This window comes from Loxodonta africana, chromosome 11 (genome assembly GCF_030014295.1).
Source record: "Loxodonta africana isolate mLoxAfr1 chromosome 11, mLoxAfr1.hap2, whole genome shotgun sequence".
NCBI classification, from domain to species: Eukaryota; Metazoa; Chordata; class Mammalia; order Proboscidea; family Elephantidae; genus Loxodonta; species Loxodonta africana.
This window is the reverse complement of record NC_087352.1, coordinates 39,360,007-39,504,185: the sequence shown is the minus strand read 5'-3', so window position 1 is coordinate 39,504,185 and position 144,179 is coordinate 39,360,007. Positions and strand designations below refer to the sequence as shown.

The 144,179-nt window shown below is 38.5% G+C and overlaps 1 protein-coding gene and 1 long non-coding RNA gene across 5 annotated transcripts; one reads left to right on the top strand and one right to left on the bottom strand.

Moving 5' to 3' along the window:
• Positions 1-70,377: 70,377 nt before the first annotated feature.
• TMX3 (thioredoxin related transmembrane protein 3) lies at positions 70,378-115,575 on the bottom strand. 4 transcript variants are annotated; one of them, XM_010586690.3, is made up of 16 exons: positions 115,376-115,575; positions 114,318-114,372; positions 105,570-105,609; positions 104,234-104,357; positions 98,780-98,825; positions 97,409-97,489; positions 93,158-93,257; positions 92,136-92,213; positions 90,077-90,143; positions 85,937-86,035; positions 83,833-83,890; positions 83,589-83,642; positions 83,214-83,270; positions 76,196-76,325; positions 74,929-74,997; positions 70,378-74,285 (listed from the first exon to the last, which is right to left on the bottom strand). In XM_010586690.3, the coding sequence occupies exons 1-16, from the start codon at positions 115,419-115,421 to the stop codon at positions 74,025-74,027; spliced, it is 1,365 nt and encodes a 454-aa protein (XP_010584992.1). In that variant the 5' UTR covers positions 115,422-115,575; the 3' UTR covers positions 70,378-74,024. The 4 variants fall into 4 exon arrangements, 3 of the variants coding, with proteins under 3 accessions (XP_010584992.1, XP_023399508.1, XP_023399509.1); XM_023543740.2 differs by lacking the exon at positions 70,378-74,285 and adding an exon at positions 74,301-74,328; XM_023543741.2 differs by lacking the exon at positions 70,378-74,285 and adding an exon at positions 74,310-74,423.
• Positions 113,333-139,493, top strand: LOC135232841 (uncharacterized). The gene is made up of 4 exons (XR_010323437.1): positions 113,333-113,597; positions 114,485-114,587; positions 136,363-136,430; positions 138,589-139,493. It is a non-coding gene; the product is annotated as an uncharacterized LOC135232841 (long non-coding RNA).
• Positions 139,494-144,179: the final 4,686 nt, after the last annotated feature.

The window sequence follows — 144,179 nt, the reverse complement described above, 5'->3', positions numbered from 1 at the left end:
GATTATTTGAACATTTTGGATCATGGATTTAAAAATTAAACAGCTATAAAAGACCTTTGGTGGGTAATTGGGGACATTTGAATATGAACTGTATATTAGTTGATATTATTGAATTAATATGAATTATCTTGAATGAGAATATGCTATTGTATACATAGCTGAATATTCTAATTCTTTGAAGTATCACACTAAAGTATTTTGGGTGAAGTGCTAAGATGTCTGCAACTCATTTTCAGCCAGAAAAAAAAAAAAAAATGCATATAGACTTAGAGAGAGAAACAAAGAGAGACTAACAAGATGACAGACAAAGGCAACATGTTAATAATTGTAAATCTAGGTTCTTCATTATACTCATCTTTCAACATTTCTGTGGCTTTGGAAATTTTACAAATAAACAAAACAAATTTTAAAAATATACGTACACAGCATGCCACCACATTTTTCAAGGACACGTGCAAATATAAGGAAACACAGCAAACGCTTTAGAATAATCAGTTATGATAGCCCAGGGAAAACAGGAATAGGGTGAGAAGATAAAAGAGAGTAGACACATGAAACAGCAAAAAAAAAATAGAAAATTATATTTCACGTAATTTGAAATGACAATAATTCGTGATGATTCTGTTTAACTTGTGGAGACCAGAAACAAAAATAATGGAAAGGAAAAGATGGAATCATATTCAAGATCAACCAAGCCTCTAAAAAATTTCAGTTCATTTTAACTCTTTCTTCTTTAGTCTTGTCTCTAATCCGAACCCTGTTTATAATTTTGGTATACAAAATATTTCAGGATAGTATTTTCTTTTGTGTTGACCAACAATGTAATACATTACGTGTTCTGATTCATAATCACGTAATGAATGGTTCTTGAATTTTCATTAATTATAACAGAACTTTGACAAAGGAATATGCACGGGAATGATCTGAAGACAGAGGAATCCTTATCAACTGATATCATTACATTAAAAAATTAATTTATACAAAGAAAGAAATTTTGAAGTCTTGCTATTATCTCCACCTTTTAAATATACATCTCTTCGCAGAATAACTATAATAGCTTGATGTAGTAATCACAAGGATATTTGCATATGAAAAGCATCTACTTAATTATATTTTGACTGCGAAACCAGCCCCACATAGAAGAACAAAAACATCAAAAGTAAATGATATCAGACCATCAAAGCAAAGAGCAAATCAGCAGGAAGTCTAGACAACAATAACAAGAAAAGTTCCAGTAAGACATAATTTGTTAGCACTTCTTATTTCACATCTCAATACAAAATTTTTTCTCTCTTTTATGCAAAACAAAAGAATAAAAATTTTTAAATTAAAAACGTGTGCATATGAAACTGATTATAAGAGATTTCTGTGAAAATGTATGGCTGCCTTTACCACAACAGGGATCCCTTGAGTTAGAGAATAATAAAACTTAGGAGAGACCTTCTGAGACAAGGGAAAAGGAAAGTGAAGTGGAAATCCAATAAACTGACAGTGCCAGCACTCAATAATCTGTTCTCCTTGCTTCATAAGTCTCCTTACTTGAAGTTTCAAGCCCCCAAATAAGAAAGTCAGCTTTTGCACAAAAGCAAGACCCTACCTGACGTGGTCTGAGGCTCTTAGCTGTGGGATACCAACTTCAATTAGCTGGGCAATTGCCCAAGATTGTTTTAAATTGGGTGAGCCATATTTTGCGTCAGAAAACCAAGGACCTTGAAGATCAAGAAGCTTAAGCTTCAGAGCTTCTCAATTATATATGCCCTTTCCAAGTCTGTGATTTTGAATTCAAATATCTGGATTATTTTTCTTAAGAAGAATCCCTAAATTGTATCAGCTTTAGGCCCCACAAAAGGTGGATCCACTCGTGTAAGCTCATCCTGAAAGCCAAGATAAAAACCCATTGTGGTCTAGTCAATTCTAACTCATAGCAGTGACCCTATAGGACAGGGCAGAACTGCCTCATAGGGTTTCCAAGGAGCAGCTGGTGGATTCAAACTTCCTAGCAACCCAACTGTTAACCACTGTGCCACTAAGTCTACAAAGCCAAGATCAGACTAAAAAAAACCCATTGCCATCCAGTCGATACAGACTCATAGCGAACCCTATAGGACAGAGTAGAGCTGTCCCACAGCGTTTCCACGAAATGGCTGGTGGATTGCAACTGCCAGCCTTTCGGTTAGCAGCCAAGCTCTTAACCACTTCACCACAAGATAAAAAAAAACCCAGTGCCGTTGAGTGGATTCCGACTCATAGTCACCACAAGATAGTCACCCAATAATACTTGCCAACTTCCTCAGTATATTTCTAACATCAAATCAGACCCTATGAATGGAATTATCATATGTGTGGTAGTGGTGGTGGTGGTGTGCGTGTGTGTGTGTGTGTGTATATGTGTGTGTGAGTGATTTGAGGAGATAGTCTCCTTTCTGGGAAGTTAAGAGTAAATGTTAAGGCATAATTTTCTAAAAGCGTTGTATTTTAAAAATATTTTCATTGTATACCATACATACATATTCTGCTCCTTTCCTTTTTTGATCTGTAAAATGTGGTCCAAGACAAAACGACTTCTCCAAGGTCACACGGTTACATATACATTGATTTATAAATATCCAATTAACTACAGTAAGCCATGGAGCCCTGGTGGCGCTGTGTTTAAGAGCTTGGCTGCTAACCAAAAATGTCGGCGGTTTGCATCCATCAGCTGCTCCTTGGTAACCCTATGGGTCAGTTCTACTCTGTCCTACAGGGTCACTATGAGTCGGAATCGACCTGACAACAGTGGTTTGGTTTTTTGTTTTGGACAGTAAGCTATACAAAGAAAAATATACTGTCTCTTGCTATATTACATATTAAAGTCCCTTATTTTAGGCTTCTTCTTTTTTTTTTTTGGTAAGTGGTAGAGTCGTGGTACATTTCCACACAGATAATAAACTGAATCCCACATATCTTTCATTTAATCTTGAAATATTGAATTTCATTTGCTTCTTAATGCTTAGTAGGAGCTAGGTTCATCAAATTATGAAATTCCTTTTTTTTTTTTTCCAGATAATGGAAGGTTTTTAGTAAATGACATTTCAATCTATTACATTACATTTGGTGGTGTCATAGATAAGTGTGGAAGAAAGAAAGACCTAAAGCATTTACACTTTTTTTTTTTTAGTATGAAAATTTTGGGTTTTTTATTTAAAGTAACATTCATTGAGGATCATTACACTTTTTAAAGTAACTTGCTGTTAATCACTGTAAATCCCAAGGCAATTGCTTTATTTATTTATTTTTGGCTTAAAAAATTGCTTAAGCTGGTGCTACATACACATTAGGTTAGCCATTTTAAGACAATTAGCATTTCACATATTAGACATTTAGCATAACTAAAAGCCAACACTCTACAAAATGGACTGAGGGGTTTGCCCACCAATTAAAATTTATTACAGTCAATTAAATGGCAAAAGCTGAGATATAATTACCTCATAGCATAAACTGTGAGAGAAACCTGTCAATTCCCACCCCTCCTTCCTCCCACCTGCATACCAGCTAATTTGTGATCCCCCAATCTTCTTTGCAACTTCTCACACTTTCCCGCTTACTTTGTAAGGCCTTCATCTACTAAATCCCTCCATGCATCTTTGCAACCTATCTGTCCTTCTTTTAATCAGTTCTGACCAATATCTCTTCATGGCCTACCAGCTGCTCATGATGTTGGAAACCCTCCACAGAATGAGAGATTTTTTGGTCTTATGAAGTAATTCCAATGCTGATATTTCATAAATATTACCTTGGATTTGTCAACCTAAATTTAGTTCATTTCACTTTTTAAAACCTTGGAAGTATTCTTGTTGAGTGCCATTAAGTCCATTTCAACTCCTTATTGGAAGTAGCCCACCTCAAAACCCATTGCAGTCAAGTCAATTCTGACTCATGGTGACCCCATAAAACAGAGTAGAACTTCTCCATACGGCTTTCTAGGCTGTAATCTTTACAGGAGCACATCATCAGGTCTTTCTCCCGAAGAGCCACTGGGTAGGTTTGAACCACCAACCTTCTGGTTAGCAGCTCACTGCTTAATAGTTGTGCCACCAGGGCTTCTTCTTGGAAGTATCCCATTACCAAACCCATTGCTGTTGAGTTGATTCTGACACATAGTGACTCCATGTGACAGAACAGAACTGTCCCATAAGGTTTCCAAGGCTGTAAATCTTTACCGAAGCAGACAGCCATATCTTTCTCCCGCAGAGTAGCTGGTGGATTCAAACTGCCAACCTTTCAGTTAGCAGCCAAGCACTTAACCACTGTACCACCAGGGAGTACAGAGTATGCCAAAAGGTACTATTCTGAGGGCAAACAGACACCAGTTACAGTTTGTCACCATCCAGCAAGTCTCCTTCCCCAGGAAGGGAAGTTCTATTCCCACCAGCCTAGTCCAGGCCTTCCTTATCTCCTGCCCACATTTCTGTAGAGTTTCCTTATCTCCCTATCACCAAGTTCATTGTCCTTCAGTGCATCCGACATACTACTGCCACAGCAGAGTCCCTGGTTGGTGCAAATGGTTAGGCACTCAACTATTTGCAAAAGGTTGGCAATTTGAGCCCATCTAGAGGTACCTCCCAAGTTAGGCCTCGTGATCTACTTCTGAAAGTTCACAGCCTTGAAAACCCTATGGAGCAGTTCTATTCTGCACACATGGGGTCACCATGAGTCAGAATAGACTGGGGGCAACTAAAAATAACAACTGCCACAGCAGTCTTTCTAAAATATCTCTTTGCATATGCTGATCTCCAGCTCTAGGATGGCATGCTTTATCATTGCCTATAGAATACAGTCCAAACTTATAACCTAAATGTACAAGATTCTCCCATGGTCAAGTTACAAGTTATTTGCTAAATGACTTCTACTACTCTTGTACAAGAAATCTCCGTACTTCTGAATTGGCCTTTTAACAAACATTAAACAATGTTATATATTTCTTCCAGGCACTCAAAATTTTACTACTACAGCACAGCAAATCTGAAAATTTAGACAAAAAAAAAAAAGATTTCTTAGCAAAATACAAATTACCAAAATCAAGCATCAAAAATAGGAGAAGGTAAATAAGCCACTTGCCTTTGACAAAGCTGGAAACATTATTAAAGAATTATCATTGAAAAAGTCACTAGGAACAAAGGCTTCACGAATGAATTTTTCTAACTTTTAAAAAAGAACAGATAATTCTAATATTGTTTAAAATGTTCTAGACAATGGGGGAAAAATGGAAAACTCCAAATTTATTTTATGAATACAACACACCCAAAACCTGATAAAGATAATATCAAAACCTAATCACGTTCATAAATAAATTTTCAGATATAGCAAATAAATATTATTAAAAAAAAAATCCAAGAAGAATACGAAAATATACTGTGCAGTGTTTATATCAGGAATAAGGAGCCCTGAGGGTACAGTGGTTAAGTACTTGGCTGCTAACCAAAAGGTTTGGTGTTTCAAACCCACCAGCAACTCCACAGGGAAAGATGTGGCAGTCTGCTTTTGTAAAGATTACAGCTTTGGAAACCCTATGGTGGCAGTTCTACTTGGTCCTATAGGGTCACTATGAGTCAAAATCTACTCAATGGCAATGCTTTGTTTTGTTTTTTGGTTTATATCAGGAAGGCATGATTTATTAAGCATTAGAAAATTGTTAGCACATTTTACCACAGCAGCAAAGTAACAGAGAAAAACCGATGATACCAATAGTACTGAAAAGTACTTGGTAAAATTCCACAGCTATTAATAGAAACTGCACATAAGAAAGAAACAATTTTCTTGGGAAATTAATAGAATTCTGGCAATATTTTGTTGCTACAGAGACTAGCATTTCATTAGATGAAATAAACATTGCCCCTGGAATATAGGCATCTGATTACAAAAGACCCCTGGAGCTTTTGACTTTGCTTCAACATCACTTTAAAATTTTAAAGATGGAACATTAATTAAACATACAGAGGTAAGATTTAATATTAACTTGCAGACAACCGGGAGGTGTGCTTAAACAAAAATGAGAAATCAACATCTTGGGACTTCTTGCAGGGAGTTGAAGACAGAAGTTTTCCTAAATAGGTACAATGAGTTATTGCACTTACTGCTGAAAAACAGGTGCAAGAGGCAAAGGATTTTCAATGCAAATGTGTAATTCTGAGTTTTGTTTGTGTTTTTTTCACTTCCCCTTTTAGTATGTTCGTATTCAACAAGATGTAAGGTGAAGCAAATTCAGTGGTGGCCATTTACTAGCAGAGAATATTCCCCTGAGTTGGGCTGGAAGCATTATAGTTTGAATATAAACCATGAAGTAAAAATTTTTTAAATGTTTCTAGAAGCTTTGTTCCAGTTTGTTTTTTGGACACGTTGCTAATTAAGGAGGCTCACGTATTACTCTATTCATGTCTGGTACATTCATGTCTCAAAAATATAAGGGAAAAAGTTAGTTGGTAATGCTACTTAAAGATAAAGAAAATAAGCCCAAAGTGAACATTGTTATTTGAATTTAATGGTGCATTGATATCACTGATTATACTCAGTTTTAATGAGCACACTTGCACATTCATTTGTTGCAATATAGAGCCCTATTTGTAATCACAGCAAATGGGTGAATTAAAAAATGAACACATCTGCTCTTTCAAGAGATAAAACTAAAATGTTCAGAAGATGCTGTATCTAAGACAGATTATTCTAAAGAATTGAGGGGGAAGTACCACCCTTTCCCGTTCAAGTAACAGTCTAATACTTCTACCAATTTACCTTGTAAAATGTAAACTTCCAAATTACATATAAACTATTAAAATTATCCACCTCAGTATGAAATCACTGGCTCACCCTGAGAATAATTACTCAGCAGTGTCAATAATATATTCATGTTTATTTTCTATGTTTTATTTATATTTATTTTATAAATATATTTTGTTATTTATGTTTTATTATTTTTTATTATTGATATATTCATAGTGGTAATGAATTAGATGTGGAGGTATAAAATCAGTCAAATTCTCAACATAATTTATAAGAATAGAAATAGAGAGTCTTTAGGTTATGAAATCTTTTTTTAGCAATGATTGTTGTTTCAGGACTAGTGCTCAACACTGGACATACAGTTGAAATGCCGTCCTTTCCCTGTGGAAATGTTCTGTTTGAGGGAGGACACAGACATACGCTTCAAAACCATCCTGAAATAATAGTGTCCTATATGTTGGGTGCTGTGAAGGTATAGAGTAGAGACACTTCCTTCATCTGTGAGAAAAATTTGTAGTGAGAACTGAAACACAGAAAACACAAACCAAAAACCAAACCCATTGCCGTGGAATTGATTCCAACTCATAGTGACCCTCTAGACAGAGTATAATTGCCCCCATAGGGTTTCCAAGGCTGTAATCAGAAAACAGGCATTTCAGGCAGGGAGAAGAGCATTAATTGGTTTAAAAACGAGTTAATGAGAGGGTATGACTACTCAGAAAATGGTTTTGAGACTACTGTAGTCGTAGAAGAAAGGGAGATGGAACCCAAGTTAAAGCAGTGGCACCTGACTCCAGAGTTACTTCAAAGGTATAATATAAATCAGATGAAAGGCTTTTTTTTGTTTTTAAAGGAACTTTTCATGAAGAGTCAATTCTTCCATTCTGTTGTGATAAATGTCAATAAATTTCAAGTGTTCTGTTAAAGATTTGGAAGGTTAAAGATGGGTATACCCATTACCCACGAATCAATACCGACTCACTGTGACCCAGAGGATAGAAAAGAACTGCCCCATAGAGTTTCCAGGGAGCGCCTGGTGGATTCAAACTGCTGAGCTTTTTGGTCAGCAGCCATAGCACTTAACCACTACGCCACCACGGTTTCCAAAGAAGGGTATAATGAAGTAGAATGAAAGCTTCCTTGTAGAGTTTATAATCTGGGTGGGAGACACAAGAGACAACTAGAAAATAATTTTAAGCAATACATGAACAAGTGTTGACATTATTTTAGAATTTTTATACAATGCCAAAAAAAAAAAAAAAAAAAAGCAACAGCTATCTTTACAAATGAAAAAAGCGATTGCTTACAACAGACATTGTTTTCAGGAGGCATATCCCATGGTGTATCATTAGAGTTTGACCTAGTTAAAGAATGTATACTGCTCTGTTCTGCTCTGCACAGGGTGATTTTTAATGGATTTGTGATGACATTTGCCTAAGGCAACATGTAAAATCCCAGTCCTCCATGTATGTGCTTTAGTTGTATTACAGTATTCTCCTGAGACTTATGACCATCCCAAGAGCAGAGCAAAATGTGCTATTGGATTCTCCTATTTCATTTATATAAATAGAAGCAGGGATTTCTGTAATATACAATTATTCCTTCTCATCCTTAAGAATATTTGAGTTATGATTAAAAAAAAAAAAATCCATGACTGAATTTCAAAATATTTCTACCTCAAGCAAATAAAACTGAATAATGCTTATACTCTATACATCATCTCTTAATTCTATTTCTCAGATACTTAGATACACGGGACATGGGAAATTGTTTTATAAAAAAAAACTGTATTAGTTAGTATGGGGAGAAGAATAAGACCTTTATACTATTTATAACTCCAAGAGCTCATTTAACTTTGAATTTACCCTCCAATATATGTGTGTGTGTGTGTGTGTGTGTGTGTATGATTAGCTGACATTAACTATGACTTTGTAATGAAACAAAAACTACAGAGAAAAATCTGTACATCAAAAAAATGCCTTTTAGGATAATCCAATTATATAAAATTTTCATATGGAGATTATGGTCTGAAATCTAAGTTAATTTGACTTGTGATAGTTGGGCTTTCTTCAAGGCAGTTACCAGCACTTGAAACAGTTGTCGTTGTTGTTGGTAGGTGCCGTCGAGTTAGTCTTCTATATCTCAGAGAAAGATCTATTTCTAGAGCAGAAACTTTTAAGGACAAAGACTCTAGTTCATAAAATTTTATTTCATTTATTAAGAAAACTAAATATTTGTTTTGTTGTTGTTGTTGTTAGGTGCCGCTGAGTCGGTTCCGACTCATAGCAACCCTATGTACAACAGAACGAAACACTACCCAGTCCTGAGCCATGCTTACAATCGTTGTTATGCTTGAGCTCATTGTTGGAGCCACTGCGTCAATCCACCATGTTCAGGGTCTTCCTTTTTCCGCTGACCCTATACTTTGCCAAGCATGCTGTCATTCTCCAGGGACTGATCCCTCCTGACAACATATCCAAAGTATGTAAGATGCAGTCCTGCCATACTTGCTTCTAAGGAGCATTCTGGCTGTACTTCTTCTAAGACAGATTTGTTTGTTCTTTCAGCAGTCCATTCAATGTTCTTCGCCAACACCACAATTCAAAGGTGTCAGTTCTTTTTCGGTCTTCCTTATTCATTGTCCAGCTTTCACATGCATATGATGCAATTGAAAATACCATGACTTGAGTTAGGTACATCTTAGTCTTCAAGGTGACATCTTTGCTCTTCAACACTTTAAAGAGGTCCTTTGAAGCAGATTTACCCAATGTAATGTGTCTTTTGATTTCTTGACTGCTGCTTCCATGGGTGTTGATCCTGGATCCAAGTGAAATGAAATCCTGGACAACTTCAATCTTTTCTCCATTTATCATGATGTTGCTCATTGGTCCAGTTGTGAGGATTTTTGTTTTCTTTATGTTGAGGTGCAATCCATACTGAAGGTTGTGGTCTTTGATCTTCATTAGTAAGTGCTTCAAGTCCTCTTCACTTTCAGCAAGTGAGGTTGTATCATCTGCATAACGCAGGTTGTTAATGAGTCTTCCTCCAATCCTGATGCCCCGTTCTTCTTCATATAGTCCAGCTTCTTGGATTATTTGCTCAGCATACAGATTGAATAGGTATGGTGAAAGAATACAACCCTGACGCACACCTTTCCTGACTTTAAACCATTCAGTATTCCCTTGTTCTGTCCAAACAACTGCCTCTTGATCTATGCAAACGTTCCTCATGAGCACAATTGTTTTGGAATTCCCATTCTTCGCAATGTTATCCATAATTTGTTATGATCCACACAGTCGAATAATATTTGTTTTAGGAAGTTTAAATGGTCAAATACTTTGAAAAATACTTTTGCCATGTAGTTACCTGGTAGATTTCCAGTGAGAGAACGCTCTTCACTGGGCAGTCACAGGAAGGTAACCCATTGTCATTGAGTGGACTCTGCCTCATAGTGACGCTATAAGATCAATTAGAACTGCCCTATAGGGTTTCACAGGCTGTACTTTTTATGGAAGCAGGCTGCCACATCTTTTTCTCACGGAGCGGCTGGTGGGTTCAAGCTGCTGACCTATTGGTTAGCAGCTGAGTGCCACCAGGGCTCCTCACAGGAAACTTAGTGAAGAAATTCTCATGTGCTATGAATAAATATTTGAAAACAGATGAAAATTCACTAGCAGTTAAATTTGGACGTAAAAAACTTCTTTGTAAACATGTGTGACTTTCTAACATTCTTTCTTTTCCAGAAAACAGAAATTAAGAATAACTTCCTAAAGAGGGTCCTTCCATTGTCATCTCTTTTTTCACCTATTCAAAGTCAGTTTTTCATTGTGCTATTTCACAGACATTAATGGCCTGGTTTAAAACATGTGTATTACATTTATGAAAGGAAGCAAGCAAAATATAATAATAAAAAAGTATCTTGCACAAAAGGAATGCTTAATATTCCAAACCCTAATGAACTTTCTAAAATGTAAGAATAATAACCTTATAATTCTTCTCCTTTACATTATTTCTCTATTTACATGAATCAAATGTTATCATGATTTATATCCTTTTAAACACCTAATTTTCATATGACCCTTTGTTGTATTAAACAAAAAAGTCTAAGTGTACAGTGATTTACATAAAGAAGATTCTTCAAATTTCTTTGTTTCTAAACTTTTCTATACTTAACCCCTGACATAGAAGCATTTAATTTTGTATGTTGCCTACAGCAATAGCTAATAACCCAGTAATAGTCTTAGGAAATAAAAAGCTCCCAGCAGCACTGTAACCTTGTGCAATAACATCTATCTAGAGATGGGTGCAAGAATTGCTTCCTGCTTCCGGTAGTGATTAACCTACATAACAAGAAGTTCCCCTCATCATATAACCTTAGTCTATAAACCTTCCAAATATTGCAACATTTGCAAAATTGTAAGATGTAATTAAAGAGTTTGTGGTATACATTCCTATTAATGTTATACAGCTTTATTATTTTTTTTTCTTGAATGCAGATTTATCCCCTAATTTTCTGTAAATGAGCTTCCCTAGTATTTCGGAGGGCACATTTTAAAGGCAAAAATGATCATTCAAGCATTTTAACCACCCATAATGCATGATATATCTAATAACTCTTAAAGCTTCATTCCAACATTCCTTAGAAGCCTAGTTTTACAACCCATCAACTATATTTTAGTGTTTTCTATGCATTTGTGTCACCGTACATTGGAAACCTCAAGTTTAAAATATGTTAGCTTTAAACTCAGTACAGGTAAATATTAGTGTTAAAAATATGTTCAACATCCTCTCATTAATAGTGATAATACATTGCTAAGTTAAAAATAATATGGATAGGAATACACACACACACAAACGCTTTAAATGTATGTATACAATAGAATATTACACAGTATCCAGCACAATTTGTCCAAGGCAAGGTCACGGAACCTCCATGGACACATCCAAACTCCCTGAGGGACCAAATTACTGGGCTGAGGGCTGTGGGAACCATGGTCTCAGGAAACATCTAGCTCAATTAGCATAACATAGTTTATAAAGAAAATGTTCTACGTTCTACTTTCGTGAGCAGCGTCTGGGGTCTTAAAAGCCTGAGTGGCCATCTAAGATGCTCCACTAGTCTCACCCCGTCAGGAACAAGACATAATGAAGAAAACTAAAGATACAAGGAAAAGATTAGTCCGAAAGACTAATGGACCACAACTAGCACAGCTTCCACCAGACTGAGTCCAGCACAATTAGATGGTGCCCTGCTACCACCACTGACTGCTCTGACAAGGATCACAATAGAGGATCCTGGACAGAGCTGGAGAAAAATGTAGGACAAACTTCTAACTCACAAAAAAAAGACCAGACTTACTGGTCTGACAGAGACTGGAGAAACCCTGAAGAGTATGGTCCCTGGAGACCCTCTTAGCTCAGTACTAAAGTCACTCCTGAGGTCCACCCTTCAGCCAAAGATTAGACAGGCCTATAAAACAAAACAAGACTAAAGGGGCACACCAGCCCGGGGCAAAGACTAGAAGGCAGGAGGGGACAGGAAAGCTGGTAATGTCGTGGGGTTGGTAACCAATGTCACAAAATAATATGTGTACTAACTGTTTAATGAGAAGCAAGTTAGTTCTGTAAACCTTCATTTAAATTACGATAATAAAAATAAATAATAATTTAAAAAAAGAGCATTACACAGCATTAAAAAATTCAGAAATTTTAACACCATAAAATATGTTGACAATACAACATATAGTGAAAAAATGCACCACTCACGGCAAATGTAATATGTGTTTATAAAGGAGGAAATAGCAATTTTACAGGGAGGTCTGGCAGTCATCATCTAAACACGTGTTCCACTGTAATGGGACGATGGAAATGCGTACCACTTCGCAGGCTGCACCGAGGTGAACACAGCATTCCTTCCCTGAATGCCTGTCAAACATGCATAACCTGGACCTCACCACGATGAAACATCGGTCAAGCCCAAATTGAGGGACTCTCAACACACCAACTGGGAGGACATTGGTGGTTCAGTGGTAGAATTATCTTATCACCTTACATGTGAGAGACCCAGGTTCAATTCCCAAACGAAGCACCTCATGCACAGCCATCAACCATCTGTCAGTGAAGGCTTGCATGTTGCGATGATGCTGAACCAGTTTCAGTGGAGCTTTCAGACTAAGATGAACTAAGAAGAAAGGCCTGGTGATCTACTTTCGAGAATCAACCAGTGAAAACTTTATGAGTTGCAACAGTCCCATCTGCCACTGTTTCATTCCACTGTGCATGGGGTGGCCCTGAGCCTGGGTTGACTCTATGGCAGCTAAAAACAACAACAATTCACTAACTAGCCTAAAATCTTCGCAAAGTGTTAAAGTCATGAAAGTCAAGGAAAAACTGAGAAACTGTTACAAATTGAAGGCAACTAAAGAGAAACTGAAAATTATATACAACACAAGATTCTGAACTTGGATCCTTTTGCTATAAAGGACATTATGGGGAAAATTGGCCAAACGTGAATAGTATCTGAGGACTACATAGTAGTAATTTTCTGTGGTGATTTTTTTATTTTGATGGCTGAATTGTAGTTACGTAGGAGAATGTCCTTGTTTATAGGAAATAACATTAGTTTGGAAGGAAGACAGAGGTATACTATTGCAATGTACTTACAAATGATTCTGGGGGAAATAAGTTCTTTTTTACTGTTTTTGCAACTTTTCTGTAAGTTTGAGATTGTTAAAATAAGTAATAAGTAAACAAAATTAATAATCATATGCAACCCAGTAACCTGGATGAATGAGAACCAAAATCTGGCTCAGTTGCTGTAAGGATATATATGAAATCCCAACTCTTCATTTCTCTGTTCAGACACCAGCAGCACAAGCAGCTCTTCTTTCTCTGACCCTAACCACCCAAACTTAGGTCAGGCCTCACAAATTAAAGGAAACCATCCAGACGACCAAGTCGACCCAAGACTTCAGGTGCCAGCCACGTGCTTGGGAGTCAATATGACACCCTCACTTCTGATCTCCTAGCTACAAGTCTGGGGATTCTCTTCCCCTTAGGACACCAGTCATAAGATCAGGGGTTTCCAGCTCCCTCACTTCTGACCTAAGGCTCCCACTACTCCCTCAGGTTTGATAATTTGCTAGAACTGAGTCAGGGAAGAAACAGGGACTGAGCCCTTAGGTGAGGAGCCCTGCAACACCTGCAACTTGCAACTTACTTACAATACTATGTGGTGGGCTAATGCAAAACCCCCATCCTGGAATGTGCAATAAGGAAAGAACAATGTGCTCCCTTGAAAGATGTTTTTCAGAAGGACCTAGCGGATCTGGTCCCTGGAGCATGCACAGACATCCGCAAGGTGACCGACGGATCCTGATGCAAGTACCCGCCACAGGAATCAAACCGGAGTCGCAGGGGAACTGTGCAGGCGTGACACCCCATAATAAGTCCTGCCACCCAGTCCCAGGATCCTTTACTACAGGTTCCATCTTAGATTCCAGATGCCATCTTAGATTCCAGATGCATGCGCAACCTAATTTAGTATGCACCACCATTCTGAAAAATACCCATACCTTGAAAGAAACCTACTAAATATTCATTATTATCCTCGCCAAACGCGTATAAGCCTCAGAAAAACCTTTGTTCAGGGGGTTCTGTCTCAAAACTAAAACCAAAACCAAACCACTTGCTATGAAGTTAGTTCTCACTCTCTGTAGGACAGAGTAGAACTGCCGCATAGAGTTTCCAAGGAGTGGCTAGTGAATTCAAACTGCTAAACTTTTGTTTAGCGGCCAAGCTCTTAACCACTTTGCTACCAGGGCTCGAGATGGTAAAACTAGTCGGGGGAGATCTGATAAAAGTAGAGTATTTCCCCCACAAGAATCTTGTTAATTACGAATAGAAAATTAGTAACTTTGCACTGGAGAAACCTGGCATTGACCATCTAAATCAGGAGATGAAAATTAGCATCAGCAGTAACGGGGCACATTGTTACCAGGTGCCTCCCCATCCGATGCTTGGAGAAGGACACAATATCACTTCTGTGGGACTCCTTCCAAAAAGGCACAATCTGAATCTGATCATAGGAAACAACAGTGAGACCCAAATTAAAGGGCGTTCTACAAAGTAAAAGGATTGCCCTTTTGAAAAATTTCAAGGTCAGGAAAGGCAAAGAAAGACTGAAGAACTGTTTCAGGTTAAAGAACACTGAAAAGACATGGGACTGATAAGGAGTGTGCTTCTTAGCTCAGGTAGACCCTTGAGACTATGTGGGCAGCTTCTGTTGGGAGGTGAGATGAGAAGGCAGAGGGGGACAGGACCTGGTTGAATGGACATGGGAAATACAGGATGGAGAGGAGGAGCGTGCTGTCACATTGTAGGGAGGGCAACTAGGGTCACATAACAGTGTGTGTATAAGTTTTTGTTCAAGAAACTGACTTGAATTGTAAACTTTCACTTAAAGCACAATAAAAAAAAGACATGGTAACTCATTGAAATCCATGAGCCTGGATTGGATTTTATAAAGGACATTATTGGCAACATTTGGAAAAACTCTGTAGATTAAATAAGAATATCGAATCAGTTCCTTATTTTGATCATTATGCTGTGACAGTGATCCTTGTTCTTGTGTTTTTGAAATAAATTCTCAAGTATTAGGGGAAAGGAACAAAGAACAAGAGGATTCTAACAAAGATAGAACAACTAGCATAGTAGCTACTTTGCGGGCCTGAAAAGGTCAAATACTGGAAGTTCTGTATGCATTAAGGCAGTCTCCCAGGACAGAGGGCAGGTTCAATCCCCAATAGGAATCCACTAGCATCTGTCTGCAATAGTCTTCACCCAATAATAAATTTTAGTCCTTCCCCCAAGTATAAGGCCCGTTACCTTTCTAGCATGACTGAAAATAAAGCACTCTTGTCCTTTGGGGAAAATCCCTATTTTCATTCAAAACTGTCATTTAGCCCATATTTCCCAGCGAGGGTATTTATCTTTTCTTCTCTAAAAGTTTCTACATTTCTCAAGTTTTCAACAATAAATATACCTTTATGATCATAAAAAGTTACTTAAATTAACTAGCCATTAAATTTGAACACATTATTCAATAAATAGTAGCTGATAGCTTTGTCTTTCCCTATGAAAAACAGAGTTTTAATTCTTCTGGAATCCAAAATTCTGGTTTCCATGGAGGTGGTGTGATCCACCCAAGCCATTTGAACTTTGAGCCTTGAGGAAACTGGTTTCTTAAAGTCAACTTTAAGTCAAAAAATGGTCTAGATAAATTAGTTTTACCTTAGGCATTGTGCTCTTTTTGAAGAACTGTCTATGTGCAGTCAGAAACAGTATTTTGGAGGATTTTATCTTAGAAAATTAATAGCGAGATATTCAGTTGATTGCAAGGTAGTCATGGCAAGGCACGCAAGTAAGACCTCACAACATTCACTTAGAACCAGAAAATCAGAATTAACAATTCTGGGTTGGTTTTCATGTCACCGTTAGTTCAATTGTTAGAGTCCAAATCTTTAGGCCTCAGGCTTTTACCTTTAATGACAGGTCATGGGAGGGAGGCTTAACCACAGCTTGAACTCAGCAGAGGCCCCTCATATCTAGAATGCGAGGCCAGTGGAAGAGAACTGAATCTCAGTTCCATCTCTGCCTTTGCTCAGTGAGTGAGCAGAAATTTAAGACTTATATGTGAATTTGTCACTTTGGCTCCACAGGACAAGGACCAGTGTGAAGTCAAAAATTAGCATATGTTTTCTCCAGGTTTAGAGAGTAGCTAAATGATGCATCTTTTCTTCAAGGTAAGAGATTAGAGAGGTTGTTTAGATTTATGTTTCCATGCTAGTTTACAAAGGTTAACTATGTTATGTCTTTTTTATCACAGCATATCAGGTCAAAGTCAAAGGTTGTTTACATTCTTTTACGTATTACACATGCTTCTGTGTTTCCAAGTCTAAGTTCAGAAATTTCCTAAATAACTTTCTATAACTTACAAGTTACTAATGACTTACAGTTAGTGTTAGACAGCCTCACAAAGGTAGACATATTTCTAAGCACATGGTAGCTTAGTGGTTAAGAGTTCGGCTGCTTACCAAAAGGTCAGCAGTTCAAATCCACCAGGCACTTCTTGGAAACCCTATGGGGCAGTTCTACTCTGTCCTATAGGGTTACTATGAGTCAGAATCAACTCGAAGACAATGGGTTTGGTTTTATTTTGCATGCTTATATATATGCATTTTGAAACCATAATAGTAAGTATACCTTATAGGATTTGAGATCAATATAGAAACATATAGAACAAACCAATTCCAAGGTCATATTAGAAGCTGTGTTTTAGATTAAATTATTATTATCTATACACTGTTCCAGCCCCTTTCCATGGCAATGTTGATAAGATGGGGTATAAGAATCTTTGGACGTTCTGTTCTCTCAGGAACATTATGAGTTGGAATCAACTCATGGCAACAGGTTCGGCTTCTTTTTGGATCTGAATTGCAGATCATATACTAAGTAAGCTTCAATCAATTTCTATTATTTTATTATGATGATTTTTGTTTTAACACCTACAACACTAATCACATTATAGAATGTGTCACTGCTATGATGGACTTTAGTGACTGGCACATTTTGTGCAGATATCTTTGTTGAACCACTTGTGTTTTATTTACATCTCATATATCTTGTAATTGAGAGTATCCTTTCAGTGGAAATCCTGTAGAATTTGAAAAATTTCCACTGATTTCTAAAAATATTCCTTATCTGACATTTTATTGCCTTATGCTACTATGCGAATTAAACTGTGTGAAGTCCTTGCTGCACTTTTATTTTATTTTTCTAAATGGAGGAACCTCCATTCTCTGTGGTGGCTCAAGTAGCTACAGGATGTGGGGTGGTGATGCTGTGATTCAGAGACAGGCCCCAATTTGTCAAGCTCTGCTGCCCAGGCATGCTTAGCATGTGCTAAGAATAGAGCTGCAAGGAGCATCTGTGGAGAAGCTTTGCAAAGCTCAGCCTGTACTCTAGGCAAATGAAGCATTGAGTGACATGCAGGGATGGCATCATGGATTGAATTGTGTCCCCCAAAAATATACGTCAACTTGATTAGGCCATGATTCCCAGTATTGTATGGTCGGCCTCCATTTCGTGATTGTAATTTTATGTTAAAGAGGATTAGGGTGGGATTGTAACACCCTTACTAAGGTCACAACCCTGATCCAATGTAAAGGGAGTTTCCCTGGAGTGTAGCCTGCACTACCTTTTATCTTACAAGAGGTAAAAGGAAAGGGAAACAAGCAGGGGGTTGGGAACCTCACACCACCAAGAAAGGAGCACAGGAAGCAGAGCGTGTCCCTTGGACCCGGGGGTCCTGCGTGGAGGAGCTCCTAATCCAGGGGAAGATTGATGTGAAGGACCTTCCTTCAGAGAAGAAAGAGAGAGAAAGCCTTCCCCTGGAGCTGACACCCTGAATTTGGACTTTTAGCCTACAAAACTATGAGAAAATAAAGTTCTGTTTGTTAAAGCCATCCACTTGTGGTATTTCTGTTATAGCAGCTCTAGATGACTAAAGCAGATGGATTACCCAATAAGCAAGGAAGTCACAGGCTTACTTGTGCTTATTTACTAATCTAATCTGTAGTGGGCAATTTCACCACATCAAACATGTGGTGAAACCCACCTGAAATGGTACACTACAGATTAGTAAGTAAACACCAGTAAGCTCATGCATACCTTGCTTACTGGTTAATCCACCTCTGGTGACACGTCCTGCTCTGGAGGATATTGCCCATACTTGAGCCAGTCATTCTGGAAAGGACCACAGTGTCAGAATCTACAACTATCAATCCAGAAACTCCAGACATCCTTCCAATCCCATTAAAGCAAGTACCATACTGGGGGCAGTGCAATATTTCTGGGGCAATATGTTTGCAGCAGAGCCTTAAAACATAGATTTGGGTGCAGCTGCATCTTCAGAATCATGTCTCTAATAATGTAGCAGCACCTCTGTGTACTCATGTGGTGCAATAGATTCCTCATGTGTGACCTTGCTCGCCATGGTCTTGTAACTTGGACAAATAAGGTAATTTTGGCCCGCCAAAGGAATTGGTCAGTTTTGTCATCCTGCTGAGCTTGGAATGAGCCATCCCAGAGACAGGAACGAGAGAATGCCACCACCACCAAGGAAAGACAGCCAGGAGCAGAGCCGTTCTTTAGACCTGGGATCACTGTGCTGAGAAGCTCCTAGAACTAGGAGACAGAGAAAGAGAGACAGCTGTAACACTGAAGACAGCAGGAAGTGGTGGCAGAGAAATGGCAGGAGCAGAGATCAACAGGAGAGACCAGTAGGAGAAACTAGCAAGAGGTGGTGCACTATGCTTCCCAGCCCACAGAGCAAGAAAGCTGAGTGGCTTTGGGCCAAGGCTTACTGGAGGGGTGGAGTGCCTCTGGGCACTTATTGGCAGAGCTAAAAAGGGCTTTGTAAACTTGCCTGAGCAGGGCAGAGGCCAAGGGACCAGAGAGAGGTGTGACTGTGGCATAGCATGGAAAAAGATGTCCTGGTGGAAGAACTATATCCTGAGCATTGTGCAATCTGAACTGTAACTTGGTACTTCTCTAATAAACCCCATAATCGTGAGTATCATCTGTGAGTTCTCTGTGGTCACTGCAATGAATTTTCAAACCCAGCAGAGAAGTAGAAAATGCTGTGGGAGAGACAGCTGGTGTAAGAATTGGTAAAGATGATAGAGAGAGGAGGCATGTCTGACCTCTGCCTCATAGGAATCAAACTTGGACTTTTATTTTTTTTATGCTTTAAAGTTTACAGCTAATTTCTCATACAAAAATTTATATGCATATTGTTGTGTGACAATGGTTTCAATCCCTATAATGTGACAGCAAACTCCCTCTTTCCACCCTGGGTTTCCCATGTCCATTTAACCAGCTCCTATCCCTTCCTGCCTTTTCATCCTGCCTCCCGACAGGAGCCACCCATTTGGTCTCATGTATCTGCTTGAACTAAGAAGCACACGCTTCACATGTATTATTTTATGTTTTATAGTCCATTCTAATCTTTGTCTAAAGAGTTGAATTCAGGCATGGTTTTAGTTCTGGGTTAACAGAGTGTCTGGGGGCCATGGGTGCAGGGCTTCCTCCATTCTCAGACCATTAAGTCTGGTCTTTTTACACGAATTTGAGTTCTGCTCCACACTTTTCTCCCACTCTATCAGGGAATCTCTGTTGTGTTCCCTGTCCGGGTGGTTATTGGTGGTAGCTGGGCACTGTCTAGTTCTTCTGGTCTCAGGCTAATGGTGTCTCTTGTTTATGTGGCCCTTACGTCTCTTAAGCTAATATTTTCCTTATGTCTTTGATGTTCTTCATTCTCCTTTGTTCCAAGTGGATTAGGATCAACTGATGCATCTTAGATGGCCACTTACAAGCTTTCAAGACCACAAACACTACTCACCAAAGTGGGATCCAGAACATTTTCTTAATAAACTTTGTTATGCCAGTTGACCTAGATGTCCCCCAAAACTATCGTTCCCAAACTCCAGCCCCAGCTACTCTATCCCTCGAAGTATTTGGTTGTGTTTAGGAAACTTCTTAGCTTTTGGTTTAGTTCAGTTGTGCTGACATCCCCCATATTGTGTGTTGTCCTTCCCTTCACCTAAGACGATTCTTGTCTACTATTTAGTTAGTGAATTCCCCTCTCCCTCTCTCTCCACCCTTGATACCATCAAAGAATGTAAACCTGTGTTTAAACCTTTTCTTAAGTTCTTATACTAGTGGTCTCATACAATATTTGTCCTTTTGTGACTAATTTCACTCAGCATAATACCCTCCAGATTCATCCACACTGTGAGATGTTTTGAGAATTCATCATCATTCCTTATCGTTGTGTTCCATTGTGTGTATGTACCATAATATGTTTATCCATTTGTCTGTCGACAGGCACCTAGGTTGCTTCCATCTTTTTGCTATTGTGAACAGTACTGCAATGAACATAGGTGTGCATATATCTATTTGTATGATGGCTCTTATCTCTCCAGGATATATTCCAAGGAGTGGAATTGCTGGATCTTATGGTACTTCTATATCTAGCCTTTTAAGGAAGCACCAAATCAATTTCCAAAGTGGTTATACCATTTTACATTCCCACCAGCAGTGTGTAAGCCTTCCAGTCTCTCCACAACATCTCCAACATTTATTATTTTGTGTTTCTTGGATTAATACTAGCCTTATTAGGGTGAGACGGTATCTTATTGTAGTTTTGATTTGCATTTCTCTAATGGCTAATGAAAGTAAGCATTTCTTCATGTATCTGAATGTCTTCTTTGGTGAAATATCTGTTCATATCCTTTGTCCATTTTTTAATTGGGTTATTGGTCTTTTTGTTGTCGAGGTGTTGCAGTATCTTGCAAATTTTAGAGATTAGACCCTGATCAGATTTGTCGTAGACAAATTTTTTTTTCTAGTCTGTAGGTTGTCTTTTTACTCTTTTGGTGAAGTCTTTCAGTGAGCATAAGTTTTTGATTTTTAGGAGCTCCCAGTTATCTAGTTTCTCTTCTGGTGTTTGTGCATTGTTAGTTATGATCTGTATTCTGTTTATGCCATGTAATAGGGCTCCTAGCATTGTCCCTATTTTTTCTTCCATGATCTTTATCATTTTAGATTTTATATTTAGGTCTTCGATACATTTTGAGTTAGTTTTTGTACATGGTGTGAGGTATGGGTCTTGTTTTATTTTTTTGCAGATGGATATCCAGTTATGCCAGCACCATTTGTTAAAGACACTGTCTTTTCCCCATTTAATAGGATTTGGGCCTCTGTCAAATATCAGCTGCTCACAGGTGGATGAATTTACATCTGGAGTCTCAATTCTGTTCCATTGATCTGTGTATCTGTTGTTGTACCAGTACCAGGCTGTTTTGACTACCATGGTAGTATAATTGGTTTTAAAATCAGGAAGTGTGAAGCCTCCCACTTTTTTCTTCTTCTTCAGTAATGCTTCACTTATCTGGGGCCTCTTCTTTTTCCAGATGAAGTTGGTGATTTGATTCTCCATCTCATTAAAAAATGTTATTGGATTTCAGATTGGGATTGCATTGTATCTGTAGATTGGGTAGAACTGACATTTTCACAATGCTGATTGAGCCTTCCAATCCATGAGCCTAGTGTTTTTCCACTTATGTAGGTCTCTTTCAACCTTTGACTTTTGATCCTGATTCTCCTTCCTCCTTGTGAAGTTAGAGGAGGTCAGACGCCACCACATCATTTTTTACAGTTGGTGTCAGAAGTGGGATTTGTTGTAATGAATCCAGACTTATCACGGAAGCATGGGATTTTGTACAAGAAAAAACAAAGGGGCTTGGGAAATGAAACTTTCGATTCTTAGATGTTACTTGGTTGTTGTTACCTGCAATGGCTGAAAGGAAATGTATGCTGCAGCTGCAGTGGCCTGGGGCAAAAACTAGGCCAGATAAACAGGATGATTGATAGGGGGCCAGAGTTTACTGGTTCCACCCCGCCAGAGGCCTAAGGTCATATGCATATAAATAGGAAAATAGTTTAGGTGTGTGGAAAAGAAGATAAAATTGGACTATTTTAAAAAGGGTTATATACATTTATGATTATGTCTTTATATGAATGTACTATGGATTTTGAATGTTTCTCCTATCTAGTGTTGTAAAACAGACCTAAATGTATGATAGAAATGAATATTGGGTACTATAGATTAAAGAGAGTGTGTAACTCCTCCTTCAGCCAAAACTTGATTCGATATACTAAAAAGGGAACTAGGATTTGTCTAGGACAAACATGGGCTTTTTGTTTCAAGCCAGTAGGCCTGTGTAGAGAGTGGAGACTTAGGTCAAAAAACTGAGCCCCACCAGAATTTGCATTTGAAAGGCCATGCAGAACCACGTAGAACTGCTGAGAGAACAGGAGATTTAAATTCAAAAGAAGGACCTGCAGAAAAAAAAAGTGACTTTTGCTTTTTTAATTTCGGGCAAGCCATTGGCTGTTGGCTGCATCAAGGCAGGAAAAGTCTGTGTCCATCACAACCTCCATCCAGGACTGGAAGTTAAAGGGAGGTGGCAAGTAGACAGCTTAAGATGCTGACTTTTAGTGACCCCCTAGGTCCACTTATCAGCAGAAATGGAGGAAGTGCAGCAGTGAAGAGACAGGGGGACATGTTCCATTGGCACCCATTGACGTAGCCCATGGAGGCTAGAGATGAGAAAGTGAGAGGAAGGGCTGGCTGGTCAGAAGTAAAGGGAGTTTTGTGGACTCCTGAGTTTACGGGTGAGACCCGTTGACTTAGCCCAAGGGGGCTAGGGATGAGACTGTGAAGGGGCTGTCTGAAGTGTTGGGAGGTACGTATGAACTCTTGAGCCTACGGCTGCTAACTATCGTGGCCTAGCTCGGGTGGCTAGGGATGAGCTGACCAGAACTCCACCAAATGAATAGAAAGATGTTTGGCACCATGAGCTGGTGTACATTGCTGCAATTTGATGGCTTGCTCTGTACTGGACTTTGCTTATGGATACAGATGTTCAAAGTTCCAGCCAGAACAGAAGATGTCTCCTCAGTACTGGTTTGATAGAGGCAGGCATTTTAAACATTGGCTATCTAAAAGAGGAGGAGATAAATGCATGAAGCAGCTGGCTTACGTGCTTTTGTGGAGGCACTTACCTTAAACAAGAGGGATAAGGGAGAATCCCCACTGAATAGATTCCTCTTTTTCTAATGGGTCTGGGGAAGAAGGGTTGGATGAAGATGCTGATAGGATTATATGATTCAATTGTGAGGGTTAATTGTGTTTATAAAAACTGTAACTGTAGAAGCTGTCAGTACGAGAGTGGACTAAGGAGGAGGAATTGCTAGACTGGAGTACAGTGGCTGGGCCTAAAGTCCCTTAAAGGCTTTGCTGTGCTGATACCTTGTGAGGCCCAGAGCAAGGGAATAATCTTCTCTCAGTTACATTTTATCAGACACCAGGAAGGGTGAAACCAAAATGACTTTTGGAGAACCTGACCAGATTAGATGGACACCTGCAGCAGACCTGAATAGCTGGTACATAAGTAACTTCACCCTTAGGACTCTTTACCTTATAGAAGGATTAGTTGTTAATGACCACTTTAGACTGGTAAAATGACTGGGAAGGTGAAGTTATCCTCCAAGTATGAAAGAACCATGGCTAGAAAAGCCAGAGGTTGGCCTGTGTTGTGAAGGATCACTTTTGTGTGCCTTTCTTGCCATAGTCTTGTAACTCCCACCCAAGCGATTGGGTGGGACTGTGCAAATAGGGAAATTGTGGATCACCGAGGGAATTGGTCAGTTTTGCCATTCTGCTGGGCTTAAAATGAGCCATCCTAAAGGCAGAAAATAGAGGATTCCACCACCACCAGGGAAGGAGAGCCAGGAGTGGAGCACATCCTTTGGACCTGGGATCCCTGTGCTGAGAAGCTCCTGAGCCAGCAGACAGAGTCAGAGAGAGAGAGAGAAAGGGAGCTGTAACATTGAAGACAGTGAGAAGCAATGGCAGAGAAACAGCGGCAGGAGATACCAGCAGGAGACAGTGCAGTGGGCTGCCCCGCCCACAGAGCAAGAAAGCTGAGTGTCTTTGGGCCAAGGCTTACAGGTGGAGCGGCAGGATGCATCTTGGCACTTATTGTTGTTAGGTGCTTTCGAGTTGGTTCTGACTCCTAGCGACCCTATGCACAAGAGAACAAAACACTACCTGGTCCTGCGCCATCCTTACAATCATTGTTATGCTTGAGCTCATTGTTGCAGCCATTGTGTCAATCCACCTAGTTGAGGGTCCTCATCTTTTCTGCTGACCCTTTGCTCTGCCAAGCATGATGTCCTTTCTCCAGGGACTGATCCCTGCTCACAACTTGTCCAAAGTATGTAAGACACAGTCTCACCATCATTGCTTCTACAGAGCATTCTGGTTGTACTTCTAAGACGGGTTTGTTCATTCTTTGAGCAGGCCATGGTATAGTCAATATTCGTCACCAACACCACAATTCAAAGGCATAATTCTTCTTTGGTCTTCCTTATTCATTGTCCAGCTTTCACATGCATATGATGCAATTGAAAATACCATGGCCAGGGTCAGCCGCACCTTAGTCTTCAAGGTGATATCTTTGCTTTTCAACACTTTAAAGAGGACCTTTTTTTTTTTTTTTTTTGCAGCAGATTTACCCAATGCAATGTGTCATTTGATTTCCTGACTGCTGCTTCCATGGCTGTTGATCCTGGATCCAAGTAAAATGGAATACTTGACAACTTCAATCTTTTCTGTGTTTATCCTGATGTTGCTCATTGGTCCAGTTGTGAGGATTTTTGTTTTCTTTATGCTGAGGTGCAATCCATACTGAAGGTTGTGGTCTTTGATCTTCATTAGTAAGTGCTTCCGGTCCTTTTCACTTTCAGCAAGCAAGGTTGTGTCATCTGCATAATGCAGGTTGTTAATGAGTCTTCCTCCAGTCCTGATGCCTCGTTCTTCTTCATATAGTCCAGCTTCTAGGACTACTTGCTCAGCATACAGACTGAATAGGTATGGTGAAAGGATACAACCCTGACACACACCTTTCCTGACTTTAAACCAATCAATATCTCCTTGTTCTGTCCGAACAACTGCCTCTTGATCTATGTAAAGGTTCCTCATGAGCACAATTAAGTGTTCTGGAATTCCCATTCTTCGCAATGCTATCCATAATTTGTTATGATACACACAGTCGAATGCCTTTGCATAGTCAATAAAACACAAGTAAACATCCTTCTCGTATTCTCTGCTTTCAGTCAGAATCCATCTGACACTAGCAATGATATCCCTGGTTCCACATCCTCTTCTGAAACCAGCCTGAATTTCTGGCAGTTCCCTGTTGATATACTGCTGTAGCCATTTTTGAATGATCTTCAGCAAAATTTTGCTTGCATGTGATATTAATGACATTGTTCGATAATTTCCACTTTCAGTTGGATCACCTTTCTTGGGAATAGTCATAAATATGGATCTCTTCCAGTCAGTTGGCCAGGAAGCTGTCTTCCATATTTCTTGGCATAGGCAAGTGAGCACCTCCAGCACTGCATCCATTTATTGAAACATCTCAATTGATATTCCCTCAATTCCTGGAGCCTCATTTTTTACCAATGCCTTCGGAGGAGCTTGGACTTCTTCCTTCAGTACCATCGGTTTCTGATCATATGCTACCTCTTGAAATGGCTGAACATCGACTAATTCTTTTTGGTTTAATGGCTCTGTGTGTTCCTTCCGCCTTCTTGTGATGCTTCCTGCATCATTTAATATTTTCCCTATAGAATCCTTCACTATTGCAACGCGAGACTTGAAGTTTTTCTTCAGTTCTTTCAGCTTGAAAAACACCAAGCATGTTCGTCCCTTTTGGTTTTCTATCTCTAGCTCTTTGCACTTATTGGCAGAGCTAAAAGGGCTTTGTAACACTTGTCTGAGCAGCCGAGAGGTCAAGGAGCCAGAGAGAGGTGTGCCTGCAGCATGGCTCGAAAGAGACTGTCCTGATGGAAGAACTGTATCCTGAGCATTCCTCAACTTGTTCCTCATCCTTAATTGTAACCTGTTACTTCCCTAATCAACCTCATGATCATATATTGTCTGTGAGTTCTGTGTGGCCAATGCAATGAATTCTTGAACTCAGCAGTGTAGAGTGTGCCGTGGGAGGGACAGTTCGTGTCAGAATTGGTAAAGATGGCGGAGACAGGAGGCATGTCTGCCCTCTGCCTCATAGGAATCAGCCTTGGACTGTTGATCTTGGTTTTCCTACCCCCTTGTGAAGCTACAGGAGGTTAGACGTTGCCACGGCATTTTTACAACTCAATTCTTGGTCCCCAAACTTAATTGATCTTAGGTACCTTATAAAGTATGTTTATTTTTCTCTTTTTTCCCACATTGCATCATCTTTTAATGTGACCAATATTAACTGAATGCCTTCTACATGCCAATCACTGTGATGTAACTACTGGACATCACAGACAAACAAAACAGCAGTAAACATACAGTATAACAAATACCTTAAAGAACTAGCACAGGGTGATAACAGAATATGTAGAATAAGCCCTTTATCAATAGAATCTTCTGTCTGCAAATTGCAGAAAATCTAAATCATTGCGACTTAAACAATGAAGACATGCACTGCATACATAATTGGAAGTGAAGGGGTGTGACTGGTGCCATGGTTGTCTTGATCCCATGATTCTGCCTCCCTTTCTCAATGATTCTCCCTCTTTTGTGTGTTGGTTTCATCTTCTGACTTGTAGCAAGGAAGCAACAGCAGTTTTGAGATTCAGGTTCAAATAAAACAATATTTAAAGAAACAGGAAAAATACTGTTGGCAAGAGGAATGAGACTAACATTTCTGATTTGTGACTTTCAACAAAGGTTTCCAGAAAAACCACTTACAATTATGTGTAGTGCACTCTGTCGTTTTTTATTCTATTCTATCTCATTCTTAATCCGGCACCATAAACTAAATTTATTTCATGACTAACCAATGAGTCATTCTCTGAAGTGTGAATTACAATAACTTAAGCTTATCAGGGTCCACCTCTGAGCTAAGTACAGTCCCCCAAACTGCATGGCATTGGTGGGGGACAGGTAGATTCCAGGAAGGAAAACATCACGATGTTCACCACAGGCTCCTGACCAAAACCTGAAGGGTTGTGGTGGGTGGTGGAGGTATCTGAAATAGAGTAACATGCAGTAGGAGTCCCAGGATGTTACAAACGGTTAATGCCCTGGGCTGCTAACTGAAAGGGTGGAGGTTCAAATCCACACAGAGGTACCTAAGAAGAAAGATCAGACTATCTACTTCTGAAAAATCTTATGAAGCACAGTTTTACTGTGACACAGATGGGTTTGCCATAAGTATGCCCTCTCAGTAGCCCAGCATACATTAGCCAAGACATGCCATTATGAAACTTGCATTCAAAGCAATCAAAATGAATTAATGTTTTTTGTTATTCTTCCTTGTGTTCTGCAAGCATCACTGGTGGTGCAGTAATTAAGTTGTGGTTGCTAACAAAAGGTCAGCAGTTCTAATCCACGAGCTGCTCCATGGGAGAAAGATGTGGCAGTCCACTTCCGTGAAGATTTACAGCCTTGAAAACCCTATGGGGTAGTTCTACCCTGTCCTATAGGGTCACTATGAGTCATAATCAACTCAATGACAACTGATAACTGGTACACTGGCTCAGTAGCCCAGCATACATTAGCCAAGACATGCCATAATGAAGCTTACATTCAAACCCATCAGAACGAATTAGCATTTTGGGTTTTTTTTTGTTTGTTTACTCTTTCTTGTGTTCTGCACAATCAGTGTAACCTACTGCCTTGTCCAGAAGAAAACATTTCTCCTTCTCCATCCTGATTTTCCACTCAGAACAGGCACTAGACAAGGAGCATTGTTATTCTTCTGCAGAAGCAGTGCCGTGACACTCCTGCAAGCAAAGGACAGCAGTGTCTTCTGTGAATGTGAAAGTAACCCTGAGGCCCAGCAAAGCCCCTGTCGGCAAGGCATTGCCCAACAAAACGCAGGCGGTTTGATCTCCCAGCCAGTCCTTCCTCAGGAAACTGCAATATAAATGACTACAAGGAATCCTTCCCTTGGACAGAAATATAACTCTGTAATGAGCAAGGAAACCACTGCCTTGCTTGGTTCCTTTGAAGATACTTTCATCTCTTTCATGCCTCTGCACTTGTCTTCTAGGTGGTACTGGGCATCTGCAACAACAGAGAACGCAGCCAATCTGCCCAGATCACGTAGACACACAACACCTAAGCACAATAAGTCAAAGAAGCTTGCTCCAAACTCTGTAAATAGCCATTCAACTCCCCTACCCTTGGTAATGTTAGAAAAGTCATTTGTACACCTCAAGAATTCCAACAATGTTGATTTTTCAAACTCTCAATTGACATTTTTTTAACAGTCTGTGTTAATTGTATTTTTGCATCTATGAAATTGGAAAATTCTCATCTTCTAAAAGTGGATGTGATTTCTCAAGATAGTCAAAATTCATCCAAGGCCAACTCTGGAAAAGAAGGAGCATGAATATATGGAGCAATGCTCTGGTGGCATTATTATAAAGCCATAAAATAGATACTCTTATTTCTTAAAACCCACTCTAAATGGAATTTAGATAAAAGTTTACAGCAAATACTCCCTCGCTGTCTTGCACGTGGCCTAACACTGTACTCAGTCATTTGAGAGATTTGATTCATGCAAAAAACGTACCATAGAAAGAGTGCAATCTGTACCCTTATCTTTATTTTCTATCCCTTTGGAGGAAATGCACAATCAGCACCACGGATAATCACTAACAGAATTTCTTTCTCAAGGTACCACCTTCGCTTGACATTGTGAGTTATCACACTTTGCATTTGTACAGTGATTTATGGTTTTAACATGCTTTGCAGTTAGTTAACTTCACAATGCCCCTAGGTACAGTTGTTGGTATTGTTACTTCTTTTTTTTCTCCTAAGAATTTCAAGGACATTTCCCTCACCCACTGTTTCTGCCACATGACTCTCATCTTCAAAATTAGATAATTCTCTGTAATTTTCACATTGTTTGCAGACTGCACTCACTTTCAGTGCACATATATGTTGCCTTCAGATTGAATTCAAGTTTTAAATATTACAACATCTTGCATATTCTGAAAAGCCCCATTCTCCACTGAAAATCAACACACATCACAGTGCAGTTATACCAGAAGCATTAAGAGAAAAGGTAGACTAATGTGATTACATAATTCAAAAGCAAAGAATCTTTGCATAGCAATAAACATCATAGGCAAGGTCAAAAGACAGGTGACAAACTGGGAGACACATGTGGTAACTTCATATGACATTGTGGGTTATAATATGAACATTTGTATAGCAGCTCATTGTTTTAATACAAGATTATATACAACGAAATCTGCAAAAGCTGGAACCTGTGTAAGGCTGGAACTTGTCAGAGAAGAAGAGTAAATATTTTCCACTAATACAGAGCAACAGAAAGTGGTAAAAGACTGCACCCTGTCAAAGGCAGAAAACTAATGAGACCCGGAAAAATAAGGCAGTCCCCTTGGGTTCCAGCTCTCGTTGTTTTCACTGTAGTTAAAAGTAATCTCTAATGTAACCGTCACAGTTGTTTCATAACCTCAGGAATGCTCAGTATGTATACCCCTCATGTCACAGGTCACATCAATATTCTTCCAGGATGTTGGTAACATATCACTGCTGATGGTTGGAATGGCAGCCATGGTGTGTTACTTCATCTCAAAACTGCAAGACAGAAATCACATGCTGGGGTATCACGATCTAAGAAATACACTTTTGAAAGCATTCGCTTTACTTTGAATCACCAAAAAATCTGAGAAGAAAAAGGCCAGGAATTCAGCAGACAACTGGGTTAAAGATATGAACAGTTCACAGAAAAAGAAGACTTAAAACATACGAGAGGATAAGCAACCTCACAAAATAAGGGAAACACAAATTAAAGCCACACTGAGGCACCATTTCTCAACTATCAGAATGGCAAAACTGAGTTTGATAACATAATTCATTGGTGAGGCAGTGGAGAGGCAGCTGTGCCCATCTAACACAGGAGCGAAACCAGAACATACAAAACTCTATGGGAAGGAATTTGGCAATGGCTATCAAAATTGCATATGAATTTACCCTCTGATCTAGGAATTCCACTTCTAGAAAAAGATGTCAAATACATACTTGCCATTATTCAAAATAATATGTATGTAAAGATACGTAGTACAAAATTGTTAGTAAAAGATAAAAAAAATCACAATATGTCCATAAATAAGTATTAAATCAACCATGACATACCCACAAGGAGCCCTGGTGGTGCAGAGTGGTTAAGAGCTACAGCTGCCAACCAAAAGGCCGGCAGTTCAAATTTACCAGCTGCTCCTTGGAAACCCTATGAGGCAGATCTACTCTGTACTGTAAGGTTAATATGAGTCGGAATCTACCTGACAACAAGGAGTTATAGACAAGGAAACAAAAAGAGAAACATTGAGTGACAGGACCACATGCTATGGATTCTCCCAGAGCAAGCAGATGTATTTTTCCTGAAAACTTCAGGGGACTTTTGCCATTTTCACTTTAGAAAACAAAAGTTTAGTTAGTGTATGCATCCAAAGAAGGGCTCCATTTTATGTCATTTTTAAACAGAGGATTCAAACATATTATTTGTAACTAAAATTAGATGGTACAAATCTGTATTTACTTCAGAAGTTGCCCTTAAATGTGTTATTAATTTCAGAGGCTTTAAATTGAGATTGGAGTGAGTCATCCAAAATATATAATAGGATGGGCTAGAGTCATGTGCCTTTCCCCAGTAACAGCGGATGTTTTAGGAAACCTGAAAAAGCAATTTTTCAATGATGTGTGAGCACAGATTTATTTGCATTCTGCCCTTTGAAAATAGTCCTTGTATAGATATATTTTTATGCTATGTAGCTCAAGGGCTGATGATTATCTCATTTAAAGGAGTTGCTAACCATTTCATGAGATTGTTGAATATAATATCTGAAAATGATTTTAGACTGTGAAAACATTGTATACACTTTGCAAATCAAATGCATTCGGCTGGAAAGAACCAGCTTCTGTTGCTGGTTCTATTTTTCATTTTTTTTTTTTTTTAATATTTAAGAGTTAGATGTTTTAATCTGTGGTTTCTTTGATAAGATGCAGGTGCAATTACATTGATACACCTCAGTAAGCGTCCTCCTTAACTTAATGTGAATTTTCAAGTTTCCCTCATAACACAATTCTTCCTGCTCATGGTAGAATTGTGAGGAAACTAATGGGTCTTTTTCCCGTAAGTTTTTTTTTTTTTCCTGCTTCCAGTTACACCTAACGTTGACTCGGACTTGATCCAAAAATGAAAAGGGAAGGAAACAGTAAAATCACAAGCAAAAATCTCTAGCAAACTTGGGCTTCAAGCCAGTTTTATAATGAAACCCTAATTAGTTAGTTCATTTTGCTGACAAGGGAAAACTAAGAAAGGGAAAAATGGACCGGCATGCAAAGCCACTAGGCTGGGTTGCTGTTTCCCTGGTGACCCTGTGATCCTCATCGCATCTTGGTGAGATGTGACCTTGGGTCTATACCCTATTCTCTTACAAATTACAGTGCTGAAAAACACACAGCATCGTAGCACATTGGAAAGCATGAAACACTTTTTAAAATTAGGTCTGGAAGCAAAGGTCATGTTCTTTGTGGGAAATCAATTAATGCCAGTGGTTTTTCTGCCAAGGTTCCTGCCCATTTTATTTAGTAGGATTCGGCCATAATAGCATTCAGAAATGAAGGAAATATATCATATTTTCCAACCTTTTTGGCATGTTCCAGCTTCCTCCTTTACATACTGGTAGAAAAGAAAGGAAAAAAAAAATCTTCTAGTAAAATAGATACATAAGGATACAACATCTTTAGTTACAGTCAATGTTCCATGGTAATGATGGGAGAAGAACATAATTTAACTCCCGCATGATATTTACTTATACACTTACTAAGTTTAAGGCACTGGAGGTGCAAACATACAGCCCATGCCCTTGGGAGACATATCATTATGAACTTTTTTCCCCTCTCTTTATTTTCTGTGAAGTGCTTTTGCAAATTTTCCTTTGCAAACTTCATTTCTTTCCTTTGCAAACAAACTTGCTTTCCTGTGATATATTTTTGCAATCTTTCAATTGCATTAAACTCACCAAGTATTCATTAAGCACCTACTATGCACAAGGCTCTATGCTGGGCATTTTTAGTACATAAAAGTAAATAAACGTATATCTTTATCCTCAAGTAGAATACAACTTTATAGGAAGACAAATATACCCATACTATCTAAACTATAATAAATAATAAACTCGGCATCAGGATTGGAGGAAGACTTATTAACAACCTTTGTTATGCAGATGACACAACCTTGCTTGCTGAAAGAGGACTTAAAGCACATACTGAAGATCAAAGACCACAGCCTTCAGTATGGATTACACCTCAACATAAAGAAAACAGCAATCCTCACAATTGGACAAATAGGCAACCTCATGATAAACAGAAAGACTGAAGTTGTCAAGGATTTCATTTTACTCAGATCCACAATCAACACCCACGGAAGCAGCAGTCAAGAAAACAAAAGACGTGGACTTCTGGCCAACAGGGCGCCTTGGGCAGAAGCACCGCGCTCTTCCTCCACAGCAAAGACCAGAAAAACTAAGTAAAACACATACAAACGTCATTCCTGGAACCTGAAGTGCCAAATGAAGAGACAGAGAACTCAGCCAAGCACCGAATGGAATAAGAAGCTGACAGACGATGGAGAGTGAGAAGAGAGAGGGGCACAGGGCCCCATCAGCTAACACAGCACGAATCTGCCATCTTGGACTCCAGTCGGGGATTGGCAGAGAGGGAGCACCAGAAAGCAGCTTTGCGGAATTCCCAGCAGGAGACAGAGCACCCAGTAACCAGCGATACACATACACGCTTCCCACCCCTCATTCTCTGGCTGCTGCTCTACCTCCGAGCTTCCTGCCTGACTGCAGTAGCTGGGCCAGCCGGGAGGTGCAGCATCAGTGCTGCTTGGATTTGCCCCACCCACATCGGAGATCAGCAGACAGGGAGTAAGGAAAGCAGCTTAACAAAATTCCCAGCAGGAGACAGACCACCTGGTAATGAGCGATATGTGGTTTCCTAGCCCTCCTTTCTCCCCCACCCCCTACCTCAGCCTCCTCTGCTTTCCGCCAGCCACAGTCTCTTAGCCGGGAGGCAGCTGCTTTGGCCTCAAGCTGCTCGGATTCGCCCTGCACACACCGGCCGTGCCCCTGAGCTGGTATTGCTTCTTTCCATCTCTTTTGGTTTCTTGTGTGCCTCCTACCACCTCCCGCTCCTTTCTCTGGAACACCTGGCTCCGTGTGCCATCTTTGCTTCTTCTTGAAAGGCTGTGAAGCCATGTTCAACTGGGGAGCCAGTCCCCCAGCCCACAATACAACACTGGTGGGATCCCTGGGGATTTCATTTTTTTTCTCCTTCTTTTGCTTTGTTCTATTTGTTTGTTTTCTTTTTCTTTTCACAGTTTGGGAGCCCCTTCTAGCTGGGCTGCACTGCACAGCTTAGGAACCACTCCCTCAATCTGTGCAGCCACGTAGGTGGGCTCCCTGGGGGCATTTTTTTTTTCTTTTCTCTATTTTTCCCTGTCTGTCTTCATTTTTCTGTTCTTATCTCTCTACACTTACCTTCTTTTCCTGCCTCCTGAATAGCTGATGCTATGTGACATCTATACCCCCTCTAGCCAGGCTATACTGCGCAGCTCGGGAGCCACTTCCACGGTCTTAGCAACCCCACCAGTGGGACTCCGGGACTCCTGGGGGCTTTTCTTTTCCAAATTTTTGTCTAGTTATTTTTTTCTTTCTTTTTCCCTTTTTCCCCCTTTTGCTTTTCTCCATCTTTCAGTTTCTCATCTCTCCACTCCAAAGGCAAGCTCCCTTAGCACTCTTTTTTTTTTCTTGTTTGTTTTTGGCTCCTGTTTTTCTCTTCTCTCTCCCATACCCCTATTAGATCTATACATCACAACCTCCCCCGCTTTCCAGCCTACCTACACCATGCACCGAACATCATACCTCTGAGCATCACAGGCATGCATGGCCTACTGGAACCTCCCCAGCACTGATTCCTGGCCCACCCTGTTGGCCCTAGTACATGCCACAAACAACCCACCCCAACCCCTCCCCTTCAGCTGGACTTGCTCTGCTGAAGCATAGCTGAATGTCTGGCCCTGCCCATTGGACAAGAATGTGAAAGTATCATGACTACAGATGAGCAAACAACAAAGAACACACTGCCTGCCTGCTCAGACATAACCAAATAAAAAAGCAGGATGAAACAAACAAATCTATAATCAAGAAATGAAGAAAATAACTACTGAATGTCCCAAAGACAACAGACAATATCAAAACAAATTAAAAAACAGGACAGGATGGGTCCAGTAGGTGTCCAAAATAAAACAACAGATGACTTTCCAGTACAAGAAAAGGCACTAGAACTACCTGATAGGGAATTCAAATCTCTAATATCCAGAGCAATCCAAGAGTTGAAGCAAAAAGCAGACAAAAATGAGGAAAAAATAGACAAATTTTTGGAAAAGGCAGACAAATTCATGGAAAATACAGACAAAAAATGGAACAATTCAGGAAAGTAATGCCAAAATTAATTCACAACTAGAAATCATACAAAAACAACAATTAGAAATCCAAAAGATAAACAAGATTTCAGAAATGGACAGTGTCATAGAAGGGCCGAGGAGCAGGTTTGAAACGATAGAAGACAGAGTCAGTGAAATTGAAAACAAACACTTGGATACAATTCTGTTTGAGGAAAAATCAAAAAAAAAGAATGAAGAAACCCTGAGTATTATGTGGAATACAATAAAAAGCAAAAATTTGTGAGTGATCAGAGTTCCAGAATAGGGAGAGAAAGTGGAAAACACAGAGAGGATCATTGAAGAATTGCTGACAAAAAACTTCCCTAATATCATGAATGATGAAAAGACGACCATTCAAGAAGCTCAGTGAACCCTATATAGGATAGGCCTCAAAAGAAAAACACCAAGGCATATCATAATCACACTCGCTAAAACCAAAGACAAAGAAAAAATCCTGCAAGCAGCTCGAGAAAAACAAAAAGTCACACACAGAGGAGAAACAATAAGACTAAGCTCTGATTATTCAGCAGAAACCATGCAGGCAAGAAGGCAATGGGATGACATATATAAAACCTTGAAAGAAAAAAATTGCCAACCAAGAATAATATACCCTGAAAAACTTTGATTCAAATATGATGGTGAAATTTGGACATTTCCAGATAAACGGAAATTAAAGACATATGTAAAAAACCAAACCAAATTTACAAAAATTATTAAAGGGAGTCCTCCGGTCTGAGAACAAACAACATCAGACCACAGCCTGAATCTAGGACACAAGGCCATACCAGGCAGATACCAACCTAGGAAATTGGAATATGGTCTCAAGGACTATCCAAAAATAAAACAATTGCAACAGGGAACCAGAGAGGTTAATCTGTAAATGACAACAATGTTAGAACAATAAAAGAGGGAATAAATGGTATAGGTATAAAAAAAAAACCTTCTAATGAAGAGGAAGGCAAGAAGATACCAAGTAATAATATACTGCTTCAAACCTAGGAAGATAAGGGTTAATTTCAAGGTAACCACAAAGGAAGTTAACAAACCCACTCATTAAAATAAAGAAGAAAAACATAAAGTCTCAATAAAAACAAAATATACAAAAACAAATGAAAAAGAAATCCACAAACAAAAGGAACTCAGCACTGGCAAGTAAGAGGAACAAAGAAAACATTAGCACCACAAAAAAAAGCACTACAAACTGACAGGAATAAACTCAACGATAAAGAACAACAATGGATCTGTGAAGTATCTCATAACATGGATGCATCTGGAGGATATTATGCTGAGTGAAATAAGTTAATCACCAAAGGACAAATATTGCATGAGACCACTACTAGAAAAACTAATGAAAAGGTTTACATACAAAAAGAAACAATATTTGATGGTTATGAGGGAGGAGAGGAGTGGGGACGGAAAAACACTTAAAAGACAACCGATAAGCAGTAACTTTGGTGAAGGGTAAGACAGTACAGAATACTGGAGAAGCCAGCACAACCTGTACAAGGGGTGCATCAGCCCTGGGGCAGGCACTGGAAGGCAGGAGGGAACAGAAAAGCTGGTAATAGGGAACCCAGGGTTGAGAAGTGAGAGTGTTGACATGTCATGGGGTTGTTAACCTGTGTCATACAACAACGTGTGTACTGTTTGATGAGAAACTAGTTTGTTCAATAAAAAAGAAAAAGTTAAAAAAAACAAAGATATCAAAAGACGTATTGCATTAGGCAAATCGGCTGCAAAAGACCTGTTTAAAGTGTTGAAAACCCAAGATGTCACCTTGATATTAAGGTGCACCTGACCCAAGTAATGGTGTTTTCAATCATCTCATATGCATGTGAAAGCTGGACAATGAATAATGAAGACCGAAGAATTGATGCTTTTGAATTTTGCTTTTGGCGAAGAATATTGAATATACCGTGGACTGCCAAAAAAATGAACAAATCTGTCTTGGAAGAAGTACTACCAGAGTGCTCCTTGGAAGCAAGAATGGTGACACTACGTCTCACATACTTTGGACATATTATCAGGAGGGACCAGTCCCTGGAGAAGGACATCATGCTTGGTAAAGTAAGAGGGTGAGCGAAAAAGAGGAAGACCCTCAATGAGATGGATTGATATCATGCCTGCAACAATTGGCTCAACCAAGGCTTGTGGGGATGGTGCAGAACCAGGCAACGTTTTATTCTCTTGTACATAGTGTCGCTATGAGTAGGAACTGACTTGACAGCACCTAACAACAACATCTAAACTATAATAAATAATGGTAAGCCCCCTCCCCCCACTTAGAGGTAAAACAGAATGATATGTAAATAAAGCATACATGGTTTATATGACTAAAAGAGTGAGAAGGCATTCCTGAGCAAGTAGCATAGGGTTTTAATAAAGTGGTTATAAAGGGCCAGGCCATTTCAGGAAATGAGAAGTAAATGATTAATGGGATCAGCTTTATTTGGCCACTGTGCAATTCTTTAAATGTTGTTAGAAAACCAAACCCATTGCCATCAAGTCTATAGGACAGAGTAGAACTGCCCTGTAGAGTTTCCATGGAGTAGCTGGTGGATTCAAACTCCTGAACTTTAGGTTAACAGCCAAACACTTAAGCACTGTGCCACCAGGTCCCATGATGCTGTTAGGTGCCATCAAGTCGGTTCCAGCTCATAGTGACTCCATGTACAATAGAACGAAACGCTGTCCTGTTCAGCATTATATCCTGTTCTGCTGCTATCCATAAGTTTTTCACTGGCCATTTTTTCTCAGAAGTAGATCATCAGATCCTTCTTCCTAGCCTGTCTTAGTTTGGAAGCTCTGCTGAAAACTGTTTACCATGGGGGACCCTGCTTGTATTTGAAATATTGGTGGCATAGCTTCCAGCATCACAGCAACACTCAAGCCACCATAGTATGACACACTGACAGGCAATTCTTGAAATATGTGACTGAATTTACATCCTTGTTTAGAAATAGGTGTGACCTGTGTTTTTTTTATTTTATTTTTTTGTGTGATAAGTATATATGTAACAAAACATTTGACATTTGAATAACTTTTAAACATCTTTATGATTTTTGATTACTTAAGCTTGATATATTATACTGCACATAAACATACAAACATTTCATAGCAGAGGGACCATTCAATATTTGTTCTTTTGTGATTGACTTATTTCACTCAACATAATGCTTTCAAGGTTCACCCATGTTGAAGCATGTATCAGGACTTCATTTATGGTTGAGTAATAGTGTAGTAAAAGCAGTAATGTAGAGAGACCAAGGTTTATTAGCATTTACCAGGGTCAGTGGGAGGGAGGGGGAAAAGAGGGGTCAATGCTTACAGGACACTGAGCTTCTAAGAATGACGGTGTAATCTGGGAACAAGTAAGGGTAATGGTTGAAGAATATGATGAACCTAGTGTCACTGATCTGTACATATGAAGATTGCTGAAATGTCAAATGTTTTACACTTTGGTGTGGAACTTTATACTCTATTAATATGAAATACCTTTCTGAATTCCCTTTTAGTACTTTTAATATCAAATCATATGTTGTAAAAAACATTGCCAAAGCTATTTTTTAGTATTTACCTGGGATCATTTTTCTTTCTTCTCTCTCTCTCTCTCTCACATGCGCTCTTTTTTTTTCTTTTTTGAAAAATAATAAAACCTGTGGCAATAATCAAATTGTGTTAAAAGGAAAGTGAAAGATGAATTAGTTTGCATTTTTTAATTAATCAAAACGTATTTTCTATGTTAAGTTTATTTAAAATATTCTAGAAATCAAGATCATGAATCCACATCATAATATTTTATTCAAGCATTATGATTTTAGAGAAGTTATATCAATGATTCAAAACCAGCTTTTAAAATAAAAGTAATTTTACTGGAAATTCTCTAAATTATACTCACACTTTTCCTGTAACAATCAAAGTTCAAAATCCAAATTGGTCAATTCTCTCATCTCTCCTTTGCAGAAAACAGGGATATAATTTTTCACATTACACATTTGAAACTAAGTGCCTATGGCAAGGGATAGAGGTTATCATTTTTAAAATCCAAGCGCTATTTTTAAAAATAAGGAGAGAAAAAGAACGCGTCAGATAAGGAACGGTCCATAAAGGACTAACACAAAACGTTGCAGTTATTTGGGTAAATTTCGTTTCTCTCAAGAGGGTTTGCTGCCCCCTGTCGGTTATTTGTTTTGTTTTTAGTTTTTTTTGTCGGTCTTTGCAGAGGTAGGCTGCAAAAGAACAGGTACTAAGGGAAAACTAAAAGTGCTCAGCTCTAAAATATTTCAAAGGACAATTTATGGGCTGTATAAAATAAGTTTTCTTGGGGGAATCCATAAGACTTAAGGCTTGTTCCACCCTACGGTCCCCTGCAGAAAACGATGACCCTGAGGCTCCTACTGTGTGAGTTATCAGATTTTTGTTATCCAATTGCGCCAGCTGCCAGCTCACTAGACATGGCCGCCATTTATAGCCTCGGCAAATGAGAGGTGAGACACCGACCATAAAACCCTATAGAATGCCCCATAATAAAGGCGCTTCATGTTGACAGATGATTAAATAACTTTGAAAGACACAAAGGGCAGGGACAAGAAATAAGAGAAAAAGCACATGGGGCCTGTGTGTGGGCTCAGGACGGCTGAGATCATGCCCTATACTTCGTTATTTCCCAATTTATCCCTTACAATCGACTCATATTACCTGAGTTCCCATGAATATGTTTTGTTCTTCCAGATGAACTAAAAGAGCCCATCGAGATTTCTTCTATTATTTTACATAATCTAATTTAAATATACAAAGATATTACTGACCAGTATTATGTAGCAAGGCCCTAAAAATGATGAGAAATAAACCCTCCTTCATTTCCAATTCTTAAGGTAGAATTCTAAAACTTAGGCAATTATTACACACATCTTATGAATGTGATAATGTGGTTCAATGGAAAGAGAATTGGGCTGGTATTAAATGTTAAGAAAATAATTTAAGTTCCCTAAATCTCACATAAATTAACTATCGCTACTGCTCTGACTACTGTAGAGGGTTAAGGAATTGAACATAAAGTACTCGATACACTGCAAAATAACATACGAAGATAGCTTGTAGTAATATTGACAACGGGCAGCCTGTCTTATCTGACACTAGAAAATATAATTGTTGTTTTTGTTAGGTGCCGTCCAGTCAATTCTGACTCATGACGACCCCACTGACAGAGAGAACTGACCCCATAGGGCTTTCTTGGCTGCAATTTTTACAGGAGCAGATCACCTGGCCTTTCTCCCACATAGCTACAGGTAGATTCAAACTACCAACCTTTTGGTTAGCAGCCATTTCGCCTAACCATTGCACCATGAGGGCTCCTCAGAGGGTATAATAGATGTCCATTTGTTCATAAGACAAATATTTACTGAGTACTTGGTACATCAACTACTTTGTGATGTTCTATTTTTCTTCTCACCTAAGCCCAAAGTAACTTGGCTTTATTCCTGTGGCAGAGATTGTCTGGCTGATAATCAAACCTGTTTCCTTCGTTTCCCTGTGCATACAGCTAGATTCATTTCCCAACCTCTGTTGCAGGTAGGTGTGGCCATGCAAACGAGTTCTAACAAACAGAATGTGAACACAAATAAAGCACCAGGAAATTTTACAGAAGAAGGAATGTATATGATTAATATACATTTATGACTAACAATCAAGATTATTAGTAGTCAAGGAAATGCAAGTCAATTCCATCCTACACAATGAAATATAATACAGAGGTTAAATGCATTGCCTACGACAGTTAACTATAGATGAGCCTATATAGTCTATAATGGTTAAATGCACCATGATTTTTTCTTTTATAGAGTTTAAAATAACTATTGTAAAATACACTTTTAAAAATTTATTAAGATGCAAAAAATTATAAAATGGAAAGCAAGAAAAACATTAATACAGGATTCAGGATGACAGGATTCATGAGTGGGTGAGACTGGGGTAGAATGGTGGGACCCTATGGTTTGATACAGTTTACTAAGTCCTAACTTTTGTTTTAGGTGGCTGTTGCATGGAGGCGCTTATTACATGATTAAAAATAACTTGCTAAGTAATTAACTAAATAAGTGGCCATTCTTGGAACAATAATGAGAATGTTCATGAACTAAGAATTATGATTAATGCAACTCGATGTATCTGAGGTCCAAAGGAAGAAAATGGGGTGGGGTGGGCTACCATTTACTGAGCGTTTACTCCGTGGCAGTCCCTGGGCTGGCAACATGCACATATGTCCCAGTCAGCCCACACACATGATCCTCCTTGTGAAGTTGTTGTTGTTAGCTGCCATCCAGTCAGTTCTAAATTATAATGACCCTATGTATTTTTTTTTTTTTTTTTTTTTTTTATGTATAGCAGGGAAACCCTGTTGGCGTAGTGGTTAAGAGTTCGGCTGTTAACCAAAAGGTTGGCAAGTTTGAATCCATCAGGCACTCCTTGAAAACTCCATGGAGCAGTCCTACTCTGTCTTATAGGGTCACTATGAGTTGGAATTGACTCGATGGCAACAGGTTTGGTTTTTTTGGATGTACAACAGAATGAGACGCTGGCTGGTCCTGCACCATCCTCACAATTGTTGCTATGTTTGAGCCCATTGTAGCAGCCACTGTATCAATCCATCTCATTGAGTATCTTCCTCTTTTTTGATGATCTACTTTACCAAGCATGAGGTCCTTCTTCAGAGACTGATCCCTCCTGATAACATGTCCTAAATAGGTGAGATGAAGGCTTGCCGTCTTTGCTTCTAAGGAGCATTCTAGCTGTACTTCTTCCAAGACGGATTTGTTCATTTTTTTGGCAGCCCATGGTACATTTGATATTCTTATCCAATATCATAATCCAAAGGTATCAATTCTTCTTCAGTCTTCCTTATTTATTGTCCAGCTTTTGCACGCATATGAGGTGATTAAAAATACCATGGCTTGGGGTCAGGCGCACCTTATTCCTCAAAGTGACATCTTAGGTTTTTAACACTTTAGAGAAATATTTTGAAGCAGATTTCCTCAATGCAATATGTCATTTGATTTCTTGACTGCTGCTTCCACGGGTGTTGATTGTGGATCCAAGTAAAATGAAATCCTTGACAACTTCAATCTTTTCTCTGTTTATCATAACGTTGCTTATGGGTCCAGTTGTGAGGATTTTTGTTTTCTTTATGTTGAGGCGTAATCCAGACTGAAGGATCTGGTCTTTGATCATCAGTAAGTGCTTCAAGTCCTCTTCACTTTCAGCAAGTAAGGTTGTGTCATCTGCATATCGCAGGTTGTTAATGAGTCTTCCTCCAATCCTGATGCCCTGTTCTTCTTCCTATAGTCCAGCAGTACCCCCTTGCTGTATTTGAACGACTGCCTCTTGATCTATGTACAGCTTCCTCATGAGCACAATTAAGTGTTCTGGAATTTCTATTCTTTGTAATGTTATTCGTAATTTGTTATGATCCACACTGTCAAATGCCTTTGCATAGTCAATAAAGCACAGGTAAACATCTTTCTGGTATTCTCTGCTTTCAGCCAGGATCCGTCTGACATCAGCAATGATATCCCTGGTTCCACGTCCTCTTCTGAATCCAGCTTGAATTTCTGGCAGTTTCCTGTTGACGTACTGCTGCAACTGCTTTTGACTGATCTTCAGCAAAATTTTACTTCCGTGTGATATTAATGATATTGTTCAATAATTTCCACATTTGGTTGGATCAACTTTCTTGAGAATAGGCATAAATGTGGTGTTGACTGTAAATGCTAGTTATTTTATGAAAAAAATCAACTTAATATTAAATAATAAAAGTGGTTGTGTAGGGATCAAGATGAGGGTCTGTGGAGGCTCATACTTATTCTAATTCTGTGCTGAGATTCAAAAAAAAACAGAGAAAATAGTATGTTTATGGAACAGAAGGGTCTCTATACACATATAATTGGAGTTCTAGAGAATAAATTTTAAAATGAAAGAGAAAAAAATAAACTTTTCTGAAGTAAGAGGAGCTTTGAATTTTCAGATTAAAGGAGTAAAGAACTAATAGAGAATTTCTAATTGCAGAAGAAAAATACAGTTCTTACAAGGAGGAAAAATCAGGCTTGTTGAGATTTTTCACCAGACTTCCGACACTGGCAAAGTTTTGAGGAAATGAAAGTGTGAAAAGAAAATTTTATTATTATTTTTCTCCTAAAAGCATTAAAGAAACAGGCATTTGTATTTAAGAACATGGGTCTCAGGAAACATAGGACCCAAGCCCATGAGCTCTTCTTGGGGAAAAAAAAAATCTGAAAGTGAAATCCAGGCAATCAAGAGCAAAAAGAACACAAAGAACTTAAGAAACGAATCTGTGATGAAGGGATTGGTGATGAGCACTGAATCGATTTATACATAAAATCACAAATAAACAACTATGAGAACCTTGGCTACTAAAAAGAATGTAAAAATTATAAACCTTATTAAAAGTAAAAATGCAACAAAATCAATAGTCCAGGAGAATGGATGTGGAAGGAAGTTTAAGTATATTGATTTCTTCATTTTTCATAATAAAGGAGATGGTAGAAATGACTAATTTTAATAGTCATTAACTGACTTTAATCTCCTCCAGTGCTGTTCATAATCTTTGTTCTTAAAATCTTTCAGGAAATAATATCTCTTATCAGGAAAACATTTGTCTGAATTCCAGCCGTTTCTCCAAATCCACACCAAGACTCAAGAAAATCTAATGTTATACTTCCTATTTAAATTCATCTATACAGAAATTAATATCTACCTTGAAGAGAAAAATAACATTATTCATTCCAAAGAAAAAGATGAAACAGCAAAGTAAGAACCTCAGGGCTTCCAGGAACCTATTCAACTTTTATAATGTTTGTTTTCATCAAAAGGCAATCATTGTTGAAGCATGTGATCACCAGTTAGGAAAGAAATGCAATCTCTGTCTTTAAGCTCTGCAGCCTGCTATGTTGAACTGTTATTGACATCTGAGTCTGAGATGATATGTTGTGATTAACATAAATCACTATCTCTTCTTAGTGATGCCTTGCTTCATAATCCTAAGTGACACTGTAACTTCAACAGCTTACAGCTCAACAATAAAATCATCTACTAAAACATGAAACTAATTGACACTTTTTCTAAATCTATGGCTGCAGAAGACTAGGACTTTAATAAATACCTCTATGATAATACCAGTATAGTTTTATTGCACACAAACATCATTAGGCATTTTCTTCACTGGGGAAGGACTCTAGGCACTATTGTGCTATCATGTTGGCTCTGGAGGACCACATCCTACCCAGGGAAATGGTAGAGAAACATGAAACGCTAATGCCTTTATCAAACCATACAGCCCACAGGCAGCTACCTGAGAAATGCAAACCCTCCCTCCACATCTCAACCCCCAAATTTCACAGCCTTCTTTCCATCTTTTATTTCTATCTTTAGCTTTTATCATTGACATTCTATATTTGACTTATTTTTTATTATCTCATTATTGTTTATCATACCATTATTATTTCCATCATCGACATATACATCCCATGATGGAAAGACTTTTGTTTTTGTTCTTGACTAATTCCCCTGAGCCTATGGGGACAAGGTATGTGAGTACTTGGAGCTCATTAAATTTTTGAGAAATAAATGAATTATTGCATGTTTAATTGAGTAGACATTAGTCATCTGAAATAAAATCATATATTGCAGAAGGGAGCTATTATTTCTTGATGTAGTCACCAACTGTCTTAGAAGAAGTACAGCCAGAATGCTCCTTAGAAGCAAGGATGACTAGACTTTGTCTCACATAATTTGGACATGTTATCAGGAGGGACTGGTCCCTGGAGAAGGATATCAAGCTTGGTAAAATAGAGGGTCAGCAAAAAAGACGAAGACCCTCAATGAGATGGATTGGTACAATGGGTGCAAAAATGGGCTCAAACATAGCAATGATTGTGAGAATGATGCAGGACTGGGCAGTGTTTCGTTCTGTTGTACATAGGGTCGCCGTGAGTTGGAACCAACTCGATGGCACCTAACACCACCACCAACAGTCACCAACTTAGGTTAGCCACACTACATATATATCCTGAAATTTTTTGCATGAACCTACTTACTAAAAACTAGAACTCTGACCCTTTATTAAGAACAGTGGTTTGTACCAAGATATGTGCTATAGCTAACCAAAAGAATATATTTTTCATTGGAAATAGCTTAAAAACCTTGGAGAAATATCATATTGTTTTGACAGGAGAAGAACTTTTTGATTTTCATTACCCAGTCTTAAAATATATAAAAGTATTATTAGATGCATTTTAAATCCTACAGTAGAAATAACTTTGAAAACATTTTCCTACCATATTTGTCCCTGATCCCTATTAAGTATTCACCTTGATTTGTGTTCAAATTCCAGTACTATGATTTACTGGCTATATAGACTTGAGAAATTGTCTAATCTCACTAAAACTCATTTCTAAACTTAAAAATAGTGTTAGAGACTTCCAGTGCTCACCCATACCAATTCTCCTCTCATTGGTACGTAGTCAGATTATTCTTCACCACCCCTTGAAAAAAGGCAGTTCCATATAACTGGTTCCTACCAACTGACTATGAACATACATTGCTTTGACAACCAAGGTGGTCCCCTGTTTCAGACAGTGTAGCACAAGATAGTGGAGGCTCCAACAGTCTGAACTGCTGATACAATGAAACCTGTGAGAGCTGAAACTCAACAAGACTGCTTTGTTTTCCTGGGTCTTGCAAGTTTTCCACCTTTGGCAAGGTGCAGTCTTACCACTTTTCCTTTGCTCTCTATTGGTGAAAATATTTGAGTTTCCCTTTTTTTTTCTCTGACAGGTTTCAGCCTTACACAGGTTCCAGCTTTCACAGGTTTTGCTGTACTTATGTAATTAATCCTTTTTATAGCTCAAAAGGGAATGATTCAAGATAGACCCTACACTAATCCTGCCTCATTAACATAACAAATCCCAGACATAACCCGTTGCCATTGACTTGATTCTGACTCACAGCGACCCTGTAGGACAGAGTAGAACTGCCCCATAGGGTTTCCAAGGAGCTGCTGGTGGATTCGAATTGCTGACCTTTTGGTTAGCAACTGATCTGTTAACCACTGCACCACCTGGGCTCCAAGCACAGGCACAGAGGTTAGAATTTACAACACATATTTTTGGGGGACACAATTCAATCCGTAACAGCAATGTACATAAGTTCAACAACTGAAGTAAAGTATTAGTTTAAATTTCACAAGAAAGAGATAACTTTCATATAAAGATTCATAGCTCCTAATGCAGAAGGGAAGGAGCCCTGGTGGCTCAATAGTTAAGCACTTGGCTGCTAACAAAAAGTCAGAGATTTGAACCCACCAGCCACTCTGCAGGAGAAAGATGTGACAGTCTGCTTCCCTAAAGATTTACAGCCTTGAAAACCCTCTCTGGCAGTTCTACTCTGTCCTATAGGGTCTCTATGAGTCAGGATCCACTGGATGGCAACTGGGTTTTTGTAATGCAGATAAGGAGCATGTCTTTCAGCTCAGCACTTATTTTTATCAACAATATACAAATTAAGAAATGCCATGACATAGGCTAAATAGATTAGAATTTATTTGTATTCAGTTTCCCTTAAAACCACTGTTGCACATTTTTCAAATATGTAAATGATTTGCCCAGTTGCATTTTAGGAAAAACCTTGATATTTGCTATTTATATAGGAAATTCATGGAAATATTTTTACTTTGTACTTCAGTTAAAGTCCCTACAAATACCATTCTGCTAATTGTCACCCTTTGTAATACAAGAGAAGAATGGCTTCTATCTAGTTGTGTTATCAATAAGATTACATTGAAATATAAAAATATTATAACTTTGAACTAAGAATTTGTGTATAATAGTAGAGATTGGTTTTTAGGTGAAACAAATTTAGAGTTCTTTACTAGTTGGATCATGGAATAGGTTTCCTGTTACAAGGTATGCCTGGTAATATATAAATTTTGCTGTTCCAGAGAGGTGAGCTCACCTAAATGCAGAAGACATTGATCCTACACCTTGTTTCTATCCCTAAGCCTAAATCAATGTTATCTGATGGCCAGACAGAGCTGATCGTGGTCAATGGACCTGGGTTGAACCTTGGCCTCTTCTTTGAATGCTTTGGTGGCAATTCATTGAGGGATGTGGTAGGGAGGAAGACCAGATTGTGATATTATATCATGACCAACAGACCTGCCACCCTACACACCAACACTACACCACACCACCCCAACATAAAATAGATTGCCATCCTCCCTTCCATGGGCATCCTCCAAGGGGTTTTTGGTGATCTTTTCCTGATCTTTTTTGGGTTTTTCCTGACCTTAGCCCCTTGATTTTCATTTTACCAATTATCACTTAATTTCCTTATGAAGCAGTCAATGATATATTGCTTCGGGCAAATTAGCTGCAAAAGATCTCTTTAAAGTATTAAAAAGCAAAGATGTCACTTTGAGGACTAAGGCATGTCTGACCCGAGCCGTGATATTTTTAACCACCTCAAACACATGAGAAGAAAGCTGGACAATGAATAAGGAAGACCAAAGAAGAATTGATGCCTCTGAATTATGGTGTTGGTGAAGAATAGTGAATATACCATGGACTGCCAGAAGGATGAACAAATCTGTCTCGGAAGAAGTACAGCCAGAATGCTCCTTAGAAACGAGGATGGTGAGACTTCATCTCATGTATTTTGGACCTGTTATCAGGAGGGACCAACCCCTGGAGAAGAGCATCATTCTTCTAAACTGTAAAGTAGATGGCCAGCATAAAAGAGGGAGACCATCAACAAGAAGAATTGACACAGTGGCTGCAACAATGGGCTGAAACATAGCAATGATTGTGAGAATGGCACAGGACCGGGTAGAATTTGTTTTTTTCTCTTGTACATAGGGTTGCTATGAGTTGGAACCAACTCAATGACACCTAACAACAAAAGCTTTTTAGGGTCAGGAGACGGGCACACATAGTGGGCTTTGTGTCAGATCCCACAGAGTGGCTGCCTGATCCCACAGTTCTAAAACAAAATCCAGCTGGTTCACTATTATTCTCCGCCCTAGAACTATACAGAATCCTTTGAATTTTGAGTGTGGTATCCAGTATGGAGCAGTAGTGGCTCCAGAATTTTTATTGTAGGTGGGATCAGGGGTCATAATTTTGTTGGAAAGATAGGCTGATGGAACACTGAAGGGATTCAGCTGGACTCTTTTTTTTTGCACAATGGGCACACTGACTTGGGCGTGGAGGTGGGGATGGAGATCCTGGTAAGACCCTTAACTTCTCTTTGGTACCAAATTAACATTAAAAAAGGAAACTGCCTTTTTTCTGCAATTTATGGTGCCCTGCATTGCTTGCTTTTTCACCTTAAGGTTCAGTTTTTGTTTTTTTTTTAAGGCAATTCCAACTTATAGCGACCCTGTATGAGAGTAGAACTGCCCCCATAGATTTTCCTAGGCTGAAATCTTTATGGCAGAAGATCACCAGGTCTTTCTCCTGCGGAGCGGCTGGAAGGTTTGAACCAAAGGCCTTTCAGTTAGCAGGCCAGAGTGCCGCGAGGGCTCCTTTTGTAGTTGTTAAAAAAAAAACTCATTGCTGTCAAGTCAATTCTGACTCATAGTGATCCTATAGGACAGAGTAGAACTGCCCCATAGGGTATACAAGGAGTGCCTGGTGGATTTGAACTGCTGACCTTTTGATTTGCAGCCAAACTCTCAGCCACTATACCACCAGGGTTTCCTTGTAGTTGTTAGACACCTATATTTCTATTTCTAGAATGTGGTCATTGTGTAGTTCTTTGAACAAAGTTCAGAGCTGAATCCAGCTAATTCTGCTGGCTTCTTGGACTCCCAACACCCTCTCCCATTGTGTTTTCTTCTGGATCATTTAGAAAGACGCAGAGAAAAATATAAAAAAACTTTAATCTGTCAAACTCTGAAGATGCTACCGCCCTCCCCTCTTCATGATCCTCCCCTGTGCTGCTGGCCCAATGTTTGATTGGTTGGTTTGGGCAGAGCAGGTGAGAGTGGAGCCTTGTCTAAAGAGGAGTTTTCTTTGTCATTTGTTTTTCCTTTTTTCTTTTGATCTCTTTAGAATGTTATGAGCTGGTTGGAGGACAGAGGGATGGCTGAAGGATAACCATTTCTGGTTTGCTCGTCCATGACGGAGGAACTCACAGTCTTAAATGGAGCTTGTTATTCACAGGTTGGCACACTTTGATTTATTATCATTCCTCTGATTCTGCTTACTTTTTTAAAGGGGATCTGTGCAGAGCTACCATTTCATGTGAGAAATGCTGCTCAGCATGGCTGAGAGATAATAAACTTTACTGGGAAGCTGAGGGGGGTTGATTTGTCCCTGGAAACCTGCTCTTTAAAAGTTTTGCTGTTTTATATTGTACAGTCCCAGAGTTTGTACTTGTTCCTCCAGATATAAGCTTTCTCTAAATAACCACCCAGTAATGTGTGGTTAAAGATGAGTGACGGGATATAATAAGAACATTTGTTTGCTCAACCACTGGGTTTTTTTCCTAAGGAAGAAATATAAAGCTAAATAATTCATGTAACATTACTGACTCCCACACTATTGATTATGGTGAGTACTCATCATCAATTTGCTGCCCCTCAAGCCATCCCAACAGGTTATTACTTACAGATTGTGGTATTGTTTGCTGCCAGGATTCCATTTTGGGGGGAAAAACTTTTTTTTTTTAATTTTTATTGTGCTTTAAGTGAAAGTTTACAAATCAAGTCACAGTCTCATACAAAAATTTTTAAACACCTTGCTATATATTCCTAGTTGCTCTCCCCCAAATGAGACAGCACACTCCTTCTTTCCACTCTCTATTTTCATGTCCATTCAGCCAGCTTCTGATCCCCTCTGCCCTCTCATCTGCCCTCCAGACAGGAGCTGCCCACATAGTCTCATATGTCTACTTGAGCCAAGAAGCTCACTCTACACCAGTACATTTTCTATCCCATAGTCCAGTCCAATCCCTGCCTGAAGAGTTGGCTTTGGGAATGGGTTCTATCTTGGGCTAACAGAAGGTCTGGGGACCATGACCTCCAGGGTCATTGTAGTCTCAGTCAGACCATTAAGTCTGGTCTTTTTACAAGGATTCCTTTTTTTTTTTTTTTTTTTTTAAGTATAAACAGTGGGAGAACATTTTTACCACACCAGAGGGGTCCTTCTCTTTTGAACGTCACATAAGCTACATCTCTGATTTTTAATTAATCAGATGTGAAGAGCTGATCCTGAAATTTCAAGTAGGATCAAAATGAGTGGCAAATGGTAAGACTGAAATAATTGCCTACAGTAAGAGCAGAAATTTAGGAGAATAATTTTTTTATGATTTAAGACCAATGCCAGAGTAATCAAATACTCATCATATTTATTGACCAAAGACTAAAATAAATGATATACTTATTAATTGGAATATAATACAACAATAATGCATTTTATTATAAGTTCAAGCTCCCAGGTACAGAGAGCGAAACATGGCAAACTAAAAAAATTACTTATCACTTACCAGCAACTAGGAGAATTTTGGTTCAATATTAAGGAATTGCCTTTGAGACATTTCTTTTCCTCTTCAGAGAGCTGAGAAAATTCTATTTATCCTATTTCAGTAGGGAAGGTAATAACAAGCTATGCAACATATCAGTGTCACAATCGAAGAAGGTACAACTAGGAAAAAACAATATTACACGGTACAGTGAAAGGTGTTCTCTAAGTTGCATACAAAAGGAGTACAAGTGGGTCCATTCTGCTTTCTAGAAAGCTGTCTACTCTAAGTCACATGGTAATGGGGAGGTGAACATTTTGTACCTCCTGGTTTTCTTGGTGCCAGGTACATGGATTGTAAATATAAGCTTCTCACAATTTATTCTAATACTTGCAAATAAGTATTAGAATTTTAAATTCAAAATGATCGTGAAGGTAGAATTTCAACAATCTCAACTAAAAATAATTTAAGAATTTGAAGAGACCATTAAACCCATATGCTGTCACATAGATAATTCTCTAAAAGAGCACAATGCTCAAAGCAGATATTCTTTACTAATTAAGACAAGATTTTCTTGGTACAAAGAAGACTTTAGGAGATTAATTTGGCTTAAGGCTTAAAATTTAAAGATTATCTCAGGGCGGTAGTTTTGGGGGTTCTTCTAGCCTCAATGGCTCCAGAAAAAGTCTGGATTTCATTGAGAATTTGAAATTCTGTTTCACAGTTTTCTTCCCACAAAATTTTATTCTTCTGTAGAATCTCTGATCAAACTGTTAAGTAATGGTAACATGGCACCTCAAATTCTTCTGGTCTCATGGCAAAGGAGGCTGTTGCTCATGGAGGAAACCAGACATACATTCAGTTTTTATCTATGTGAAATCAAATTGACAACAGCAACCCAAAAGTTTGGATGGGAAACTTTGGGTGGCAGTGAGTTTCAGATAATTGTGTTGGAATAATTTGGAAAAGGATAGCAAGAATAGCAGTACAACTTGAAGAATGTAAGTAATGTCACTGAATTGTAAAAAAAAAATTGTACACACAAAAATTCTTGAAATGGTTTATCTTCAGCTGTGTATACTTTCACCAAAAAAAAAAAAAAAAAAAGTTGCTAACAACAACAACAAACCCAAAGGCATTATCCACCCCCAGTTCTTGCTGTCTGAGGATGAGCGTAAGTGTAGGGCAGTTGTGCCGGTTTCCATGCTTTCACAGCTAAAGAATCGTCTTGCAGTCTGTTGTGGGTTGAATTGTGTCCCCAGAAATATATGTTGAAGTATTAACCGCCACTACCTGTGAATGCTCAACATAGAGAACACAAATATCCTCACAACTGGACCAATAAGCAACATCATGATAAACGGAGAAAAGATTGAGGTTGTCAAGGATTTCATTTTACTTAGATCCATAATCAACACCCATGGGAGCAGCAGTCAGTCAAGAAATCAAAAGATGCATTGCATTGGGCAAATCTGCTGCAAAAGACCTCTTTAAAGTGTTAAAAAGCAAAGGTGTTACCTTGAAGACTAAGGTGGGCCTGACCCGAGCCATGGTGTTTTCAGTCACCTCATATGCATGCAAAAGCTGGACAATGAATAAGGAAGACCAAAAAAGAATTGACATCTTTGAATTGTGGTGTTGGTGAAGAATAGAGAAAATACCAGACTGCCAGAAGAACGAACAAATCTGTTTTGGAAGAAGTACAGCCAAAATGCTCCTTAGGAGCAAGGATGGTGAGACTACATGTCACATAATTTGGACATGTTATCAGGAGGGATCAGACCTTGGAGAAAGACATCATACTTAGTAGAGGGTCAGTGAAAAAGAGGAAGTCCCTTAATGAAATGGACTGATACAGTGGCTGCAACAATGGGTTCAAGCGTAACAATGATTGTGAGGATGGCGCAGGACCGGGCAGTGTTTCATTCTGCTGTACACAGGTTCTTTATGAGTCGAAACCAACTTAACAGCACCTAACAACAACAATAAGAACAGCCTGTGAAGGTGATCTTGTTATTAAATAGGGTCTTTGAAGACGTTATCAGTTAACGTGAAGTTGTACCAGAGCGAGATGGATCCTAATACAATCTGAATGGTATCCTTATAAAAGAGAAGAGACACAGGGAAAACAGCCATGTGATGAAGGAGTTACACTGCAGCTGCAAACCGAGGAATCCCTGAGGCTACCAGAAGCCAGGAGAGATAAGAAAGCCTTCAGAGAGAACACTGACCCTGCTGACATCCTGAATTCAGACTCTCAGCCTCCAGAACTCTGAGACAATAAATGTCTCTTCTTATAAGCCACCTCTTTCCTACTGTTTGTTACTGAAGTGCTAGGAAATGATTGCATGCATAGTCTTTTCCACATTCGGAAACCCTGGTAGCGTAGTGGTTAAGTGCTACGGCTGCCAACCAAAGGGTCGGCAGTTCAAATCCGCCAGGCACTCCTTGGAAACTCTGTGGGGCAGTTCTACTCTGTCCTACGTGGTCGCTGTGAGTCGGAATCGACTCGACGGCACTGGGTTTGGTTTTGGGTTTTTTTTCCACATTCTATTGTAATTTGCCAATTTATATGTCTCTCTCCTTCCTCAAGACTGAAGGGGAACCACAATGTGTAAATCTTTTTTCTTTTTCTTGTTTTAATTTTAGTTACCAAACACTGTATCTGGTGCATAATAGATGTTGAAGAAAGGCTACTTGAATTGAGTTCAATTGGAATTACCTAGCTTATATTATTCAGGAAGGAGTCCTGGCGGCACAATGGTTAAGGGCTGGACTGCTAACCTAAAAGATCAGTGATTCGAACCTACCAGCAGCTCCACAAGAGAAAAAACTGGTGTTCTGCCCCCATAAATGTTATAGCCTAGGAAACCCTATGGGGCAGTTCTACTCTCTCATATAGGGTCGCTAAGAGTAGGAATTGACTTGACGGCACACAACATAAGATTCAGAACTTTTCAAATAGGTAACTAAAATTGACTTTTTTATTATCTTTTTGTGCATTATCACAGGTATAGCAAAAAATAAAAATAAATGAAGACACAAACACATACCCCACTTCCACTCTTCAGGTCACCTTGGTATCACTTTTATTACTTAAACCCATTTGGTTCTTTTTAAAGAATAAACCCATTTGGTTCTCTCTTAAAGAATAAACCCGTTTGTTTCTTTATTCTTAAAGAAAAAATACATTCAGAATTGCTTAGTAGATTATAGGCTACCCACCTGACAACCTTTGCCCCGTTATTTAGCTTTCATACAACACTTTGGATTTGCATAGTACTTTATAATGATTTGTATTCTTTTGGCTATCATACTTTTGATAAGCAACCATATTTCAAATGTGCTCTGTGACCATCCAGTTCCTTCCGTACATCACTAAGGAGGAGAAATAAGGGCTGTACTGGGATGTCCTTGCACAATATTAGCTTGAGAGTACTATTCAGGGTTTTAATATTTAAACCAGTGAAAAACTTTGGAAAAATAGCATAATGTGAATTAAACAACAGTCACTTTCCTATAATTTGAGCTCATTATTCCTCATGTGAAACTTGTAAGACTTCTCCACTCAACTCCCTAAAGCTTAACTTTCTGCTGAATCAGACTTATCACTAAATCACTGATCTACTGATGATTTTGCAGGTTCTGTGCCATTTTTTTCCTCTTTTATATCACATCATGAACTCTGGGTCCCTTGAGATAATCATGTTTTATATTCGACTAAAAAAAAAAAAACAGGAAAGACCTGGGCTCTATGGAATGTACATTTAGACTGTGCTAGGCTTTCTAGTGACCTATGGCTAAATTACCTATAAGTATACTCTTTCAGAAATATATCAGTTATGGATCAGGATGCCTTTAGCATTTTTCAGCATTATTTGCTTATATATACCCAGATTTCATAACACTATAGCTCAGGAAATCAGAAGCAGTGAACAACACAATATTACAAATTTAAGCTACAAATCACCAGTACTGATAGCTGTTTGTACAATAGGGTATTATTCAACATTACTATCAGTCATAAACCCATGTAGACTGTGCAGACTAAATCACTTAATAACTACACATTGATTTACCACCAGCCTTAATCCTATTCTCCTAACTTGGATTTCTTTCCCTGCTTCCAATGCTCGTTTAAATCCTAACAGTAACTTAAGATTCAACATAATAACCACTCACTTCATGAACCTGCACCAACTGTTACAACCCCACAGATATCTTCAGGAGGCTGCAATGAAAAACAATAGTGGGAAGACTTGGGTTCAAGGTTGCTTGGCTTGACTATTTACTACTTCTATAACACTAGGCTGGAAACCCTGGTGGCGTAGTGGTTAAGTGCTACGGCTGCTAACCAAAGGGCTGGCAGTTCAAATCCGCCAGGCGCTCCTTGGAAACTCTAATGGGCAGTTCTACTCTGTTCTATAGGGTCTCTATGAGTTGGAATCAACTCGACGGCACTGGGTTTTTTTTGGGGGGGGGAGGTTATAATGCTAGGCAAGTCATTTATTTCGCTTAGGCTCAGTTTTCACATTTGTAAAAGTAAGTGGTAATTATACATATTTCTCAGGTATAAAATCATTCTACAGTAAAATAATTCAAAGAGAAGCAATCAGTAAAAGTTGTGAAAGAGCACTCTAAAACTGAGGCACTTGACATAACTAAAATGGCTAACACAGGCCTAAATCAAGCTCCATATTGTCCTAGGTCCTTGCTTCTGCTTTTTTCAGTACATGACCCATGACCACACTCTTCACCAAAGTAACTTGTCGTGCAACATTCTGAGGTGGCCCACCAAGAATATTGTGGGAAATAAAAGGAACCAGCTCTGGAACACCGGAAACTATGGCTAAGGTTGAGTACCGCAGCCAATAGAAATATTTGGTCAATCAGTCTTAAAAAAGCATATTGAATGCCAACAAATCACATGTACCCCTGTACTCTTCCCAGCTCTGTATAAAGTTCTGAAAAAATTGTGTATAAAATACATGTGCTTATGCTCCCTCTTCAAAATGCCATTTTGGGCTTTTATTTTGGCGCTTCCTGATTTACAAAACTTTGAGTATGAATAAAACTCTTATTTTATAGAAACTCTGCTTAGTTTTTAACAAATGTAAATTTTCAACAATGTAAATTGCTTTTATTTTTCAACATGCTACTACTAAACTTGGAGCCTATGCGTATTACCTAGCAGTTAAATAACACATATACGCTATTTGTTTTAACTCTCAGAATAAACTGCAAGCTTTGTGAGGCTAAAAACTTGTACAGTAATTTTGTCACGTTCTGAATAGCATACAATACAGTGCTGGCCATGCACCTGACTCAGTAAAATTTCATTATAGATGAATTGATTATTTCCCTTATTCACTCAATTAAACTACTAAATAGATTAATAAATGAATTCACCGGGTAGATTTCATTTGACATTTCCTTATCACTTTAATTTTAAAGTGATTAAGACATTTGTGTTATTTGCCAAGAGAGTTTTTATCTGGAACAAAACATGGGAGGAAGTTATAAATAAACAAAACAATCATACTTCTTAGTGACAGGAATAAAACAATGCTTTAGGATAGAGCAATAATAAAAATTACTGAAAAGATCACGCAAAATAATAGTAAGATACCACTACGTACTTATTGGAATGGCTAAAATTCAAAATACTGACACCACCAAGTGTTGGCAATGATGTGGACAACAGAAATGCTCATTCTTTGCTGGTGGGAATACAAAATGGTAAAAAATGGAAAAGTAGCCATATTTCAAAAATGCTTTACTACCATCTGGGTGCTCCCAGACATCACTTAAAAAAGAAAAAAAAAAAAAAACCACTTTGGAATATAGTTTGGCAGTTTCTTACTAAACTATCCATAATCTTACCATATGATAGATACAACAATCATACACCTAGGTATTTACTTGGAGGAGTTGAAAAGTATGTCCACACAAAAACCTGCATACTAATGTTTATAAAAGCTCTATTAATAATTGCCAAAACTTGGAAGAAACCAAGATATCCTTCAATAGGTGAATGGGTAAACAAAAATAATACGATGAAATATTATTCAGCAATGAAAAGAAATGAGGTATTAAGCCATGAAAAGACACAGAGGATCTTTAAATGCACATTGCTAAGTGAAATAAGCCAGTATGAAAAGGCTACATAGTGCATGAGTCCACCTCTATGACATTCTGGAAAAGGCAAAATTATAGAGACAGTAAAAAAAATCAGTGATGACCAGGGGCCTAAGGGGAGGCAGGTACAGGTGGAGTACAGGCATTTTTAGGCCAATGAAACTATTCTGCATGATACTTCAGGGAAGTAGACTACCACATCTTTCTCCCACATGGCGGCTGGTAGATTCGAACTGCCAACCTTTTGGTTAGCCAAGTACTTAACCATTGCACTACCAGGGCTCCCACTGTAATGATAGACATATGCCATTATGTACTTGCCAAAATTCATAGGACCATATAACACAAAGAGTGAGCACTAATGTGAACTCTGGAGTTTAGTTAATAATAGCGTATCAATATTGGCTCAACAGTTGTAACAAATGTACCACAGAAATGTAAGATGTTAATAAGAGAAGCAGTATGCAGCCGGGAGAGAGGTATATGGAAATCCTCTGTATTTTCTCCACAATTTTTATGCAAAAATGTTTTAAAAATAAAGTTTATGAATTAGAATTAAAATCATCAAATACAAGAAGGAAAACTGAAACTGAGTAGAAGTTAGCCCAGAAAGGAAAGAGGAGTTTGAAAATGGTCTGCCTAAGACAACTCCAAGTTGCTGCGACCCTGAGAGGGGTTGGGGAACTGGGAAAACAATGGGCTTTGGGGCCACCACATTCCAGCTTTGAGATGTCTGGCAGGTAGATTAAAATCCTCTGATTGCAGGTTTCCTCATCTATAAAATGGGCACGATAACCCCTGGTTCATAAAAGTAGAGTATAATTTGTAGCAATTCTTAATTTTAACACAAACAATCTCTCGCTTGGTTTCCTAACTTTGGAGAATATCTTTAAAAACATTTAATAGTTTTAGGAAGCATGAACTAGAATGATCAAAGCCGAGCAGGTAATTAACTGACACAATTAAGCAGATACTTTCGGTCTTGACTTTTTCTTCATGATCAGCCAAAAACTACACCTGTGTTTCCTACATACGTAGCATATGGCTTCTAGAAAAAAGTTTCCTAATACCAAATAAACTATACATCTACCTATAATAATTCCAGATTAAAGCACCAAACCCTCTGTTAAAACTTTATTAGAACATCCGTTGAAGCACAAGTAAGAGTCAATTGTTAAATGACTTTAAGACAATTGGCAAACTGATTTAAAAGAGCAACATTTGAGCTCGAGTCAGATGAAGAAGACTAGCCCAGGGGCAGCCAAGTTTTTAAGGCTCCATGTGCTTTTTTAAATTGTGCTTTAAGTGAAAGTTCACCAATCAAGTCTGTCTCTCATACAAAAATGTATATACACCTTGCCATGTACTCCTAGTTGCTCTCCCCCCAATGGAACAGCCCACTCCTTCTCTCCACCCTGTATTCCCTGTGTCCATTCAGCCAGCTTCTGTCTCCCTCTGCCTTCTTATCTCCCCTCTAGACAGGAACTGCCCACATAGTCTCATGTGTCCACTTGAGCCAACAAGCTCACTCCTCACCAGCATTATTTTTCTATCTTATAGTCTTTTTTTTTTTTTTTTATAGTCCAGTCCAATCCATGTCTGCAGAGTTGGCTTTGGGAATGGTTCCAGTCTTGTGCAAACAGAAGTCCTGGGGACCATGACCTCTGGGGTCCTTCTAGTCTCAGTCAGACCATTAAGTCTGGTCTTTTTACGAGAATTTGAGGTCTGCGTCCCACTGCCCTCCTGCTCCATCAGGGATTCTCTGTTGTGTTCCCTGTCAGGGCACTCTCCACTTGCTCTTAAAGTTTCAACCTGTGAACCTGAAATTTTTCTCAGCCCTTCTTTACCCAGTCTTCTTTATACCTGACCTTATACCTGTTTGCAAGGATTTTTAAAAGCCAGTGTTCGAATTCCTTATTTCCATCCCCATCATATCATGATTTCAATTCATGATAACTCCTCTTCTAATTGGTCTGCTTTTGTTCCTGGTGGTACTTTGTCTGTGCTTAACTCAAAGGAACTCAAAATAATAATCCTGGTCCATTCCCTTGGCATAAACCAGACTATGGCAAGGATGTATCTATATGATGCTGATCTATTTTCTCGGAAGTGTTAAACTACTTCTATTTATGTCCAGGTTTAAACCACCTCCCTATACTTCCAGGTTTAAACTTCATTTTCAAAGAAGACTCCTGTTATAATGTGCTAATGTATAAGTGCTTAAGAGCTACGGCTGCTAAGCAAAGGGTCAGTAGTCCAAATCCACCAACCGCTCCTTGCAAACCATGTGGGGCAGCTCTACCCTGTCCTATAGGGCTGCTATGAGTCGGAATCGACTCGACAGCATTGGGTTTGAATGCATAAAATAACTGTTTTTGTAATCCGTTTAAACAGACTACAGCATTGTTAGGAAATTGATATGTTGTACAATATACATTTTACATCTATACATATTCAAAATAATTATAACCAGTTGATAGAAACAACAAAAGCAGCGATGAGAATTTTAGATTCTGCCTTCCATTGAGACCTGAGCAAGAGCTGGTTTGTTTAAAAGGGAACTTTGGAAAGATCTATTTAAAAAAAATAATAATAATGTTAGACATTTAATAAATGTGCTAGGTGCATGCCCTCCCAGCAAAAAAAGTGATTTGTTTTATTCATATGCAAATGAAGCAGGTTGCTTGGTTTTGACTCAGTTGTCAAGAATTCTAAGCTTGTCAGTTCCTCCTGGAGAATCTTAAAGCAGAGGCGTGTCCATGAATGCATGGCTTAGTGTCTCCTTTGATCAATATGACAGTGATTGCTTACACCTTTATCCTGTACAGCAGTTTCTTTACTACCCATCCTTATCACAGTAAATTATGAGTAAGAGTATGAACATTTCTTTTCTGAAACATGCCATGCTTCAAGGATTTTTATTTCCCCTTCTCTATCTAAAAATAACTATTAGCAAATAGAGATTAAGTGAGAAGCAGTTTGGAAAATTTCAAGAAACAGTGTTTAGATTTTATTTGCCTCTGAATGTTCTTCATTAAACCTTTTGAAGGTTGTGTAACATTTAAGATGCATGCAGCTGCAGGTAACAGAAAACCACAGTCCAATCCAGTTTAGGCAATGAGGAAAATGTTTTATCTCGTATAACAAGAAATTCTGAGATCAGTTTTAAGTCAAGGCCATGTAACAGCTTGAGCTTAACCTGTCGGCAAGACCCCAGGTTCTTTTCATTCACTGCCTGCTTGGTCCTCAGGTTACTGTCTCTCATGGCCACAAGATGTATGCCATAGCTCCAGTCATCACATGCTGACCTGACAGTAGTAGCTGGCATATCTTCCAATATGTTCTTTTATTCTGAAGGGAAGCATTCTGAGAGGTGAGTTGATGGAAGATGTGTCTCATGACTGAGACTGGAGGAACCCGAGAAGACATGGCCCCCCGGGCTCTCTGTTAATCCAGAACTGAAACCATTCCTAAAGCCAACTCTTCAGACACAGATTAGACTGGACTGTAAGACATAAAATGATACTTATGAAGAGTGTTTTTCTTAGTTCAAGTAGATACGCGTAACTAAATGGGCAGCTCCTGTCCAGAGGCGAGATGAGAAGGCAGAAAGGGACAGAAGCTGGTTGAATGGACATGGGAAATCTGGGGTGGAAGGGAGGAGTGCGCTGTCACATTATAGGGAGAGCAACTAGGGTCACATAACAATGTGTGTATACTTTTTTTATGAGAAACTAACTTGAGATGTAAACTTTCACTTAAAGCACAATAAAAAAAATAGAGAAAAGGAAATGTGTCCCCTGCTCATTTCTTAATACATCACTGGCCAGAGAAATGAGATTTCAATGACTAACTTAGGGATGCTGTCTTAGTTACCTAGTGCTCCCTCAACAAAAAAATACTACACATGGGTGGCCTTAAAGAACAGAAATTTATTTCTCACAGCTCTGGGGGCTAAAAGTCCAAATTAGGGTTTCAGCCCTGTCAATTCCATCTGTAGACCTCTCTCCTACTTTTTGGTGTCTGTCAGCCAGCAATCCGTGGGGTTCCTTTGCTTATAGACTGGTCCTCACTTGGCGTCTGTCTCCCTCCTGTGTGTCTCTGTCTTTATTCTGCTTTTTTTTATAAGACACCACTCAGATGTGATAAGGTTTGGACTCTGGTATGGCCTCATTAACATAACAAAAGAAAATCCTTACTTCCAAATAGGGTCATGGTACAGTAGTTAGGACTTGCACATGTTTGGAGGGGGATACAACTCAATGTATATGGCTGCGTGGAGAAGATGGATTACCAGAATAAAATGACATCCTTTGCTAGAAGTATATACTGGGGCCAATTGAGATAAATCACTTATTTGTTCTTTGGTAAGGGCCTTTGTTCCTTTGCAGGTAGAGAATATACTTGTATTTGTTTATTATTATACTTCATAGCTTAAAAGGAGGTTACCATATATTCATTTATATGAAAGAAGTAATACATTTTTGTAAATGAATACATCAAGTAAAGGACATTAAAAAAAAAAAAAAATCCCAGAGGGCTAAAACAGATAAGTGAAATAGAAATTAGCTCTAAAAGGATGGAAACAGGACTTCTGGGCTACACCTGTGACTTCTTGTTGTTGTATGCCATCACGTCAATTCTGACTCATAGCAACCCTGTAGGATAGAATAGAACTGCCCCATAGGGTCTCCTAGGCTGGTAATCTTTGTGCAAGCATATTACCAGGTCTTTTCTCCCACAGAGGAACTGGTGGGTTTGAACCGTCTACCTTTCAGTTAGCAGGCAAGTGCTTAACCATTGAGTCACCAGGGCTCCTTCATCTGTGACCTAGACCTTTTACATGGACACTGTTAAAGCAGAGAAACAAGGAGCCCAGAACACCTATAACCTCTCAATTAACTAGGGTTGACAGAAAAAATACCAGACGCCCAGTAAGATTTGAATTTCAGACAGTTGAGGAATATTTTAGTGTAAGTATGTCCCTAGGATAAGTACATCCCTCTTACCCTAGTCAGGTGAGGGACTGTGGCTGCCACCAGTAACTTGACTCTCTGCGTTGACAGTGTCCAAGGAGCAATTAACATTAAAAAAAAAAAAAAATTTTTTTTTTTTTTTTTTTTTAGTAGGGGGGAGTCAGGGAGCTCTGGTGGTACAGTGGTTAAGCAATCAGTTACTAACTGAAAGGTCAGTCGTTTGAACCCACCAGCCACTTTGCAGGAGAAAAGACCTAGAGATCTGCTTCCATAAAGATTACAGCCTAGGAAACCCTATGGGACAGTTCTCCTCTGTCCTACAGGATTGCTATGAGTCAGAATCGACTCAATGGTAATGGGTTTGCTTTTGTTTTTTTTTTTTAAGAAGAGTCAGTGAAGCTTCAAAAAGAGATGATTTATCAATTTATGGTGATTTGTGAATAGTTTATAAATTATCTTTGTTAAATTAGTGAAACGCTGCTATATAGTAAGTGACAGTAGTCAGACGTTATTTAAATGCTTGTTTGAAAAGAATTATAAGCAAGTGTCTGCTTATATTTTTCTAAGTTGAATGAAAGGGATGGGCCTTTCAATCTATGCTCATGGTTTTGAGTATCATTCATTCATTTAAAACTTTATCTAATTTCCACTAAATAATTTTGTTCAAACCTTTCATGTGCATTTATAACAACAAGGTTATCATCTCACTAAAGCCACTCAGTCAGTCATAAATCCATTTTGCATCTAAGTTATTTGAAATACAGTACTTTTTAAAATCCATGTACAATGCTATCTGTAAAAAACGGCATGGGGGAGGTATCTGACCTCCTCCAACCCCAAAAGAGGGAAGGAGAACCAAGATCAGTAGCCCAAGGCTGATTCCTATGAGGTGGAGTCCAGACACACTTCCTCTCTCCATCATCTTTACTAGCTCTGACAGGAATCGCCCCTCCCACAGCATTCTCTACTAGGTTCGATAATTTATTGCAATGGCCACACAGAACTCACAGACCATACTCACAATTATAGGATTTGTTAGGGAAGTAACAGTTACAATTCAGGCTCAAGAACATTCAGGATACAGTTCTTCCATCAGGATAGCCTCTTCCCAGCTGTGCTTGTAGGCATGCCTGTCCCTGTCCCTAGGCCTCTCCCCAAAGCACTCAGCTTTCTCTCTCCATGGCCCACCTCGCTATCTCCTGCTGCAAGGTCTCTGCTGCCAGGTGTCTCCTGCCACCGCCTCTCATCATCTTCAGGGTTTCAGCCCTCTGTCTCCTGCTTCCCGGGGCTTCTCAGAGCAGGGATTCCAGGACCAAAGGACATGCTCTCTGCTCCTGGCTGTTCTTCCTTGGTGCTGGTAGGATCCTCCTCTCTACTCTGGAATTGGTTCTCTCTTAAGGCAACACTAACCAATCCCCTTGGTGGGCCACAATTACCCTATCACATGGTCCCACCCAATTACTGGGGTGGGAGTTACAAGGCCATGGCTAGAAAAGCCACACTAATGTAATCAATCACACCACACTATCATAGTACATTGTATCTGAAGTCAAATATGTATAATTCCATCACATTTAATGTTTAAAAAAAAAAAAAATCTCTGGGTGTATATTCAAGATCACCATAATTAAATAGCCTTGTACTATATTGCTTTTTAAAAATTTTTTCCAACATTTATTTTGAAACTCTTCCAACCTACAGAAAAGTTGCAAGAATAGTGCAATTGGCAATTCTAGGTGAAAAAGTGCCTTATATCCACGTACCCTTACTTAGAATCACCAATTTTAAACATTTAGCCACATTTGCTTTGTTTGCCTCTAAATATACACAATTAGACTTTTGTCATTTGTTTTGTTTTTAACACATTTGCCAATTCAACATTTTTTTTTATGTATAATTCAGTGAAACCTATTACATTAATGCTTGCTTGATTTGTCAAGTTTAATTGAAGACACACCTTGACTGTTTCATCTCAGTGTTTAGAACCCTGTCGGTTTGTGATTATGTTGGGATTCCAGACAAGGAGTAATCCTGAAACCTCAACTACTCAACTACTCTTGCTAAATAGTCATTGTCAGATTTTATTAAAGCCCTCTCAATACAAAGAGATAAGACATTTCTTCTTTCCCTTGTCCTGCTGGGAATGGTAAATGTATAATTAAGCTTGGATATCATTAATCACTTTTGAGTTGTTTGCTCCAAGGTTTCAAATACAAACTATTCCAAGCTGCAATTTCATTGAAAATCATGGGCAGCTCAAGTTCACTTGCATATTAGGAGTGGCTGAGGCTATAATTTGTAAAATTTTTACAAAATATGCTAATTCTAACATCTGGTTTATCTGTGGGTGCGCTTCTATTAACTGCTTTTTCTCTTGACTACAGGTATAATTTCTTTTTTCTTCATGTATATGGTAGTTTTCAATTGTTTACTGAATATTGTGGATAATACAAATTAAAGTGTATCTGCCACTGAAGAATGTTGAGTTTTATTCTAGCAGACAGTTACATTGCTGGAAGATCACTTTGATGCCATGGAGGCTTGGAGTTAGCCTTGGTTAGGGGTATTTTGGTTTTGGCCTTAGTTTAATGGTATAAATCTTAGTCCTGAGATAGGTCCTTACTTTAAGATTTGACTCTACAATTAGAAGTTAATTGTTTTTTAAAACTAAGAACATCTAAAATGGACTAAAATCAGAATTATTAGGGTCAGAACCATGGTGCCCCCATACCAAAAGTCATGCATTGCCCCACTAGGATCTGGAAATTTAAGTTCTTCTCTTATTGTCTTCTTCTTCTACAATCTGAGTTATCCAATACAATTTCCTAGAGAAGAAACTGTGTTTGATCACAAAAGTCCAGTTATCTAGAAATGAACTGCACCTAAGAACTAAAAGCAGAGAACTCCCCTATTGCTTTGGCTGTTTCTGGGCTTTTTGCCTTCTGTTCCTAAATAGATTTCTTGGTACACATTTTATATTTGGGACTAGCTGTTGGTCCTACAAACATTTGTTTCAGATAGTATAGAAGAAAGAAGTGGAGCTGTGAATGCATTTTTGTATTTTACATTTCACTTTCTATACCAATGAGTTATGAGATCTGGCCAGAAGCTGAAGCTGAGATGTATAATACCTCACTAGTGTGCCCCACACCATGTTTGCACAGCAAAAGCAAAACTAGTTGCTGTTGAGTTGACTCTGAGTTATGACGACCCCATGTGTGTCTGAGTAGAACTGCACTCCCTACAGTTTTCCATGGTTGGTTGTCCAGAAGTAAATTGCTAGGCCTTTTTTCCAAAGCACCTCCGGGTGTACTTGAACCTCCAACCTTTCAGTTAGCAGCTGAGTGTTAACCCTTTGCACAACCCATGGACTCTGTCCACAGCAAATGCTGGTTTAAGTTGGTTGAACCATTGCACATCTCTCAAGCAAGGATGGCAGAATAAGAAGAGCAGTAAATAATCCCTGGCTGTACATAACCTACTTTCTTGCTTGTAAGAATAAGAATCCCATTCCTGAGCTGCTACTGTTGTGCTAGCGAGTTTACTCGCTGTTGGTCAAGGTTGAGGTGTCGATTTGGAGCCACTGAAGCATAGCGAGCTCTTGTACTGTCTTTGAACTCTGAGGCTTAGAAGGAAGTATCAAAAAACACAACCTCTCCCAAAGGCACTGACACTTTCACCCCCGCCACCCCCATAATCATTTAAAACATTGGTTCACGACTTGGAGTACACATCAAAACCAACTGGGGAAGGGTTTACTTTGTTTTTTTTTTTTTTTTTCTCCTTTGTTCTAGTTTCAAGCAGAAGTTCACCCAAAGTGTACCAAATAGATTTTCTAGGGTTTATGTCTATTTTAATAAATCGCCCGAGGTGACGTTGGGGTAATTCTGCTAAGCACCACTCATTCAGAGTCCCGGACTTAAAATACAGTAATTAATACCACACAGGCTGAAATTTTATACTTCTAACATTTGCAGAAGAGCTACTTACTTATTTTTCCATCATATATGAAGGATGGAAAATTGTTTCGTTACTCTTATAACTTTTATGTTAATTACTTTTCCTTCTTCAGTAAGCATTTATATACTTTATTCTTCTCGGATCTAAGACATTAATATTTATGGTCACTGAAAATAGAGATTTGCACTTTCCTTCCAATAGGTTCTATTACTTAACAAGAGGAATGAAGACTCTGCCTGCCAGCTTACCCACCACATCAACGATTTCTTTGCATGTGGCTATGAAATAATAGGATAGTTAGACAGGTATCTTCCCCCTGTTGGCAGACTGCCTGTGAGAGGAGGTATCTACAAGGAAAACAGTGTGTTAAGAGAGGTGGTAGGGGTGTGGGTTAGAGACTTGGGGATGAGGCTACCTTCAGTCTTCTAGCTCCTAAAAAAAAACTAATCTTATTCCTGTTTTCCTCCCTCTCTTCCTTAAATTAAGCTTGGGACAAGGAATTTTGGTTTTTGCAAGAAAGAAAAATTCTACTCGGTCATGTGGTATTGCTGCTTTCTTGTAAGGACCTCCCTGGAGATCACAGGAAGCAGGCAACACATGCAGACATGTTCCTACTAAGCCCCATAAAACTGCAGGCTTTGTAGGCACATATGCAGCAACACCATCAACCATTTGACAGTTCATGACCCCCAACTTCTCTGAGAAGGAAATGGGGTCTAGTCCCTGCTTATCGTCTGATTTTGACTCAGCCAATGAGATAATGAGCAAGAGTAATTTGTTCAGATTTAAAGTTACTGAGTGGGTCTATTCAGATCTGAACCTTGGTTTATCTTCAAAGGTCTTTTGAACTATATACCCACTCCTCACTTAGCCGACGTGGTTAGGTTCCAAAGACCAGGTTGTTAGGGGAAAGTCAGGGGCCATGGCGGTCTTCAGTGCTGTTGTTCTCCTCCTCCCAATCATGTGCCACCGGCCTGTCCCGGGATGTGTGTGGCTAGTGGGCTCCCCTTCCCCACCACGTCTTCCCACCACCGCAGAGCCCACGAAGGTTGGGGGTGGTGGTGGTTGTGTGTTGCCGGCCACCTCCCACTGCCCACCCTAGCAGGGGACCCAGCTCGTCCTCTGTCTGCCCTGGCCCCACAGGCCCGCATGGCCCCCTTCCCTTTCTCCCCCTTCCTGCGTCCACCCACCGGCATCCCCAGCACCTTCGGCCCGGGACCAGTCTGCCGCCTGCCAGCCTGCAACCTCACATCATCCCGCCGTCATCCTGGGCCCTCTGTGACCAGATGGAGACGACACAGACGAACTGGGGACGGTGTCCCACGGCCGGTGGGCTGCCTTCCCTTGCGTGGCCCAGTTAGTCGCCGGGGCCTCCGGCACATTGTTGGGGTGTCCCAAAGAGGGCACCCCGGGCCCAGCTGTGGTCCTGTGTGGGGCCCAGACCATCAGAAGCACTGCCTAAGAATTGTCAGATAAGGAGATAGTCGGTAAGTGAGGAGCAGGTGTACTTCATATTTAAGAGCTAAGCCTAAACAGTCTTTCCCCCCACAATATACCTGAGAAACGCCTCATACTTTGATAAGCAACTACGGATTTTTACAATGATAGAGAGCCAATGTAAGGGGAAGGGGACATAGCTGAATTTCTATTGGGAGAAGAGGACTTAAAGGGTTCATGGCTATGCCCTTTTGAGGTCGTCTGGCCCCTGTGAAAATTACTGCTGTGCTTCACACATCAATATTTGAATGGCTCTTTGCATATTTATAAGGACTCCAGAGAAAAAGTCATTATTTTGGAGGTTACCAATCCACAATTGGCAAAGAATAGATTTTACTAAGTGTGGAAATAAAGCATGAGAAATAAAGAAGAAAATGTTCAAAATATTTTCAAATGTCATTATTTATCCATTTATACATAAGTAACCAGTGTCAGTTTCATGTGATTATTATACAGTTTTAACAGACCCAATACTCAGCAAACTATTAGCGGTCCTATCCAAAATGTTTTATGCGATGGATTTTAAAATAATAAAATTCCACTGTAATTTTATATTCTAGAATTCAGACTTTATATGAAATTCATGAATTCTTCCTTTAAAATCAGCAAACTTTTATTGCAATTTTATCTCCCAAATCACTGGCATTCAAACAAGTGCTTCCATGCACAAAATACTATACTATACAATTGTTAAATGCTCTTTTAATGCCAATTAAATACATTATGCATGGAATTTAAGTTAATAGCAATTCTATTAAAGTTTTGATTATATCTGACACTGGGTAATTTGGGTGTGAGATATTAATATCTTAGAAATTATCAAATTGATCTTCACTGAAAAATGAGTCAATATATGTCCAAATACAAGGAGAGTTTTGTGAATTTCTTTAATCCTTCCAAAATTATCCCTTAGAGAAAAGGGAGTCACCTTTCACTTAAATTCTTACAAAAAATCCGATTTGCAGAAGTCACTCTCTCAGCTATCACTAGAACAATAAAGTATTTTTGGAGAAGTCATATGATCTTAAAACATCCATAATGCCAATTCTGAATGTTTATCAAGGTACCTCAGGATCACAGATTATTTCTGCATGTACAATTTCAAAATTTTAACTATCACTATGAGTCATTAAAATCTAACCACTTACTATATTTTTAACTGGGTCCTTATGTTTTAGGATAACATTTCCAGTGATAGCACCAAACACATATTCAGAAACAAGTTTGATGGAAGGAACCATGGTTAAATAAATCAAGAAGTGAACATAATTAAAACTGATGCAAGGATTCAAATGAAAAATGTGAATGTATGCTGAAATACTCTCAATTTCTATGATATATTCACTCAGCTTCATCTATACAACTACTGTTTCAACTACACAACTAAAATTGATACATTAAAATTGGCTAAAACCTTCTTGGATCTTTTTGGTGGAAAGAGAAGGAACAGTCCTATACATGGGCATAGCGGGTGGCTTCAGTACTTAGAAGCTTACAATCTCGATCGTCCGGCTTGTTCGAGCATTTTCAAACGTGGGTGCCCTCCCTCCCAGAGTAAGCCCATTCTGTCTCTGGTACTCCCTTCGTTGAACGTTTCCACACTTTGAGCTGCATTTGCTCTTATTACCTCCTTGATAGCACCTCCACCAGTGCAGACATACCGAGTAAACCTGAGCCCACACACATTTGAACAGTCTTCTGTTTTCCTCTTGCCTCTTGCCCTCATGAGTCCCAAAGATCTAATAATTACCAATAATTTTGCACTCAACAATAAATTATGTGAGAAGGGAAAGTAAGAAAAGTAGAAAATCTGCAAGCAAGCATTTCAAGTAAAAACTGATTATTGATTACAGATGACTAAAAACTCCATGAGGGCTGAAGAACATGACACAGCACACAGAAGACACTTGCTAAATATTTGTTAGGTGAATAAATCATGAGTAGGTAATTTTCAACTCTTTGTCACTAGTTGTTTAAAACACCAATTGAACTTACAGAAGGGTTTAGAGAAAAGTTAAGGGCCTAGGACTACAGTCACAAAGGTATGGAAAAAAATTTCCAATGTCCATTAACATTCTAAATGTGTCTAAATCACATGTGTATCTATGACAACTATTCACACACATCAATGATCCTATTGGATCCTTATATCCTAATATACTTGTTTTCACTGTAAGCAAAAAACTCAAAGGATTTCCAGGTATTTGTGAACCTCAATTATTTGTAAATAAGTTTAATTGCAAAATAACAATTCCTTTTCATTTCTAGCTAAAATATTAAGAGCTTAAATTGTAAAAAATAGCCAAGCAAATTAAAACATATTAGGATTTCATTCTTAATGACTTGGCCTTCCTCTGTGGTATATGATGACATAAATTCTAAATGGAGAAATTGAACGTTATAGTTGATACCTGAGCTCTATGTGCCTGCCAGTCACTGTTATAAACAGGCCTCATGAATCACTCATTTAATCCTTACAACTCAATGAGATAGGTGCCATCATCTCCAAATTACATATTAGACAGCTTGAGAGGTGAGGTTATATTCCTTACCCAGCTCTACACAGGTTAAGTGATGCAAGAACTCAGATCCAGGCGGTTGTGACACTGGAGACTCCCACACACAATGCTAGACAGTTCTCAACAGGGGCAGGGTACCTGTCTCACCCCCATGGAATTCATGGATGGCTGAACACGCTTTGTCAGTCTTACCAGAAACCCGTCCTTACCAGGTAGTCTTTGCAAGTTCACAAGTTGTATGGGACCATTTTGTGGCTTAACTATTTTGGTTATTCCCATGCTACAGAGTAATTCACTGCATGCCCACGGTATAAAATATGAAAAAGAGAAATTAAAACTTAACATTGACATAAAGCACTGTTTTTTCATATTTTCCCCAAATGATGCTTAGAAAAAAAGGAGGCTTCAGACTCTCATTTTACTTACAACAAAAGTGGGGTGCCGAGGTCATGGTGTATCCAGGATCACTATGTAGTAGTTAAGGACACAAATCCAATTCTTATAACTTTAAATTCTTTAACAGGAGGGTGAATGTAAAAAAAATGGCATGGTAGCATCAGACCTCATCTAACTTCACAAGGGAAGGGAGAGAGAATCAAGATCAACACCAGCCTAAGACTGATCCCATGAGGTAAGGTCAGACATACCTACTCTTTCCAACCTTTTTACCAATTCTGACACCAGTCGTCCCTCCCATGGCACTCCTTACATCTCTGCAGGTTTCAATAATTCATTGCAGTGGGCACACAGAACTCACAGACCATATTCACAGTTACAGGGTTTATTAAGGAAGTAACAGATTACAATTCAGGACCGGGAATGACTCAGGATACAGATCTTCGGTCAGGACATCTTGGCTATGCCCACAGGCAGCCCTCTCTCACTCTAGTGAAAGATACCCTCTTGGAAAAATCAATATTTATAAGTAATCAGATTTTACATGATATGTCAAATACAAAACAGGTCAAGCCTATGAATCTTAGGTTTCTCAACTATAAGTGGATTAGATTAGAATCAGATCTCTATAAAGTCTGTTTAAACTCTAAAATTGTTTTTATAATTATGAATGACTTACATTTTAGCAAAAGGGAAAAAATACTTTGTAGAGGGTCAGTCTTGGCTGTCCTCTCTGCGCAGAACACTATTCGTTTCACAACCAACCAAAAGAAAAATAATAAAAGTAATAATATATTACACATGTTTTCAGTTAATTTATTTTAGAAAAGCAAAGGTTTACAATTGGTGCCATAAAGCAGGACATCATGAATTCAACAAGTTAGTAATACACTTTCAAAAACCTTTACAGATTAGCCCAAAGTAAAAAAAAAAAAAAAGTCCACTCTTGGACGCACATTCTGAAACAAATATACATATATAAATAAAACAGTAAACATATCACAGAGATTGACAGCCCTAGCATTTCACATTGGTTTATTTGGACAATTTCTACATAACAAAAACAGCAGAGTGATTTTTCCCTGTCCTACCTCCATTATTATATGCAACTATGATGAAAATAATTATTTTGCAAAACCAAAACCAAAACTGTCCCCTGAAATAAAACACAAGAAAAGAACAGAAGTCCACCAAACTAAAACAAAGTGTAGTTAGTTAACTACTCATATAGACCGAAGACACAGGCCCTCCTTCAACCTCCAGACATTTGGCAGCTTAATGTCGTCTCTAAATCAGATACCAGGGAGAAGTGTGTAGGAAGAAGAAAATGAAAATTCTGGGCCTAATACACCTCAAACAAGGTTCAGGTAAGATTAGCCAGAGAAATACTAATGTATACAATGAAATAAAAAGGAATGCAAGCTCCGATGGAGTGCATCGGATACTTGATAAAAACATGCCATTTCTTTCTATGAAATATATATATTCTCTGAGGACCAAGTTCAGCAACAGCAAGCATCTAGAATTCTGAACTATAGAAGTCAGAAGTAGAACCTTTGCAATTGAAAGGGAAGGTGAAACTCCAACTTACTAAAGGACATTTCCTGTGACTGAGATGCAATGACAGTTAAGATTTATCTATGAATTATGATGTCTATGTTCTCCTACTAGGTACAATTATTAGAGGTTTGCCTTTATTTTGAAGGAAATTTTCCTAAAATGAAAATAGCTTTTCTAGTAAGCTCTGATATCACATTCATGGGAAACGCATACTAGCGAACTAAAGTTTAAAATTTGCTTTGTGAGCAGTCTGGCAATATAAACACAAAAAGAAATAAAATGGTAAACCTAAACCACTTACAAACTACATATTTTGTTCTTCCAATGAGCACACTTCAAAAGCACACACACACTTTGAGGCAACAGCACAAACGTGTGAAAAGTGTAACAGAAAACGAAGGCATTAATTTAGAAACAAGAAAACCTCGGAATACACAGGAAGATCACTGGATTTTTGTCTTCTGTATGTATTGAGCTTTACTTTTTTAACCCCCTCCCTATCGAGGCCTCTCATTTAGAGATAATGCTTGAATGATTCAATCCAAATACAAAAACATGGAGGTGACTAACATCTGAGAGTGGTAAATGTGAAAGAAAGAAAGAAAACAAAAAGGCATGTTTGTAGCAGAAATGTATCCTCTCACTGACTACACAGCTTTCGCTTTCCATAGTAGCTGAGTATCAAATGAGGCATCTGTAGTTATCTAAGCTTGTCACAATTAAAAATCCAGCCTGATCATTAGGAACATTAATATTTACCTTCTAAAATAATTCATCATGACTCTCTGGAGAGGATTCTACCTGATGAAGCTAATAGCATATATCTCCAATTTCTATTTAAGAACACTTACCCCAGTATTTCCTGAAATTCTCTGACTGTATGTCTCATTATTAAAAAAGTAATGGGTCCCAAACATTAAGAATGAGTAATTATTAAATTCTAAAAACAAGAGCACATGAAACAATAAACTACTAGTATAATTCTTTAGTACCTAAGATGTAAGAGTTTCAGTTTAGTCATGATCAGCAAGGCAGTAGAAATAACAAAAGCCCTAGACAACTTCAGTATCAGGACCATGAATAACGTATTTTTAAACAAGTAAACATTTTTAAATGCTTAAAGAAATTCTTTATATTGGATAACTCAATCACTCAAGAAATAACCACCCAAAAAATAGTCACCTAAGAAAATTCAGCTGGAACGAAAGCCTGAAAAACAACAAACTAATCTACAATAAACATACTATAATGTTACTGGAAAAACTACTAATTTATTAGACATTACGTGGGGTGGAATTCCTACCTTGTTTCACTGTGGACAGATGATGGGAGGGCACTGGTTGATGGAACTGAGTGGACACTAAAGATAACTGGCAGATCTCTTTTTATTGGGCATGACTTTTGTTGTTTGACGTGCTGACAATGTCATCTATTACTCATACGAACATAGATATAGCAATAATATTACCTAACAGACTTATGGTCAATAAATTTTATATACACATATATATACACACACACACACTCACACACATTAGAATATAAGTTACAATAAAGAGTATCATATATATTACTTTTTTAAAAGCAGCAGAAGCTTTGTATGAAAGAAAATTTTAGAAGCAATCCCAATACATAAAATAAACCAAAAAAAACAATGAAGCTGTCTTGGCCAAAGCTGGGTAGGAGAAACAGACCTTCTGTTCCTGCAATGACCACCGAGGCATCTGTTAAGAGTGTCCGAGGGTATGGTTTGAAACCACTGTTCCAAGTCAGCCCTGTTTACAGTGCAAAGATCAAACATAAAGACTACTTTGTCCCACTCTATAGGTCCATTTGAAAACTTTATAATAATGTATAACTAAGTATTAAAGTTAAAAAGTAACATTTTCTCTCCTTTAAAAATAATAGCTAAAAAATAACATGGCTATGCTACACAAAACCAAATTATTAACCTCATAATTTTAATTCGATATATGGAAAAATTATTAGTTCTCCTTAAAGTGCCGAATTTTTTTTTAAAGACTTAACTTTGTCCATATAAATCTTATCCAAAATATATGAGAATGGATAATAGGGGGTGGAGGTATTATGTTCCTATAACAAACATGTATCTTCTACCTGATTGGCCAATTTAAATATTCTGCCCCAGAATCTGAACTTTGACACAAATATTCAGATAGAGAAACATGCAAATATAACTGATCTGTTAAAATAACATCTATGATGTAAACTCTGATGGAGTGTCTTTTTTCTGTCTGCATGTTTTAGACCAGCATCCCATCTCTCTGCTCCAAACATCCCCCCATTTATGGGAGAACTTTAATCCACGCAGTCAATATTAGTAAAAAACCCATAACATGTTCCCTTCTGTCAAGATCATGATTAAGTATCTAAATTCAATAAACAGACTCTTGAATAATTTGAAATCCTATCCACCATTTTATACTGCTAAGGTCTCAATCTTTCTTCTTTTCTAATGCATCTTTGGGTTCATGCATTGGAGGCATTACAGGCTCTCCATCGCTTGGCTCCTGTTGTTCTCTGCTCTCTTCCATGAAGTCTTGACCTTCCATTTCACTTTTAGATATTTCATACTGTTCTTCCATGTAACCTCCATCTGTGTCAGCAGAGTAGATTCCATAGCACATGATACTGATGACACCCAGTGGTAGGCCAAAGAGAAAGCAGCCCATAAGTGGTGAGCTCTTGAATATAGACTGTGGAATGATAATTAAAACTCAGTTCTCCTCAGATGTCATTCTGATACACAAAAGCACAAATGAATTTAAACATTGAAGTTTGACTCCATTTTCAACATGTTTCGTATGTTCTTTCCCCCCTTCTGGGTTACACTACTAGAGAAACAAGAAGAAGGAAAATACTGTAAAAAAATTCTTGGCTAAGTTGTTCTCAAAGTAAATAAAATATGGGATTGATAAAATATGGCTTTAACTTCCCATGAATTAATACCAACATTTCTACAGTAACTAAAGACACTGTAAGAGACACAAATTTTGTATGTATGTACGTATGTGTGTAACCAGCTACTACTACTGGCAACAGAGGATACCAAATACTATATAGCCTTTTCTAGAGACACTGATTTTTCTCACATCACATAGTTCTCTTTAAGATAGTTATTATATGCTCAACAGCTTTAGAGTTGTCTTCTGAGCTACAGTAATATTATTTTCCACCTAATGAATATATTTTCTTGATATTAATACTGACTAGTAAATATCCTGCAAATTAAAAAGACGTATTTTTTCCTAAACCTATAAATTTCCAGATTTTATCACAGACATAAAAAACCTATTACCCTTAATTATAAAAGACACTAGACAAACTGTCACAACTTACCACAACAGTAGTCCTGGCATCAAACATTATTCTCTTCAATCTCTGCAAAATGCTATCACCTCCTTGGGCCTTAAAACAGGGGGAAAAAAAATGTTATGTAAGTACCATTCTTCTATGTTGTAATCAAACAATTGGAGGTCAAAAGCTAACTACAGAAGACGGCCTAAAGCACCTGAGCCTGGCCTGCCCAGGTGTTGTGTGTGGTTGGCATTGCTAAACTAGAGCTGCTGAGCAGTAAAAGTCACCTGAGGATGAAGCTCCGCAAGGAGTGAAAGGCAGAGAGAGAAAAAGTCCTGATGAAAATCAAATTCCTGCATCTACCCACTCTTGAAGTTTACCAAATTTGAATTTGTAGGCTAAAAGTGTCAACAAAATCTGTCATTAAACAGTTTGAATCACGTTTCACTAATTTACAAATACAGGGTGAGTTTCATTTGAACAAGAATATTATTTTCATAAATACAAAATTCCTACTATGTGATTGAGTATTCTTCAAACTTCTTGACCTGGATCCAAAGGAGAAATACTTGTTATGGTATGAACCAACTTTCAAATAAAGTTAGTGTAAAACAGATAAAAAAAAAAAAGTTTCACAAAATTTCATAAAATCATCATCAAACTTAATAAAAACAAAGAAGTCTCGTATTTTCCATTTTACTCTATTAAATTAAAACACATGCAACTCACAGCCTACTCAAGTAATTACACTACCCTCTAATATGGAACCTATTTCAGAACCACAGTTGAAAAAGCACTAGAGTAAGATTTATAGAAAAGAAAATTAAGACATGCAGTCATTATTTCTGAGAAACACTTTATCAGACTGTAATTAAAACTTTTCACTGAGGCTCTGATTCTCAATTCATTTCCTTCTCTCTGAAGAAACTCTGGTCCTAATAACGTAATCCAATTGTACTCTTGAACCTAGAAAGGCCCTAACAGCCAGGAAAACCGATGATTGCTATTGGTTCCCTCAAATGCCAGAAACACTTCCCAATCACTGTCACAACAAAAACCACTCTCCAAATGACCCCTAAAGGAGCATTTCCACCAGTTAGCTGCCTCTGACATAAAAGAGCCTTCTATGTCCTCCATGTCAGGGAGACTTTGCCTATACCAGGAGAGAAACAATGTATAAAGTCTGCCCCCACCCTTCACCCCAGGTGATGGCCCACAACTGCTTTTAGAATCAGGAGTAAAGAGATGAACTTGTTTTCTTCTCTGCATCCTCACCATTATCACTTTAAAATAGAAACTGACAACTTACTTCTACTGTGCCATTCAAAATGTTATCAATGAACCGGACCATGTCACTGGCATTCTCAATTTGTCTATCCAGTAAAAAGTACTGTTGGTTAGAAGTATTCAGTACAACTACAGTTGGGACCGTCAATTCACTGAAAAACATAAAAGCAAAGAACTCAAAATACATATTAAATACAGAGATAACAAACATTCTGACATTATTTCACACTGTAGCTCAGTCACTATAATTACAAAAGGATGCACCAAAACCTTTGCCTCCGTTTGCCTACATGAAGAAATTTTTTAATTTCACATCAATTTAAAAGTATTCAAATCATTATATTAAAAAAACATTCTGATGTGTGATACAATAGACATAGCTGAATAATCATTATTAAACGTAAAGCTAAAATTATTACGTATGAATTATCAATTTCTGGGCAATGTGCCACAAATTAAATACATACCAAGAGTGTTAGTCATACACAGTCACATCTCAGTAAAATGGTACTCAGGTAACTAGGTAAGAGCATGGTCTCTCTGGAGTCATACTGCCTGTGTTCAAATCTGTCCTCAAACCAGATGTCAGGCAAATAATTTAGCCTTTTTTTTTTTTTTTTTAATAAGGGGGGAGCGGCAATAATAGCGATCTTGCTTTACAAATTAAATGAGAGAATTCTACTTAAACTTACAGCACAGTACCTCGTACATAATACATTTGCAATAAACACTCCCGCAAATTCTCTAACTCTCACTATACACTCTATCGCATTCTCAGGAAATGTTTCCGTGATGTTACCCGAGCATTAGTTCACCTTGCAGAGTGAAAAATGATGTAACAACACCAATATGTGCCATTTAATTGTTTTAAATTTTATTGTTTCTTTCAGGGATAGGGTTTTGTTTAATCATAAAAAGGTGCTTAATTCCTATGTCACAAACACGTTACTTTATGGCTATTTGTATGTCTACATGAAAGCATTATTGAAAAGTATAAAACTTTATAACACAAACAATTTACATCAGTATATTGTTGCTGTGTCCCTTTGAGTTGATTCCAACTCATAGCGATCCCATGTGAGAGAGTAAAGCTGCCCCCTAGGGTTTTCTTGGCTGTCATCTTTACAGAAGCAGATTACCAGGTCTTTCTCCTACAGAGTGGCGGGGTGGGGTCAAACCGCTGACATTTCACTTAGCAGCCAAGCACTTAACCACTGCACCACCAGGGCTCCTTTATCTCTATATACTATCACTACCTAAATTACTGAGAAAGGATCACTAATTATTTTCTAAGAACAGAATCCCTTCCCATACCACATCCTTTTCCGGGTACTTTGCAGTTGTTCCTACTGGAGGCAAAATACACTCATCTGACCCCGGATGGACTTGCAGAGGCCTGAAGTGTGCTCATGTGGCTGGGCTTTTCTCTGTGTTTCTATGGCTGTCATGAGAAAATTCCCATGGGAATATTCTTCCAGGGTCAAGGACAACCAAAGACATGTGGAGCAAAGTAGAACATCACTGGCACGTTGGAGTCACATCTAGATGCACCCAGCCAAGGTCAGCCAACCCCAGACACGTAAGAGAAAATAAGTGATTACCGTTTTAAGCCACTAGTGTTGTACGGTACCCAAAGTTGTTATTAAGAAACAGCTGATTATAAAATTAAAAAAAAACAAAAAACAACTTAGCTCCATTCTTACGCACAAAAACGGGATGCAGTTATTTATAGATTTTTAGTTATTAGTTATAAGGCATGAGTCACAAAAAAAAAAAAATCCCTTCTTATGGAATAGATTAGAACCTGGCAACCACATAAAAATACCTTTTATAAAAAAATAAATACGCAATTGAAACAAATGTTTGTTTCGAAAGAATTCAATATGAATGATGGGAAATAACACCTTATTCTGTTAATTAGATTCACAAAAACCCAATACAAAATAATTTAATAGCCCAAAGACCTGAAAGTACACCATTTGTCTTGGAAAAAAGTAAAAAACATATTCAATACTGTAATTTTATCTTAGATAATAGTATCAGGCACTCGCCGTAAGTTAAAAACATTCTAGGTATCAATACCTGTTCAATCTCACTAAGTTATCTGCCAATATTAATGCTACAGTAGTTAAGAGCTTTGGAGTAAGAGAGATCTGGATTTGAGGACTGGATCTCTTTAACTTACTTGTTGTGCATCCTTGGGCATATTACTTAACATCCTTGAGTTTCTTCTAAGAAATTTCAATTTCCTCATCTATATAAAATGGAGATAATAATAGTACTTACACCTCACGGAGTTATTATAAAAACCAGATGAGATAATACACACTGACCGCTTAGTCCAGTGTTGGTCACAGGGTAAGTGTTCAATAAGGACTTTCAATTATTATTACATAACCTTGAGTATGCGCCCCTCTCTCTCTCTCAAAACAAACAAAAAACTGTCAGGGTGGGTTGGTAGAGGGGGAGGTTTGTGTTCCACCTGCTTTTATTCCAAAGCTCCTTCACTTCTCCTTCCTCTTGTGCTTTGTAATAGTTAACTATATAGTAATATCTAATAAAATAGATCTCTTTAAAAGACAGTCAAATTTCTTTTAAATCAACTACACAAAAGAAAGCAGAATTATCTTCTGTTCCCCCAGAGACAAAAAAATCCACTCATTATTTCCTACGTGAAATCATTCATGTAGTTGTAACACTATGACAGCATTTTATTAGCATGTGAAGTCATTTTCTTTCAGTTAAATAATCTTTAAAATGTCCACCCTTTGGGAGAACAAAAGCTAAAAACAAGATACATTTAATGTGTGTATTAGTTTTCTATTGTGGCCATAACAAATTACCACAACACCCATTTATTATCTCACAGTTCTTTGGTCAGAAGTTCGGTAGGCTCAGTTGGTTCTTCTGCTATAGAGCCTCACAAGGTCAAAATCAAGGTCAGAAGGCTGTGTTCCTTACTGGAGGTTCTGGGAAAGAACCTATTTCCAGGTTCATTCTGTAGATGATGCAGCCGGCCTTGGGTCCCCATTTCCTTGCTGCTTGCTGGCTGGGAGGTTGTTCTCAGCTTCTAGAGGCCACAGAGTCCCCTGGCTCCTGGAACCCTGCAGCAGTGGGTGGAGTCCTTCTCTTGCTTTCTATCTCTCTGATCTACCCTTTTATTGCACCTCTTCTCTGCTTTTGCCAAAAAAATTCTCTGCTTTTAAGACCTCATGTGACTAGAATTAGGCCTTTCCCCACCCTGCAGCATGGCTAATCCAGGATAGACAGCTGCCTTCAACTCAACTGACACAAGGCAATCTTATGAACAACAGAACAAAATCATGATCACTGTGGCTACTGCGCCAATCCATCTCTAAGGGTCTCCCTCACCCTCACTCGCTCTCTACTTCACCAAACATGATATCCTCCTCCAGTGATTAACCCCTTCTGATAACGTGTCCAAAGCAAGTGAGCCAGACAGTTCTGTTGTCAGGCACAAAGTTTTCATTGGCTAATTTGCATAAGTAGATTGCCAAGCCTCTCTTCCTATTCCATTTTTTCTAGTCCATCTTAGTCTGAAACCTGTTCACCATGGGTGACCCAGCTGGTATTTGAAACACTGATGGCACAGCTTCCAGCATCACAGCAACAGGCAAGCCACCACAGGATGACAAACTGACAAATGGATGGTGGTAATTGAAGATAATCTATCTTAGGGTCCGTAAACTTAATTACACCTGCAAAGAGTCTTTCGATCTGTAATGTAATATATTCCAAAGTTCTGGGAATTGGAGCATGCACATTTCTGGGGGGCCATTTTGCCTACCACAATGTGGAAAATGAACAGAATCTATGCTACTATCTAGTCAAAATCACTTGTCAGGCTATCCTTGCCTAAAATGTATCTAATTCAAAATCCTCTGCGTAAACTCCCTGGTTTATATATACTCTAATACCCAGTCCTACTTATCTGCCAGTAAATATATTATCTTCTAAACACTGGTACTCTGAAATTACAAGACTTTTAAAAAATACATCATGCCACTTGTTTTTAGTTAAAATTATACTGCATAAAAGACAATTATTTTTTTTTTTAATTTTAAACATGTTTCAGGCATCTGCCGCCTGACAGATTACTGAAACGTCATGCTAAATATCACCACTAGTCAGGTAAATTGGTCAGTACTTTTAATTCAGTGGGATAAAACTGCCAAAATTATTTCACAACTGAATTTAGAATTTACAGTAAAATTATGTCTATGTATTTTTTATTAGAGATAACAGAATTTTATAGTAACCAGCAGAATACCAAGCAAAAAAGTACTCTCCTGTTAAATCCATGGTAACTTTGTATTGCTATTACTCACATGCCTTACTCTACATGTAGCTCTCCACGTGAAACTCTACTGACACCGATGATTCTGAGAAAAGCCTTCTCATTACCTTCCTCATCCAATGCCACATCCCTATATGAAATTAACTTTTTCTGAAGTCAGATGATCCTTACTCCTCAAAGTAACTGCCACAATCCAAACTGATTTGAAATATCACAAAAAATATATATATTCATTATCAAGATGACCACCTATACATCATTTCTTGTGGTAAATATATATAACAAAAATTTGCCATTTCAAAATTTTTTACATGTATAGTTCAGCGACATTGACTAAGTTCATCATATGTTCAACCATCATCACTATCCATTTCCAAATTTTCCCATCACCTTTAATAAAACCTCAGCCAGTGTCCCCTAAGCAATGAAGTCCTTTTCCCCACCTGCCCCTCATAACCACTAATAAACTTTGGTCTTTATAAACTTGCCTATTCTAGATATTTCATGTAAGTGAGATCATAAAATATTTGTCCTTTTGTGACTGACTTATTTCACTTAACACAATTTTTAAGGTTCATCCATGTTGTAGCATGTATCAGGATTTCATTTCTCTTTATGGATGAATAATGTTCATTACCAATGGTAATTACCATTGCCAACAATATACATGTGACACATATTGTTTACGAATTCATCTGTTGATGGACATTTAGGCTCCTTCCACCTTTTGGTTATTGTGAACAGTGCTGCAATAAACACTGGTGTACAAGCATCTGTTTGCATTCTTGCTTTCAATTCTTGTTTTACTACTCACATTTGTGTTTGGAAACTTTGCTGGTGCCAAAACGTTATATTTGAATTATCAGAGACTGATGAAAACAGAGGTGTATTCAATACGTAGTTGATAGAGTGGTGCAAAGTGAAGACCAAGGCAAGGTAAAAAATGAAGGATTTGTGGTAACAATTAAGAAAAGGTATCGAAGAAATGAATCATCACAATGCACACCATACCACAGGCATGCCAAGCTCCAAAGAAGTTACACATTAAGAGCCTTTATTATATTCTCACTAAAAGCAGCAATTTAGTTTCAGCAATATTAAATCATCTATCGCATTAAATGTAAATGAATTTGAATGTTATTGATTGTGTAGACTTGTGTCCATATTTCATTTGTAAAATCCATTTTTATAGCTGTAAAAATCTAAGCATAAGAAATTAAAACTGAGTCACTTGTACAAATTAAAATATTAGAATAATTTAAAACAACATTGGGAACCTGCAACAGCTTTTTTATCTTTTAAGAAGGTTCAATATAACACAAGGATTTAAGACACAATAGTTAAGAAAGTGATGGTATATAGCATTCACCTCCATATTACATCTATGCTTGTACTCTAACAAAACTCCTTCCATTTCATTGTTTTTCACTCAATCACTTCTAGTTATAAACAAGTGGCTAAAATGAGGGTCAGTAGCTATTTTCCTTTATTCAAGAACTTCTCATTTGCACTCCCTGTCTACAAAGTCTAGAGCACTGGATCTTAAACTTGGTGGCTACCTGAACCACAGGGAGAACTTGCTGAAACACAAATTACTGGGTCCCACCCAAGGAGTTTCTAATTCAAACATAAGATGTTATAAACATATAGTAAAATGACAATAGTGTGATATTGGTGCTGGAATTGAACTGAAACCAGAGTTTAGAATGGAAACAAAGTTTAGAAAAAGAATCAACAGAAATGAATGGAAAATTGCTTCATGATAAAATAATTGGGAACAGACCAATTCAATGAATTGTGTTAAGACGATAATTTTGAAGGAAAAAAAAATACATATATATGTCTATTCTAACATTTTTAAAACAATAAATTCTGGGTTTCTGGTCTGAACAAGATGGCATAGACTAGTCTCTCCCTGTTCTTCCTGCTAAGTACCACTACAAACCCTTGAAATAACTCAAGATTGTTTATATCACTTTTAGTTTTGATAGTTTGTTGTTTTCCAGCAGATGCTTCATTTTTTTTTTTTTTTTTTTTGAGAATACTGTCAAACTAATGATTGCAAAATTGTTTTAGTGTTTTCTTATCTGCCTTTTAATGGCTGCAAGGGCTGCACAGCAAAATCCCACTTCATTCCTGCTACAGGTGATTTGTGTCATATCTCTGTCAGCCTTGCTAGAGGTTTATCAATTATACTGATTTTTTTGGTAAGAAATCAGTTTATTGTTTCATTGTTTTTCTCTATTATTATTTCCACTTTCTTGTTTTCAATTTTATTGATTTTTTTTTTTTTTTTCTTATCCTTATTTCCTTCTGCTTACTCAGGGTTTATTTTGCTTTTCTTGTTTTTGTTCTAGTTTCTTTAGGTAGGTCTTGCATTATTTTCTTCCGGACTTTTCTGATTTTTAATGTAAGGCTTCAGTGCTATAAATTGCCCTCTCAGCACTGTCTTAACTGCATCCCAACTTTTTTTTTATTGTTTTAATCAAGCTTCCTACTTTATAACATTGACTTACGAGATGATAATTTGTTTTTTAGTAGAGAGCAATATTAAAATTTAGTAACTTTTGAATATGGCATTTAAAAACTAAAGTAAAATATTTAGCGACAGAATATCTGCATCAGAATATATCAAATGTTTTTGTTTTATATTTACCGGTCCTCTGTCTCTCAGAAAGAGATTTAAAAAATTATCGCAAAAATCATTTAGCAGTTTACTTACTCCATCAGCAAGCTATTTATATATTCATTTCCATCCATATGGCCAAAGTGAAAATCCCTAATCAACAACGAGAGAAAGAGTGATTAAACACACACACAAAACAGTAAACAATACAAAGAATGGAACTTTTGGGCTTAGTAAGCATGGAAACACTATATATTTAACATGTAAATCACGTACAATAAAGGTAGAAAAGAGAATATGAAGTCTACTGACTTTTGAATCATAAATACATATAAACAGAATTAAACAAAGGCTGTAATTTTCTCAGTTCCTTAATTCACCTTTGAAAGTATAAAATATTACTAGTGCTGCTTTATTAAATTACAAAGCATAATTAAAGACAAAAGATTCTTTCAGAATCCAAACACCTACCTACGGAAGTGGGCTTTGTAATCTTGGGCAACTTCCTGAATAACTGACTTTAATCTGCAGAAGAACAAACATATGAATTTTTCATCTCTCTTGAAAAACATAATAAAATAGCTCAATTCTAATGTCCGCTACCCTATCCTAAGTGCTGCAGGAAAAGTAAGAAACCATGTAAAATTTATCTGAACCCCTGTAAAGTCTGAATTAGATGACATTTGAAGCTTAAAACTATTTCAAGGTACTATACCTGGTATGTTCAATTGATGTATTTTTCTCATCAATAACTGCAATAACGACAAGCTTTCCTGAAATTAAGAATGACACATCTAAATTCAGTAACACTCATTATATGAACTTTTCAATTATGCTTTTGTTGTGGATGGGGAATTAATAAAGAATGGTTCTGGAATTTAATTCCAATCATCCTATACAAGTTAAACTCAATAATTGTATCAACACATTCTGGTACAATATATGCTTATAAAAAATCAATAATGAATTAGTTCACTCCAGGTGATAAGTTACCTCCCATCCCTGACCTCCAAAATGTAAGCAATGGTAAATATTTATAATAATTTATACACAAAATTTTTTTTTGTTTTCACACAACCTACACATTGACTAAAATAACTCTTTTGTCGAAAACTAAAGTCATATGGAATAAGCTAATATATCAAATTTACTAAAGTAATCACTATAGTTCTAAAAGAATGGTATATAACAACAAAAAATGATTTTTATACGGCTGTTCTCTTCAGTTCCAGAGATCACTACTTGCCATCAACTAACATTTATTTAACCCTGAACAGGACATAAATCATGACAAAAGTAGCTGGGACATCGGTATTGGAGTCAGAAAACTGGACACCACCATCCTGCAGAATCTACTACATCCTGGGTAGTGTACCCAGCCCTAGGAGAACAACAAGGAAGGCCATCACTTATAATCTCAGTAAACATCAACTTATTTTAGGGAACTAATACTGATTTCAAGGAGTTATTGAGAGAATCACTATGCTGCCAGGGTTCCCGGAATGAGATTACACGCACACAAATACTAGAACAGTATCTAGCTTAGACCAGGTACAAGAATATAGATTTAATTCAAGAATCTTTCATTATCATGCCCACATTTTAATGCTGCTTCCCCTAAGACCATACCGATTAAACAGCTCTCAACTCTTCTACACAATCTACACAATCTCAACTCTTCTAACCCTCTGCTGAAAACAGTAGTTCACAATGATTATTTTCCTTTTCAAAATATTATCTCATTTACTGTTTAGAACTTGGACTTTATGTGCTTCTTTAATTTTCAAATGCCTCATGAGTTATTTTCAAAATGTCTACCACATACAGAGCATCTTCCCAGCGGCCAGCAGGGTAAAAGAAACACGGGCAGTTTGTCATGCATTAACAAGCATTTAGTGCCAAATAATGTGCCACACACTGGGCGAGTTATAGAGGACACAGTGATGAGCACACTCAGACACAATTCTGCCCTTGGAGAGCTCATAGACCAGCCAGGAGACAGGCAATTTAACCAAATAGTCACACAAATAAATGTACGGTTAAAAATTAGAGGAGTTCTGAAGGAATAAGGTGCTATCAAAGAGTATTACAGAGGGAACTAACGTAGTTTGAAGGGGTAAGGGACGTTTTCCTAAGGAAGAAGTACTTGTATTAACTACACATTTCCAGACAAAGAAAATCTTCCCATTCTTTCACTCTAGAGCTATGCTTTTACTATACTTACCATGAAGTTGTGAATGGAAGCAAATGCAGCAACAATGTTCATGATTTATTTCTCACTTATAATTCACTGTCAATTCACAAAACAATTCCTTCTAAAATTTACACAGGACCATATAGTTGCCTTTGTATAGCTTTCATTTTTTGCATCCATATTTATATTTGCTTTGCCTAACATTTCCAGTCCTATAACTTTACCAGTTTCATTCCCATGTCTTCCCCTCACAAGTAAAAAAAAAAGTAAAAAGCAGACCTTAAAAGGTAATAAGTTGTATTCTAACTCCTATTACAAAATAAGTCTCCTCAGTGTAAGTTCTTGGTTATTTTTTCTCATTTCTTTTAATTATCCAGGCTCTCTGTCGTCATTGTGCCAATAAGTTCTATCAGTAAAATGGTAGCTTGTCTTTAAGCCACACACAAAGGTATATACTCTGGTAATATTAGTCTGTACTCTCATAAAGCAGAGCTGGCGTTCAAATCTAAAGTAAGGAATAAAATTTTTAAATACAGCTTAAAATTAATTTCCTACACAATCAGATTTAAGCAATCAATTAAGGAAAGAATCTGTAGTGTGACGGAGAATTGTACATGACTGTTACCTGTGTCTCCAAGCTCATACAAGAGGAAGCCATCCACCGTAAGGTAATTCTGAAACCTCTCTCTGGTGATCCAGGATTCCAGATCACCGTCTTCAAACTCTAAAAACAAAGCAAAGGTGGTAAGTGATGGTGTAAATATGAGCTCAAAATGTCTACATCTCACAACCTAGCAACATGTATAAAAAGCCAGACATAAGATCATCATCTGAAATTTCTAACTTTCATTTTTCAGAATTTATTCCAAGCACACAATCAAAGATACAAAAGGATCCATGCACAAAGCAACTGTTCAATGTAGCACCATTAAAAATAGAAAAAAAAAAATAACAACAGGGAAATAACTGAAATGCCCTAAATAGGAAATAATTTAAATAAATTATGGGACATGTTGAGGAAGACAATTTAAAGAACAAAAAAAAATACGATAAATAATTAAACTGTAAAGCAGGTTACAAAGTATTATTGCAGAATGACAGTAACTCTGTAAAATCTAAAGTATGAAGAAATTGATTGATAGATGATAAAATGAAGGCATATGGCTCCTCAATGGTTATCCTGCATTGATGGCTACCCTGGGATTATAGAACAACAGGTAACTGTTATTAAAATTTATTTGCTCTTCTTATTTTATGACATTTCTATCTTAAGTTTATCTTCTTTCTTATGTGCAGCTCCTAGCAATTACACACACACACACATATAAAACCTTAATACTTTGACCTTTTTCCAACATCAAATCCTTACTCTGCTAAGCAGATAGAAATAAATCTAAGAGGAATATTATATCCTGATTAGAAACAAAATTCTCCTGCAATTCTGGAAAATTATTACAACTGCATGAAAAGGAAACTGATGTAAAGCAGCATCTTTAAAAGTCTACCAATACGTCTGAAGACTGATTTTTATGGATTTCTTGAAAGTTATACATTTTCTACCAAGTGCACTGACAAACAAAACACTTTCATATTCAAAAACCCACAGCACAATGGCTAGCATATATAAGGATGAATACCAGATTACAAAGGACCTTTCAGGTCAGAGAGTGTTTTTTATTTCATTAGTTGTCAACAGGTAAGTAATAACACATTTTTGAGAAGGCAGATGACTTCATACAAACGTTTTTGGCAGTCACATGCAGGGTGAACAAGAAGAGCAGTTTGAGGCAGAAAGACCACTTATGTCAATTTCATCTGAGTCTAGGATGCTGGGAGCCCAGGATTGAGTGCTGGCAGTGAAGTGAAGAGGAAATAGTAATAATTCTTAAAGTCATTTTTAAGGGCGAACTCAGGTATGATAGATTGGCACTGCTGCGTAAAAAGGAATGACCTAAAATAATAGTACAAGATTCTTAGCCTAGCACAGAACTGTACAACCACAGGTTACACGGAAAAGAATGATTAAGTTTAATTTTTTGTGTATTTGCATATTAACTACTGTTTTGGATTTGTGGTATTATGCTTAATGTTCGAAAATAGGGAACTAGAGTGTAGGTGAGATGTTAGAGCTGGAATTATTGAGTCAAACAAACTAATTGTTGAACTTTGAGAGGAGACAAGATCAATGGCAGGAACCTATTGTAGAGAGACAGGGAAGAGTTGATCCTTCCTGAAATAAACTTTTAACAATGCTTAAGGAACTATTAATTAGAATTCCTTTCAATTGTTCCTCATGAAAATAAGTTTTTATGTCCAGACGTACATGTTGATCAACATGCATACACACTTATCTACATCCATGTGTAGATTTTAAATATATGATACATCAAATCTGAAAGTATTTATGGATTCACAATTTAAAAATACATATATAAACTGGCCACATTCCCCACTCCAAGTCAAAACCAAATTTTCTAAAGATTCCAAAAAGTGATAAAACTGGAAACTCAAGAGATAATAAACCATCCTCCTGAACTCCTGTGCCAGTGCTTATAATAAACTTATTAACAATAATTAAATATCAGCATAAGAATTCAAGGTAAAGCCTTTGTTTTATCTGAAGTCCTCAGGCAGGTCCTAAATACAAACCATTTCGGCTTAGGCAATTCAGCCTCGATGATCCCTACTGACACTTTATATTACTCCTGCCTTTTCAGCACTGTAGGCCATGTCTGAAACCTGAGCAATAAACAGGCACCTTCCTAGGCAGGCTCAAATAATATATTTGAGTTTAAACAGAAATGGTCAGGTTTCTTTCAAAAATGAAACGAAGTGGTTCTCTGAGTTGTTAAACACTCCTAACACAACTAAAACCAGTGATTTGGGGTCAGACATTTGAAGATGGAATTCTCATTATAATATTTACTATTTTAACTTAGAAAAAAAATCTCTTTAATCATGTTTCTCTAACTGTAAAATAGTAAGAATACAGATCTCAAAAGAGTGCAGCAATGATCAAATAAGACAATCTACACAAAGTGCTGCTCATACACGGAGTGCCGTCATCAAAGACCAGGTGGATGGAATACAAGTGGTGATGGATTAGTTTCTTCATATTTTCTTTTAGGCAAGCTTCTCTTAATTTTTTGTGAAGATGCTTAACACAGGCATTCAACAAACAGCCAATGGATTAGTGAATGAGCAAATGAATGAATCTGCTACTTAATGACACACCATTTACTTCTCTAACAACCTCTATTACCTCCTTTGTAACCTCAGGACATTAATGTATCTGCCTTCCTGCCTACCTCACAGATTATTCTGAGGGTAACAAGAAAATATAAGTCAACTACACAGACAGTACCTGCTGTAAAAACGATGAATAAATGCCAATTTTTTTACAGCAAGCATTCAAATTCAGTCCTCACATTTAAAGACCATGAAGATACAAGATTGTAGAAATGCTTAGTCTTCACAACATGACTATAAAAACAACTAAAATGCTCCTTTTACTAAAACAATCAAAATGATGCTTTTATTGGATAACCCTCTATGCATTTGAATTATTTAATCAATTCAAAATCTACTGCTCTCAACTTGTTCTAGGTTCCTCTCTCTGATACAGAATTCAGAAAGAGAAAGAACCACACTCTAGAGCCTGTTTCTGCAATGAAGAGAATGCTCCTAATCTGTGCTGTCCGATAGTAGCGGCTACCCACAAATGACTGCAGTGAGCACTTGAAATGTGGCCAGTGCAAATGAGGAAATGATTTTTTTTATTAAATTGTAATGTAGAAGATTATCAAGACTGCTATTAGGCAAGACGCTGCATTCACTTAACTTCTGAGCAGGCTCACATAACTTCTGAGCGAGCGGTCACTTAACAGATGTCAAGCTTCAATGCTTCCCTTGAAATCTAAAATACCTCCTAGTGCCCCTGTGAGTTTGGTGCACCACCCTTGTGTACCTCAGGGCACGGCCTGGGAACTACAGGAGTAGGTATTATATGAAACCAAGAAATTACTGTTAACTTTGTGAGGTGTTATGATAGCATGTGGTTATCTTAAAAAAGAGTGCATATTTTTTAAGACTGCCTACTGAAGTACATACTTAAGAAATGATATCATGTCTAGGGTTTGCTTTAAAATACCTCAAAGGAAAAAAAAACAAGTTGAAGCAAACATGGTTAGCTATTGCTAACTGTTTAGCCTGAGCTATACAAGGTTTTATTATTTTACTACCCCCTTTCCTACCGCATATGTTTGATATCATAATAAAAATACTTTAAAAATAAGCCAGTGTTTGCATCAATGAAGAAACAATGGCTAGCAGGTGAATGGTTACTTGTGTCAGGGGTGGAAAGGGAAGCACCTAGGGAGGGATGCGTGGAGGCTTTACCACCACTGATGTTCTGTTCCTTCACCTTTCTGGGTGTTTGGAATATTAGGATTTTTTTTTTTTTTTTTTAATTAATGTAAACATTTCAGGGCAGTATTGTACAGTAATTGCATAGGGTTCACTTCTCAAAAACACAAATAATTTGACAAAAATATAACAAATTCATTTTAGGCAAAACTCAATTAAAGAACACTAGATGGAAAAACTAAAATTGAAAGACAACCACAAATCCCCATTAGCCATTCAACTAATGGGGATTATAAGCAGTAGCTCCATTTGCTAATCTTTCATCAACACCTAAGTCCTACAAAAGATACAGCATTTTCATTTTAAGATGTTTTATATGAATTAAAACATTGCAACTTACCATCATAAATGAAGTAAGTGTCATCTTTGAAAACAAGCACAGCAGGCACCTCTCTCAGCACCACAGACTGCAAAAATTAGAAGTTTAAATAACATTTTATCATGGAAAAAATGTAGATGATAGCTATGATTGCAAAGGTACTGAAGGACACCAGAAGAAACCCCCCCCCCGCCCCACCAAAGTGTTAGAAACAGTTCAAAAGAGCACAGTGGGTCTCATGTTCATCCAAGAGTCAAGTTTGATCACTCTTTGTCCTGCAGCCCTGGCACAGGGTCCCGTCTATTACGGTGAACACCATGGATTACTGTTAGAGAAAGAAAACAGATCTAAAGGTACCACGGGAAGTAAGAGATGGGAGGGGCCCACAAGGTGCTGGAAAAGCAGGGGCTGAGGTATTAGCCCAGCTGGGCTCCAGTCCTCCCCACCACTTACTCTCTGGGTAGTAGTGAGTAAATCAGTTTGCCTATCTACTCTTCATCTGCTTCCTCCTCTATAAAATGAGGGCACTAACAATGCTTGTGTCACAGGCGGGTTATGGGAATTTATTAGATTGTGTATGTGAGAGCACTGTTTAAACTATAAACTGTTTTATAAATGACAAATTATAATGGTGGTTAACAATAAGAGATTCACTCAGGAGGTACCCTCTTCTTAAACCTGTGTTGCAATTATTTCAAAATAGTAAAATTACCATGGACAATCAGTATCAGAGCAGAAGAGAAATAATTAGGGTAAGTCACATAGAATTACTACATGAGAGTGGTTAACACTGAAAATAACAATAAATAATAGGATAATAGATAAAATAATAAAACAAATAGTACAATAAAAATAACAATAATGATTAAAAAAACTATAGACAGATGTTCCAGGAAAATTTAAAAATGAGGGAAGGGAGGTAGGCATATCTCAGGACAGAGAAAATAAAATAGAATTATTTGGTTACATAGCTACTAAAAAATGATACAGCACCATGTAAATGGCTATTTTAAGCAGTAAGGCTTTAAAATCAAGGACGCCTCCATTAACCTGCTCCTGGCAGCTCATCTAACGCTCGGGAAGTATTTTTTAATATTCACCTCTCTCTCTTTCAAGGACAATTGCTGGCATATTCCTGTAACACCAAGGAAATGGTCTGAAACCTTGTAGCTACCTAGTTCCACACATTCTAAATCCCTGCTCTTCTCTCTTGTTTTGTTTTAAACTCATTAGCTTGTATTAGTTATTTGTGTACCTGCCAAGCTTCTCCATTCATCTTCAGGTATCCTGAAGTCAGGAACTTCTTTTTTTTTTTTTTTTACCTCCGGGGTTCATAAACTCTAGCTGTAAAGCTAGTAAAGGTTCCCATAACCAAACATTAAAATTCAACATATGAGGGAGACCATAAAATTATGGGCTTTGTCTCTTATTTGAATACTGTCTATAGGAGTAAAAATTCCCATATTATTACAAAACAACTGTTTTCCCCAGCAGACTTTTACAACTTCATACTCAGAACTAAAACAAAGAGATGAAAAATACTGGTGTTTGCAGGAATAATTAAAGAATGCTTAAAAAAACCAGTTGAGAAAGCTAATAATAATAAAATTAATGCATAATAACCAAGGATATCCATGTAGCACATGCTATTTGTACCTATCCAGACCCTCTGAGTTCTAGGGCCCCTGACCTAAGATATCCCATTAAAATGTGAGTTCCATAAGGGCAATCTTGTTTGCCATCCATTAGCCAGGATTTTAAAAAAAGCATAGCACATGGTAAGAACACAATAAATAGCTGTTGAATAAAAAACAGAATATTAAGTAACTCAGCATTTCAGGATTTGAGCTATCACTTGTCACCACTGTTATTATTTTAAACAGAAAAAAGTACTAACTGTTAAATGCTACAAATCTGGGAATATTTCCTTATTAATAAGAAGCATTCTGATACCAGCAGTAAGGAGTTAACATGCTTGCTAGTTCCACAAATATGAGAGTAAATATATCTGAAAGATAAAATCAGTAATAAATTTAAAAAAAAAAAATTTGTGTCATTAAAATCCAATTTTAAATATTACCTCAGGAACCACGTCTTCTGAGGCAGCAAAGAAGTATGAATACACAATTAATTCTGAAGCAGCATCTACATATTTCTCCTGTAAAGATACAAACAAAAAAGGTCATTTTTAAATATTAAATATCAAGTTCATTTCTCATTAAACACTCAGAGCAGCCTACGCAACAAGCAGTATTATCCCAATTTGCTACCTACACTTTTATGTGAAAAGAGGGAATATAATGGAATGAAATAAATTGTTTGTAAGGCAAAAGACCATCGTATTAAGTGCTTTTATCCTTCTCCAAATAAAGTTCATTAAATATAATATAAGTTCAATTCATATTTATCAACTCAATTTGATGATGATTTCAGAAGAATACAGAAGTGATAGGTGGGTGGTGCAAACAGTTAAGTGCTCGACTACTAACTGAAAGGTTGGTGGTTTGAACGCACGCAGGGATGCCTCAAAAGAAAAGACCTGGTAATCTGCTTCCATAAAGATTACAGCCAAGAAAACCCTATGGAGCAGTTCTGCTGTTACACGTGGGGTCACCATGAGTCGGAACTGAAGGGTCAGCAACTGGTTTGGGTTTTTTTTTTTGGTTTATCAGAAGAGATACGTGCACATATACATACATGCACATATAAATACATGAGTGTACACACACACGCACACATGCATATATAAAATAAGCTTAGGACACCAGTCTGTCTTTTGGCTTTAAAAAGTTTACACTTGAACTGCAACATGCAGTCTCAAAGCACCCACAACGTTAGGAAACAACGTAAGATTCAAATAACCAGGACAAAAAGAGAAGGTTTACCAAGGCAGGCAACATCACGTACCCACTTTTTACTCACTTCTGTTTCACGAAGGCAAACACTACACAAGAAATCATTTCTGTTATAAAAATATTTACATTAAACTATGTCCAATAAGAGTAGGGAAAGTTTTGAGTTTTTGGTCTAGTCTCAGCTATGTAGCAAATTAAATTACAATATATCTGAATTCTGTGGATTAAAAATAAAACCATGCTTTACCTTCAAAGGTGACTCTCCACCTACATAAACGAAAAACACACGGTGCCTCCTTTGCACATGTTCAAACATTTGCTTACTCGGAAGTGGCCGGATTAGAGCCCTGTTTGAAAACAAAACAAACATGTATTATGAATTAGATATATTACATAATTTTTCCTATTTATATGATAGCCTATCATATCTAAAGTTTAGTAAATTTATATTAATTGCATGTTAAGTGTACTGCCCAAATTATGTAAAGCTAATTTTTTTTTTTAATGTAGTAGCAGCCTATGACTACTACTGAACCCATATATGTAAAAGGAAACAACCATGCCTACCCATAATTTAATCCATCAGTTTAAAAACTAGCTTTAAATACATCCCTTCAGAGAGTACCATCTTTGTCAATATTGTGATAGGCCAAAAGAGAATTATAGTCGATTTAGAGTTCTCAGCTGAAAACAAAACAATTCACATGAGAATTATTTTCTGTCCTCCCTTTCAAAAGATTATTCTCATAAACATACTGTGAAACACTATCCCAAGAATTTATAATGCTATACTAAGAATATTTATTTCTTATGCTGTTTTAAAAGCTATATAGTTTTAAAATATAGAGGCTAAAACAAAATGTTTCAGAAATATGTTATTAAATTTTTTCAGGAAAAATAAAATAGAAGATGGTAGACATAATATTAGAACATAAAATTCTCATTAATAGAAAAAAACAAAAAACATGAACAGCAAAAGACATAATAGATAAATGGGGCCTCATAAAAAGTAAATACTTCTGTTCATCAAAGGTCTTTATCAAAAAGTGAAAAGACAACCTACAGACTGGGAGAAAATTTTTGGGAACCATATATTGAATAAGGGTCTAATACTCAAAATACATACAAAATACTTGTACAATTTAATAACAAAAAGACAAACAACCCAACCAAAAAATGGCCAAAGGACTTGAACAGATGTTGCAACAAAAAGGATATTCAAATGGCCAACAAGCACATGAAAAGATGCTCAACGTCATTAGCCATTAAAGCCATTAGCCATTAGAGGAATGCAAATCAAAACCACAATAAGATAAATACCACTTCACTCCCACTAGGATGACTAAGATTTAAAAAAAAAAAAAAAAATTTTAAAAATGGCAAATAACAAAGGCTGTTGAAGATGTGGGGAAATTGGAACCCTCATCCACTGCTGGTGGGAATGTAAAATGGCACAGCCGCTGTGGGAAACAGTGCGGTGGTTCCTTAAAAAGTTAAACATAGAACTACCATATCACTCAGCATTTCCACTCCTAGGTGTATACCCAAGAGACCTGGAGGCAACAACGCTAACAGACACATATATACACCAAAGTTCACTGCAGCACTATTCAAAACAGTCAAAGGGTATGAGTAAAGTAAGTCAGTCCCAATAAGGGCAAATATTGTATGATCTAACTCACATCAAATAACAAGAACAGGCAAATGTACAGAGAAGGTAGTTTATTAATGGTTACTAGAGGTAAGAGAGACAGAAAGGAATGTCATTATTTAGGAAGCAGTGAGGTTTCTGTTTATAGTGATGGGAAACTTGGCAATGATTACAGGCGATGATTGCATGACACGATTAATGTAATCAATATCACTAAACTGCACACTTCAAAAATGTTGAGTCGGAAAATATTGTTTTATATATTTTTGCAATAAAAAAGTCTACAAAGAATTTTATTAAATGCACTTATTTCAAAGGCAACCAGACTAAACTGAGAAATGAATTACAGATATTACTTACAAAATTAAAATCTAAAAGATATGGCAGGCTTCTGTTGAACATGGTCTGTATTATTGCATTTTAGTCTGTCACCAAATTTGCAAAAGGAACAGTATAAATTTTACAAAAGCAACCGATTTTCAAAATGCACAATGCTGAAGATGTATTGCATCAGTCTACTCTACTCTAGTTTCTATTTTAATACTTCAGTAATTAACCAGTAAGTGATGTAACTCCAGAACTGACTCTTGAAAATTTCATTTGCAAAAGAGTCACCTTCAGTTACATCAGGAGAAACTCTTTTTAATGCCAACTAAAACTCACTGTTAAAACATAAAGGCTAACATAAATGATGGGGAAATTACATTCCACTACCAATCTTTTCATATAATGTTTTCTCAAAAGTTACTTACATGCAAGTCACATACAGAAAATGAAACATGCCATGCAAACAATGAGAAAACACAGTAAAAAGAATATTAATAAGCCCTGAAAGCTTTAATATATACTGTTCCTAATTCTGTGCGTTTCTCAAATAATTTAAGCCAGTTAAAAAAAATTTTTTTTTTTTAGTATACTGCCACCTAGCAAATCCACCCCAATATTTTATATATGCAATATATAATATATACTGTCAAAACCATAATTCTGCAAGTACAGTTTCAAAGCCTATATACATTAACTTATTTTGAGAACCATCCTCTTCAAGAAGTTCCACATAGTCACATTAAATAATTACAAGCACTGCCTGTCTTTTTACTCCAGCAAGATGCAGATTAAAAAAAAAAAAAAAAAATCACTGTATTCAAAGCAACAAGAAATGCTTACAGAAAAATGTTTCCTTACCAGTAAAACCTCAAAAGGCCTATAACGCAAAGAGATCTTTGGGTTCTAAATGTGTCATGTTCTAAGCATAAACTGCAGTAGTACTTCACAGCTGGCATCAAATGGCATGTGATATGTAAGGTAGCACAAGAGAAGTATTTTAGCTGAATCTCAAAAGCATTTTTCAGTATCACAGGCTAGACACTGAGGTCCAACTTTATTCAGAACAATAATAACCTATGGTTTCTTTTCAAACTCTGAAATGAGGTAATGAGAAAAATCCATGAAAGCAGGTAGTACAAAAGCAAAATTATAAAGATTTATAAAATTGTTAGTATCAATGAAAAATTTTAAAACGTATTAAAAATTCATTGGAAAAAAATTTTTTTCTTTGAATTTAAATGAGGTTAAGTACAGATAATACAAATTCTGGTCCCTTTTTATTTATTTTTTTAATTTTTTATTTATTGTGCTTTAGGTGCAAGTTTACAGCTCAAGTTAATTTCTCATACAAAAATTTATATACATGTTGCTACGTAACCCTAGTTGCAATCCCTATAATCCCTATGACAGCATGCTCCCTTTCAACCCTGGGTTTCCTGTGTCAACCTTTTTTTTTTTTTTTTATTCAACCAGCTCCTGTCCCTGTCTGCCTTCTCATCCTGCCTCCAGACAGGTGCTGCCCATTTAGTCCCGTGTATCTACTTGAACTAAGAAGCACACTCTTCACAATTAATATTTTATGTTTTATAAGTCCAGTCCAATCTTTGTCTGAAGAGTTGGCTTCGTGAATGGTTTTACTTCTGGGTTGACAGAGAGTCCAAGGACCATGTCTTCTGGGGTTCCTCTAGTCTCAGTCAGACCATTAAGCCTGGTCTTTTTATGTGAATTTGAGTTCCACACCCTACTTTTTTCCTGCTTTGTCAGGGGCTCTCTGTTGTATTCCCTGTCAAGGCAGTCATTGTTGGCAGCCAGGCACCATTTAGCTCTTCTGGTCTCAGGCTGATGGTGTCTTTGGTTTATGTGGCCCTTCTGTCTCTCGGGCTAATATTTTCGTTGTGTCTTCGTTGTTCTTCATTCTCCTTTGCTCCAGGTGTGTTGAGACCAATTGATGCATCTTAGATGGCCAATCGTTAGCTTTTAAGACCCCAGATGCTACTCACCAAAGTGGGATGCAAAACATTTTCTTAATAAACTTTGCTATGCCAATTGACCTAGAAATTCCCTGAAACCATAGGCCCCAGATCCCTACCCCTGCTACTCTGTCCTTTGAAGTGTTTGGTTGTGTTTAGGAAATTTCTTAGCTTTTGGTTTAGTCCAGTTGTGCTGACCTCCCCCGTACTGTACGTTGTCTTTCCCTTAAACTAAGATAATTCTTGTCTACTATCTTTTTTTTTTTTAGCTAGTTAGTTTCTCAGGTTCCTCATTGTTCTCCATCGTTGTGTAGTATCTGATTGTGTGTATATACCATAATTTGTTTATCCATTCGTCTGTTCATGGGCTTTTTTATTTCTTTAAAGTATTCCTCTGGATGACCTTATCTTTCTAAATAAATAAATCAGCAAGCGAGCACAGTTTATTTAGCTAAGTCCCTAATATATGTGTGTATAACGTGGTCCATGAAAATATACTTAATTTTCGAATATTAATGTCTCATAGTAAAGGCTGTTCCTAAGAACTTACCCAGATACTCTGTGAGCAAAGTCAATAATATCATCTTTAGTTCGTGGTCCTCTATAGTTATATGCTAAGTCGCCCTTTAATCTTAAAAAGAAAGAAAAGAGAAAAAAAGGGGGGATAAAAGCCTGGATTATCAACCTGTTTTAATATTTACTGTTAATCATTCAGTATTACTGCACAAAATTACTAAATGCAGTTTTAGAAGTAGCATACCCAAGTAACAAAATCCTATGTAACATACAGTAGAAAACTGGCAACTCAAAATATAAAGAAAAGTGCCTGTATTCTATTAATACACAGAAATAGTTTACTGTGCATTGGATAGTTACAGTGTGTCTATGACTCTTGCTAAGTGAATAACCTACACATTCATGGGCAAGACTTTGGAAAAATTAAAGCCCTTTAATTGTCATTGTCTTCCCTATCAAAACCTAAAGGACAGGAAATTCAAAGCATTTTGATAGAGACAAAACACATTTTAAAAGCAATAGTACCTTGACACTCCAAGATTACAGAATAAAACAATGCATAAAAACAACTCTTCTAGAAAAGTACATAATTTTCCAAAAGCATGCCAAGGGATTAATTTATACATCTAATAAACTTAAAATAATAATAAAAATTGAGAAAGTAAGACAGAACATCAGTAATTAAACAGAATGAATAGAAAGAAAAATTTACCTAGCACAAAAAAGTGAAAGGGGCATAGCAAACACTTTTCTAAAGTGGGCGGAGGGCCATATAAAACTCAAGAAAGAAAAAAAAATTAGCCAAATTTTGAAATTAGCGCTTAAAAGCTTATTTTATTATCATAAAATAGGTTTCAAAATAATTCCTCGGCTCACTAAAAAAAAAAAATAGATTACCTAAATAAGGTTAATAGAAAGCATGAGAAAATTCAATGTAATCATGACATAAAATAAGGCCTTGAGAATTATCACGCCACTCCTTCCAACTTGCACTACCTTGTATTACAAGGGATTACAATTAACACCCATCAATTTTGATTCTCCTCCTTTTATCCCTAATGAATAAGCCTAGTTTACATAAAAGTAAAATTTGTCAGAAGGCAACATTTACACAGATAAAGTCGAATACACTCTTGAGTGCCTTGAGGGCAAAGCCTTTTCATAAAGATTGTGTGCCTCGGCCTACACAGCCCTGTGCCTATCGCACAGTAAGCACTGGATAGTAAACAACACATTTATTTCAATGTGAATACAGTCTCTCTCTTTTGATCACATACTGCACCTAAAAAGAATTGCTGAACCCAAATCTTCAATGGCCTAAGGAAACTACCAGAAATTAACATAACAAACCTAAGTAGGGTGAACTAATAAAAAAATATACATATAAACATACAACACGACTTACAGCTTAATTGTTGGATAACCTCGGACACCAAACTCTGCAGCAAGGCCTTGATAAGAAAAAGAACAAATAATTCTAAATTCTATTAAAACAAGAAACTAGGAAACAAAGGAGCTACTTAAAACTTAAATATTTATACAAACACATAAGATTTTTTTTTTAAGTCCTAAAAAAGAATATATACACAAAACGAGATTCTTATACAAAATGATTTCACTTAATATAACCTAACCCGTGGTTTGCATGAAATACTATGACTAAATTCGCTGAGCTTGAAATGAGTCACCCCAGAGGCGGGCAAGAGAGGCTCCCACTACCACTAAGGAAGGAGAGCCAGAGAAGCAGTGGCAGAGGAACAGCGGCAGGAGACAGCACAGTGGGCTTCCCAGCCCACAGAGCTAGAATGCTGAGAGTCTTTGGGCCAAGGCTTACTGGTGGAGCGGGGTGCCTCGCGAGTACTCACTGGGAGATCTAAAAGTTTTTTAACACTTGTTTGAGCAGGGCAGAGGCACAGGGCCAGGAAGAGAGGCCTGCGTGTGAGCACAGCTGGGGAGAGGCTATCCTGATGCAAGAACCATAACCCGAGTGTTCCTCAACCTGAATTATAACCTGTTACTTTCCTAAAAAACCCCATAGTCATGAATATTGTTTGTGAGTTCTATGCGGCCACTGCAATGAGCAGAGAAGTAGAGAGTGTGTGGGAGGGACGGCTGGCAACAGAAATGGTAAAGATGGGGGAGAGAGGAGGTATGTCTGACCTGTCTCACAGGAATCAGCCTTGGGCTGTTGATCTGGATTCTCCTTCCCCATTGTGAAGTTAGAGGAGGTCAGAAGCCACCTCTGTGCCATTTTCATAGTACTTATTTAAAAATATATATTCTTATGAAAAATTAATTAAGCCCCACATCTCATTTCACTTTATTTCCAAATATTTCTAAGTTCTGTCCACTCCTTGAAAAAATGGTCCATCGCCTCCTTTTAAAAAAAAAAAAAAGGAACCTAAACCCTTTGCTGTCGATTGAATTCCAACTCAGGGTGACCCCATGAGTCACAGACTAGAACTTCACTACAGGGTTTTCCTGGCTGTAACCTTTATGGAAGCAGATTACCAGGTCTTTTCTCCAGCGGAGACACTGGAGGGGTTCGAACTACCAACCTTTAGGTTAGTAGCCAATCACAAACCACTTGCACCACAAGGATCCTCTCTCTTCCTTTGGTGAGTTGTAAAAGAACTGCATTGTATTTTAATTTTAAATAAATTGTATCTGCAAAAATCCATAAATTTCTGTAGCTAACATAAGATCTAAAAGCAACTTCATCTACTTGTTTTAGGGGCTTCTGCTTTTGTAATAACCTAGGATAATTCCCATTATCTCAAAGATTATTCTGAAATCTTCACATTAATTAAAATGAAAAATAATTCATATTTTTATTCCAGGCAACAAAATCAGCAGAGACAACAAAAACAGGAACTCAAGTTCTGAAGACAGTTTCTGCCTCTGATTAGTCATATTAACTGAGACCAATCACATCATTTATTTGTGTCCCATCTCTAATTTAAGACTTTACCTCTGTCAAGTATTTTCTAATTGGAGAGGAATGCTGTTACGGTGGAGACTGTCTTTTTCCAAGCCAAAAAACAAATGTGATTTGGGAGAGATTATGTGAGTAAAGCATGTTCTGAACAACGCTTCCTCAAATTAAGGAAGCAAGTAAATACAAACCCTTATTACTATAAACTAACTCATTAAAAACTGCCGAAACACGAAGCGTAATGCAATTGATGGGGGTGGGGGAGTGAGTATATCCCACTAGCAACTTCCCTTGTATAATTTAAAATTTATTTACACACAAAGTAAATAAAGAAAATGAAATATGCAATCAATAAGAAAATACAGTGGTGGTATTTTATAACCTGATGTGGTGGATCTCATAACAGACTTCAGAGAGAAAATCCCAGCTCCAGACTTAACCCCATCACTTCATTTCCTTGACCTCAAATTCCATCTCTATAAGGTGGGGACAATGTCACCCACCTTACAGTCCCCTGGCTACTTGATCTTCATTTCTGATAGAAGTTCGATTAGACACTGACTCCCAAACTTAAGTCTTAGTTTTCCCCAGAGAGGAATGGTTTTATAATAAAACAGCAAAGAACAAAGCCTGGGTTATAGATATATTAAGGACCCCCAAGTCACAGACCAAAAATCTCTTGGTAGTTTATAGACAGTAGCTATTTGAATACTTATCAACTTCTGTTTTTAAATGCTGGCAAGATAATATTCTTTCTCTCCACAGCACATGAAGCATCTCATTGATGCTATAATTGAATGGATAATTCATCCATCATCAACACCAAACAGAAGCTAGCAATAAAACACTGTGAACATTACAATATTTACTTAGGTTTATTGGTTATCGTTCATCTCTCCCCAATAGAACATAAGCTGCATGAGAGCAGAAATGATTGTCTTCCTCGCTCACTCATATATGACCGGTGCCCAGAACGTGCCTGGCACAGAGTAAACACTCCTTAAATATCTGCTGTGAACAAATGCTGACTCTGCAACATGCCCACAACAGAATCATTTTTCAACAAACATATCTGGATATTCAAGGAGTCACAAGGTTCAACAAGCAAGCGGCACCTTATAGGCCGGGGTGCAAGGTAAAAAATGGGGTACAGGAGGTACAGTATTCCATATTCAAGGAGTAAATTACATAAAGCACTCACCATGTGCCTGGCATATGGTAGAACTCCACATATACCAGTTCCCTTTTCTCCAAGCTAGACAGTTTCAGTGAAATAATGTGTTAATGTACATGCCCCCTACACTGCAAACTCCTCAAAGGGGTTTTTAAGCTCTTAATTCCACATAATGTATAACACTATGCTAAGCAGACAAGAAATAAAACCTATAACAATCATGGCATCACAAGCAAAAATTGTACCCAAATTAAAAAAAAAAAAAAAAAAAGCTGACATATGAAGCCAAGACCCACAAGAATATTCGTTTTTATTCACAGCATGTAGAACACTGTTTTCTAAGCTATTCAGAAAAAATATCTTGGCTGTTTTTCCCTAGTCTAGTGCCACTTAATAAATAGTGGCACATAATGGCACTTAATAAATAATAAATAACTATACACATTAATAAAGAATTCTTGGCTTAATGTAAACTGTTAATTATTACCAAAGCATCACATGAGTAGCTTACCACTAAGGTTGTTTTTATTTACATGCATGATTTCTGTCATTGACTATTTTTCTTTACATCCCTGCATTCCTTGATGCCTTACTCTATTATCTCATCGGGCGATTCAAGTGATTCTAAGGATTTATCATTTTAAGACTTTCTTACACTTTTCTATTTTTTTCACCTTTTTACCTCAATAATATTAAGACTGTAAGCATTTCCAGGGAAAGCAGTATTTGCTTTGGTCTTTATCTTTAGAGACTAGCACAGAGCTTGAAAACCAGTAGTTAGTAAATAAATATTGATTGAGTGAATAAATGTAAAATTTATACATGGATATAGGTTAAGTAGTCAGTTAAAAAAAAAAAAAAATTTTTTTTTTCCCTAGACATAAGAACTTATTTTTATGTGGAACGGTTGAAAGAAATCTAATAAATTGTTCCCTAAACATCATTAAAAGCATATTTCAAGAAAGATCAACTCTTCCCTTTCTCTCTATAGTAAGTTCCTGCCATTGATCTCGCCTCCTCTCAAAGTTCAACAATTAATTTGTATGACTCAATGATCCCAGCTCTAACATCTCACCTACACTCTCGTTCCCTAATTCCAGACATTATTAAGTATAATACCACAAATTCAAAACAGTTACTAACATGCAAATGCACAAAAAATTAAACTAAGAATCTTGTACTATTATTTTTAATCATTCTTTTTTATGCAACAGTGCCAATCCATCATGTCTGAGTTAATCCTTAAAAATGGCTTTAACAATTACTGTTTCCTCTTCATTCCACTGCCACCACTCAATCCTGAGCTCCCAGCATCCTAGACTCAGATAAAACTGACATAAGTTATCTTCATGCCTCAAACCACTCTCTTGTTCACCCTACATGTGACTGCCAAAAACATTTGTAGGAAGTCACCTGCCTTTTCAAAAATGTGTATTTCTTACCTACTGACAACTAGTAAAACAAAAAACACTCTCTTACCTGAAAGATCCTTTGTAATCTGGTACTAACCTTTAGCCTTTTATATGTGCTAGCCATTGTGCTATGGGTTTTTGAATATAAAAAATTAATACAATCCTTACAGCCTTGAGGATTATCACTCTCTCTTTTAGAGACATGGAAACTAAGATTAAGAAAGGTTAAGTACTTTCCAAAAGCCACAAAAGTGGGACATAGCATGGCTAGTATCAAAACTAAGGTCTGTCTTCCTCCAAAGTATAGAGTGTAACGCTGATCTCCTAAAAAGAAATATGCACTGTATACTTCCACTTTCTACATTAACTAACGGGAAAGGGAATCTACATTTATTACTAGTACAAGGGGCTTTACATGGGCTACATCATTCAAATCTCAAATTCGATTACATATTTACCAATGTGGAAACCAAAGCTTAGCGGTGCTGAGAAATTCCTGGAATTACACAGGGAAAGCAATAGGCAGAGCCAGGATTTGAATCCAAGTCTGCTTCCTGAAGCCATGCTCTTTCCAAATTTCTACAATGTTTCATACTTTTTCCTTTTCTCAAATCCTTCAAGTCAGGTCTTGGCAAATTTTTTTCTGCAAAGGGTCAGACAGTAAATATTTTAGGCTTTGTGGGACATGTGGTCTCTGTCACAACTACCTAATGTGCCACTATAGCACAAGAGCAGTCATTGACAATAGGAAAGAAGTAAGTGTGGCTGTGTCCCAATATAATTTTATTTATAATAGCAGGTGGCAGGTTGGATTTGGCAAATGGGCCATAGTTTGCCAACCTCTGTTTAAAGACATTTTATCCTGTGGTACACACTCATTAAGCTCATTTTCCATTCTGTGATTTTGCCCCAATATTCTACCTAATTTGAATACCTTCCTCATTCTCATGTCTGTTTATCCTGGTTCTGCTCATCCTTTAAAATAAGTTCCCCTTTATTCCTCCACTAAGACATCACAGGCCACTCTAACAGACAATACATTAACTCATATACCAATATCAACAGTGTAACTTTCAACTGTCTGTCATTTCTTCACGTAAGCTGATCATTTCAGGTGGGCTCAAAACAGGAACAATGACTTACACACCTCTGTTAGCTGTATTAATACATTGGATAGTCAATGGCTAATTTATTTAACTCATAAAGTATACAATCTTTAATTACTAACTTTTACTTTACATGAGCAAAGAATTTCCTCTCACCCTGAATACTGCTGCATACAATCTAAATATTTTTCTTATGACAACAGCAAAATAATAAAACAGAGTAAATGCTTACTAGCATAGGAAGTAGCATCCATCTTCCCAACTTTAACTGGAGAACCCATGTTTTTCATCTCAATACCAACTTCATTCCAAATTGGTTCTAGTTTTTTACAATGGCCACACCACGGTGCATAAAACTGGTTAAAAAAAAAAAAGACAACCACTAGAATGTTGTGCCACAGTGAACATCAATCTTAATTTTTAAAGAACTTCTTTGGTTAAATGGTCTAATAGCTCATTTTACACAAAAAGTTTAACTATAAGTTTTAAAGTAGTTACACAGGATAAAATATACACACATAAACCTAAACAAGTTAACTCCTAGAATATAGCTCAACGGTGATACTATTCTAAATTCATTTTAACTACTGAAATTTATTTTACACAGATAAAACAATTTACAGTAAAATGTTTTTGCTTCCAAGAAAATGTTCCCATGTTCTATAGAAAATGAAGCCTCTAAAATATACATCTACACGCCTCGTGCAGACCTCGTGAGTGTTAATGATAAACGTCAATCCATTTCTACTACAAAAATTCCAACACAGCTGGTGCCTTTTCTGACTTTCAGCCTAGCCATTGGTAAGACATGGGAGATCATTAAGATGATCAACTTGGCACAAGTCAGGATGATTAAACTAAAATCACAGACCTTCATTCTCCTTCTGAATCACTAACTGGTTAGGATGGTACCTAGGCTTGCCTAGTACAATGGTATCTCAATCTGCTTGTTTATTTCCATGAAATAAAATTTATTTCTTAACTTTATAATATGGAAATTTTCAAATATGCACAAAAGGAGAGAGAATTAAACAATGGGCCCCTGTGCTCCATCATAACCTAGCTTCAATAATCATAGACTTTGCATTTTTGTTCCACCTCTTTTGTGCTACTCTACTTCTTTTTGCTAAGGCATTTTAAAGTGAGTACCAAACACCTTTAAGATTCAAATGTATTTCAAACTTGAAAATAAAGAAAGGGAGACGAAAATTCCATTTTGTTAAGATAAAAATATGATATTGGCTACTAAGTGATATTAATATACTAAATCTCTTGGCAACTATGAAGTGAATTCTATGATAAAATCACACCATAATCTCCCTCAGACACAATCCAAAAGTCAACCTCATCATAAGGTAGGGCTCTGGCTTCCCTGCTAATGCCCTTGCCCTCAGAATTTCTCACCAACAGGTCACCCTGCCAAGACCCTCAAGGTTCAAGGATTCATTTTAATACATGAACCAAAATAGCCATAACTGAGAAAACAGACTGAGTAATACATAAACACATACTGTGGGTGAAGGAGAACAGAAAATAATACTTAAATTAGTAGAGGAGTAATTACTTACATCTACAAGCCAAATGTCATCTTTTCGACTTTGTTTAAATCTAAAAATAAAAACAAGAGAAACAAATCTTTGATTGTACATTTGTATACACTTCACAATTATATGGTATAAAACCAAACCCAAACCTATTGTCAACAAATTGACTCCAACTCATAGCAACCTACAGGACAGAGGAGAACTGCCTCATGGGGTTTCCAAGGCTGTAATCTTTACAGAAGCGGACTGCCACATCCTTCACCCATGGGGCGGCAAGTGGGTTTGAACCATCAAGCTTTTGGTGATAAATATATGAGCCTAGAACAAATTCTTTTCAATAATTTTTTATGTAAAATTTTTACACAGTGACCTACCTCTAAATCTTATCCTATCCATTAAACACTTCAAGAATAAAAGTAGAGAGCGAAGGGATAAAATAACTAGGAGGAAAGAATCTAAAAAAAGAAAATCAAAGTGGGACTTGGTGGCAACACAGATCTATGCCAAGCACCCTTCCCCTCTAGTACATTTCATACCTATGCATAAGTTAACCCATCAGGCCTGAGACTGCTATCCTTAGACAGGCTTGCTTGCAAGGTTTGCCCTTGGCTGGTGTCTGGGAACCTGGATTTCAGGAGGGTTCCTGCCATTTCCTGATAAGGGTGGCTCACTGTGCCTAATCTGTGCAAACAATGTGATTTTATGCCAAACACCTACTTTCCTTCTGGGCATCTGAAATTTTGGTTCATGCTAGGCAGAGGATGCCTGTAGGGCCGGCCCCCAATAAAAAACCCTGAGTACCAAGTTCCAACGTGCTTCCCTGATAGATAATGTTTCACACATGCTGTCAGAACTCATGCTGAAGGAATTATATGACTTCACTGGGAGGACTCAGGGGAGGCTGTGCCAGGTTTCCTCAGGACTGCCTCAAGTATCTTTTCCCCAGGGCTTTGAGTGGTTTGCACAGGTTGGAGCCCCAGCTGAGAATATGCATTTCAAATAAGTTCCTAGGGGATGCTAATGCTGCTGGTTAGGAACCAATTCTGAAAACCACTAGTAGAGCAGTGGCGGGGGCGGGGGAGGGGGGGGATGCTTCAAAATTTATCATACAACAGAATCACCTGGGGATCTTGTTAAAATGTAGACTATGATTTAGTATATCTGGGCTGGAAATAATTGACTCGAGGACAACAGGGTTTTAACAGGTAGGGGATGGAAATGCAAATTCTCAGCAGGGGTTCGAACTGGAACTAAAGGGTTTGAACCAGAACAAAGGGGTTCAAAGCCCTGTTTTTCCCCATTGCTGATTTTACTTTGTGTCTTTTCCCGTAAAAATCATAGCCGTGACTTCGACTAGATTGAGTCCTGGAGTCCTCCTAGCAAATGGCCGAACCTGGGGGTGGTCTTGGGAACTCCCACACGACACCAACCTGGTAAAATATCTTCCTAAAGCGCCATTCTGATCATGTTATTCTCTTATCTGACACTTTTTATGACCTCTGGAATCAACTCAAGGGCAACTGGTTTGTGGTCCCCTTTATAACCTACAGAAAAAAGTCCAAACTCCTAAACTTACCTAGCTCCAACTTGTCTTTCCACTCAAATGGAAACCCTGGTGGCATAATGGTTAAGTGCTATGGCTGCTAACCAAAGGGTCAGCAGTTCGAACCTGCCAGGTGCTCCTTGGAAACTCTATGGGGCAGTTCTACTCTGTCCTATAGGGTTGCTATGAGTTGGAATTGACTCGATGGCACTGGGTTTGGTTTTTTTTTTTATAACCTACAGAAAAAAGTCCAAACTCCTAAACTTACCTAGCTCCAACTTATCTTTCCACTCAAGTGTTCAGTAGCCTATAATTTTCTGCTGCAAAAGACCTCTTTAAGTTGTAAAAAGCAATGACGTCACTTTGATGACTAAGGCACACCTGACCCAAGCCATGATCTTTTTAATCGTCTCATACGCATATGAAAAGTGGACAATCAAAAAGGTAGAAAAATTGATACATTCAAATTGTGGCCCTGGAAAAGAAGATTGAATATAATGTGGACTGCCAGAAGAATAAACAAATCAGTCTTAGAAGAAATACAACCAGAATGTTCCTTAAAAGTGAGGATGGCAAGACTTTAGCTCACTTAGTTTGGACACATCAGGAAAAATCAACGCTAGAAAATGACAGAATGTCTGGCAAAGCAGAGGGTCCGTGAAAACAAGTGAAACCATCAATAAAATGGATTGACACAATAGTCATAACAATGGGTTCAAGCATACCAACAATCATGAAGGTGGCACAGGATCTGGCAATGTTTTGTTCTGTTATACATAAGGCGGTCATGAGCTGGAGCTGAATCAATGGGAACCAACAACATGATTTCCAAACCACTCTCACCAATGTTCCACATGGAATGTTACATTAGTAGGAGGAAAACAGATGAAGGCTTATTTCCACAAAAGAAATAACTCAAGGGGGCAGATACAATGCTAAGAGTATAAAAGTCACCGACGACCATGTGGTTAACCAGCTAGAAGCTGCCCAGTGGGCAGAGTCCTTGAGTGTAACTGAAGAATCTACATAGGGCAGGAGTGAGCAGAGAGGAAGAGAAAGCTGCCACCATCACAGTCAAAACAGCTTGACAGCCAATCCGGTGCCCTCCTTCTCCAGATATTTAGGTTGCCCCATCTGTGATAGGAGCAAGCTGACATTTAGGGGTGCATTTCATTTTTGTAGTGTCAGAGGCTCAGTTGCAACAATGCCATGGGTCCAAGTTAATAAAGTTGGGGTACCTCAAGTACCAGAAAGGTCCATGGTTAGAGAATAGTCCATTTGTGGTTTTCAGTGGCACAGCAATCAGATTTTCACCTGTGGGATCAGGCAGTGAGAGACATACCCAATAGCTCGTTAAAGTCAGGGCTGTGGCAACTGCCTGGGGCAAGCTTATCAACAAATTTGGCAAGATGGAGTCACATGAGCCCTCCTGTGAGACAGAGAAGAGCCATTAGGTCTCCTTTTCTTCCCTCCCTCATATCGGGGCTCTCCAGTCCCAAGGTGCTCACATGATATTATCAAGGATGGGCTTGTCTCCATCAACTGTGATATGCATAGTCTGTACTGTATAAGCAAAGAGAGTGCCCTCAAATAAACCCCCAGGGTGGTTAACCCAAATCTTTTGACTTGGATCTTCTTGTGGTTTAGTATTTTATATTGTGGTTTCTATTTCATATATTCATATCCATCCCATGGAGCTAACCAGAGAAAAGCAGCTGGGCCACCTTAAGGAAATTGTTGAACCAGACATCTCAAATTGGCGGTCAGTATTTTTGAGGTCCATGTAGGGAAAACTCATGACTCTGCACACAGGGGTGAATGGGGAAGGAGCATACTGTCACCCACTCCTTGCTATTTAATAGTCATCCTTATCTCCCATTGATTTGAATCTTCAGGAGGGGGTCAAAGAGAATGGAAGGCCCTTGCAGGGCCCGCCAAAGAAATCAAGGTCTCAATAATTGTAAAAGAAGGGTATACACCCTGAAGGAAGGGTGCAGATGAAGTGTCCTTCCAAGGAACTGTTGCTTTGAGACCCCTGACTGCTTGCCTGAGACGTGTGGTCCAAGCTAGGGTTATCTTGTTCCCCCCCACAGCCATGTAAGCCTGTCTTTTAACCATCCATTAAAGTGTCCAGTCACCCTGGAGCATGAAGACTCCATCACATGCCCCATGATTATGTCCACTGATGTGTCACTTAGGTCACAAACCCAGGGCCATTTCACATGCAACGTGTTCAGAGAACCCAAGCTGGAAAGAAATATGGTCTTGTAGGGCCTGGACAGTATGGTCTGAGTGGGATGCACAGGAATGCCTAGGCCAAATCTAGACAGTGTCAACTGCAGTCAGGATCTGGCAGAACCTTCAGGAGGACAATGGGCCTAATATGATATATCTACCAAGAACGCCTTGGCCTGCTGGCTCAAAGATCTGTTCCTGGGTAATACCTTAGCCTTGGCCAAGGTCTAGCAGAAGGGACAGCTTTTCTATGCTGTGTCAATGTCTTCTCGTGACAGCTGCAGTCCGTGTCTGGGATGGTGTCTGAATTTCCATGGCCGTCCTCTCGTGATCACACATCTATTTGCTCTAGGGCCAAGGACAGCCAGTCTCCTCCTTTAGCTGACAGGTGCAACCTGGTTGATGGTTATTTTTCCCTTCCTCAGTGGAGCGCTGTTTCTGGTGAGCATTCCCATGTGTAACACAAAGCTTACTAGGAGCAATGCTGATTTTTATCTAAATGTCTTGTCCCCACAGGGGGCTTGTTTTACACACCAATCTAAGGCTTGCCAGTGGCCCAACCAAATGCCCAGGCCACAGCCACAGCCCATGAGTAAGTTAAAATACAGCAGAGCTCCTTTGTTGGGTTAGCCAGAGTAGTAATCCATACTGCATGAATCTGCCCATCATGCTGAGTTTCCTTTACCACACTCAGTAAGGGGCAGGTCTTTCTCAGGTTAACTGGCAGCTGCACCCCATTTCACCCCAGTACAAATTAATCTAGCAGAGCCATCAGTGAACCAGGCCCATGTGTGGTCTGGAAGGTCTCTATATCTGGGTCCCTAATGGGCCAGTAGAGGCAGCAGATCCTTGGTCAATACGCCTGGGACGGGTAGGGGCACTCCTGAGACTGGAAAGGATCCCTGAACTGCCACAATGCAGTAATCCAAGGCCTCTGCTCAGACTGACTTGATTGGGATTTCTGGTTGTATGACTACTTCATGATCATGGCTCATGTTCTCAGCATCCACTAAGAGGCCAATAATTGTTTGTTAAAAAGTGTATATCTTTCAGTCGACTCCAGGAACTCAGAGGTCCAAAAGCCCAATGGGCACTGCTGGCCTGTGGCAATGATTTTCTGCCACAGGTTCCAATCTGAGAAGCTGCTGAAACCTATAAGTCAAACAGCAAAAGTGGATGGGTGCGACCCAAAGGAAGGGGATCCAGGTTGGTCTGTTGGAGAGAACTCCTGGTGCCCTGTTGGTCAGGCCCCACTTAAAGGTAACAGCCCAGTAGGTGGATGCCGGTAGCTGAATAGGTCCAGAAATCGCTGTGCTTCTTTTTTATTTTTTAGGGCAGAGAGAGCCAAAAGTGTGACAATCTTCTCTGGAACGAGTCGTTGTGACTCCATTATGCCCAGGAATTTCACCTGCATACTAGAGGCCCTTGTCCCTTGTCTGTGTTAATGGCCCAGCTGTGTTACTGCATGTGTGTCATCAGGACCTCCAGCCCTTATCGGGTGATGACTGTCTGGGTCCACCAGGAAGATGTCATCAAGGCTAGTACTCCCACTGGGAGTGAGACTTTTTCCAATCATGGACTACCCATTGCTGGCAGACAGCTGGGAAATTCAGGTAGTTTTGTGGAAGAACCCTTTAATGCGGATTGCAACCCATTCTGCAATGAAGACAAATCAAGCCTGTTCATACCCATGGAGAGGTTATGCTAAAAAGGCAATTGTGATGTCAACTGCTGAATACCAAGTTCTCTCAGCTTGGGTGACAGCCTCTGTGACAATCACAATATCAGGTATCACTGGTGCCAAGGGTGGGACTACAGCACTGAGTGCCTATAATCAATGGAAAGAGTCCAGGCACCCAAGGCCTTTTGCACAAGCCAGACAGGCTAGGCTTCCTTAAGCTCAGCAATGAGGAAGGTTCTATCTTTTTCTCCTCCAGGTGGCTGATACTATTTTTAAGAGACAACTGCACTGGACATTGGTTTTGTTGTTGTTAGTTGCCATTGAGTTGATTCTGATTCATGGTGACCCCATGTGTGCAGAGTAGAACCATTCCATATAGTTTCCAAAGCTGTGACCTTTCAGAAACACACTGCCAAGTCTGTCTTCTAAGGCACCTCTGTGGGGGCTAGTAATTGAGCTAGCAGTAAAGCTAGTAGTCGAGCAGTTAACCATGTGTACCGCCCAGGTGCCAGGGGGACTACAGTCTTCCACATGCCCCACTAAGATGGCCCTACTACAATAATTCCCATCAGGGCTTAAGAGTGAAGGTGAGTAGTTCTGCGCCCTGACAATACATCAATACCAGTAATATATTCAGCAGAGTGGCCAATAAACGCAGGTATGCAAGAACCTGAAGGTTACTTGGGCTTAGGCCAGGGTATCAGTGGCAGTGGCCTCAAAACCTGATGGTATGATCTGTTTCCCTCTCATGCTGGTGCCAGGAGTTGCAGTGATCACACTCACCTGTGTACCAGTATCCAAAAGGCCCAAGAACTGCAATTTTCTCTCAGAACTATGATCTTGGCATAAGACCTCTGGTGCCCCTTGAGGACAAAGGAACCTCCGGCTAACCCCTAGTCTTGTGTATTTTTTAAAGATGAGAGGCCCGGTGTCTTAGTTTATCTAGTGCTTCTGTAACAGAAATACCACAAGTGGATGGTATTAACAGAAATTTATTCTCTCACAGTTTAGGAGGCTAGAAGTCTCAAATCAGGGTGCTGGCTCTAGGAAAAGGCTTTCTCTCTCTGTCCACTGTGGGGGAAGGTCCTCATCAATTTTCCCCTGGGTTTAGGAGTTTCTCAGTGCTGGGACCCCAGGTCCAAAGGATGTGCTCCACTCCCAGTACTTCTTTCTTGGTGGTAGGAGTTCCCTCCTCTCTGTTTCCTTCTCTCTCCATTTATCTCTTGTAAGGTAAAGCTGTGACTCAAGCAAGGGTGGTACATCCCACCCTGATCCTCATTAATATAACCTAATCATGCCTCATTAACATAGTGGACAACTCTACTCCAAAATGGGACCATAACCATAAGCATAAAACCCGTAACCCACTGCCGTCAAGTCGATTCCGACTCATAGCAACCCTACAGGTCAGAGTAGAACTGCCCTGTAGAGTTTCCAAGGAGCGCCTGGTGGATTCGAACTGCTGACCTTTTGATTAGCAGCCACAGCACTTAACCACCATGCTACCAGGGTTTCCCCACAGGCTAAGATTTACAACACATAATTACATCAGATCACAAAATGAAGGATAACCACATGACACCGGGAACCACGGTCTGGCCAAGCTGACAAGAATTTTTGGGAGGACACAATTCAATTCATGACACCCAAGTAAAGTTGGCAGGGGTCTCCAACTCCACTGGGGACAACACTTGTATTAGCCACAAGGGACTATCAGTGGCCAGATACTAATGAAGCTGCCTGTCAGACCTCCATATCAAAGTACTTGGCCAGTAGTTCCTTGGCAGAAAGCCTATCAATCTCCTCCTTTGAGACCCCTATTTTCAAGTAACTAGACTGAGTCTTTTCAGGAAGGCCCTTGGCCGGGCTGCCCAGGAAAAGGCACCCGGTTACCACTCTTCTGTTGGTCGATCTTTGCTATCTTGGCAGTAGCCATTTTTTCCACGTCTGGGAATGTCAGTTAAGATTCAGATTGTATCATGGACCAAATGACCTGACCTCATGAGGAGGTTTAACTGGGCCAGGTAACCAGAGAGAGTAGTACGGAAAAACCTAGAAATCTGGGTCAGGTTAACAGTCTCATGACCCAATTATTCCCAATCCCTCATTATAGACCCAACGGACCACCAGGGTGGTTCACAGGGACACTACAGTCTGAGAGGGTGGCCCAGACATGTTTTTCAGTGGCAGGAAACTCTTCATAGGTGGGACAGACCTATCAGAGCCCAAACAGTACCCAGCTGCAGAAGGAGAGTCTCCATGTTCATGCCCTCTCACTAGCCACCTCCTCCTTAGGCAAACTAAGGCTTCCTGTCAGTGCATCTGCAAAGAGGTCTGTAATGACATGCCCTACAAGGCACCACTCCCTCACTAAGTTTAACAAGATCACCTTCTTCATTATGGAAGCCAACTAACCGAGGCTCTAAGGTCTCTTCAGGCTGCTGGGCAAAGGGATCCTGACAGGCCCTACATTCTTTTTTACTGAAGGCCTGAGATTCAATAACTTGCTGTGTTGAAGAAGGTCTGTTGGCACAAGGACATGCTGGGAGCTAACAGCAACCACTGGACGCAATTTTGCATGCAGAGCACCCGAGTAAGTATGCAGCGCAGATGGGGAATCCTCTTGCTGCCGAGGAGCCACAAGCAAAAGGCTTCTGCCTCTTCATGAACTGGGCGGGTGGGGTGGGGGGGGGCCTGAGGGTGGAAGGTCAAAGTGAAGGGAAGTAACAAGTAACAAATGGAGGTGCCTGGGCTAAGAATGCAGATATGCATATGAGTATGGCTGGCAATTATGGGGGGAGGGGTCCTGAGAGCCTGACTACAACTCCCTCCAGACACCACAGGGCACCAGCTGTGCAACTCGTCTGGTGTGGGCAGCGCAGCTTCTCCCATGAGGCCTGCCAGTAACTGCTTATGGTCAGGCCTGAAAGAGTACATACAGGATTTTGGCTTGGAGCTAGGCTCCCCAGCTACTATAAGCAAGGTCTTGGGACTAATGCTGTGGGGGTAAAAGATATAGTATGTCCCAAATTCCGGCACTCACTCAGGTGCTATAGAATGGTAAAATAGAATACTGAAAGGTCTGCCACGTTTTTGACCTTGTAAATATCAGTAAAACTCTTTTGAGCATAACCCTATCTCATATATAAACAGCACTTAGAACTCCTGGGATAAAATTGGTAATATATGAGCATAGTGTCTATTATTTTTATTAAGATTAGAATTAGATTATTAAGATGTGAACATGTAAATATTCAGGTTAACAACAGAATTAGAAATTAAAATACTATTTAAACAAAATACGTATACTCACGAGTCATCTAAATCTGGCACCACACTCTTACCAAAAGCCATGTCAAGAAAAATAACTGAAAAACAGAAAGAAGAGACTAAATGTATACTTCTGATTTATCATTTCGTTCACACTTGACGCTTAGTCATCTATAAAACGTTTTTTTTTTTTTTTGATGTTCTGACCAGAAACTCTATCACTGATTCATCCCGGGGTACAAGTGAAGGAAAACCACAAGGAGTTCATTTGTTTGATAGATATTTATTCTGCAACGTAATTTCCCTGTGACAGGTAAGTCCTACGTAGGATAGTAAATTCAAGATATAAAAGCTCTTTTTCAACATATCTTTCCTCTGATCCTATTTTTCCATTTTAGCATTCCACCTGTTCGGAGCAGAGACAGAAATTGTTCTATACTTCTCCCCTTTCCTTAGTACTTCTAACTTCAAGTGCCATCCAAAATATTATTATTTTTTTAATATTTAGATAGAAACAAAATTGAGCTACCACTCTAGTACTTATGACAGAGCAGTGCCTGGCACATAGTGGAAAGGCAACAAATGGTTGCTGAGTAAGTGAACGCAGGGAGGCCGGCAGGAAGAGGCCCAAAAGGGTCACCACACCGCTGTCGCCGTAACTGCACAATTCCAGCGGTCTGATAGTGATCTGTCCTTGACCATCCTTCCCTTTGCCCATGGATGGTGAAAACCCTCCAAATACGACAACACTTGGCCCCTAAAAAGCCAAAGCAAAATGTGGCCACACGTTGGGAAAGTGTCACCTGCTCGCCTGTCTGAGAAGCCAGGGCGACGGTACCCCTGCCACAAAAGACGAAGACGAGGACAGGGAATCTCCTGGGGGACAGCGCATCTTTTGGGGCCTGGCACCGGGTATGCACTGCAATGCCGAGTGGGTGGAGGACCCTAAGGTGTCAGGACGCCGCAGGACTGCGCGGGGTCCGAAGGGGGAGGCCGGGAGCCCGGAGACGTCCCCGCGGACCCCGCAGGTAACCCCCAGTCCAGAGGCCACCCCCGGCCCAGGGGTGATCCCCGGCTCTCCTGTCTCGCGCGCGGCCATACCTGTGGCGCAGAGGCGCAAGGCGGTCGCACTGCTCAGAGCTGCCATGCTCGCCGCAGTAGCGACTCCGCAGTGGCCGGGACAGACGCAGGGGCCGGCCGCCGCTCTCCGGAAGGGGAAGCGGGCCCCTTCGAACGCGGAATGAAGCCGGGCACGGAAGGCGGGGGCGGGGCAACCCGGCCTCTGTTCTCTCCCGGACCCCGCCGGCCCTGCCTCTGAGCATGCGCGGACCGCGGGGGCGGGGCGGGCGAGCCTCTGCTCCCTAGTGGACCCGGCCAGCCTCTCCTCTGGGCTTGCGCGGGGGGCGGGGCGGGGCTGGCGGGCCTCCTTTCTCGCCCCCTCTGGGCTTGGTTTAGCGGGCTGCAATCGCGAGACGACGTGCATGCGCAGTCGCCTTATCGCGGAGCGTCTGTGCCCTTGGCCGCGTCTGGGGGCTATGGGAACCTGGTGGCGCGGGCTTCTTGCGGTTTGGGCGAAGAGGTGTGTGTGTGTGAAGGGGAGACGAAAAACTGAAATACAAATTCTTAAATTAATACTAAGCTTTGTACTGAGGATGAGGTAGGCTTCGAAAACGCAGTTTGAGGTTGAATCTCGCCTGCTCATTTACCTGCTACACCTGTTCAGTGAGCCCACCAGTGCGTTGGTTGGTGGATCACACTCGTGAAGAGAGGCACGCCTTAGTGTGGGGAGAAAAACGGGCCCTGGATCACCGGGTTCTGTGACACTGCCTACATTTCCAAAACGTGTTTGGAAGCCGTTTGAACCTGTTTCCAAAATTGGGCATTTTTTAAGTTCTTTTAATGCATTTTTGCTAACTAAAGGAGTCCGTTTTTAAGAATTTGTTTCTCTTGAAAACTGAAAAAATGGCGTGTATCATTTGTAATGATTTTTTTCCTCTATATTTTCTTTTTTTAAATAATATTTTATTAGGGTTTAGGTGAAAGTTTACACAGCAAATTAGGTTCCCATGTAACAATTTTTATACAAGTTGTTTGGTGACATTGGTTATAATTTTCATAATATGTCGGCATTCTCATTATTTCCATTCTGTTTGTTTTGTTTCCATTGATCCAGCTTCCCTTCCCCTCCTTGCCTTGTCATCTTTGCTTTTGGGTAAATGTCGACCATTTAGTCTCGTATAGTTGATTGCTCGAGGAAGCACATTATACATGCATAATATTGTTTATTTTATTAAGCCAATCTATTATTTGGCTGAAAGGTGACCTTCAGAAATAGCTTCAGTTCCAAGTTCAAAGGGTATCTTAGGCCAGCAGTCCCAGGGATTCCTCTAATCCCTTTTGGTCCAGTAAGTATGGCCTTTTTTTAGGAATTTGAATTTTGTTCTGAATTGTTTTCTGATTCTGTCTCAGACCTCTTATGTCCCTGGTCAGAATGGTCGGTAGTAGTAGGCGGAGACCACCTAGTTCTTCTGGTCTCTGATTAAAAGAGGCTGTGGTTCCTGTGGGCTGTTAGTCCTATGGACTAGTTTCTTCTTTGAGCCTTTGGTTTCCTTCATTCTCTTTTGCTCCATTCGAGTTGAGACCGATAGTTGTATTTTAGATGGCTGCTCACAAGCGTTTAAGAGCCCAGGCACTATTCACCAAACTAGGATGTAGAACATTATTTTTATGAACTATGTTATGCCAATTGACTGATTTGTCCCACTAGACTATGGTCCTAAGTCTTTTAACCAGGGCTTCTTACAAGTTCCCAGGCCATGCTAATGCTCCTGGTTAGGGACCAATTATGAGAATCACTAGCAGAGCAGTGGTTCTCAAGATTTATTATATGAGTATTACCTGGGGTTCTTGTTAAAATGTAGATTCTGATTCAGTATACCTGGGGTGGAAATGTAAATTCTCAGTAGGGTTCAAACTGGAATGAACCAGTTTGAAGCCTTGCTTTTAACCCAGTAAACCAATCCCACAAGTTGTTTGGATATGCTCAGGAAGCTTCCATAACTGTGTCCCTTATGTGCTTCATTATATATATGGGTAAAAATCCAGCACGCACAAATGCCTACAGATACTCCTATACATGCAGGTACGTTTACTCACATATGCCTTTCTATACACATATTTGCATACGTATCTGCCTATGTAACCACACACATTTTTTTTGATGTTATTGTTGTTGTGAACTTGTATATATTAGAGCATTTACTGAAATTGTCCCTTTTTCTTGTGTACTTCTTGGTGTCTTTGTTTACTTTGGTCAAGTTATGCTGACTCCACCCGTATTTGGTATTGCCTTTCCTATCACCAAAAATAATGAGTGTCTGCTGTCTAAAAAGTGATTCCTCCCCCTCTTCCTCCATCCCTGGCAACCATCAAAGAATGGTGCTTTGTGTGTGTGCATCTGTTCTTGACTTTTTGTAATAGTAGGACCATACAATATTTGTCTTTTTTGTGATTGACTTATTTCACTTAGCATAATGTCCTCCAAGTTCATCCATGTTATATTTCACGGACTCATTATTCTTTATAGTTGATAGTATTCCATCACATGTGTGTACCACAATTTGTTTGTTCATTCATCCATTGATGGGCACTTACGTTGTTTCTGTCTTTTTGCTGTTGTGAATAATTCTACAATGAACGTAGCAGTGCATGTGTCTATTCGTGTCACTGCTGTTATATCTCTTGGATATATACCTAGGAGTGGGATTGCTGGATCATAAGATATTTCTATTTCTAGGTCTTTGAGGAAGAACCATACTGTTTTCCATAGTGGTTGTACCTTTCTACAATTTCACCAGCAATGTATAATTTTATGATTATTACTTTTGAAATAAGTAAAGTACTTTATATAAAAAGAAAATTCCTACACAAGAAATGATTTCTGAAAACAATGGTATACTTTTATATAAAGGTTCCTGGACCAAATGCTGCATCTGACGTTTTTATAGACACAAAATACCAGAGGGTTAAGATTACTTCAACTCTTGAAAAACATGTGTTGTGAGAACAGAAAGGAATTATGATGTCAGCTGGTTCACCTTAGTTTCAAAATTCCAACAGTCAGAAATGTCATAAAACATTGCTATTCCAGGTGACTAGAAAGATAAAATTACCATCTGATTGTGAGCGGGGCCTAGGTTTCAGCCCTTTATTCATACTCCATAGTAGCCAATGCAGGCCTTCAGCAGATTTGAATATTTTCTTAATTTAAAAAAGTACACTAAAAAATAAGGAACCTAGTAAGATGATAGGAATGTCTTATCAATGATTGTAGAACAGTTTCTTAGTCAACACTGAAGACTTGATTTTCTCTCATGCAGAGGATTTTTCATTTTCTTGGCAAGGTCTTTGAATGACCCAGTTTCATTGTTTTTTCTCTTCATTCTCATCTACTTCAAAATTTTCGTTCTTCCACAGCACGTAAAATAATGTAACTTATGTTAGAATTTGGATCATAGGTTAAATTTCCATGTGAAGGACAAGAAAACCTCTTGATCTAGACCTGCGCAGTTCAGTAGAGTAGCCACTAGCTACATATGGATATTGAGCTCTTGAAATGTGCCTAGTGTAGCAAAATAACTGTATATTTAATTTTATTTCATTTTAATAAATTTAAATACTGATACTTGATCGTTACTGGAAAACTGTTAAGTATTGTTAGAATAACCTAGGTATGTAAATCTACCTTCTCAACTGTAAATTTTATGAAATCTAAATACCAATCAAATACTTCTGGTGGAAATTTAGAGTCTGAAGTGAGATATACTGTATATGTAAAATAGACACTGGATTTTGAAAACTTACTACAAGAAAAGAACGTAAAATATCTCAATTTTTATATTGATTATATGTAAAAATGCTAGTATTTTAGATATGTTAGATTAATAAAATAGATTATTAAAATTCCACCTGCTTTTGTTTTTCATTGCAACTTCTAGAAATTACACGTGGCTTGTGAAAAAAAAATTTTTTTTTTTTGTGTTGACCTAGACAATCTGAAAATGATCAAAACAAAATGATAAACTGTTTCAAGTTTTTGTATAGAAAACAAGGCTAAACTTCCATATGTTAAAACTTCTATTCAGTGAGTTCATAATACATTATGGAATAACTTTTTTGAACTAATGAAAATCATTTGTTTTTCCCTGTTTGTCTGTATCAAGTGGTGATGAATTTCCTGGAGATTAAAAAGTTCCTGTAATAATTGTGACAAGTATAAAAAAGAAAAAAAGAAAAACTTTCAAATAAACTACATAACATACAAGCATGTTCTCCTTATTGTTGCTGTTGTCATTAGGCATCATCGATTTGCTTCGGACTCATAGAGACCTTACATTCAAGAGAACAAAACACTGCCTAGTCTTGCATAAAAAAAAAAAAAAAAAATAGATCGTTGCTATACCTGAGCCCATTGTTACAGCCACTGTGTCAGTCCATCTCATTGAGGGTCTTTCCCTCTTTTGCTGACCTTCTCCTTTACCAAGCATGATGTCCTTCTCCAGTGACTGGTCCCTCTTGATAACATGTCTAAAATATGTGAAACAAAGTCTCACCCTCCTTGCTTCTAAGCAGTATTCTGGTTGTACTTCTTCCAAGACGGATTTGCTGGTTTTTCTGGCAGTCCATGGTATTTTCAATATTTTTCACTAACACCATAATTCAAAGGTATCAATTCTTCTGTCTTCCTTATTCACTGTCCGGGTTTCATATGCGTATGAGGTGATTGAAAACACCATGGCTTGGGTCAGGTGCACCTTAGTCCTCAAAGTGACGTCTTTGCTTTATAACACTTTAAAGAGGTCTTGTAGCAGATTTACCCAATGCAATAGGTCATTTGATTTCTTGACTGCACTTCTCTGCATATTAATCAAATATTATCTTCATCAAAAGACATGTTCAAATATATTTATAACAGGACTGTTTGCAATTGTGAAAAGTTAAACAACTCAAATGTCCAGTAGTTCAACAGATGAATTGTGTTGCATTCCTGTAGTGAACTGTGCTGTTGTTAGGTGCCGTTAAGATAATTTTGACTCATAATGACCCCATGTGACAGAGTAGAACTGCCTCAAAGGGTTTTCTAAGCTGTAATCTTTATGGAATTGGAGCCCTGGTGGCACAGTGGTTAAGTGCTCAGCTGCTAACTGAAAGGTTGTCAATTCGAACCCACCAAACACTCCACAGGAAAAAGATGTTGCAGTCTGCTTCTGTAAAGATTTAAAGCCTTGGAAACCCTGTGGGACAGTTCTACTCTGTCCTATAAGATTGCTACAAGTTGGAATTGGCACGACAGCAATGGGTTTTGTTGGTTTAATCGTTACAGGAGCAGACCAGCAGGTGTTTCTCCCGTGGAGCTGCTGGGTGCGTTTGAACTGCCAAGCTTTTGGTTAGCAGCCAACCATTTAACTTACGCCATCGAGGCTCCTTCTCTAGTGGACTACTATGTAGCAATGAGAATGAATGGGCTTTCCTAAAGGCAACAACACAGATGCACGTGGTAAACACAGCGCTGAGCAAAATAAACCAGAAAAAAAGACAGGTACTCAGTGTGTGGTTTCATCTTCACAAAGTTCAAAAACCAGCAAATTAATCAATGGTGTTAAAAATCAGGGGGCAGACAATGTTTTGTTTCTTGATCTGGGTGCTGGTCACACAAATGTGTTTGTGAAAACACATTGAGCTGTACCCTTACAGTTTGTGTACTTTTCTGTAAGCATGCTCTAAGAATAACAATTAAAAAATAAAAACATAAATTTATAAAAGTTTGATTTTTTTAATGGAAAGATGACTATGGTAGAGTGTTGTGCCAAATTTTAGTAAACATCAATTACCTGGAGAGCTTGATGAAATGCACACTCTGAATCACTCCCTAGAGAATCTGACCCAGTAAATCTGGAGTGGGGCCCATGAATTTGTATTTCTCACAAGTTGCCGGATGATGCTATTGCTTTTGGCCTGCAGACCTCACTTAGTGGTTGAGGGAAAAGAACTTTGGAAAATATCATGCATTTTTAAAATCGGTTTGCGTAAAAATATGTGACAGGGGAAAAATAAATACAAATCAAATTTTATGGTGGCTATTTCTTTTTGTGTATAATAGTTTATTATTGTTATTTTAAATGAATAAATAAATATTTTTGAATGTTTCAGTTTTAATTTCTAATATGGTAAATACGATTAGCTATAACCCACGTTAAAACAAACAAAAAAACTTCTTAGAATGCTTTTTTTTCTTCTTTTTTTAACATGTACAGAGGTCCTGAGGCCAAAAAATTTGAGAGGAAAAAAAAATGGAGATAGTTATAGAACTTTGTGCTTGACAAGTGAGGAATGCATATTCTTCTCTAACGCTCATGGAACAGTTAAAAGAAAACTGTACACTTATCACACCATAAACCAAGTCTTAGCAGGTTGAAAAATGGTATTTCCATATAGTCTTTGACCACAATATAATTACATAATTGATAACAAAATATAAAAATCATATCCCCAAATCTTGGAACTTTGAAAACATATGTCTAAATAACATCTGTGTAAAAAAACAGCGGTAATGGAAATAAAAATATCCTTAGAACTGAACAATGAGAATCTGCCTATCAAAACTGTAGGATGCAGCAAAATCACTGCATTGAGAAAAATGGATAGACACAAAGGCTTGTTTTTTTTATATTTTAGAAAAAAACGATGAAAATTAGTGAATTAAACATTCTGCTTAAGTGGAAAAAGCAACAACAGAATAAAGAGGAACAGAAGTGATAAAGAGAAACAGAAATTCATTTTGTTTTATTCCAAACAATGTTTTATGCACGGAGAATTTATCGTTGAACAACTTGAACCCTCACTAGTGAATTATAAGAGCTATCACTTGTATTTTTTGTTGTTTGATGACTTTGAGTTTATTCCAACTCTCAGCAACCCCATGTGACAGAGAAGAACTGCCCCGTACAGTTTCCTAGGCTGCGATGTATATAAAAACCAAACCCATTGCTATCGAGTCATAACGACCTTATAGGACAGATTGGAACTGTCCCATAGGGTTTCCTAGACTATAATCTTTACGGGAGCAGATCACCAGGTCTTTTCTCTGGAGGAACGGCTGCTGGGTTAACCTTTGATTAGCTATAATCAACAGCTAACATTAATCAACGGTAACATTAATCAACATTAACAGTAATCGACAATAATCAACCGTTAACAGCCAAGCTATTACCATTGTACCACCAGGGCTCGTTCCCTGGATCATGGCCTCCTTCGAAGCCAGCAATGGTGGTTGGCTCTTCGTGTTTCATATCTCTCTGATTTTCACCTTTGATAGCCCTCCAAGCTACTCTTCTCCCTGCCTCCTCTATTTTTAAGAGGCCATGTTGATTACACTGGGCCCAAGTGAATAATCCAGAATAATCTCTTTATTTTAAAGCCAGCTGATTAATAACCTTAATTCTATCTGCAAAATTCCTTCAGAGCAATGCCAAGATTAGATTTTGACTGCATAAGCAGAGAATGGAAATCTTAAGGGGCTGGCTACCTTCAGAATTTAAACTACCACAGACAGTAACAGATGAAAAAGGTGACCTGAAGGGAAAGGGCCTCTCAATCCAGTCTCTGTGGGAGGACCAAGACCTTTCAAAATGTGTAGGTGAGATGGCATGGGGATGGAGAAGAAATTCTTCTATGTCAGTTGGACACAGAGTTGCCTCGGTCTGCTAATGAGCCCCTCAGGAGAGAGGGAATTAATTTAGGGAAACATGGGGAAGCTAATGTGAAAGGAATAAAAATTAAAGTCTCATTAAAAGTTGAAGTATATGACTAAAAATGTAGACTGGTGGTATCTCTCTCACCTGATTGTATAATTTATTGGATATAATGTCTGGCTGGGAATTCCTCCCCCTACTGAATAAAGTAAAATAGAAAGAACTTGTAGATCCGCCCTTCATCCAGTACTAATTGGATTTGAAAAATGGGAGCCATTAGAGTTGTCCAAGCCTACCGAAATAGTAAATTTGAAATACTATCATACGCCTAGGGCCACAAGAAGTGACTGCTGTAATTAGAAAAATGCCTGCTGACGTAGTGTTAGTGCAGAATAGCCTGATGTGGCCAGTGAGGAAGACTAATGGATCATGGAGACTGGCAATAGACAATAGGGGACTCTGTTAAGCTGCAACACTATTTGCTTCAGCAGTTCCCTATATGGCACGGACTATTCCACTGAATAACAAGCTAAAGGTGACTGGTTTTCTGTAATTGATCTGGCTGATGCGTTTCTCAATATGAGTTGCTATGGAGATAACAATTTGCATTTATGTGGAACATTTCTAATATAAAACTTACCTCAAGAATATTTGAACTCTCCTGCATACTGTCACAACCCCATGAGACAGACGCAGACCTAATACAACTGGGCAGTGTTCTCAGGTACTATATTGATGTTATGATGACTGTCTTGGAGGCTGAGAATCAAGCTGAAGGCAACCTTACTGATGACTGGTCAGGGATGGTTAATGAACCTTGAAGAAACGCAGGCCCCCACGCAGATGTAGAATTGTGGGGGATTAAATAAACTGGAGTTCCTTATGATACTCTGCAGATCATTAGGAATAACAGGGTATTTATCGTTCCCCACCCTTCACACTAAACAAGAGGTCTAATGCCTAGTGGGCGTATTTAGCTTTTGGAGAAATCATATCCTCCACTTAGGAATACTCTTGGGAAATAAATCACCTGGGAATGAACATTTATGATTGGAAGACTGAACAACAAGCTGCTATGGGCTGCATAAGGCTGAAGTTCAAGCTACTCCATTAGGAACATAGGATCCTAACGCTGAAATTGTACAGCAAGTGTCAACCACCCGCATGCATGCAGACTCATGTCCCTGGAAAAAGCCCATAAATACTGCTCATCAGTGACCTCTGAGCTTTTTGCTAGAAAATGAATGAATACTAATCTCTGGTATATTCCTTTGAAAAACAGTTGCTGGCTAGTTATTGAACATTCACTGACACAACTCCAATAACTGAAGGAAGTAAAATTATACAACTCCTGAATTACCCTCAATTACATGGATAATGTCAGAAAAGTATCCCAACAAGGAGGGTGATGTCCATAGACGTTACATCATAAAGTGGGAATAGTTAATACAGAAGTCAAGGTCTAAAGGACTGACTCAGCATACTCATGAAGAAGTAGCCTCTTTCCACCAAGACCTCCTGTAAAGCCACCTGAAGATGTGCTAGCTACTTTTGCTGAATGGGCCCCTACTTCCTACCAACTGTCCAGGGATGACAGGCAACCAGCTGGGTTAAGTGATGATAGTTCTAGAATGGAGCGCCACGGCTCAGTATGGAAAGCAGTTGTCCTGTGACCAGCAGATTGTGAATTTGTTGTGGAAGAAGTTAAGAACAAGTCAGAAGCGCAAAGGCCTAAATCACAGGCTCTGTCCCTGGTAATAGAACTGGACACAAATAACTGTCCGCTTTGCCGTGAGACCAGAATCGGATGGTGCCCAGCTACCACTACTGAATATTTTGATCAAAGATTTTGCAGAAGAATTCTGACCAAAAGGGGAAAAATGCTAAACAGAATTTCAAAGTCTCACGGAATCCAATTTTTCTGGAACCATAAAAAAAAAAAAAAAATTTTTTTTTTGACCATAGAGGCTGAATAAACCTTGAGATAATCTTTAAACCTTAAATCAAAAATATCCCCTGAAGCCTTCTTAAAATCGAGCAATAGTTTAGCTTAACTTAAATATTGTGATTTTTTAAGATCCATCTATACGGAATCCAACTGAAAACAGGAACTCAAAAGATTAGATAGGAAGCTTAAGGGGTAGTGAGTTTAGGTTAACGGGGAGGAACAACTCGGAAGAGGAGGACGAGAGTGGTTGTACAACTTGAAGAATGTAATCAATGTCACTGAATTGTGCATGTAGAAATTGTTGAGTTGGTTATGTTCTGCTGTGTATATTCCCAACAACAACAAAATAAAGCATAAAAAAAATCCTTACTATCTGTGTGCATACTAACTTTTGAACGGCTGCCAGTGGGCTCACAATTTGATCTAGCCAGTGGACAGTAGACAGCTGTCCCATAAGGAGGCTCCTGTGTTGGATAATGAACTTTGGAAAATGCTGTGGCAATCTCGAGGACAAATCAAAGCACAACATATTGTTGCTCTTCAAAGAACCGTATGCGAGTTTCTGACAGTGATTGGAATCAACAAGTTGATGCTCTAATTCAATCTCGTGAAGTGGCAACTTGGGCCCATGAATTAAGTGTACATGCTATGCAGTGATGAGCTGAATGGTGGCATATACCACTAGCCTCTGCTGAAGCTCAAATGTTCATAAAATTGTCCTGTATGCCAGCAGGAAAGGCAACATTAGCAGTTATTCCTGGGAACAAACACATATCAAGAAAGTAGATTATATTTTCTTGATCCTTATTGCTTCCACAGGAATTGTATGGACTGGACAGAGCTTAACACTTATTGTTGGTTTAGCTTTGCATACCCAGTAACTGAAGGCACTGCTGCTAATACTATGGAAGGATTGAATACTCAAATATACATGTATATACACAACGATTCAGCCTCTTAGTTACAGCTCCTGAGATCAACGCAAAGCTTTTCAACCTGAGCACCAAGAACATGATACAAGTGTGCTACCATATTATTTCCTCAGCCCTAGACATGGCTGGGCATGGTCTGGAATAGGCAGAACAACCTAGTCTTTTGCCTCTAGCCTTGAGGGGCCTCACTTACTGACATCAGTATGTCTAAAAACTATTATAATTTCTTGCTAGTGTCATAATGCTTAAAAGGTTGTGAAATCAAAGGATAAATTATAAGAATTAATAACTTACATGAGCCATTGTTCTCAACAGTGAAAAACGTTTTCATACCAAGAGTTGCATGAGTTCATTATTACCATGTCTATTAATGGGTTTGGGTTATTAAATATTACACTGAAAGTCCTGGCCTGTGTGGTACAGCAAAGGAGAAAAGGGGAAAGCATAAGGGCAACCCTTATAAAGGAGGAAACAAACTGTCGTTTATCATTTTAATATATTGAAAAATTTAAAAATACTTAAATACAGACTTAAAATTAATTAAAAAAAATTTAAAAACTCAGACAAATTGTTAGCATGAAGAAATATTTATCAAAGTGGGTAGATACTACATCAATATGCAAAAAATCCATTTCTTTAAAATAGGAATTAGGAGAAAACAAATTTTAAAAAGATATTCACATTAACAACAAAAAATGTTATCTTATAAAACAACTATGGATTATGATAGCCTCATGGAAAAAAACTATACAAAATTATTTAAATAAACTAAACAAGACCCAAATAAATATAGACATAAAACATTTTAACAGATAGAAAACTCAACAGCACATATATACTGGTTATACCCCAGATTACATGCAGATTCAGTGAAATGTCAATGAAAATTTCAAGACATTTAAGATGTTTTCTCAAGAACTTTGACAAGCTGATTTAAAAATTTATGTAGAAGAGCAAAAGTCAACGTATAGCCAAGCTGTTCATACAAAAAAAAAAATAACGTGAGATAATGTCTGCTAGCTATCAAGACTTAAAGCCATAGTAATAAGAACAATGATATTAGCACAGGAAGAGAAAAGTTTGCCATTGGCGTAGAATAGACAGCTCAGAAACAGACAGCCCAGGCATAAATGGACACTTATATGACAGAAGTCACAATGAAGAAAACTGAAGACAAGGATATATTGTGCTGAAACAATTTGATATCCATAAAGACAAAACAGCTTGGTCCAAAACTTATGCTGTTGACAAAATACAATTTCAGAGAGAAAAAGACAAATGACCAGGAAAAATATTAATAACTTTAGAAGAACATGTAAGAGAATATCTTTGATACTTTGGAATAGAAAAAAGATTTCTTAAACACAAAAATTGGTAGTCAAAAAGAAAAGATTGATATATTGGTTGAAAGACACCATTAATAAAAAAGAAGCAACAGGGCTATTTGCAACACATATAATTAAAACAGGATTAGCTGATAAAAAAGAATCAATAAGAAAAGAAATGCAAAGCATATAACAGAAATGGGCAAAAGACATGGACAGGTATTTTCTAGAAAAGAAATGTAAACATCAATCAATCATATGCAAAGATGCTGTACTTCATTAAAATTTGTTAAATTCAAAATAAGACCTCACTGACGTCTCATTTGACTTTCATTTGGGAGTTGAATTGGGAATTCTTAAATACCGTTAATGTAAGATTTATATTTATGAATAACAAACCAAAACCAAACTTGTTGCCATCAAGTTGATTTCAACTTATGGTGACCCTATATGACAGAGTAGAACTGCCTCATAAGGTTTCCAAGAAGCAGTTGGTGGATTTGAACTACTGACCTTTTGGTTACCACCCCAGCTCTTAACCAGTGCACCACCTGGGCTCCTAGTTATGAGTACAGTCAACTTAAATTGCTCTCCGGTGTTTTAATACTAAACTTAAAATTGTAAGATTACATCTAAACAAGTTACCTGCTTAGATATTTCAGATTAGATTCAAGGCTATCATCACAATAACTCATATTCTCTTATCTATTAAAAAAACAGATACAAAAATATAAAACAGTAATACTGTATTTTTTTCTTAAAAATTTCTATAGTCTTTAAACCAAAAATATCCCTGAAGTCTTCTTAAAACTAAAAACTAGCTTAACTAGTAAAAAATGTCTACCTTGAACATTATGTTCTTTTAAGAACTATCTATATGGGATCAAATTAACAACAGCAACTTGACAGATTAGATAGGAAACTTAGAGGACAATGAGTTTATGTTAATGGAAGAGGAAAGACTTGAAAAAGGAAGGTGAGAATGGTTGCGCAACTTAACGTAATCAATGTCAATGAATTGTACATGTAATAACTGTTGAATTGTATGTTTTGCTCTGTATATTCTCAACAACAACAAAAATAAATAAAACTTAAACAAGCAAACAAAAAATAGGAGCAATGATGTGCAGGAGGGAGGAGGGTGTGTCGGAACTGTCTGTATTCTCTGTACAATTCTGCTGTAAACCAAAAACTGCTCTAAAGAATACAGTCTATTAAAAAAAAAAAAATTCTATCGTCTCCCAGTTAATGAGTTTATTCACTTCCGGAGAGTAAGTCCAGGAGAATTACTAAGACTCTTTTTCATGACCCTGAAGAAACACTTTGAACCTTATTTTTAATTATTATGCCAATTTTTTTTCATAATTTCAACGAAAGAATGAACATTCAGCCCGCTGATGTAATACTTCTGTTTGCTCATAGAAGTCTGCAGCTCCACCCAGGATAAGCAAATGATTAACACTTAAGATATATAAACATTTTTCCTGATGAATTTTAAAGACTTTTAAACACAAATGCAATTTTCCTTCATCATTTTAAAAGCATGCAAATATTGATTTTAAAGTGACATAAGATTGAAATACGCTTATCTCATATCTTCGTTTGACTGAATGTCACACTTACAAGGCCATTTCCTTGAGTCAGCAAAGGTCTTCTAATTGATGCATTTAATATGTACTAGATTCTGCAGGGAAACCCTGGTGGTGTAGTGGTTAAGTGGTACGGCTGCTAACCAAAGGGTTGGTGGTTTGAATCCGCCAGGCGCTCCTTGGAAACTCTATGGGGCAGTTCTGCTCTGTCCTATAGGGTTGCTATGAGTTGGAATCGACTCGACGGCACTGGGTTTGGTTTTTTTGGGGGGCTTAGATTCTGCATCCTTTATCAATATTATAAATGTGTTGATAATATCAAAGGAACTGAGTAATAAGATCTAGCTGGAGTACAATCTGCTCTCTTGACTTTTTTTGGTGTACCTTGTTACTTTATCTTTTTGTGTATAATGGAATGGACTCAAGATTTTCATAGATTTAATGTATTTCAATTAACCACAATCATTATTCCATTTTTGATGCTCATATTGTTACTATTCAGCCCCCGTAATTTGTTTCCTGGTTGTATTGGTCTGATTCCATTAATCCTTGAGGAATTCCTTGGTTTTTGGAATGAGATGTTCTAAATTTCCTTGCCTCTTCCAGTCATAGAATCAGTTATCATTCCAAAAATATCTTGTTCTTTCAAATAGAAAATTGATTTTAGAAACTCTATCTGGGCTTTAGGTGTGCATATTAGTTTGGTCCCATCTGAGGTCTGAGGTGCCATCGCTTGTAGGCATATCAGCAGACAGAGGGAGAAACAATAATAGGTATTTAGAGAGAGAGTCCGGGTGGCCTAAGTGCTCAGGCTGCTAACCTAAAGTGGGCAGTTTGAACTCACCCAGCCGCTCCGGTGGAGAAAAGATCTGGCGATCTCCTTCCATAAAGATTACATATGAGATTGCTGTGTGTTGGAATTCACTCCACAGCAAAACAATACATGTGTATATGTGTACACACACACACACACGACACACGACACACACAGGCACAACCCAAGAGAATCTGCTATATAATAATGCTAATTCAGATACAGCAATTGTGAAATTCATTTGGAGGCATACTTTTCAAATAGAAAATTATTCTTTTTTTGATTTTTGTTTTTATTGTACTTTAGATGAAGGTTTACAGAACAAACTAGTTTCTCACCAAACAGTACACACATTGTTTTATGACATTGGCTAACTATCCCACAACATGTCAACACTCTCCCTTCTCAACCCTGGGTTGCCTATAACTAGCTTTTCTGTTCCCTCCTGCCCTCCAATCCCTGTCCCAGGGCTGGTGCGACCCTATAGTCTTGTTTTGTTCCATGGGCCTGTTCAATCTTTGGCTGAAGGGTGAACCTCGGGAGTGACCTCATTACTGAGCTGAAAGGGTGCCCAGAGGCCGTATTCTAAGGGTTTCTCCAGTCTCTGTCAGGCCAGCAAGCCTGGTCTTTCTTTCTGAGCTAGAATTTTGTTCTACATTTTTCTCCAGTAGAAAACTATTCTTGAGACTGAAAACTCTAAACACCATTTCCGCTTTAATAAAGAACAGTAAATTTTATGAATTACAACAGTCCAAGTTCTCTTTGGAGGAAATTTTTTTTATAAGACTGCAATTATGTAAATCTCTTATCAAAGGAGAATCATTTACAGTTTTTTAGATTTAAGCTTTAGGATCTACTAAATACTTCCTATTTTTCTTTCAAATAAAAATAATTCTCTATCTTCTGGCTTTAGTATTCTAAGACTTCTCTAAGGAACTTTCTCCATTTTGATACATTTTCAGTTACTCACATGTTAACGTTCAGAGATTGGTGGAATTAATTTCAATAAAATATACTGCTTTGGGGCAGAAATCCTGAATCCCTTTTATGTGGGCCTGACAGCATTTACTGGAGCACAAAGTTTCTTTGGGTGAGTACCTCATGTATTTTTAGTATTTCTAGGTTAGGTGCCACAAAGGGCTCAGGAAATAGTAATCATATCTTGAAATCTTATTCTTCTAAATGGGTGTTCGGCATCACTTGAAGGATTTTTATAGAAATCGCTCCTGGTTATCTTTCTTTTGTTACCCTCATCTGCCCGTAGGTAATATGACTTCATCTATTCAGGGTTGAAGTTTTCCAGATTTTCTCTTAAATGTTTGAGAACATTACGCCTTCCAGCTGTGATCTGCTGCCATCAGCTACCATCAAGCCGACTCTGACTCATGAAGACCCCCGTGTGTGTTGGAGTAGAACTGTGCTCCATAGGCTTCTCAATGACTGGTTTTTCAGAAGTAGACCAAAAGGTCTTTCTTCCAAGTTGCCTCTGGGTGGACTCAAACTCCCAACCTTTCGATTAGCAGCTGAGCAAGTTAAGTGTTTGCACCACCCAGGAACCCTGAACAATGGATAGAAAACTGAAATTTTGAGTCATCCTGCCAGGCCAATTACAACTTTACAGGTCAAATCCCATCATGTTTTGACATGAATTAAACAGAGTTGGGTTGGGGCTCCCTTCCTTATCCTTGGACCAATTGATCTAGTCTAGGAACAAAAGGGACACATCTGATATTTACAGAGAAAGATACAGAGGAGATGTAAGAGATAGGGAAAGGGTTATGCAGAGGCTGAAGAGACTCAGACGCTAAATGAGTTCAGTTCCAAACCTTATGTGAATTCGCAAGGCTTTCTGAACTAAAACAGGTCAGAAATGGAGTCAATGCCAGCTAGGTCAGCCCCAGGCCATGACGGAGAGAGAATAAGGCCTATCTGAAAGTAAGACACCAATGATGAGTAACTTTACATATTTTGTCTTTGTTCTGCCAAATTGTGAAAGATAAGACCTAAAACTCAGAATTTAAAATAAGTGTTTATTGTTTACTATGAACCACATTTAAAAAAAAAAAAAAGAGTTGAAGTGGGGGTGGGGGAGAAATACTTATCAGATCCTGGTTCCTTAATATACCAAAATTACAAATAGTCTTGTGTAAGTCCCTTTGAGAATTACATTATGGTTGACGGGGTGGGAGTTGGGGGTGGCGGCGGACAGGGAAGAGAAGAATATCTGATAAGAGAGAGGAAGGCAGACCTTTGAATCCTAAGTTCGAAAACTTCAAAAAGTTCTTTGTAAGGGGCACTGAAAACAGATTTCAATGGGCTTATAGTGTTTTTCTAGTAAAATGGTGTTAAGGATCCATTGACTCGATGGCACTTAACAACTACAACAATAAACATTTCGTTAGACTCTTTCAAACTCAAATTACTGAAATTAATACCTAGGGGCTGAGTTTTTAATAGTTTGGCTTTGTCAGATAAACCCTTATATTCTTGAAGCAAAGAAAATTTACTTTCTTTGAAGGCATACGACATGCTATATTACCTATGTTACAATTCAGTCTTCACAAGAACCTCGAGTGTTACAAATCGGTAATCTCTCTATAGATGAGTACACCGAGATTTAGGAAATTAAATGCCAGTAATTTGTATAAACTGAGAATTTACCTCAGAGGCCTCCCAACTTCCTCCATAAATTCAACTATGAAAAAAGGAAATTTTACACTTGTCGACGTTTACTCATTTTACGTTGTGATGATATCTGTCTCCTAATATCCAAGATTGTTTCTATTAGTCTGGAAGAATCTTTAGGTTGGGATTTTCCGATAGCAATAAGAATGGCGACACCTGCTGGAATTTTGTGTTTCAGCATCCAAGAGCCAAGTCTAAGCCTCCGACTAAGCCGACCCCATCATGCCTGTGTTTCCCAGGGAGGGTTTCAGACACACGTTAAAGTGGAGAAATGACAAGTCTTATGCTTCAGTGATAACAAAGATTTGTTATGGAGAAAGCGAAGCTCTTTAAGACTTCAGGAGAGCTAAAATCTTCTAGAATAATATCTTTGTGAAGAAATTCACACTCTAAAAACTTAAAAAAGTCAGAGAGAAAGCAGTTAGCTGTGGTTGCCATAGCAGCCCAAGTAAACTTGTCTTCAGGGAAGAACAGAAAAGAATGATAAGGCCCCTAGGGAGTTGGTTCAAGGGCTCATTAGGCAGCACGGGGTGGGGATGGGGGAGCGGCAGGAGATGCCTAGCTCTGAAATGACAAACATCTAGAGAAGTGCCCGTTTTAGTAAGTACTTTTATTATTCAGAGGAGCCCTGGTCATACAGTGGTTAAGTGCTCAGCTGCTAACTGAAAGGTCGGCACTTCAAATCCACCAGCTGCTTCTGGGGAGAAAAACGTGGCAGTCAGCTTCTATGAAGATTTACAAGCTTGGAAACTCTATGGGGCTGTTCTACTGTGTCCTGTAGGATCACTATAAGTTGGAATCAACTCAGCAGCAATAGGTTTGGCTTTTATTACTCAGAGGCTGCTGCACTGGGGGTGTAGAGATAAGCCAAAACAGCAAATTATGTATATAATCTTTAAGTCCCAAATGTACATATTGAATTCCACAGTATGACAATAGCCAGGTGTTAGTGCCATCGCCTCGCTAAGGGAGAAACTAAGCATTACACATATTTAAACCACAAATAGAAATCCACAAATGTCAAGGGTTTTATGCATCATGACTCAAATGTCACAATGTTGTCTATTTCAGACTTAAGCAATGCCTCCTCATTAAGTATTCTGGAAATGAGTTTCTCCTACTTACTTTCTTTCATGATTTTATAAATGTCAACCTTTTTTAGTTTTTCTCCAGGCTAAAGATCACAATCATTTGAGTAGATTTCCTAAAAGAAATACTTGATAATTTAAAATACCGTTCTCTAGACATTTTCCATCTCTATTTGTCTTTTTTTCCACAGTTTGGCAGGAGAAAGATAAAATGCATGTTGTGAAAGGTATGAGTAGTTTAGCACACTCTTACATGTCTTTTATCTTCTCCCTCCTCAACCTGCTGGTATTTTCTAGAAATCTAATCCTGAGTTTTTATGGATATTCTATCTTTTTAAGTTCTTTGGCATTTGGTTTTTTGAACCACAAAAACTTATGTCATTTGTTCATCCTTACTGTCTATATCTCTGATAAAACCCAGTAAAACACCTCATTTTAGTATTTCCTTCAGTAATATTTATCACCATTTGCCATTGAGTCGATTCTGATGCATGGGAACTCCATACATGTCATAGTGGGACTGTGTTCCACAGGATTTTCAATGGCTGATTTTTTGGTGCCTCTGGCTTGAGCTTCCAACCTTTTTGTCAGCAGCCGAGCACTTTAACCATTTACATCACCCAGGGATTCCTAATGTTTATAAAGGACTTCTTTATATACAGAAAGTTCTAAAGCTTTGTTTTGGTGAAATATATTTTTATTATAATTACATATTTAAAAGGACATTTGATTGGATATAAAATTTTATATCCAAAAGCCTTTCTCTTAAGTACATACAGACATACTATTCCTTGTTTTCTTGCATCCACTTTGTTATGTTGTTATGTCTGATGTCCTTTTTATCCTTGTTTACTTGTTGGTGATCTGCGCTAACTCACTGTGAGCTTTGTGCATTTCTCTCTGTCTTTGATGTTCTTAGATTTCACTGCGTTGTCAGGCATAGGTTTCTCTTTATATGTCCTGTTTGGCATGAAGACAGATCTGACAAGGAAGCCCAAATGCACAAACACAATGACTTTGCTGAACCGTTCTGACTTCTTACCTGGCATCCTCACCAAGCTTCAGGCTGCCCAGGTGCCAGGACCATCCCAAAGAGGTCCATTTGTTGATAGGAGATATGTGAGATCCACCACAAACTCATCAGCTAGAAATATCTGATGTTGTAAGAGCCGTGTTGCTGAGAGTAGTGCAAAAAATTCTGTCTAACTGAATATTTTTATTTGCAAAGCATTTCTTCTGGCCATTTCTTCTAAAGGTTTTATTCCATACTTAGAACCTTACGTTAGAGGGACATCATGTGGCATTATGAGGATATGCAGGCAGGCTTGGAAGTAACAATGTTGGTTTTTCTAAGAAATCAACTCTTCAGGCACCAGATATACTTTTTCTATTGGTTGTTTAATATGAAATATCATATCCTTTTATACCAGAGAATTTTTTTTATCACTTTATAACTGCGTTAAATTACTTAGATGGAGGGGCCTTTTCAGGATTTTTAAAAATATGTTTTTAAAATTAATATATGGAGTAATAAGCCCAAAGGCTGTTTTAGGCCATGGGATGATACAAAATATAAAACACATCCCAGTGGATGTCATTTTTGAGAATGCTTTAAATTTAAGATCATTTAAAATTTAAATACTAATCACATCTTATCCTACGGGTTCCCACATTTTTATCATAAAATTATCAAGAAGGATGAATTTTTATGCTGTGGTGGTAATCTTAAATATTAAGTGCAGATATAACCAAAAATAAAAACCAAACCCACTGCCATCGAGTCAATTCTGACTCTTAGCAGCCCTATAAGGTAGAGTAGAACTGCCCCGTAGGGTTTCCAAGACTGTAATCTCTATGGAAGTAGATTGCCATATCTTGCTCCTGAAGAGTGGCTGGTGGGTTTGAACTGCCAAGCTTTCGGCTAGCAGACCAGTGCTTTAACCACTGTACTACCAGGGCTCCTTCAAGTTCAGGCATAGCCTTCATAAAACACAAGGGTCTCTCCCCCAACTTGACAGTGAATTAACATTAGCCAAATATGACCTAATCTAAGACCTGTGTGATTTAAATTGTTTTTCTATGATTATGACCAAAACCACTGTTAATGTCAAGTTGTACCGTGGATATTACTTTATCAGTCACAGCCCTAATCCTGAGAGCTCTGATAATTTCTTTATACAATTTATACAATTTTGATGATTTATATTATATGTAGTTATTGATGGAGCATTGCAGACTTAGACAAAACATCAGAGTTTTAGATTTGCTTCTTAGAAGAGCCTGAGATGGGATTCTTGTTCAAGCAGTGTGTTGAGAGGGGAGAACATTGGTGGAATGAGGACAGAGCAAGGGCATGAGGCTCGGCAGGAATGTGGTCTTAGCTGAAGGGTAGCTTTAGACTGATCCCACGGGAAAGTTCTGGAGTACCTCTATTCAGTCACAATATAATACACACCATACATGTAATTTTAAATTTTTGAGCAGCCACATTTAAGAAGGTAGAAAGAAATGGGTATTTTAAGCATCTGAGAAGGGTATGATGAACAAGGACACAAACCCCTCTAGAATGACAGTTTGGGACAACACCCCACCTAAACCAGCAGATGTGCTAGCCAGAGGGGGAGGGGATCTAGGATGGGTAGGGAAGGAGGGAGACTGAGTACAAATTACAGCATTGGACCAAGACTTAGTATCAAAGGCTTAGTATGAAAATAGAATGCAAAATATCTCATTAATATCTTTAATATTGATTACCTATTGAAATGACAATATTTCGGACATATTTCAGCAGGTATTCACTGTTCACCATAACCTCCTCAGGCTGTGGCTGGCTGTTTAGTTAACGTGATTTAGAGAGATCTATGCACTTTGTTCCAACTCGATGCCTCTTGTACCTCTCATCACACGACTCTTCCCAGATCTCCGCGAATCCAACATTCTCATCTTTTTCCCTCCAGGCCTCTGGCCGGTCATTCAGCACTGCGCATGAGATGTCCTACCTCAGCCACTCAGAGTGCATGACCAGGTACGTTGCCTGAATCTCTGTCTGTTGGGCTGTAAAGCAGCAGCCACTCATTTCCAGTATGCATTCACATTTCGAGCAGAACCATTTATGTACCAAGGTTGAGCTTTTCATCCTTTCCTCCCCTTCTCCCCTTTTCCATTCCCAGCTGCCACAATGCCATAATTTTGAGCTGAGGGCAATGTATCTGTGAGAAATGGCAGTTGACACGAGGCTCTGGCCATCAGTTCACACAACTTACTGTGGTCTCTGGACCTGCTGCTCTCTGATATCAGATGCACCCACTGCAATTTACTATGGACTGAGGCTGGGCCTACTGGATCCTAGGACTTGGTGTATGTGAGAGTACACAGCTCATGATGAGCATGCTTGGTTGCGGGGTCACTTGGTAATCCACCGTCAGATGCTCAGTTTCTGCTTGAGCCGACAAGGGTACCAGGAAGTGCTTTTTAAGTGATGCACAGTTCCCGTTCCAGACCTTGGAGGTTAGCTGCAACTCCCCTGCTGGGGCTCCCCAGAGGGTTCACCTGGTGTTTGTCTGTATTAAAGACACCTGTAAAATAGAAGGTGTCCCCATGCAGCAGGAATCATAGTGCCACAGCCTGGAGCTGCTGCTGAGTGGTTTCCTGTTCTGTGTTTTGCTCAAACCCAGCTGCCTTTGCTGTCACAAGATAATTGGTTAGTGGTAATACTGACATAATGAATTAAGGGATAGTCCAAAAATTTTAATTACAAACTGTTATAGATTGAATTGTGTCCACCCCAAAATATGTATGGTAAATTCTAACCCCTGTGCCTGTGGTTATATTCCCATTTGAGAATGGGTTTTCACTGTTATGTTAAAATGAGACAATATTAGTGTAGGGTGTGTCTTAAATAAATCACTTTTGAGATATAAAAGAGATTAAACAAGCTAGCAAGCCAGCAGAGATGGGGGAGAGGGATGCCAAGCCACACAAAGATCGCCCAGGAGTAGAAGCTCAAAACAGACAAGGACCTTCCTCCAGAGCTGACAGAGAGAGAAAGCCTTCCCCTAAAGCCGGCACCCTGAATTTGGACTTCTAGCCTCCTAAACTGTGAAACAATAAATTTCTGTTTGTTAAAACCACCCACTTGTGGTATTTCTGTTTTAGCAGCATTAGAGAACTAAGACACAAACACCACAAACACAACAGAGAAGGAGATAACTAATAGAGATTCCATGATATCATTGAGATTGAAGGCTTCTCAACCTCAGCACTACTGACATTTGGGCTGGGTAATTCTTTGCCATGAGGGACTGTCCTATGCATTGTAGGGTGTTTAGCTGTATCCTTGACCTCTACTCACTAAATGCTAGCAGCATCCATCCCAGTTATTACAACCAGAAATGTCTCTAGACATTGTGAAATGCCCCTAGTTGCAGGAAGGAAAATCATCCCAGTTGAGAATAGCTTATGTAAGTTATCTGATTCTCTAGAATATCTTTGGTATTGATAAAAGGAACAAACTAATTTTTTAAAAATCTAGGAAAGAAATTCTCCAACATTGCTCTTACTTTTCAAGGTGGTCATAAAATTTTTGTTTCATCAAATTATAAATGAAACCATAATGATTATAAAACTTGAAATTCCTGTCACAGTTTCAATATGAGATACTACAACTCATGTGAGGTTTTGTTTTTGTGTTCTTGTTACCATACCATAATCATTTATGACTTCTAACATTAGAATTAGCATATTGATAAATTCTTAATGTTTTAACTTGAGGGAAATCTAGAAAAGCCAACTGTTAGAAGGAGCACATTTGTATTTCTCCAGGAAGCTGATCATTCCTAGTGGAGAGGAGTGATTTACCTGTTTGGTGAATACGGGAGGATTAACAGGGCATGATTAGCTGAGCTTTTGCCTCTTTCTTCTTTAGCGGACAGCCCTACTATACTTGGTCTTGCTATATAAGCTTAGTTGTGAGGATCTTGGTCTTTATGGGGTTTGGCATAGGGAAGTAGGTCTGTAGCCATCAAGCACCACCTATAATGGGGAGAGTAAGTCTGCCTAAAGCTGGGGTTCAGTTCTCAAGTTTATTTGGCTCCTCACACTAATCTATGTCCCCAATTTGTATCACTGATAAAGTACAATTTTGTCTATTTTCTCTAGAAGTGTCTATTTCTTAATTTATTCAGTACTCAGAAGATGATTGCCGTGTATTGGACCCACTCAAGGACCTCAACAACTGGTGCCAGTGCTGAGAATATTGAGCAACAAAAAAGAGTAAATGGTTTGTAACACATTGGAGAAGCTTTGTTATTGGGGCTAGTATCCGACCTGCTCGCTTGGATCCTGGCAGTTTGTGTCTATGTCTAATACATGGCCTGGGCAATTCCATGTGGGCAGATGGTTTTGTGCCTTAGACCACAGATTATTTTAACCTTGGCTAGTGACTGTGCTTTATGGCAGCTTTACCCATAAGTGATCGGCTGTTTTTGTTAACGTAAGTTACCTGATTCTCCAGAATAATCTTCAGTATTGATAAAACAAACTGAATTTTTAAAAACCTAGGGAAGAAATTCTCCAGTATTGCTCCTACTTTCCAGGTCGTCGTATAATTTTTGTTTCATCAAATTATAAATAAAATCATAATGATTATAAAACTTGAAATTCCTGTTATCATTTCAGTATGAAAAAGCTACAACTCATTTACTTATGGACAGTTTCAATCAAGTGATGTTCAGGCTGTTTAGCCCAGGGTCAGTGTGGGCAGGTCAGAGGGTCAAGACAGCTTTAGCAAACATGTGTATGCTGAACCAATGAGCCACAACTTTCTTGAGCAGGCATGATGGTGCCAAGGATTAAATGATAGGAAAAAGAGATTATTTTTCATATTCAAGCCTTTCAGATTTTAAAGGGCATAAGAAACATTACCTATTTTTATCGTATTTTTTAGTTGGATCTGTACAATATTAACAGGTAGCATAGAAGGAGTCTTCATGGCATAGTTGTTAAGCACTTGGCTGCTAATGGAAAGATCAGCAGTTTGAACCCACCAGCTGCTCTGGAAGAGAAAGATGTAGCAGTCAGCTTCCTTAAAAATTACAGCCTTGGAAACCCTATGTGGCAGGTCCACTCTGTCCCATAGGGTCACTATGAGTTGGAATTGACTCGATGGTAATGGGTTTGGTTTTGGGTTTAGTGTAAATAGGGTCACTATGAGTCAGAATCAATTTGATGGCAAGGGGTTTGGTTTAGTGTAGATAGGCTGACCCCAAATCTGTTCCTCTTTCTGGTTGTTTTTATCGACCTTCTGAATCCAGAGAGAGAGAGCAGCAAAGGAATTTACCTTAAATACAGGAGGCTTGCTTATAAGCTTAAGAGTCACCCAACACCATGTGTTAGACTTATTCTCAGAACAGGAACAGTGAAACAAGCAAAACAAAACAAAGGATGCAGGGTTATTAAACAAGAAGAAGAGAGACATTTCCTTAGGAGAAAGTTGGAATTTTTTGTAGACACTTTTGAATTTACAAAGGAGAAATGAGATTTTAAACACCACTGTGTTGTTGTTAGGTGCCATCCAGCTATAGTGACCCCAGGTACAACACAGTGGGATGTTGCCCAGTCCTGCCAAATTTGGGTGTATTAACTTTGATCATGAAACTATATAGTAAAGTGCCACAGATTTTCTTAGTTAGCCAAAACAAATGCAGAGTCCTTATAAAGACCATCTGTCATCTTGTTGGATTGAGGTAGAGAAAAATATAATGAAGTTATTGAAGCTCCAAAGAGAAGAAAGCAACTTAAAAAAATGAGGGCTAGGAAGTACATTAAGCAGGAAGTAGAGTGCTTTGAAACAAGAAACACCTGCGTCTAGGAACGAGCTCAAGCAGGGAGTACAGTTGTTTGAAAACAAGGAACACCTGTCCCTAGGAAAAAACTTAAGCAGGAAGTAGAGTGGCTTGGAAAAGTGTTATTCTCAGAACAGGAGCAGTGGAACAAGCAAGACAAAATAAAGGAAGTGGGCTTATTAAACAGGAGAACAGAGAACTTTCTTCAGGAAGAAGTTTGGGTTTTTTTCACACACTTGGATTTATAAAGGAGAAAATGAGACTTTAAAGACCAGTACAGTGGTGGTGTTAGGTGCCACCCAGTCAGCTCTGACTCAAACTGACTCCATGTGTAACACAACGTAATGTTGGTCAATCCTCCACCATCCTCACAAGAGTAGGTATGTTTGAGCCCATTGTTGCAGCCATTGTGTCAATTCATCTCACTGAGGGTTTTCCGCTTTTCTCCTGACGCTCTAACAAGTATGACGTCTTTCTCTTGGGACTGGTCCCTCCTAACAAGGTGTCGAAAGTAAACAAGATGAAATCATACCATCCTAGCTTCCAAAAGCCAGCATAGAATATACAAAAGTGAAGAGGCTGCACCAAAGTCTACATGCTTTTAAAGAAAGTGTCAGAGAAGATAGTTTAATTGTGAATTGATTAGAAATGCAACAGGCATTTAAATAAGCCCAAAAGAAGGATGAAGGTGGAATAAAAGAGGAGACAAAAGAACTCCTCCAGGGGGAGCCAAGATCCAAGAAATTAGTGAGCAGCCTCTTAAAGGAGAAGCTAGGGGCTGCACATTGTTGTGTGCCATCAAGTCTATTTTCCACTCATGGTGATCCACGTGACAGAGGAGGACTGCCCCATAGTATTTTCAAAGCTCTAAACTTTACGGAAGCAGATTGCCAGGTCTTTCTTCCGCTGATCCACTGAGTGGGTTTAAACTGCCAACCTTTTGGTCACCAGACTAGCGCTTAACACTTGCACCACCAGGGTTCCTTAGGGACTGCACAGTTAGGGCAATTTGGGAAACATGCCTTGATGATTAGGAAAGCTGTTCCAGTAGAGAACAGGGAGAGATGTTAGTAGATGACCAGATGAGCAGCATAAATTCTAAAAAAATACTGGGAGGGACTGAAGATGCCACAGGCATCACTGGTGGAGACATAGGCATTGCCTATGCCCCAAGAGCTTTAGGGAACTCGAGGTCTAGCGGGATGCTCTGAAAGCTTAAGGAGTTTTAAAGGAAGCCAGACCTCAGCACAAGGGCTTAAACTGCTTTCCTTGATGAGCCAACATTCTGAGCACAAACTTTTAAGGCTCAACCCCTGCAACAAGCCCCTGCCCTAGTTTCAAGCTCCCTCTGGCATACTGAAATAGACACCTGTTGGCTCCCTGTGCGGGAGAAGCCCTGGTGGCGCAGTACTTAAAGAGCTCGGATGCTAATGGAAAGGTGGGATGTTCAGCCGCTCTGCGAAGGAAAGATGTGGCAGTCTGCAGCGGTAAAGATTTATAGCCTCAGAAACCCTGTGGAGTCACCGTGAGTCAGAATTGGCTCCATGGCAGTGAGCTTGATTTGGTTTTTGGTCCTCTGTGCTAAGCCCCTTAGAAACTCCCGTCTTTTTCCCTATGTGGCCCCACTAGACAGTCTTCCTCGGGCTTACGCCCTTCTCTTCTCCCCGCGGTCCGTTGTTACATCTCTAATGACTGGCAGTCTCGCGTGATAGGCAGTCTCGCGTGATTGATAGTACACTCTCGCGTGATAGGCAGCCTGGCGTCGTTGTCTTGTGCTGTTTCCCCAGTAGATGCAAAAATGGCTGCAACAGTGGGCTCAAGTGTGAGCGTAATAATAATTGTTAGGATGGCACAGGACTGGGCAGTGTTTGGTTTTGTTGTACATAGGGTCGCTGTGAGTCGGAACCAACTCCAGGGCACCTAACAACAGGCACGTGCAAAGGAGCACTGGTGGCACACTAGTTAATGGGCTGGGCAGTTGGAAGCCACAGACGGCTCCATAGGAGAAAAACCTGGCAATCTGCTCCTGTAAGGATTATCGCCTAGAAAACCCTATGGGGCCTCATGGGGCAGTCCTGTTCTGTCACATAAGGTTGCTGTGAGTTGGAATCAACCTGACTCCAACAGGGACATATAGTCTTCAGGCACCCAACAACAGCAGCTGCTAATTTAAAATTTTAACTTGTCAAATCCACCAGGATAGCTAACTGCCTACCCCACCCTGACACCCCAAGAAACGCAGCTGCCACAGTTCCTTGCCTGCTCTCGATGGCTCTCCATTGGCATTGCCCTGCACCCGCTGGCCGTGCTCTCTGTGCTTTTATGGGTGTACCTTTCCGGACGGTGAGTGCAGTAACCCTGGTCACTCTCATGCCCCTGATCTTCGTTCCCCTTCGATCCTGGCCTGCCATTTCACAAACATGTCTGTGCACTGGCATAGCACATCCAGTTTTGGGTCACTGACTGTGGGAGGTACTTTCTGGATGTGTTTATCAAATTCTTAGAGATCAAGTTGAAAATCTTTGCTTGAACAAAGGGTGTTTTCCAGCAGACATAGAGCTTAATGTTTCCATGGCCCTCATTTTGGGAGATGTCATAAGACAAAATCTAAATTGTATTTGGGAGAAAAATATCTAGGTTGGAAATAAATTGGAAAGAAAAATGAAAGAAGACACTCAAACCCATCTAAGAGCATGAGCCTACGTTATGGTAGAGAAGAACAGGATCCACTTAAACAGATTAAGCTGCAAGGAGTAGGGGGGACAGCAGAGGAAAATGAGCTGGGGTACATATCTCAGTCTTAGAAAAAGATGTAGCAAAAACTAGTGCCTAAGTTTTTCTTTTAAGGAGGGAGCTCTGGTGGCACAGGGTTAGAGGACCTCGATGCTAAGGGAAAGTTTCGCATTTCAAACACACCAGCTGCTCGGAGGGAGGAAGATGTGATAGTCTGATTCGGTAACATTTACAGCCTTGGAAACCCTAGGAGGCAGTTCTGCTCTGTACTATGGGGTCGCTATGAGTTGGAATCGATTGGACAGCAGTAGCTTTTTTTTGGCAAGGACTGACACTTAAAAAGCTGAAAGAAGACGCTGTCTTGAGGAGCACAGGGCAGAGGTATGCTCCAGGGGCATGAGTGTCAGAAGCAGTAACAGCTGTGGATTCACAATCAGCGGAGGAGGATTCTCCAAGTATCTCATGTGGCTGTAGGGGGAAAACTCCCCTATAAGACAGATTCTAGCCCTAAGGGATTCCACAGAAAGAAGCAGTAGGGGCAGATATTGTGAGAGAATTAAAATTCTTCCTCCCAGGAGAACATGATGTCTCTTTCACTAAACGGAGACCAATCTGAAATGCAGCCCCAGGGTAACAGAAACATGGGCTCCATGGGGAAACAGGATGGGCCTGGCCTCCAAACACCACAGCCACTGAAGGGATAAGGAAGGGTTTACTATTCAGATAGTGGAGCTTTCTGGGGAGAGCAGGGTGGCTCCCAAACAGGTCTGAAAATGGTTTGAGAGGGTAGGGAAAGGAGACTTCTTGCCTTTTTTTTTTATTGTGGTTGGTGGGTGAGACTGGGCAGAGGGTTCCTAAAGGTCATTTGAACTTCCTGCTGACCCCAAAGAAGGGAGTACCTGGGCTTCTCACCAGGATGCGCAGTTGTGTGTAGAAGAGGAGGAAGCAGAGTGAGGCTTAAAAACTCAGCAGACACCAGGAAATTGTGTCAGACTCTTAAATTTCTTGTCCCCCTGACACAAGTGGATTATGCCCAGATAGAAGGTAAACATGTGGAAATTAACCTCTTGATGGCTGATTTCTCTATTATAAGTTTAAGTTAATTGGTCATGGATTCCTAGTACAGATTGATGGGTCTTGGTAGAGCTGAAACCAGCATTTTTCTGCACCTACCGGAATCGTCTCGACGGCACTGCGTT

What these genes read in the sequence shown, in the direction of transcription:
- TMX3 (XM_010586690.3), bottom strand. Translation starts at nt 115,421, where the DNA reads ATGGCAGCTCTGAGCAGTGCGACCGCCTTGCGCCTCTGCGCCACAG. An exon ending in GGATGCTACTTCCTATGCTA is followed by an intron (nt 98,826 to 104,233) that starts GTAAGCATTTAC and finishes TTTCTTATCAAG; the next exon opens with GCCTTGCTGCAGAGTTTGGT. An exon ending in TTTGCTCACAGAGTATCTGG is followed by an intron (nt 93,258 to 97,408) that starts GTAAGTTCTTAG and finishes GTTTTCAAACAG; the next exon opens with GGCTCTAATCCGGCCACTTC.